Genomic DNA, 130292 nt, shown 5'->3' on the forward strand with positions numbered 1-130292 from the left:
CTAAAGTGTCTATTTGAGATTTAAGGAAGAATGTTGAAATGCTTTGTTCAAGCGTCCTAACTGATGCATCAAAGTATAAGCACGATCAACGACATAATGATGGAAAACGTTTGGATCCGCCAAAAGATGATGGTTTACGTCTTAGAGGCACCCCTGACAACCGCATCAATAAACAAACAGCAAATTGTCATGGTTCTGTTAATGGCGCAGACTAGTGACACAGGGTCCAATCTCCGATGTCAATTTTAAACACAAACGTAATAGGAAGAGGAAGTTAACCCCCCAGGCTCAAGAAGTTGGTGCATCGAGCTTCGCGGAGTTTTTTGATAACATACCGAATTCTCCTTTTCTTCCTACCGATCTACATTTGGTAAGTCCGATTTCTTTTCCTTTCCTTCTTTTCTTTTGATTGCTTCCTTTTATTTATTGATTTCCTTTCAGGACGGTGACGTTGACTTGCATGCGGGCATTCAAGACATTGTAGATGGTAATCGGGTTGTAGAGGGCGATACCCATCCTCCAACCAGAAAAGGAAAGGAATTAAGGGTCGCAAAGGATTCGACAAATGGGGACCAATCGAAAGAGACTCATCCAATTTGCCTATCTTCCTCAACTCGCAGTGAACGATCAATTCAGGGTCCCAATTCTCTTGAAGTTGCCTCTAGGGCTTTGGACATTCACCCTAAGGATGTGAACACCTCTGATGACGCTATAAAGGGTGATCATATTCCTACTGCATCTTCTAACACTTTTTGTCTAGGGCCTAAATCTTCTACCATCTTTACCAACGCTATCAGAAGCATTGGAGCAGGCTATCTGACCATGTTGCAATAATCGCCTTTCTCTGAGATTGAGGAAAAATATGCAGAAGCTTGCATGGTGTATAAAGGCATACAAAACCTTAAGGGTGACCCACGTCCGCTGAAGCGTCATGTTGATTCCTATTTTTGGTCTGTCAAAACTTATCTTGCTTTAGAGGCAGAAGTTGCAGGACGACAGCGGTCAGAGCAGGTGGAGCATGACATGCGTGTTCAGTCAGAGTTGCTGAAACGAGCTGAATCCAAATTTGTTAAAGAACAAGAGAAGCAAAAACTATTGGAGGAGCATGATGCAGCAGTCACGAAAAGGTTAAGTGATCTCGAAGCTGAATTACAAAAAACTTGTGAGGAGAAAGTCCATTTATCTAACGAGTTGGTAGCTAACAAAACCTGTTTGACGTCCTATGAAGAACAGATAAAGGCTGCGAAGCGGACCCTGGATGAGTTAGCAGCAACTCCATCTTTGAGTACTGATGAGATTGCTCAACTTGAACAACATAGGGTGAATCTTCTCGAGTTACAATCTGCAATCAAACCTTCTGAGTGGATGGATTGCGACTGAACACATATTTTATTTTATTTTATTTCATTTCATTTTTATGAGTTGAACGCATCATCCCTTTTTTTAATTATTATTATTATTATTGTTTGGCCGTTCACAATTTATACTCTTGCGGGCCAGGAGTATTACAATTTCTTTTTTGTTCGCCCTAGTTTATACTTTTGCGGGCCATAAGTATTACAATTTTTTTGTTTTTGTTTCGTCGTTCACAGTTTATACTCTTGCGGGCCAGGAGTATTACAATTTTTTTTTGTTTTGCCGTTCACAGTTTATACTCTTGCGAGCCAGGAGTATTACAATTTTTTTTTGTTTCGCCGTTCACAGTTTATACTCTTGCGGGCCAGGAGTATTACAATGTTTTTTTTTTTTGTGTGTGGTGTAGCTGCACTCGAGTAATTTTTATGTTACCCTAGCTGCCTACGTACTTGTAAAATATCAACAAATTGCTTTTACAAGATCAAGCCAACGTAGTTCAAAGGCACGTATGTTTCTTTAAACATATGCAGTTTATCCTCTTGCTTAGGAGTTGACAATGCTCTTACTTTTCATGAGTAGTAGCGCTTCAGAAACTTGCCGTTGATAGGCCCCACCCGTAATCCGTCAGCGTCAATAATTTTATAGGCCCCATTAGTGTACACCTCTTTTACAATGTATGGACCATCCCATTTAGAACTGAATTTACTTCCCGTCTTGCAAGAAATAATGATGGGTCTCTTAATTGCTAGGACCATGTCTCCAACTTGAAAGGAGCGAGGTCGAAATTTCTTATTGAAAGCGCGTGACAGGCGAGCTTGGTAGCACTTAGATTTTTGTTGTGCTTGGAGTCTTTTTTTCGTCAAGCACACCAACTCAGCAAGTCGGAGTTTATCATTTTCATCAGAAGTCAAGCCTTCTTGTATGGCAATTCGCAATGATGGAATTTGAAGTTCCAAGGGGAGAACGGCCTCAACGCCATACACGAACGAGTATGGGGTTGATTGTGTTGCTGATTTATATGTCGTTCTGTATGCCCATAAAGCTTCCCTTATTCTTTCATGCCAATCACGTTTGGACTTCGCAACCACTTTGCTCAATAAACTACAAAGTGTCTTGTTGAACGCTTCAGCTAAACCATTCGCAGGTGCATTGTACATTGATGATCTATGTTGTGTGAATTTAAACTTCTCACATAAGTTTTTCATCAACTTATTGTAAAATGGCATTCCATTGTCTGTGACAATTCGTTGGGGTACACCATATCTGTAGATGATGTGAGTACGAATGAAGTCAACAACATTTCTTTTTTCACTTCACGTAGGGGGATGGCTTCTGCCCACTTAGAAAAATAATTAGTCGCTGCCAAAATATACGCTTGTCCAACAGATGACTTTGGTGTAATTGGGCCTACTACATCGAGTCCCCATGCTTCAGATGGCCAGGATGCAACTGTGGGGTGCAATGGCTCTAGAGGTTGATGAATGAAGTTAGCGTGAAATTGGCAAGCTTCACATTTCTTTGCATAGTCCATGCTATCTTGTACCATGGTTGGCCAACAGTAACCCATTCTTTTAATACGGTCATGTAGTTTTGGACCTGACTGATGAGCGCCACAGACTCCAGAGTGAGCTTCCTCCATTGTTTGTTTTGCTTCTTCATCTCCAAGACATCTTAACCAAAGATCATGAAAGGATCGTCGATAGAGAGTCCCCTTATAATACATAAACCGTGAGGCTCGACAACGAATCTCTGTCTTATGTTTTGGATCACTTGGCAATTTTTCATGTTCCAAATAATCAATAATTGGTTGACGCCAATCTTCCTTGTCGATTTGATAGATAGAGATTATGTCGACTTCTTCAGCATATTCGTCAATACCATCGTCATTAGGAGTAACAACCCATTGTTTGCAAACGGGTACAGACATTCTTTCTTCTGCCCCCAGTGCTAAAGTGGCTGCAAGCTTGACGAGCGCGTCAGCCATCTTGTTGGCACTCCTTGGAACATGTTCTAATTTGACGGTATCAAGTTTGTCAAGCAATTGTGATGCTTGCCTTTGATAAGGGATTAGATCATTCTTTTTGACTTCATATTCACCTGACAATTGTTTTAGGACCAATTGGGACCCCGTGAATGTCTAAATTCTAAGTCCCATTTCGATTGCATTTGGAGGCCTATTATGAGTGCTTGGTACTCAGCCATATTATTGGAGCACAGTTGAGTTAGCACAAAAGAGTATGGCAGTATATGCTTTTCTGGGGAAACGAAGACAACTCCAGCTCCCGCACCGCCATAACGAGCGGCACCGTCAAAGTACATTTTCCAAGGTGGAAGTATTTCAATGAAAAACACATCTTCACCTGGCAAATCGTCTGATACCTCCAATGTTATCGCTTTCCCCTTGACAGCCTTTTGCGGAACATACAAAATGTCATATTGTTTTAAAAGCAAAGCCCACTTTGCAAGTCTGCCAGACAACACGGGCCTTGAGAGAATGTAATTTATTCGGTCAGACCTTGAGATGACATGAACTGTATGTGCTTGCATGTAATGTCTTAATTTTTGGATTGCAAAAATCAAAGCAAGGCAAATTTTTTCAATGGGGGAGTAATTCAATTCAGCACCCACCAAAGTTCGGCTTGAATAATAAAGAGTTTTTTCCTTACGATCTTCTTGCTCTTAGCACACATTGCCCCCAGGGATCGCTCCTGCGTGCCGATATAAAGGATGAGTGGTTTCCCTTTTATTGGTGCCCCAAAGATAGGGGGAGAAGACAAGTACTTCTTGATACTTTCAAAGGCCTTTTTACATGAGTCATCCCATTTGAATGGGGCATCCTTTTTCATGAGATGACTAAAAGGATGACATCTGCCTACCAAATTGGAAATAAACCTTCGAATGTAAGCGAGACGCCCTTGGAGGCCACGCAACTCCTTGAGGTTCTTAGGTTCAGGCATCTCTTGGATGGCCTTAATCTTTGCTTGTCAATTTCAATCCCCTGTGCCTGACAATGAAGCCTAGAAACTTTCCTGAGGTACGCCAAAGCGCACTTGAGGGGTTCATCTTTAATTTCCATTTTCCAATCTTTCAAGACTTGACGAAGGTCATGTAAATGATTCTCCTTCTTCTTAGACTTTACCACCAAGTCGTCTACGTAGCATTCCACAATTTGATGCATCATATCTTCGAAAATTTTCTGCATTGCACGCTGATACGTAGCTCCGGCATTTTTGAAGCCAAAAGGCATAACTTTGTAACAGAATATCCCTTTAGGGGTACGAAATGCAGTTGCTTCTTGATCTTCAGGGGCCATGTGGATTTCATTGTATCCAGTAGTACAATCCATAAATGACAAAGCCTCATGACCAGTGGTGGCATCAATCATGATTTTCGTTACGGGGAGTCGGAAGTCATCCATTGGACACGCCTCATTCAAATCACGAAAGTCCACACAAACTCGTAACTGTCCATTTTTCTTTCGTCTGGCACAATGTTTGCTATCCAAGTAGGTACTTGACTTCACGAATAAATCCTGCATCAATGAGCTTGTTTACTTCTGCCTCAATTTCAGGAATAATTCTGGCCTGAAACGTCTTTGGGATTGCTTCTTTGGAATGACACCCTTTTTGATGGCTAAACGATGGACACGACTTTGGGTCGAGTCCTGGCATCTCCTTATAGCTCCATGCAAATACGTCTTTATAGTCAGAGAGTAACATGGAATATTTTTGTTCTTCTGTTGGGTAAGAAAGCGCTGACGTAGACAGGGCGTGGCTCTTCTTGAGTTCCAAGGTTTAACTCTTTTAACTCATCAACGGTGGCTTGCCCCCCATCTTCAAGAGTTTTAGGAGCCTCATCTGTTTCCATCTCCTCGTCACTTTCAGGAGCCTCATGCCCTTGATATGGTTTGAAGAAACAAATTCAACATCCTTTTCTTTTTCTTGACTAGGCGAACTCCTTTGTTTGTTAACACTATGACACGACCTTTGGCTTTCAAAGGTGTATGTTCAATGATGTCTACCACCTGTGTACGCCTCATGCGAGATGGAATAACACTTTGAGGTGCGTCCTCGCCTTTGACTTCATCTTTGCTTCTTGTGATGCGACTTAGTACCGACCGTCTTGGTTGTTTATCAATTGAGGTCGATGCGCCAAGACGTTTAAAGACAGATGCTTCTTCTTAGAGAATCGAGAATTTGAAGGGTGTTGTGTTTTTGGTTTCACTTCATTTAGCTAGTTTCCACCAAGTTGTCGAAAACTGATGTATGGTTCTTTACAACAGGCGACTGTAGTCGATCAAAGACCGATATTTTTGGCTGAGTCACACTTTCTTCGACTTCCTCCGCAGTAATGTATTGTGAAGAAGAGGTTGTCCCTCTACGCCGTGCGGAAATTTTGATGGGTGTTGGAGCTTCAAATCCCAAACCAACTTTAGTCGGACGTACCTCAACGCCATATCTTGTAATTTCTTTTGTGTGTCATTGATTCCATGAGGCTCAACCTCAATAACATTTCCCATGGACGCTGGATTTTCGAAGTCATAACCAGAGTTCGCAAGAGCTTATAAGCGTTTGGGTCAAATTACCCTTGTTAAGCCATTTTCTCCTAGATTGATCAACAGATTCGATGTGGAGGCTTAGCAATTTGATTGTGGTTGGCTCTAGGCAAAGGAACAACCACTTCTTGCTTTAAACATTGAAGAGTAGTCTCATCTACTCCTTTTTCTTCCTTTGGCTCTACTTTCATGACCTGATGCCCTGCAAAAGGTGATTCCCCTTCCTTACGACGTGATTTAGGAATATATCGCAAAACTGGAGTGGTTACTGAATTCTTCATTGCTTTAAGGGTTGAGCAACAACTTCTTCTTTTACCTTTTCCTTGATTTTTTTGTTGCATCTCAGTGGTGGTTGACTCCCTAGAGCTTGAGACGATGGAATGTCACCATTTTTTTTGTACCCTTTTCCCCGTTGAAGGAATTTTAGATGGCAACATTTCACTCGAGGGTTCTTCATCTTCAAAAAACTTAGCATCGGCAAAGTACGAATCTGTCATGCTAAAGGGTTTTACATCTCCATTTATTTTCTTCTCTCCTCCTCGATAAAATTTCAGACATTGATGAAGGGTTGATGCGACACCCTTTCCTGTAACCATGGTCGTCCAAGCAACATTTTATATGACGTCTTTGTATCTATGACATGGAAGAGAGTAGATGATGTTAACTCTCCCATCACAAGGTTAAGACGTATTATGCCTATGGCACGCTGACTGTTCAAATTGAACCCCTGGATCATTAGACGACTATCAGAAAGATCTTCCATAGTGATCCCAAATCAATCATGGTGGACTTTGGCATGATGTTGACAGCTGAACCTCCATCCACTAAGATACGATTCACTCTCTGGCCAAAAATATAACCAGCAACAACAAGGTCGGTTGTGAGGTTTTGAACCCAACAATAAGTCTTCATCAGTGAAGGCCAAGGCAAAATTACATGACGTGCATTTAGCCGAACTTTCTATTGGCTCTCCAGCATCTTCACTTTGTCAAGGTATAGTTTTGGATGCTGAAGTGCAAGAGACACCTGTCGACACATTTCTCGAGGCAAATGAAAGATATGCCTCCATCCCATGCGTGTAGGAAGAGCTTATAAGATTGATAATATCTTTGGATCTATCTCTGACCCTGAATTGAACAGTCACTTTAACAGAGATTCATTTTCTTTAACTTCTCTTGATCCCCTCTTCTTTTTTCTTCTTTATTCTCAACGAATGAGGTAGCATTAACAGTAACCGTAGTAAAGTAATCTTCAGGAAAGAATTCTTCCAAGTTACAGGGTAAGTGGTCTTGTTCAAGTAAGTCAATTGGCAATACTTGTTGTTTAGTATGCTTTTTTGATTTTTCTTTCTTTGAGCGTCTTGAGCTTTTCCTTTTTTGGTGCTTCTTCTTATGACAAGCAACCTTTGGTTGAGGCTTCGACTGTCGTCTAGGCCTCCTTCTAGTGACCAACGTCCACCCTTCGTCATCCTCTTATTGTTGGTTGTTAGTTGGGCTATTGTGCTCAATAAATGGCACCTCGTCAACTTGAAGAACTGGTTGCAACACATGTACAATTACTGGCTCCAGACTCCCAAACTACAAATTTGAGCCTCCCAATAAGAATCTAACATTGCAGAGGCATGTTAGCTTCGACAACTTCATCAAAATCCAATACAATTTTCCCATCCTTTGCAAGTTGCATGATTCTCTCCTTGAGTGTTATACACTTTTCTATAGGATGACTAATCAGCCTGTGATACCGACAGTAGTTAGGATCAGAAGTCCTACCGACCTCTGCAGGACGCTTAGCTTCGGCAATTCAATGACTTTGTTTTCAAGCAAATCATCTAACATCCCTGATAAATCAGAGTCTGGAAATGGATATTTCTTTGCTTGGAGTTCTTTCAAGGTTGGCCTATTTTTCCTAGGTTCTTTGGAAGGTGAACCCTTATTATTTTTCAGTACCAGGCTTGCTAGAGATCTTTACAGGCGAGGAGGTAGTCGTGATCAACATTGACTCCTTAGTCGAACTCTTGGCGTCTTGTCAGTTTTCTTAAAATCCTTCTTCTCTTTCTTGTACTCTGAAGAATGTTGCTTTTGCCTCTATTGTTAGCAATGGTAAGCTCCATGTCATGAGCTCGCGTAGCCAACTCTGAAAAGTCCTAGGCTTTATACCTTGCAAAATATAAAGAAGTCCCACTCCATTCCTTGAATGCACATCTCAACAGCAGAGACTTCAGTCAGGCGATCTTTGCACTCTAAACTCAATGCGCGCCAACGATTGATGTAATCGATGACTGGCTCATCCTTCCACTGGTGAGTCTTAGTCAGTTCAGTCATGCTGACAATACGTCGAGTGCTATAAAACTTGTTCAGAAATAAATTCCTCCTCCATTTGATCCCAACTGTCGATGGATTGTGAAGATAAATCTGTGTACCAGTCAAAGGCCATGCCTTTAAGAGAAGGAACAAATTGTTTGACCAGGAAATCGTTTGTGGTACCAGCATTATTGCATGTTTCCAAAAAGTGAGCAATGTGTTGCTTAGGATTTCCTTTCCCATCGAATTGTTGGAACTTGGGGGGCTGATAGCCAAGTGGCATTTGCAGCTTGTCATTCTTTTGGTATAAGGCTTTACATACGATGTGCTTTGAGAACTTCCCCGAGTTGATTTTTGAGCGTGAGCTACAATAACTCAAGTTGTCGAGCTGTGTGGGCGCGACGTCTTCACCACTATCCCTTCGCTTTCACCCCCATCCAGTCTTGATGCTGCTCGTCTCCCTCAAGTTTCTTGTTGAGGGCACGATTTGCTCATTTTGGAGTCGGATTTGAGCATCTTTTTCTTCTCCATCTTCATTAATTTTTGGAGTAGGCTATTCATTTCAGCAAGTTGTTCTTCAACTGTCTTAGCTGAGGTCACCATAACAGCAGCAGTGTTTGACTGAGAAAAGAGCAAGGGTTCCTCTAAGTCGAGAATCTTTAGAGGTGATGAGTCAACAATGTCATCACTTGTCTCATGTCACTCCCCACATTGAGTGGGTCAAAGAGAGGGCTAGTGTGGACGTCAGCCTGTCTGACTTATCAGATGAGAGTTGCTTCCATTTGAGAAGCAATCAATGATGGCTCACGTTCAGCCAAAGTGGTTGAGCCAAACACAGAGGTTTCACGCTCCTTGTATGAATCATGCACGACAGATGATTCAGTAGCAGCATGCTTAGAGAGCTTTCTTGGCCTAGTAGGAACGTTTGCAGTTCGGAGCTTTGCAGCGGCGACAGCAATAGCGGCCTTTTTCATACCCCTGGTGCAATAGCGGCCTTTTTCATACCTCTGGTGCAAAAAACTAAGAGTCATATCATCCATAAAATCACCCAACATTACAGATTTTCGTGGGGTGTCAGCAGAGTTTTCAGAACATTGAGAGATGTTCTTGCTTGAGGCCGTTTCTCAGATTTGTTGTTGATGACGAAATAGAGATTAGAGGCAGAGATGGTCCCACCGAGCGTGCCAAAATCTGTTTACACAAAATTTCGAGTCAAAATATATTAGATAAGAAACAAAGTAACAAAGAAATTATATTTTCAATAAATGTATTGAGTACAAATCTCTATAAACAGTTTATAATGAAAATAAACTAAGTCCTCTGATTTTGTTTCGTAGCTTGAGAGTGACACGTGTTGGTGTCGACGTGGCGTTGAATGTAGACTGACCTGTTGTCAACGTCAACCTGAGTTTGTGGGATGACGTTTTGTCAACGTCAACCTGAGTTTGAGTTTTGTTTGGGTATATTCGAATGAGGGCTCACAAAGCTTGAATCTCAGTCGAATATGTTTGAGTGTATATGAACAGTCAGCACAGGTTTGATATGCTTGTTGACTAATTTCAGAGAAAATTCTAAGAGAATTTTATGAGCTCTCCAGAATAATGATTTTTCGGTCCCCTCAACTGAGAGATGTGCGATCTATTTATAGGGAATGGAGATCCCTTCATGGACTTGGTAACTTATGGATTTGGTCCCGTTTATGACTTGGAAGTCTTCTTTATATTTGCCATTTGACCACTTTATTCGGACCAATAATATGGGCTAGCCCAATACTTTATAACCCAAATTATATTTATTTAATTTAATTTGATATGCTATTTAAGTGGATTAATTAATTAAATTGGGCTAATCATATTTACTTTAGCTCAATAATAATTAATTTATTTTAATGTAAAACACTTATAAATTTTTAGTGTCTACAGTAATATGTGAAAAATCCGCTTGAATTTGTGTTCTCTATCAGCCCGTATTTGTAAATAAATGGCAATAACGGAAATTAATTTCAAATATAATTTAACAATAAAATACCCTTAAAATCTTTATGGAAAAACGATCTCTCATCACCTAAGCTTGTGTTTTTTCTTTCATGGAAAGCAATTTTACCCCATGCTTGTATTTCTTCATGTATTTTTATTACCACCCATTAAGAGTGATATAATATAAAAATTTGAGAACACAAGCTTACACTTTAAGTTGAATTAGCATGATTATGATAATACACATTTCTTTTTCACACATTTACATACAAATTCGTTTCCATTACCATCATTTATAACCAACTACCAAACCGGCCACAATGCATGACTACCAATTGCCAACCAATAAAAAGCTTTTTTTTTTTGTGTGAATAAAAAGTTTTATGAAAAACGCTTAACTACCAGTTCAGTGAGGAATATTATGATCATTCTGTACTTTTTTTTGTTTCTTCTGTTCGTGAGAACAGTTAAAGTCAACGAAACCTTTAATCCTCATGGAACAATTAGCTGAATAATATACAAGAAAGAAACACCAAAAGGGCATGGCATGAAGCAGTAAACGCCCTCATTGGATTCGCATACTCTATACTGAATTCTGTAAACTCTGATAAAGCAATCATTGCAGAACTGCAATGGGATCGGAAACCCGCCTTCTTTGGCCAAAAATTATAGGAATCTTAGAATCGCTAACCATAGCAACTCATTTAACCTCAACTCTGTTTAACCTTCCCACCACCCCTTTTTCACTACAAAGTTGTGGAGCAGAGGGAGAAAAAAAGAATAAAGAAGTTTTATATGTACCACCGCAAAAATATTTACAATATACCCAAAGGAACACTGAATGTTGCAGCTATGTCATTTTGGACAGTTGGAATCAGACAGACCAATTTTGATGACGCGGGTATTGTATGATCCACAGGATCCACACTTGTGGTAAAGCCAATGGAACCGTGCAGTTCCTTTTCTACCACAGTCGTTGCAAAGTATGTCCTGAATTACCAATATTTTAGAAACCAAACTAGCTGAAGAACATGAAACCGTATGCCAAAAGCTAATAGTGCATGACTCACCTGACAACGATCCCTATATTCTTCGGGCAACTGTTCAGAAGCCAGCAGAGCATCAAGCATTCCAAAATAGACCTACGTAGAAGGCACATGCAAAAGCAAAAAGATCCAATTTTTCAGCTTATAGTATGCAAGAGCGAGACCAAGACCAAGAAGATACAAAGAGAGAAGCAGCAGATCACCAGCTTCCAAGATAAAGAGATCTAAGCCACAGAGCCAGATGGTGATTTTTCAGCTTATATTTTATTAACCAGAATAGACAAAGGATTAAGCAAATTCGTATTAACTAACTGCTGCATCCCAGGTCTTTTCAATAAAGTGGGGGAGAAGGAGCCTACTGTATCTAAACATGCATGTTTTGCACATAGAAGAGCCCACTGTATCTTAAACAGATCGGTGCAAGTGTCTGCGAGGTGATAATGATGGGCATTTTGCCTACTTTCTAGAATTTCCCTGGTTTGAACATGCAACTGCTTATCTCAACTACTTCCTCCGTAACAAAATAGATGTTACACTTTCTAAATATGGTTGTGACAAAATAGATGTTACACTTCCTTTTTAGGCAATAATCTCTCTCTATCTCTCTCCTATCACATGGGTCCCCTTTTTTTCTCTCTCTATATCTCTCTCCTCTTCAAAAAATTGCCTTGAAAAGTGTGTTTTTGAAAGTATAACATCTATTTTGTTACGGACGAAGTATATTGCTGCTCATGACTGTTGGGTCTTATATGCAGCAAAGCGGTAAATTGACTCCAAGACTTGCAATACCTGTGCATTCTACCCCTCTTTCCCAAATTTCACGTGTTCAGAGGCCAATTAGCTACATTCCTGTCACGATAGGTAGTTTTCTCACTTCCCAGACTTTCCCCGGTGAAGCCTATTATGTGGATTTTGCTCCTTTCGCCCTCTCTTCCCCCGGGGATGGGGAAGGAGTGGTCCATGGTAGGCTGGTTCAGAAAGAACTATACTTGAGAATTTTTAAGAAAAGGGAGGGGATTTATATTTCTACTATTAGAAGCCAATCCTTACTATTCCCATAGAAGGTAAAAGCAAGGATGATCTATCTCATGCATGACAATTATTTTGTAGCAATTCATGAAGCATCTATAATCATTTAGCCAGCATCTTAGATATTCTGTTGCATATTATCAAACCTGACAACATGAAAAAAAAATGAAAATTCTTACCGCCATATCTCCCAAAGACTTGCTGCAAATTGGACAGATATAGTTGCTGCATGTATAAGCCTGACATCAACAAAAAGAGGAGACAATTCCAGCACTCATCATAAAAAAGATCACATAAATGAAGACAAAAACAGACCAGCATAAACGACATCCTCTAATCCACCAACCTGGAAGCAAGCTGAATGCATATAATGGCCACATGGAAGAGCTCTAACCGATGCACTTGATGTGAAGAGGAAATCGCAACAGATTGGGCAATTTGTTTCCAAACCTTTCTCACGACATTTATGGTCAATCAGCTTCACACTAAGGCAGCAATTGCAAGTCATGCAATGGAAGAAGTCTGAACCAAGTCCCTTTCCCACACGACACAAGTTGCAGAAAGGGCAATGATAGACACTCCTGAAGACACAATTTTAGAAGAAGAAGAATATTAGTAGTTTTATTGCAATACCCAAAACCACTGAGATCCATTCTGATTATGCCATTCAAGTTAATTTCCAATCCTTCCCAATTTAGACTGAGCCGGTGAAACAAATTCCACTATGTAAACACCTAAGACAAAAAAAATTAATGACATCTTTTAAATAGCATAATTTTGTCCAATATCAAAACGATGGTTGCTCCAGTTGGAGCGAGACAAGATAACACCAATAGAACAAAACATGAAAAGAACAAGAAAAGCTGTAACACAGAAAATTAAACTCATGTCAAAAAACGACAACTATTTTTTGTTACGTTTTCAACTCCATACTTTCCACAAAGTAAATACATCATACCTCTAAGTTGGAAGTTCCAAAAGCTACAAGCATGAACCACTAAAGTAATACACAAGTAGGAACAAAGTAAGCACAATACAGCTCATGTACAAACCCTCTCCAGTGGTAGAAGCAGGGCAATTTTCGCCACATAGAAAGATACAGGAGCAAAAATTTTACTACCTAGTTATATTAGATAAATCGACAATTGTACTACTGTACTACATACCAAGTACCCATTCTACAATGTGGCCTCCACTTTTTCAAAATCCAAAGGAAAGTGAGAAGATAGAACTGACCCTTCTCTCAATAAGGGAAGTATCCAAACCACAATCCACAAAACATCCCTTATTACCTTATAGGACGGAAACCAGGATACAAAGTAAGATTTTAAAAACTCTCTCTACTCAAACCTCTCTTTATTCACTAATCTTTCTGGCTATTTAAGCAGCAAAAAATTTGAATCCTTCTTCACATAAAACTTATAATATCCCTCAACCTGATAAACTAATTCCTTTTTTTTTGTTTCCCTTCAACAGCCATTTTGCATTATGCCTCACTAGGCAGCATAGAACCACACCCCCTCAAATTGACAATCTCCCATAAACCTAACAATGAACATGGTCGTTTCACATCAATTACATGCCATGATGGTTTCACATCTCTCATGCGTCTAGGTGGTGGCCTCCCAAATTGGAGTTCACAACCAAAGGCAAGTCACGCGCCCCAGAATACAAGTTTTTATCCTTATGTCACTTGCATGCCCATTCGATGTAATATCACCAAGTACCTTGCCAGCTTGAATTTATTACTTCACTATAACACCAAAGGGTATAGGTCAACGTAAGTCCAGCAAATGCTCAATTTACCTCTCATCATCGAAAAACTTGCAGATGTTACAGTAATAGTGGGCCATTGAAAGTCCATGGCATGAAGGTGTTGTGCAAGACGGTCCAACAGGTTGAATCTTACAGCAGAGCATACACATCATTTCAGACGTCATTTTCCTGATAGGAAACAAAAAACAAATTAGTGAGCACCCAGAAAATATAGTTGAGGCAAAATGCAGGATAAGAAAATGTACCTATCCATGGAGTGATCACTAACTTTGTCGTGACAGAACCTGCATGCGAACAATTTCCCGCAGCAGGCAGCTCGAAGTTTGCAATTCCTTTTGTAATGTTCACAGCCAAAGATCTTTTTTTCAGGATCCCGGTATGACGGAGAGCATGCTAGCAGGCCATCCCCATTAGAAGATTCACCAGAACTTCCATGAGGAGACTTCTGTTGAGCAGCTATCCAGCGACTAATAAAACCGAGAAAAAAAAAGGAATTCAGCATGAGAAGCTTCACGATGAAACTTAACGCATTACTGAAAATGAAATACACCTGGTCATCAGATTTTGAATCAAATAATCTTTTCTTCTTGGATCAAGGCTCGAATCACGAGAGACCTTTCTTATCTCTGATTCAAGTTCATTCTGATTCATTCTGAAAATATCTTTCCACCCAGGCTTGAAAGTTTGATCACTGGAGTCAAGAGCATCGCATATATCATGGCCTAGAGAAATTACAAAATGTCTTTCAGAACAAAAAATAACAAGGTACCATATTTTATCACTATTTCTAAAGAAGTCCTGTTAGCAGCTTTTTTAATGCATTGAGGTAAAACACAAACCTTGTGCCGAACTTGTCTCTGATGTTAAACATTGTTGAGAGGGAGGAGCACTTTCCCACCATTCATTAAGCCATTCACTAAACATAGTATTTTTGGTTGCATTCTTCCATGTGTCCATCATCTTATTCTGTTCCTCTTGGGTAAGTGCAGATGTTACCCATGGTAGCATAGACTGAAGTACCTCTGCTCCAGTAGTACCAATTATGCGGCCAACAATTTTATCCTGGTCCTCCACAGAAAAATGTTTGTCAAACAGAGGCCATAGCTCCAGTTCCTCACGGAAAACATGCTGATCAAGAGTTACTCTTATGGATTTGCACATTCCCTGAAGCTTGGTCGCAAGCTCGTGGTACTTCCTTAAATCATCACTAGAGTCCCCGCCATTGGAGGCAAATCCAAGTGTATCTTGAGCAGTGCTAGATCTACTCAATGCTCCGCGAAGTTGGGAAAGCTCAGATAAAGCAGAAGATATGTCCTCAAAAAGCATCTCTTCTTGCTTGTGATCCAAAGTATAAGAGTGGCTAACATTGTGAAGAGCTTCTTTAGACTCCAACGCTGGAAATACTATGTCATCCTCAGCATTACTATGAGCCTTATATAATCCCCATAAAAGTCGAAATCGACCACTGAACTGCCTGATAAATGACTCGTTACATTCACTCAGTTTTCCAGATTCAGCATCCAAGTACTCCAAGTCTTTGCGAATTGCTTTATGAAATTTAAATATGTTATCAATAGGCCTAGTAGTAGACCCACTATCCGAAACGCTTATCTCAGTCTCCCAATTGAAAAGACTTGAGTTCAGGGAGGGTGCAGCGGGACTAAGAGATAAAGAACGTAGAGATTTAGCAGCAGCCAGAGAGCCTACTACCAGGTGACCATTATTAACTCCTAAACCCGGGACACAACAGGATATGGTACCACAGGATATCCTCTGGGAGCTATCTCCTCTCTCGTCTTCAAGTTTACCAACCTCTTCTCTTGATGTCATGTTACCCCGCTTGGATGGCCGAATTTCATTGTCCTGTTGGGCAATAGCAGATTTATCCCCATTAGATAAGCAAAACGTGCATCTGCTAACAGGCAGTTCATTGTCTTCCGCACTCGGCAGTCTTGCTGGACAGCAACCAATTGCACTCGAGGATAAGCAGACGTTCCTTTTACTACCTTTGCAGGCCCACCCCGAAAAAAGTGTAACAAGTGCAGCATCTGCAGCTGGGGCTGCATCAGATAGAAGGGGTTTAAAATTTGAAATAAAAACAGAAAATACGCAGCTAAAGACAGAATTTGGACAAACATTATTTCATATAAGAGCAGGATGTCAAAAGTGTGTATCACCTGCCATATGCATATTTTTAAGGAAGCACTTTGCTTCTTCTTCACCAAGTGATCCAACCAACCATGGCAATACACGTTCTATCAATTTCAGTGGCATCACACACAAGCTCTGATACAGAAGTTCTCTTTGCCTCTGGGGGGTGAATAACTTTCGAGCAAGTGGAAGTACCTAGAGGTGCGAGATGTAAATACATGAAACGTATGTGGTGAACTAGAGTTGCAAAAAGTCACCACCTAAGAATGACCAACACATTCATGTTCATATTAATGAATCTAACATGTACCAACCTGGATTTCCTCATTTTGGAAGTGCTTCTGTATGGTGTCCATTATTTGATCAGCATAAGAACTTAGTCTTGAGTAGAGATCATCTAAAGATGATTCTGCATTAGCCAGTTGTATGTTCTCAATCAAGCATCTGATTTTCTCTAATTTGCTTTCTTCCTCAGCATGCTCCTGCGCAAAGGACAGCTCTGCGTCTACAGCAGGGAATATAACCTTATCCTCAGCAATGCTGCCACCAAACAATTCAAGCAGATTTCACACCTTAGAAGCAGAAAATGATAGATGATTAGGCTAAGGGAACAATGTTAATAGTTAATGATGATGATTAGGGACAATAGCGCCCAGCAGAAAAGTACACATATAAGTGCCACACTGCTACTCATAAAAAATCAGAGCATGGTCGAAATTCTTTGTGAAATGCTTAGTACAAGGAAGTGAAAAGACAGTAGTCATGCAGAAGGAAGATGTTAGACAACTACATGACTCCATGATGAAGAGTTAGTGGCCTGCTACAACATCTCCTTTAGAAGTTTAGGGAGAAAATAAAAACCAGAATTGCTCCAGGAAATTCATCTTAAAGTTCATTTGGCTAGCATTTCTCTTTTAGTGTGAGCATACATCAACTTGAGGACATCCCTCATCTTGGCATTGATTCAGCCAACCCCTGCACTCCAAAAAAAAAACTAAAAAAAGGCCCTGATACTCCCAAAACAAAGGCATAGAGGTAGGAAATGGTAATACTGACTTTACGTGCTTCACCAAAGCAAACTTCCCAAATAAAGAAAAAGTCTCCTTTATAATTAGCTACAGGTATAACCATGAGGAAAGAATCAAGTATAAGTAACAGTAAGAAAGAACTGAAATTGCCTACAGTAGATTCAGATAACTGAGCTACAGTTTTCGGAGCCTGTTAAATTCTTACTTATCCAGATTCAAGCCGGGACAGGACCAATTAGGGGTACAAGTAATGCTGTTGCATTACCGAGACCTCTATTTAATATTTTTTAAGCACAATCAGCCACTTTACCAATTGATCCATGCACTTGTTGGTTCATTTGCAGTTTAATACATAGCATTAGTTAACACATTCAGATATCACTCAACTTTAACCACAACAGAAGGGCTCATGGTTTAATATATCAAAACAGTCTCCTTTTACATTCACCAGTACATGGTTTCTTTCTTCACCTCAACAATAAATTGATAGAGACATTGTAGCAACTAGAAAGGCCACTGATATCTCCTGAGAAGACCATTATATACACCGAAGGAGATAAAAAGTTCAATAAGCTCAAAATCTAGTTCCGAGCAACAATTTTAAGTCATAACTCTTTCCAGGGTCGGGGGAAACATCAAACAGTCCATATCAAGAAACAAAAAAAGTAACTTCAGAGCTAAGAATAAATTGATAGTAATTTTTCAAACACTGGCTACATTGCATAATACAAAGTGTCCAAAAAGATCTCTTGCTAAAAAAATCTCTCTGAAACCGCTTGTCTCTCTGTTCGCCTGGCACCACAGCGAGACAGCTTTGGCCACCGTCCATTTCAAATTTGAGATCTTTTGTTCAATTAAGCTCCCTTCTCTCTCTACAAGATACTTTCTGATAGCCAAAATTCGGGTCATATCTAACCACATATTGGGTTTTATCTCTCTCCTTGTGAGAGTTTTAGGCTATGTTATTGGTATTCTTCAACGAATTGATTCATTGATAGAGATATATAAAAATTTCGCGACAACACCAACCTCAAGACTAGTACAAGTAGATGGACCTGTTTATGGAAGGCTGTGTGAAATAACAGTTTGGAAGAAGCCATTCAAGAGGGTTGTCATCGACAACAATTATAGTTTCTCTAGAGATGAGTTTTATTTGATTCAAATTTATGTCTGTTATTTTGAAATAAATGCTTATGTTGTGTGACTTCCAAATAATAAATTACTTTTGGTTCCAAAAAAAAGAAAAACTTCAAAGCGAAGAAAGTATGTAAGTCGGAATATATATGGCAGACAAAGCAGAGCATAGCAGTACCTGTGAAATATACAAACTTCAGTGACAAAGTGTAGCCTCTCATTGAATGCAGACAAATCAGTAAATTCATCATTTAGCTGCATTCTTCTAGCAGCTTCTGCTATTTCACCTAGTTCTTGGTTGATCGCCTTATGCCACAGTAATATCTCATCTATTGGGAAACTCAGATCTGAATCTGCAGTGGAGCTACTCAATTTGACGCGTTTTCGTTTGCCAGTCTGTGAGGATTCACAAGCACAAGATACCCCTTTGGTTTGACCCACTGAAGCACATGCTGCAGAATCTATGCTACTTTGCAACGTGGAACCACAGCTTGTACGAAATTTATCCAATTTAGGTCCGTCCATCCAGGTAAAAATTACCTCCATAGAGCAACATTACATATGTAAACACACAATTTAAATGGCAGACATGTTATGGACTATAGTTAAGATATGCTTACCTCATGAAGAAGAACCTCATTTGGTATGAATTTGCGAAGGCATTTCCGCATATCCTGACTCTCGTCAGAGGAGACGGAAGAAGAAAGCCAAGGGAGAAACTCTACCATCATATTAACAGGTATAGAGCACAGGAACCGCCAAACCAGTGATGCCTGTTCCTCGAAAGAGAACTTCTCAATGAGCAAAGGAAACACCTGAGATCATAGCACAGTCATTAAATAACTACTGCGATAAATGTCACTGCAAGATGAGGATGTCCAATCCCGAGCAATTTAATCAGCATCTAGTCTTCAAGGAAGGCAGAAAAGAACCATCAATCATCTTCGATCACCTACTTATACTAACAAGCAGAGAATCTATCATCGACTTTGTTTCAATCAACAACATTAGCCAAACATTTGAATAATCTGACTACTTTTATAAACATTGTTTTTCTTCTGTTCCAGACTTCCTGAAACCTTTATGATTATCATGAATATAATTAACTAGGACTCAAGCAGAAAAATGAGCATAGTAGAAGAAAAAATTTATCATCACCTGCTCTTCTTCCTTACACATGTGCTGGCTAATCGACGTTTGGAGGGCCCCTGTACGAGAAGCTAGTTCTCTTCGGTAGGCTTCCTCATCTCTAACTGTTGTATTTAACAGCTCAAACAATTCATCAAAAAGAACACTTTCACCTTCATGCTCTAGAGAGTAAGTTCTAGCTACATTTTTCACGCGAATATCAAGAGCTGGGAAGATGACCTGTGTAAAGAAAATTAAGACAGACCTTAATGTAACTGTAGCTTTTAATTCATCTAAAAATTAATATGTCAATGGTCAATCAAGTTCCACTGATTTAAATTCAGCTCTCATGTTATTGCTAAAACCATCAAATCATATGACATGCAAGGAATAGAAAAGATTTCGGACACTGCATGACAAGCGATGAAAAGTCTTATCCTTAAGAATATTGATCTATATATAGAGAGACTAAGACTCTGAGAATCAACGACTTCTATAATACAAAAGTTGCTTCATGGGGTGCAGATTTTAGAGACAATATTGGAGGAAATAACATAGAAGGTATAAGCAAAGTGACTTTCTTCATTCTTCTAATCAAAAGTCCATCCCAAAGTGGCCAACTAAAAACTTCCCCATAAGTCTGATTTACCCAGAGAGATTATTAACCCATGGCAATAGTGGAGAAAGATTAAAAGACGTTTTAATTAACTAATGAGAAATCATTTGGGACATATTTAAGCAGAAATTGGCAGGACCGGTGGCTTAGAAGGAACATATAGACTTAGAGAGCCATTTGATTGGACTATAAAGCAGCACCAGCAACAAAATCAAAGAATGTAGACTGCTGTTTGGTTCGGATGTTTATAGGTCCATCAATTAATTGTGTGCTGTCTCTTTCTCCCCCCCCCCCCCCCCAAAAAAACTTGTACAGCCGACCATCAAGCGAACATAATAGATTAGACACTTCCACATAGTCCACCATGGAGGCTTAATGCATGGTTCTTCCATAACTCAATTGGGTACAGACCACAAAGAAAAGCGATAAATCACAAAAAGCCCTATAGTCTCCAATGAGTATGTTAAGTTAATTTAGAGAGTGGGAAGATGTGAAGATGTGTTGATGACAAAAAAATGTTAACCAATCAAATTTAATTAAGAAAGAAAATGGGTATTCATTTCATTACTCTCCTCTATTTGTTACTTATTCTACTCCCTTACGAGTTCTTGAGCCAAACACCTTCTTCAGAGTGATTAAACAGCAAGAGAGAAAGAGGAGTTGTAAAACGCTATTTATATCTAATATAAGACAAGGATCTGGTCTTTCTTGTCCTGCCTTTTCTACAACTCATACTGATTAGTGATTATAGCTAGTTTTAACCAACAGTGATTCTTTTGGCTGGACCTACAGTACACCAAATAACTTCTAATAGTGAATTGAACAGGTTGTTCTACTCCACTAGTTCTGAAGTCCCAAGATTTACCACCAAAGTTGTGATATGGGAATTCTAACAAGCACAGATGGGGCTTGAGTAATGTAATACCTTACATGATACGAGTTCATAAATATTTTGTCCTCCATATGAGTGCCATTTTGGCCACAAAAAATACTTGGCATATCCTATAGGTTGCACACACATCTATCAGCCAGCATATCCATTTCCTAAAGGCTGCATAACAGCAACAGAAGCTGAGATACATTCCTGTGGAACTTCAAGATAGACCAGTAAACACTTAAAAGAGGATGGATAACATATTCGTGAGGAGAAGGTTTTCCAATCGCAAACAGTTTGTTGCTCCGCGGATATCCTATATACGAAACTTACAAAATTTAGTTCAGCATAGTACCAATAGCACCATCAGAACAATAAATAATAATTTTGACTCAGGCTAACCCGCCTTCATATTTATCTCTATTCCTTTCTCCTCCTTTCCTTCACTCTTACTTGCAAGCTCAATCACTGTTAAAGCCTTAAAAGATTGTGTTGAGAATACAACAATTACATTGACAATTCATGATTACACCAGCTAATTTAACCAAAAACAGTAGACTTGCCGCACAGAGCGAGTGTGTGCTAGTTAATTTCAATCTCAACATACCTAAATTGTGACGAAAATCATGCAATTAACAAAGAATACCGAGTCCAAAAGTTCAAAATGATCTGAACTCTACTTATATTACCAAAAAAAGAAAATACAAAAAGCAAAGATTCGAGCAAATAGCAATTATAGAAAAAGAAAGGAAGTCAGAATTTCAGTTGAGAAAGAAAAACATCTGAGAGAGGCTAGGCTACCTCATCCTCAGCATTACAATGATGCTTGTAAATGCAGCGAAGAAAGTGATAACGCTCTAACAACGGCTTAATGTCGCTTCCTTGATTGGTAGCGAAATCAATCGCAGCACGATGAAGACCTTCGAGCTCGGCTTTAATAGCCTTATGGAAGAACAAAAATATCAAAATCGGAGAATTCTGAGCTGAATTCTTCAAAGAAACTTTCGATGATGACGAACTCGGAGGTGAAGGATCTACCGCATTAACAGGACCTGCCATTATAGCAACTCCACCTCCATCTCTGTGTCCAAGCCCCGTTAATGGCGTCGCCATTTGTAAATCCCCAAATTCTCTCTCCCTCTCTCTCCTCAAAATTCCTCAATCAGCAACTCCAATTGGAAGCGCAAAACCCTAGAATTGGCTGAATTGAATATTCCTCGTGTTCGTCCTACAAATAAGTCGTAGCACGAGAACACTATGAATTTTCTCTCTCCTCTGTAAAGGCAAGTTTATCGTTCTCGTTTTTTTTGATAAATGTGTGTTTGGTTAGTGTGTGGAAAAAATAAAATAAAATAAATAAAAAAGGAATTAAGAATTATCTTTAATTTTTCTGGTGAGAGGGGGAAGAGGAGAGGGGAGGGGAGAAGAAGAAGAGAGGTGAAAAAGAAAGAAAGGTAAGAAGAAGAAGACAGTATAAAGTGGGGCCACGTGGCAGGAGGTTGCCAAGGTGGGATGAGATGAAGTTGGACATAAGGAGAAATTGCGGGACACGTATGTGAAGCACGTGTGAGTGTGTATCCACCACGGTCTTTTCTCAATCTTTCTTGCCCCTTCCACCAAAAGACCACCATCATTTCTTCATTATGATTTATGGAGGGTATTATTCATGTCAAAAGATCTTTTGGGTTCCGCTCAGGTTCAAGTTTCGTAGGACTATGGGTCATTGGGTTAGGTATGCGACTCATATCAATATCTTTTTAGGTAGATAAGATGAAAGATTTTATAGAAATGACATTTCTTGTAAGTATAATTAATCAGATTTATAAGTTAAGGTTCATTGGGAGAGAAGGGGGATTAGTAGGGTGTAAGGGAAACTTCACCCTATAGGCCCGTCCTCCGGTGAGGTTTGATCACATGACTTATTATCGATATTATTAGATTATGTATCTTATACTTAATTTCATTTATTATCATATTAGTTACTTAATCTGACGAGTTCGAGTGAGGGTTACGGTGAGCCTATTAGTTATGAGAGCCTCTCTTCACCTGTGTAGCAAGGGTTGGATTCTCACCCCTTGCTAAGTGAGCAAACCTTAAGAAAATTAGAAGTTTAAATTTACCAATCCTAGTAGGAGGTTGTGTTATGACGGAGGAGTAGTGTGATTGTATTAAATAAATTGTGTGTGTGTGCGCTTTATTTATGAACTGTTAAGGGTAGTTGTGAATACAGGCTAGTATTTTTTTTCTGACAATGGAAAACTACAGATAACTTAAATCCCTTTCGTGACTCTGGCAACTAGGTCAACATCATCCTAGATCAATGTTCACGAGACCTTCGAATACAGATATATTCTAACAAGGACGCTGGTGTACTCTTGAATTGTATGCGCAAGATGCTCATATGATAAGCTAGCCTTGTGGAGGTCGAGGATAGCGCGGATTGCTCATAGACAAACTGTCTAGATTATAACGTTCAACGCGCGTTCCCTAGCCACCTTGAAACCCAACCATAAAGCTTGAAGTTATGTCTGCTTTGCATCTATAGCGAAGACTAATGATGACCCATCAGTTCGTGCATGATTCCACGAAAGGTTGCACGTAATCAGTACTCTCCGTGTTCCAGCGTGCTTAGATATTCCCAAGCAACATCCACCTTTACATTCAGAAGGGAGAAGTCATCCTTCCATAGGTACATCATGTTTAAAGAGTTGTATTGATAGATATGCTTGCCATAGGAGTATGAGTATCCATGGGGTGATCAAACTCGTATGTCGCACTTGTTGTTTTCTTGAACTAGTTTTATAATGGTAAGTGGGTTTAGGATAGCAGTCTGGAAAGTGATGGCATTCCGGTGAGACCAAATACTACATAGGATCGCCATAAACTGCACTTCTTGGTCACCATGAACATGATCATGAGTACTGTAGGCGTGGTTTTTTCCTTTAAGCCTACATGCGGTGTGAGCGCGTTTATTTGACTACCCCATTGTTAAGGTTTTATTTGAAATACGTTTTGAAGTGGCCAACAATTCTTTAAAGGAACAATCATAAACCTAATTGGATATTGAAACGGTATGGACATCTTAGGGACTTATCTAATGTAGATTTTCCCGTCTAGACTCCATAAATGGCCCGGAACCAAAAGTTGAGTTCGAGGGTGAGGGTACAACACAATCAGCAACTATGGTGCCCATTGCTGGCCTCTACTAAATACCGATTCATTACAGATTTTATGCAAAGGAATAATCATATAACATTTTAATAACCCTAAAAATATTTAGTCTAGGTTCAAGAAACACATAAAAACACTATACTTTTAGTGACAAGTTATTAAACAATTAAAATATAATGTTCCTAGCATGTTGTCCAATTTATCTGAATTAGTCAAAATAGTTCTTTAGGTCTTGTTAAACAATAATAGTATGTGGATGATAAAATCATGCATATGAAAAATAAAACAATGAGGAATACTATATACAAGAATAATAAAAGAGGGATTAGAATTTACAAATAATCATGATTATTAATTAAAGATCTACATCATGACAAAAACTGTTAGTAACTTTAATACAATAAATATAATTGATTATTCAAGGATTCTCAAGATTATACTTATGCGGTTTAGATCGAAGAGCGTAACGATCTTCCGGCAGAGCAATCGTGGAACCATGAACGTTGTACGATCAGGTTTGGAAATCGATTTGATGTATTGAAAGTGTTTAAGTATTTGGGGGTTCATAAATATTCAGAAGTATTTTTGTGTTCGTAAAATAATAATGAAAAGTCGTCTTTGATTCGGGAAATCGATTGTATTTACAGGCAACAAGAAAACTGTGTCGCATGCGCCTACTCAACCTGGCGCAGTCTGACGTGGCAAGCGCAAGTTAATGCATCAGGCGAAGATTGGCGCGCCTGACGTGGTATGCCCAATCAGGTTTGAACCTGTGTAAACGCGTATTTAAAAAACCTGCGTCAGGCGCAGGACTCAGTATGAGTGACAAGTCCACGTCTCCGGCGCTCATTGGCGCGCCTAACGCGTTCTGGCCAATGTGCTGAACGCACGTGTCGCGCTGAGCGCAGCTGTCGCGTCCGGCGCATATTCCAGCATATTCGAATTTTTGATTAAAGGTGTGTTTTAAAGATACTTTTTTATCCCAAAAATCTGGGGATTGAATTTTACGTGATGCAAAATCTGATTTTATGCTCAAAGTATTTATTAAAGATAATAAAAATATTTATGAAAATATTTATTAAAATAATAAATATTAAATTGGGATCTTAAAATTGACTCAAATGTTTTCTGGGCTTATTTTACAAGTAATCATCATGGATAATTTATTGGGCTTTAAAATATCATTTCAAAATCACACCATGGCCTGGTTATGCGGATTGCTCTTCCATCAGGCCGTGCCAACTAATAACGCGGCATGTTTCATCATTAGATCCTTAAATGGGGCGATACGAGGTTTGCAAAAACCAAAACTCAAAGTACACGTGTCGGGACGCAGAATTATTCTAGATGTTCTACAATCCAAAATCACCCTTTTACGCCAATACCTGCAAAATAAGCAAGAGTTTCAGGAACAAACTTATGTGGAATATATTTGTTAATATGTAAAAATGAGATGGTGTGAAAGAATATGTCATGAGCTATTTTGGTCTTGGTCTGGTTCATGTCGGAAGAGAGTTGTCTTGATTGGTAATGGTCTGAAGACCCGACGGAGTACTCAGCCTTACCGTTAATGATGGTCCGAAGAACTTCTGGGTTGATATCGGTCCGGAGACCTTATAGATTGATAACGGTCTGGAGACCTGACGCTCCGGAGACCTTATGGATTGATAATGGTCCGGAGACCTGGCGGTCCTGAGACCTTCTAGATTGCTAATGGTCCGGGGACCTGGCGGTTCGCAGACTTGGTGGTCCGAAGACCTTATGGATTGATAACAGTCCGGAGACCTTCTGTATTAATAACGGTCCGGAGACCTGGCGGCTGGTTTGTCGCTGTTAATACTCTTGAGTACTTGTTGTTTCTTGAGCAATGTATTATGTATGTTGAAATTTGGAAGAATAGCAAAATCGTATTTTTTGTAAACTTTTAAAGTTTGTTGGTTTGTCGCGCGCGACAATGAAGTGAACATTTGAAACCATTTAGAATTGAGCATGTGGGGGCCAACATGGGTAACAAGCCCCCAAGCAAGCGCGTTGCATGGGACTGTGCGCCAAATGCACAGACCTGCGCTTGGCGCGAAGTGTTGCGCTGGATGTAGAGGTGTGCGTCAGATGCACTTTTTGTCGGTGTGTCTGGCGCAGATCCTTTTAAGACCTAAATATACGGGCGCTTCTCCTTTTCCCTCCATTTCTCTTCTCGGTCGCTTTCTTCATTTCTCTCTCTTTCTTAAGCTTCGAACCACCATTTTAGGCCCTTCCAAACTTGAAACTCATCGATTCTTGAGTTTTTCTTTAGATCTAGTTTAGAGGAGTGATTATTTTACCTTGGTTGTCACTTTTGTGAAGTTTTTTGATTCGAAATTTTCAACCCACTTCCACGCCATGTTTAGGCGAGTTTAGGACAGCCATGGTCGGTTTTTCAGCGACTTTTTTTTCCGTTCGTTTCCTTGCTCCCTTTTTTCCCATTTTTTTGTTAGTGTGTTTTTTTTCATTATTTATTTTTTGCGATTTCCGTGTTTGGTGCGAAAATGTTAATCGTAGTTAGTGATTTCCGGGTCAGGTGACGCTGCCGTTTCAGGCGAGCTCCGGTGAGTTTTTCTTGTTCTTCACGAGTTTGATACTCGTTACACGTGAGTTCGTTGTTAAATTTGAAATTCTATAATTATCTAGAATTATATTGTGTTTAAAGTAGTTTCTAAATCTAGAACTTAGAAACATGCTTAGGGGAACTTTGAATTTGATGAAAATATTTAGATCATGAATCTTAAGGTCAGAAGTAGCGTAGTTTCTAAGTCTGGAACCTAGAAACATTTTTAGGAAACTCTGAATATGTGATTTACTGTTGGTAGAAATCATGTTGTAGGTGACGATATAGGCTCTTAACCTGCATGTTATACTCAAATGGATTTCGAAAGTCTCATGTGATGATAGTGCTTTGTATGAAGCTGTTTTGGAAATCACTGAAACATGAAATATAGTAATTTATGTTAGAGTCAAATACTCTTTGACTTTAGCCTTATTTGTGGTTTAAGATCCGGCTACCATGTCGTCAGAACATTTCGTTAGGGAGGATGGTGATAGGGCCGCTCTACAACCCAATAGGGTGTGGAAAGTTGTGGGATGGACTCCCGAGCAGTCGCGTTTTGATCTGGAGCATCATATTTCTCACCGATCGCTTTTTGGGTGTCGTAATATAAATACATGTTCTGTGCCGACCTTGTTTTAGATTTAAAGCCTTGGCACCTTTGTTGATTGTACTTGTATTTGCAGGACGAGGGTAAGACCCGTCATTTCGGATCTTTCTACTTTGACTGGCTTATGAAGGTCCGAAAGCTTCGGGATCGAGCAATCTTACTTGAGAAGAGCAGGCTATCCCGCTTCATTGATGTCTATGAGAGTAGGGGAGATGTTCATTCCTCCCAGATCGTGGTTCGCGGTTTGTTGGAGTGGTGGTGGGATGCCACCAACACTTTTCACATGCGCCGTGGGGAGCTGGCTATTACTCCACTAGCAAGTTGGAGTGACTCTGATTGGGTTGCGCTTGCCCCCTTACTAGACTCTCTCTCACTTGATGGCTTATTTTTCTTGGTGCTTCTCCTATTGCTTGGAAGACCAAGAAGCAAGAAACTGTGTCTCGCTGATCGGCCAAAGCCGAATATCGCTCTATGGCGGCCGTTACTTGTGAGTTGAGGTTGTTGAAGGGCCTTTTAAAAAGTTTAGGCATTCATCATCCTACTGCTATTCGCTTATTTTGTGACAGTCAATCTACCCTCCATCTTGCCAAAAATATTGTCTTTCATGAGTGGACTAAGCATATTGAGGTTGACTGTCACTTTGTTCGTTATGCTATCAACGATGGTCTTATTGCTCCCTCTTATGTGCTACTACAGGGCAACTTGTTGATATCTTCACCAAACTTTATGTGTGTACAAGGAGTTCTCTCTAATAGAGTGACAACTAGATATAGAGTATGATCAATGTTACATGGATACGAGTACGAGTATCAGATACGGGTATGGATCCGACTATTCGATACGACAGCTCTATAATTTTTGGATACGTGGACACCCTCCAAAAGTGGACACATGTATGGGGATACGACTTTTTTATGTGTAATATTTATTTAATTTTTAAATACTTTTTTGAGATTTGCAAAAGGATAAATAGGAAATTTAAAACTCAAAGTCCAAACCTTTAATAAATAAAGATAAAAAAGCAATAGTAATTAAGGAAAGAAAAGAAGAAAAAAAATAAAAGAAAGAAACATGGTCAACATGCGAGATTACAATTAGAACAAAAAAGGGCATTGACATAAATCACTTAATGACTAGTACATCACATCTTTATTGTGATATGTGGTCCCCCTTTCCCTTCTTAACCCATTTTAAAAGATAAAAATATAAAACAAATTACAGAAAAAGAAAGAGTGAAAAAGAGTGACTTTTGGTTTTTTGCTCTCTTTGTTCTGTTCGACACCTTCGATGGAGAAATAGCCGGTGAGCTAAGCACCAACAATGGAGAACTCCGATAATCAGATGCGGGTTTACATCCGAGCAAAAGCGCCAACATCTCATGAAATAATATAAAAGGTTTAGCCTCCAATTAACAGATCTAGGGTTAAACCCTAGATCACATTTTTAATGGTTAATTCATCTCCTCTCTTCCTAGATCTAGTCGTATCCTAGTGCCAATCGACGTATCCGACCCGTATTTCGTACTAGCATTCATGTCGTGTCGTATCGACAAAGGTATGTCAGCCATTTTGCCGTGTCCGAGTATCATAGGGCTGTATAGCCTTAAAGATGATTGATATATAGTTGTTGAAGCTTTCCTAGTTTGAGTAGTCCAGTTGGTTTGCTCAACTAGGTGATAGATTGTAAATGATTTTTATTTTCTTTTATAGTGGAATATATTTTTATTAATTACTTAGCCAAAAAAACCGCAAAATATAGAATTTTTAATGCTCATATTTCTTAGAAAATCGCAAAAAAGTTATTTTCCTTTTATGTTGCTTGAAAAAGAAAAAAAAAAGTAGTGCCTCATTTCTCTTTTGTTCATTCTGTATTCCGCATTGGAAATTTCATAATGATTTTCCTACTTTGAATCTTCCTACATATAAAATTAACGTTATGAATTGAGATAGTCATTGAAAAATTTATATACCAAATTTATCCTCACTACACATATCGTGATTTTGAATCAACCTATTTTTTGCAAAACCTTTGAGTAAACTAATCGAATAATAATCACTATGCCATGGAATTTAATTCAAAAATGAAATATTATTTATTTGAATCACTATAGAATAAAATGGAAAAAAAAATCGATTTTGCTCCTTTCCTTTTTTTAATTTTTTTTTCTAGAACGAAAAGTTATTAATTGATTTCAATTAATATATTTTTTCTTTTTTTTTTTGACGATTAACCAATTCCTTAAAATATAAAGTAAGAAATTTCCCCAAACCTCTTCTATATTTAGAACCCCGAAAAAGCACTTTTTAGTTTTCTCGTCTACCTGTCAATTGACTAAGTCCACCTTATTTAATAATTTTATTATTTGATGTTCTCTTTTGATCCGTCCACTTAACGGCCATTACAAAGATATTGAAGATTCATCTGCATGCACTAATAATTGTGAGAGGATGTGTTTGGTTGAGTTTTTTTTTTTTTTTTTTTGTCGTTGTTGTACATTGATGAACACATGAAATATTTCTTCCTTAATAATTTCTCTTAAATTATAGATAGAGAATTTTATCTTTTTTAACATGAATGTTTGTAACATATATTACAAGGCATAAGTTAAGAGTATCATAAAAAGTTTCCATTTCGAAATCAACCGAAACTAAAAAAAATTATCTCTATCTTAAGTATCTATCCTTATTTATTAACCCCAAATAGAATCTTGTTGTATTGTATATTTTTTTAAGGGAAAATTTGTCAAAAATAACCTTTTAAATACAAGTTTTTGCAAGAAACAACCTTTTTACAAAATACTATCAAAAGAAGACCTTAAAAAGAAAATATTTTGTGAGGAATAAGCTCGACCCAATTCCAGAATTAACCAAGCATGTTTTTGCATTGACTCATTACATGTGGAGTGCACGTGAACTGCATCCCTTATGTTTCAACCTTGTTTTTTTTTTTCATTTTTCGATATTGACCAACCATTTTCCCACGTTAACTTCATCAGTATATGAAGGAAAATCGGGTTAAAACACAAGAAATGTGTGTTAAGTGCTTTGCCATGTTTGGTTTTAGTGAGACGAAGCCGCAAAAAATACTTGGTCAATACTCGGAAAATGGGTCAAGGTTGTTCCTCGTAAAAAAATTACTTTTAAGGTCTTATATTACCAGATTTTTTTTTAAAAGGTTATTTCTCGCAAAAACTTTTATTTAAAAGGTTGTTTACGACAACTTTTCCATTTTTTTTAATGAAATCTTGAAACTGTTAGGGTATATTTGATTCAACTTATTTTGTCTTATCTTATCTTTTTCTAAAATGAGTGAATATAAGTCGAACAGAATATCTTATTTATCTTATCTTATCTTATTTTATCTTGTAAGATATTAAATAAGTTAAAATAAGTTAAACAGTTAAGGATCTTACCCTATGCCTTGTGGGTTGTGGAATAGGTTAGAAAAATCCTTTTACAATCGCATTGGTTCCGGAGTAATGTATATTGCATTAGTTTTAAACTTAAAAAAAATCCGATTTCACTAAGGGCCTGTTCTCTTCGGCATAAAACAGCTGAACTGAACTGAACTGAACTGATCTGACCTGAACTGAACTGAACTTATCAGAGCTGAACTGAACTGAATTGAATTGTATTAAATTAAATTGAAATAAACTGAATGTAATAAATATGTAAATAATATTTTAAACAATGATAATATGAATATTAAATAATAATTATAATGATAAGTAATAATAATGAATAATAATAATAGTATTTCTGATATTTTTAAATGATAGTTATAAATAAATAATATTAATAATCATAAATTAATAATAATAATAATAATAATTAATGATAATAATGATAATTAATAATAATTATTTTATATTATTTGTATTAATATATTAATAATTTATGATGATATATAATAACAATAATATCTAATAAGTAAATTAATATTACTATTTTAATAATTAAATTTAATAATATAAAAATATTTAGTAATAAAAATAGTGATTGGGTTGGACCACAAAAATTACATCATAAACCGTCTTGACGCGATTTGATTGGTTTATGGGCTAAAAAAAGTGGGTTTATTTGTGCTTTGACCTAAACCATGTTCCTCCTAAAATAATAGTAATAATAATGAGTAAAGCTATAATAAACAAAATAATATATAGAAACAACAACAATAATAATAATACTTAATAGTAATGATATATATTTAAATAATAATAATAATAAGAGTAATTAGTAAAATAAATTATACCAACATAATAATAATATTTAACAAAATGGTTATAAAAGAATGGAGCTGAACTGAACTGAACTGAACTGATCTGAATTGAACTGAACTGAACTGAACTGAACTGAAATAAGCTGGGGAGAACGGGCCCTAAGAAATATTTTTATAAAATTGTTTGATGACAAAAAAGCTCTGTGTTCTCCTTGATGAGCAACCTATAAAATCGCAAATAAGTACATGCACACAAGTGCATGTGGAGCATGGTGCACCCTCTTCTAAACTACGCCATTTCATCATTTTTAGAGTCTATAATTTTAAAAAAATTGTTGTTATTAGTTTCCTTAAATTTCGCAACTAATTTTTTTAAAAATTAAAATTTAAAAGGTATATATTCTTTTATCTTAAGTGTAAATATTCTATGTTCTTTTATAAATATATTTACATGTTCTTTCATTTTAAAGCGTGTGTTCTTTTTTAAAGTAAAAAAGTTATTAAAAAAAATTGGTGTTTTTTTTTTATAAATGGTATGTTCTTTTTGGATAAACCATGAACATTGTGCATCATAATCCTAATGCGTGCATTGTGCTCCCACAATACAAAATAAAACATTTACGGATACGAAAACGAACATTTTACTGTTGAAGTGGAATATTACAAAATTCATTTACGAAAACGAACATTTTATTGTTGATATGGAAAATTACAATAATTCATTTATGAAAAAGAACATTTTACTGTTGATGTGGAACATTAATAGAATCCAAATACGAAAATGAACATTTTCGGTTGAAGTGGAACATTACTAGAATTCAATTACTTAAATAGAGCATATCCTTATCAAATATAGAATATATTTTCAATGAAAATAGAATATATTTTTTTTGGTGATAAATAGGTTTTAAAAAAACATTTTTTAAAATTTAACATTTGCTTATCGAAAATAAATTAGATTCACAAAATATCGAATATAATTTTCTGCTGAAAAATAAGCTTAAAACAAACATTTGTTTATTGAAAATAGAACAATTTTTACAAAAACTAGAACATACTTTTTGCTAAAAAATATACTTAAAATGAACTCTCTTTGAAATACTATAATATTTACTTATCGAAATGGAACAAATTTACTGAAAATATCGAATAGAATTTTCACCATGATCGACGTTTTTTTTTTTTTTTTTTTTTTTTTTTTTTTTTTTTTTGAAAAGGCGAAGATCAATTGACGCTTTGAAAAATCACATTATTAACTACTCCACCAACCTCTCACCTGTGAGACTCTCAGTACAGTACATGCGTATATCATCATCTTGATGATCTCTCCCTAACCAATTTGTAACGCCCAACAACCAAACCCTTTGCTTATCATGATATTCCCAGAATTAAGTCAAGCGTATACTGCATAAGACCTGCAAATCATAAGCTAAAATGTCCACATACAAGCTAGCAGTGATCATAAAAAACCCTTCAAACGAAGACGAGTTTCTCGTAATCAAGCAAGCTAGGCCTCTTAAATTTGGGATTCAAGAGTATGATTCTTACATTGATTCTGATCTCTGGGATTTTCCTTCTGTTACGTTGAATTTCTTGCAAGCTCACTCTGATATTCAACTCCAAGGTGCTGAATTCTGTTCTCATAAGCTTGATTTGACCAAATTTGACCTGCGTTTGGCTTTAGATCAGGTATAATTATATGTAATGCTCAAGTGAAGATCACTATTGTTAATATTTTTCTAACTTAATTTCGGGTGATACTAAGCCGCTGTGAACTTATATATACAATAATGATCAATTTTGGATTTGTCTCGAGGTATATCCTTTAAAATTTCAATTTTAATTTTTTTAATGGGTAATTAGAGATAATAATGATCAAAGTTGTATATCTACGACTATGCTAGTCAAAATGGAGCATCTATCTGACAAGGGAGGGAGTATATTTTACTGGGTATTGTTATTTCAAGGAGAACTACTTGGCCTAAGCCCTAAAGAGTTAATATATATATGAGTGGTTTGAATTTCAGGTGTCAGAACAGGTAGGAATTGAGAGGTTGGTTGAAGGGCGTTGGACATTCTGGAAATACGTGGAAGAGCCTGAATTTGGACCAGGACGTCCAATTCATACGGTTTTCATCACTGGGAACTATGCACTTGCTAATAAAACTCATGATGGTTCGTCCAATCCCGATTCTTTTAGAACATTAATAAATAGTGCTATGCTTGATAATTAAGGGTTTCTTGATTGATCAAATAGAGTAGCTAACTATTGGGAAGAACATTTGTTAAAGTATTAATATCTTGTTAGAAAATCGTGGGTGACTAATAATGTAGTCATTTGAGCTTGGTGAACGTGGATATGCCTTTGCTAAGTGGTCTTATGCATCCACTTCCTGCATTTTGGCATGGAAGAGAAATGATACTATCAAAGTGTTTCTTAATAATGATGTTACAAGGTGTTTCTAAGATGTGTTTGTTTAACAAAATGATCCCTTTATTAATGGAATTTCATCATTGAGACGGGAAAAAAGTGTATAACAATCCGAAGCACTTTCATTGTATTTGCAGTTCTTTTAACCTTCTCATACTATTCGTTCAACTGAGTATATATATATATTTGCAGTGGCATGCCAGTGGATGTCTTGGCCTAAATGCTCCAAATGGCTCTCTGATGTGACACAAGATAGTTACCGTATCGGTCCTCTGGTGGTTAATGGCTTTCTTCAAGACTCTGAATACTCTAAGTGGGATGTCCCGCATAATTTGCGTTATCAGGTTGACTTTTTGCTATACTAGTATGTAGATAGCTTTTTTTTTTAGTGTGTTGATTTTGATGGAATTGGTCTGTTTATTTTATCTAAGACATTTGTTGCTTTTTACGTCTGTTGGGAGCAAGCAGATGCTAATGACAGGATGTCATACAATCAAACAGAAGATACATGAGGAAGATTCTAGTTTCAATCAACATAATGTTTGTAGAAATATGAAAAATATTCATGACCTATGATAATGCTTTTTATTCTTGCTGATTGAATTAAATGGAAGGTTAATATGATAAGGATACGGTTTCAAGACCTTTTTCCTTCAAAATGGATAGATAAGAAAATTCTACGTGCTCTATATATGAAGATACACGGGGAAGGACTAGGGGCCCAGTAAATATTTTTGGAGAAAGAAACAGGGAGTTCCAATCAATTTACATTTGGTCTGAACATGCCTAGTAGAGCCTTCCATTAGTGTGAGACTATGAGCCCAAAAGACATCCAACAAAAAACAATAATTTTAAGTGCTCCAACTGTATCGTTGGATAAACCCACCTTACTCTGATGGCAGTAAAGAGCTGGTTCCATATGTAGCTCTGCTTACCTATCTAGAATGCAAGAGGAACTGGTTTTCTCTCTATTAACAAGATGCCTAATACAGTAATAAACCCATCGTGAGCTATCTCTTGTTAAAGCTGTAGCTATTAGCCATTCTTATTACTATCAAGATGCCCTGTGGAAAATATATTCAACTAATTAATAGGCTACACAGGCTTTCTTTGATTAAGGCCTCTATTGGGGAATAAAGTAACAAGAGAGATGCATGTATTCTATGTTTCTGCATTCTATTCATGTTTGGTTTCTTAACACCATCTATTCGCTTACCATGGCTGATTTTAGTTGATGTTATGAACCTTATGAATCATTTTCTGATATCTTTTGTCTTTTTCTTTTGTCTTGTTTAAGGAATATCCTTTGGGTCTTATGATTTTACCAATGGGAAGTAGAACTGGGAAGCCATTCTCCACTACCAACTTGGTCGTCGTTGCTCCAAAGATTGTAGCCAATGGTGAAAGTGATAACGATTTTGTTGTTCATGGAGATGCACTGATAGTGGATCCAGGCTGCAGTTCTCGGTTCCATCAGGAGGTAGTCCTTCTAATCAACTTGGCTTAAGACGGAATCATTCTGAAAAAGCTTTGATTAGTTCAGTACATATATGCCAACATGGTATCACCTCTTATATTTCTAGCATAAGATGAATGTCATTTTATTTTTTCTATTTTCTTGCTGTCTCAAAGTCAATCAGAAATAATTGGAGTAAGTAAGTTATCAGTCTTCTCTATTTTCTTGATTGTCATCCTGTAAAGTCCTCCTCATGGGGAAAATGAGATGTGACAGGTTTGAGTCACATCTGGTTGTCGATCAAGAGAAACCTATTTGTATCACAGCATGAAGAAAGAATGTTACCCTGCCCCCTTCTCCCAAGAAAGATGTGGAACATGTAGCCAGATGGTGTCCTATTTTAGAGAATACTGATAGGCGATATAATGCTCTGGCTATCAACTTGTTCTCTCACAAATCTAAATCTCTCTCTAGAGTAGTGAAGGAGGAAGGCTTGTGCTGCGTCATAGGATGTCAAATTTTGTAATTATTCATGAAATTATTGACTTTTTTTGAGTCTGAGCATTTGCTTCAAATTGAGGATCTTTCTCCAGCTTCTATCAACAGTGGTGTAAAATTGATGCCATTTCCAGCTTGCAGGATAAGGGAAAGTGTTGCTCTGAAGCTCTTTTATAGTCCATCATGAATTCTGTCAGCCAATATATATTTTCCTGGTCTAGTCTGGATTATGGATTGAGTAATAATGACACTATTAAGTTTAAAATCTCAACAAATAGAACTAAGTTGTTGAAAATTTCCTTGTGGGTTGCAGAGCCTTGGAAAGACAGTACTCCGTTTTGTCCCATCTTCACTTTTAATGATACTAAGAGCAATCCACACTCCGGTTGCTTTTTGCATGTATGCTAACTCAAATATATTTGATGATGTTCCATTCTCGATATATACTTCGTGAAATCATGTCATTTTGTTAGTTCTTTCTAAAAGTTGATCTGTCTTAGATGGAGCAAAATACTGCAGACAACCATAAGTACCGTTCAATATGGCTTGATTCTTTAACCGAAGATGTGACGAAAGAAGTTTTGATCATTTGCTGCTGCAATATTACACTCAAGACATATCTCACTGTTTTATCAGCTTGCGGAGATTATTGCGGCTTTACCGAGAAAGTTGGTGGTGTTTGTTACGCATCACCATCCTGATCATGTGGATGGTAAGCATTGATTTTTTCTTTTTTGAATAAATTTGGTTCTGATGGAAAATAGAAAACTCTCAGGTGCCTAACAATTAACATGGCTATCATTGATGAAAGTGCGATTGGATGGGGTTTGCATCCTTTTGTATTTTAATAATTTTTTTTTTTTTATGAATGGTTGATTGATGAGCTCTAATGCTGATCTTGGATAAGCCATGTTTTGGTTTATGTTCTTGGCATCACCTGCTATCTTCATTGAGCTGCGAGCTTGATGTTATCGCACAGTGGCCATTATTGCCACTCCGCTGTGCAATTTTGCAGGCTAGAGTTTGAGTCTCATGGTTGTTCAGCGCTGAATTAGGTTATAGGTGCTTTCTGAAGTAATTTAGTATAGTATCTTCGTTCTCGCATCTCAATTTGTAAATGATGCATGCTTCGCTTTACTGTAGTTCTGTGGTCTGGTTTGTCTGATCCAGTTATTGGTCATGTACAACTATAAGTTGCATCCTTTCTGGCTACTTCCAGTGGAATGGAGAAAATCTATTCATGTGGCTAAGACAGTCAAATACTTATAGTTTTGGTCTGATTCTGATACTTCAAGTGGAACGAAGGAAACTTCCTTTGTGTAATATATTAAAACTCACCATTAGGGTAAGACTTTTAGTTTTGTGGTATGAGGATCTACAAGAGGAGATAGACTTGAGGAGCTTATTGAACAATTTCCATGTGGCACTGCAATGTTAGTGGCTTTAAAGTGGCATACTTATTGAAGGCGTACCATGTCTTTTCAGCATTTATATGAGTTTAGATTTGACAGGATTATTCCTGACGAGCTTTCCCTTTTCCAGGATTCTATATAATGAGATTTGATGGTACTTGTGTGTCCCCATCTTTTTGGCCTTTAAGTTCTTCATTCAATTTTGAAAAAGTTAAAAGAGTTTTACTATGTTGTTACTCCCTTTAGGCCCTGTTGTTGTCAACATAATTTTGCCGATTTTTAACTTATTTTTGCTAATCTTTTTTATTATTACTAAAGTTGACTTATCGTTGCTGAGCTTAGTTTTTTTTCTTTGCTTAACATCCACTTGTTTTGTTTAACTTCACTTGTATTTGTTGAACTTATTTAAATACCTGTCCTTTGTAGTTTTCGTGGTCAGATCTTAATGGTTCATTTATCTCAAAAATACATAAGAAAGATTGTAATCAATATTTATGTACTTGTACTAAAAAAATGCTTCTGTAACATTGCTTTGTTGATTTAATCAATATATTTTAAGTAAAACAATAGACAGCGTCGATCTAGAGAGGGAAAACAGAAAGTAATTTCCATTATTGCATTAGATCCAAGGGTTTGGTAAGGCTACAAGGCCTTTATGCAATTGTATAGCTAAGGGTGCATATGTCTGACATCTTTGACCTTACCTCTTATGAAATGCTATGGTAATGCTATGATATGGGATATGATTAGATTTCCTGTTCCTGTATGTTTCTATTAATAGGTATCAGTATGACAACTTTGAAAATTCAATCATCATGAATGTCATTGTCAACCAGGTTTATGGAAAGCATCATTCTGCAAGCTGGAAATGTGCATTGATATTTTCCAACTTCATTTGTGATCGGAACATTGATGGAGAAGGGGGATTTTTAGGTCTTGTTGTTGAGCTTTTGTCTACTTGTAAAACATTGGATTTACAGGTGTCTTGATCTAGTTGACTGCATGAAATTACTCTATGCAAAAAGAACTAGAATAACCACAATGAAAATCATTATTTTTATGTCGATAGAGTTTCTTGAGGTTCAAAATATGTCATATATACTCATCTCTAAGCAATATGGACCTATACAGTAGTTATAAGGCTGTTTCCAATTTATCTTTTATAAAGCATGTCCTGAAAGGAAGTACTTAGCAAACCCTATTATGTGGATGTTGCTTTTCTTCTCAAAAGCTACACATGTGGTTGTGCATATCTTCATGTGGCCTTTCATGTATATTTTCTCTCTGTAATGTGTCTTATTTATATGACTTGCTGCTTTTATGAATTTATTCAGGTTTGTCCGTTATTCAGAAAACCAATCCTGATGCAATACTCTTGGCTCATGAAAACACAATGCATCGTATTGGTAAAGGTAATCTCCTGTAGTCAAGTTAATTCATAAATAAGCAAAGAAAGCTAGTTGTCAAGCCTAAATTGGTGTACTATCTTTGTCACTTAGTGGGCTTTTGTGGGTGACATGAAAATTTAGGATGTCGCTGTCGTGGCAAATGAGGTGATTGATGATAGCTGTCAGCTTATTTTTCATGGTTAGTATAGGAGATTGTTTGGGGCCACTATGGGGTTGTAGTAAGACGATCCTCTATTTTAAGTTTATTTCGGGGATGATTGGCTTAGTTGTCTTCTTGTTAGGGGTGAAACTGCTGGTTATTTTTGGGGATTGACAGTGGGAAGAAGTTCACAATATATACTATTAATTTATTTGTCAAACATGATCTTGTCGGGATAAGGTTTATTAATCTTCAGGTATTTTCGGTGGTCTATGGCCTTAGGATTAATTTGGTGAAGTCATTTATCAGTGGGATCAATCTGACCCCATCCCTCTTGCTTATTTATTATACTTTTTAGGTGTGTGATCCAGAAGTCCTTGGTTACTAGGATCATACTGAACCTTTCTTTTCTGGCTCCTGTTGCTTCACTTTCTAGATGTATGATCCAGAAGTTACCTTGGTGTCTCATTTGGTAAGAATCCTAGGGGGACCCTTGGTTTGTGACAATTTGATGGAAAGAGCTACTAAGCAACTTGATGAGTGGAAGAAGGCACACTTTTTTGTGGGTGCACATACTAATATTCAGTTTTGTTTGCCTGCTGTCTTGCCCTATTTCTAGAAACTGATATGCTTTTTCTTGGGGTTGGCAACAGTTTCTGAAGTTTGACAGGTTTCCATTCGTTACACCTTACAGGGGGGAATTACGAGAGATCATCGTACTGGGTAAAATAAAGTCTGTTGGCTGAGGATGGAGGTTGGTCTAGGTCAAGTTTGGTTTCCACGAACATATCTGTGATGAGCTGTGGCAATACTCTCAGGTTTTGCGAGTTCTCTCTCTCAAACTCGATTCCCTATAGCACCTAGTCCTAAGTAGCAGGTGTTGTCTTCAGAATAATGGATGTGATGCTCTGGAAGGCTCACATGCCTCTTGTTCCAGTCCTTGACAATTTCTTCCCAGATTCTTTCATTATTCTTTTCCTTGGTAACAAATTTACTTTTGGGAGGAATCTTGTCTAACGGAGATGCCTTTTTCCATCTCTTTCCCCTCGTCTTTACTCTTTATCAGCTCCCTACTCTGCTTGATGGCCCAATTTTCTGATCTCTTGGCAGTGAAAGGTTTGGGGTAGTCATGGAATTTTCAAAATTGGGAGCTAGGTCAGCTCATAGAGCAGTTGAGATTAAGGAGGGAGTTTCTTTAGCTTTCCAGGTTGGAGATTTCTAGTTTCTCCCCCCCCCCCCACATATTGTAGCTCTTTAATTGGCACCAATTATGAGTATCATCCACACCCTTTGCATTCTCCCTCTGTTTTTATGAAGAGCTAAGTATCCCCTTAGAAAATTAAGGCATGTAAAAGAGCACATACATAGATTAGCTCTACACTACTGATAAACTACAAAAATTTACCTCAGTGAGGGTCTATCTCTAAATGTCTTTGTCCTGTCTCGGATGTAAGGAGCTTGCAAATCATATGCTTTGTATGAAAGGCTGGCGTCTTTTTGTGGACCAGACTATATGCTATTTTGGGGAATGACCGATTAACTGATTTTGATTGCGATCCCTCAGAGAATATTTGCAAGTGCAATAATTGGGTATTTGGACTTAGAAAGCACAATTGAAGGAAAATATAAAGGCTGCAGCTTGCCTGGCTATTCCTTGGGTTCCATAACAAGATTGCGAGATGGGAGTCTCAATAGGATAGGGTAGTATTTATTACTTTTATGATGTTTCTCTACAGAAGTATTTTGTGGCTTAGGTTAAAGTGACTTCAATGAGATTGGCACACTGTATTTCATTATTAGCTTGATTTTCGAGACCCCAGTCGCCTTAACAAAAAGTACTTTATCCATTTTTTTTTCTCATTAATAACATTTTTTCTTCAGCTTATAGAAAGAAGCCCAAACCAACATAGGGTGTGTTCTCTTCACCTTATTTTGCTAAAGAACTGAACTTATTGAAGGCTATTTTTATAAGGTGTTAGAAGTTAGAACTTATTGGAACTTATCTGAACTTATGAGGCCTGGAACTTATCTTTGTTGAAGAGAACACAGTCAACACACCCCTAAATTTATACGTCATGCTCCTCAAACTCCCTTTGCCACATTTGTTAATCCCCTTGGTCTTTCTTTCTTTCTTACTTGTTTTCGAATAAAAAAGTAAAATGAATTTGCAGTAGAAGGATTTGGAGTCCTTCAACTAAGCAGAATAGTGAAAGAAAGCACCCATCTTGCCATACACCAGATGAATACAAACCTGAGAATCCCCCAAGATATATGGGCCAATGGAGAAGCTGGCGAGGTAGCCCTGTTCCCTGAATTGATCAAGAAGAAAGCTTGCTCTGAACTGTCTTTTTGTATCTCTGAAAACATCGATAAAATTGTCATTTATGCCTACCAGATTGGAGTCATTGGACATAAAAAACATACAATTGCCCCAGAATTAAAGGGAGACAGACCTCTCCGTCCTTAGAACCTTATGCTGGTACCTAGTTAACAAGCCCACGATATAATAATACGAGACATTATGTGTTAACACTCCAAAACTCAAATCATGTCAGCATACAGGACTTTATATGGAACTAATCTGTGTAGGAGACTAAAATGCAAGTTATATACTTCCGCTGTTCTTAAATTATCACTACATACCCCTTGGTTTTACACATATTAAGGAAATGGCAAAGGTAGAGACATTTGGGCTATAGTCCCCAAAACCACTTGAAGAAGTAGATGTGCGAGAGCCGAGAGGGATATGTTACTAAAAATGGGTGTGTAGTGATTAGCAGTAAACTTCCATAAAAGGGAAATGTAGTGATTATTAAAGATGGAGGAAGTATGAAACTTGCTGGAGTGCAGCACCTTTTAACCTCTACAGCAATAATGCACGAATGTTATCAGGACTGGTGGACTGATGATCACATTTCAGTTTTTGGGTTTTGTATTGGTACATATTGTGCAGGCTTTCTCTACATCTCACTGTGCCATTTTCTGTATTCAAGATTATGCCCTTAAGAAACTACGGTTACATATGTTCTGTGACTGACCTTAAATTTGTGAATCTTCACTATTACTGTTAATTAGTCATTTTGGTGAGCTTCAACCTGGATGATCGTGGGATGGGATCGGTATGTAAAACCAATATCTTGACTGGAGAGAGCAAGTTTGTATTCTGGCCTGTGCCAATGTGAACTTAGTTTGCTCCACAGTAACATCTTTCATGAAGGTTTAAAAGATTATGACAACTTCATTTGACTGCAGATGACTGGTCTCTTGGGTACACATCAGTTGTAGGTGGGGAGAAAATCTCTGTTGGGGGCCAGCGGCTTCAAGTCATATTTGCTCCGGTATTGTATCAACAAACTGCTCATCCTTCTATTTTGTCTTATTTCGATTATTTATCTCTCATTGGTTTTCTCATGTATGCTCCTTGTTTATCTTCGTTACCTGAGTCTTTATGGTTCACCCTTAGTTACCTGTGTGGCATACGAATTTAAGACATTACTGAATGACTGTGCTGGAACTGATCCTTCACATAGAATATAAAGCCCAGAATTAGTCAAAGCATCCACACTAGACATTTTGTTGTTTTTATTTTTGCAATAAGGAAAGACAACTAGTTAGCCCTAACAGAAAACCAGCCTAACTCATTCTTATGCATGATAAGGTATTATACATCTCTACAAAAATTAATTCTTCTAGAAGGAAGATTCGGAGGGAAGCTAATAACTAATATTGATACATCCATTAACCCATATGTTATAACTCATCTTGGTGAGAGTATCCTAATAATTCCATTTAATCTGGAATTTGCTTTTACCAAATTTAGTTTGAAAGTTATCCAGCCACCCTTGTCAGATTTATTTAATAAAAGAAAATGGAACGATTCATGAACAAATAGAATACTGAATATGTGTTTCTAGGATGAAAGCTCCTCGCCACTGATGGATAATTTTGCCAAGTACTTTCTTTTATCTGTTAAGTTTGATTGGCTACTGATAAAGGATTGAATATCATAGACAATCAAGGTTAAGATCTTATGAAGGAAAAGGAGCTAAACTTTATACAATTATAGACATCAATAATGGTAGCAAAATATTAACGCAGCCATTTTACTATGGCCAGGCTAGATACACCTCTTTATGGAATTTATCCGGGAGGAAGAATCATGAGGACCAGACAACTCTACCTCAAGGTCTTCAATTTCCCTGATGATGAAGTCATCCGAATGAATTGACAAAATTTAGTTGAACATCTTTAACCCAGTGTTCTCTAACATGTAGCCATAACTGTTATAGCTATTGGCTGTCTCAGCATTTCAACATACTTGATTAAGGTCAATGTCCATTGAACCAAATTTGTCAAATGGAACTAATTCAGTAGAACAGACAACTTGCAGCAGAACTGGAACAGGAACCAGATCTGGAGGGAGTATCTTATAACCGATCCTGCAGTGGCTTGTTATCTTCATGTCCTATGATTGACAATGTCCTATGCATTTCTTCTTATCATGCATAATACCTAATGCACACCTGGAGTCATTGGATTGTGCAAGGGGTCTCAAGCTTCATTATGCAAATAGGATGGAGGCTTCTGACTCTCTTCTTACCTAGTAAGACATTTACAATGGGAGACTTAGTCATTGAATTACTAAATTACCAATAGGAGCATGAAAGTTATTAGACTTTATAAATAGTTGTTATCCAATCCAGTATGTTTAAATTGTTTTGTAGTTTATCTGTATTCTGTATGGTTATCTTGGAAGATGAGGATTCCCATGTTTGATAATTTGATGTCTTTTAATTTCAGGGCCACACGGATGGTCATATGGCATTGCTCCACATTAATACTCATGCACTGATTGTTGGTGATCATTGTGTTGGGTAAGTTCCTGTCAAAGTAGATACATATTGACAATCCATCTTAGTCCTTTTATACACGAGTAATATGCTCAATTGGATAAGTTCTATGTTAAATCTTTGCTACTGCGTTCATTTTCATTATTGATTAAGATTTTTTCTGTAAAAAAAAGGTGTAGTCGGTAGTCTCTTGTACAATGTTCTCCTTGGGTTTTGAGAGACTTATAATGTCAAGATTTCTTTTCTTGGATTATTAACGACATGATGAGTTTCTGGTATGTTCATGTTTGCGTGAGTTAGCACACTTGCTCTTGGAGGATTTGCACCTGGTATAGCTCAAACAAGGAAGGAAAGAATCATATCATATTCAAATGCATAATGTAAAAAGTTACCAGCATTCTTGATAAAAGATACATTCTTATATAAGCAAAGACCAATATATGAAGAACTTATTTTGGGTTTTACAGAAGAAAGGAAAAAAGAGCCTGGTTGGCCTGTATGCCTCCAGTTAAAAGCAGGAATGGAAAGAACCTTTAAATCATCTTATGAATGTTCAATAACTTGCATAGTTTGCAATATTCAACTTATATATCTGAAACATTAAATGTTAACATCTAAGAGATATTTACTGGTTTTTCTCAGATATACAGCCTTTTCTTGTTTAACTGATGTTGCAGGCAAGGTAGTGCAGTCCTGGATGTTTTTTCTGGTGGAAATATGGCAGTAAGCCACTTGGTTCTTTTGTATTTTTCCTTTAACTGTATAATTTTCTACGCCATTTCATTGTTTGTGCTAAGAGTCCTACCAATTGTTTTCAATGTGTCAATTGGAATGGGGGGCAGATCTATAAGATCATCGTAAATAATCTTCTTTATATTGTTTACATGCCTGAATCAACTTTTATTTATGCAAGGGTTTTATTTCAGTTACTTATTCTAAGATGGATTACGACTTCTTAAAGGAATAATGGATTAAGTTGTGGCAGACATTAATGAAGTATTAAGCTAGCTATGTGCTTGGGCTAGCTACAATTTTGACAAACAATCTCGGAAATGGGAAGAGGGGAGAGAGTATACTCTAGTGTGAGCCAGTCTCAGGGAAATATATCACATGAACTGTGCAAGTCTTTCATGTATATGTCTTAACTGTAATCGACATGATGCGCATGGATAGGAGATATTAAAGTCCCTCTAGTGGCGAACTGTTACGCTTTTTCTATGATTCAATGCACTACAGGAAGAGATGGTCTTTCTTGAAAGAGCTGCAGTATCATTCTGACCTTAGTATAATGTATACTTCTCTTTGCAGGATTACTTTCGTACGACATACCAGTTCCTGGAGCTATCCCCATATACTCTAATTCCTATGCACGGTAGAGTCAATATGTGGCCAAAACACATGCTTTGTCAATATCTCAAGTACGACCTTTATTTTTCTCACATATACAGCACTGTGTACTTTGGTGCTTACATATTTACATGGACTAGTGCTTCCTGTGAGTTTTATGTCATGGCTTGTTCAGAATTGTATACATATGACCTCTCTTACATTATACTTTAAAATTTATATCTCAGATCATGAACACTTGTGGATGCAAAACTTTGGTCAAATTTGAAATTAGTCACCAAATTTCTTACAATTTAGAGTCTGATTTCAGGAATCGAAGAGATAGAGAATCTTCAATCTTGAAGGCCATAGAAAATGGTGGGACCACATTATTTGACTTAGTTTCCGCAATTTATAAAGAAGTTGATCGTGGCCTGTGGTTTGTTGCTGCATCAAATGTGAGGCTCCATGTTGAGCATCTAGCTGAAATGCACAAATTACCTGAGGTAATATTTACAGTGCGACTTATTGTTTTCGATGGCAATCCGATATTTATTTGTAGCTGACTTAAATTTTTATATTAAAGCCACGCTACCAGATCCAATTAGGCATTTGCCAAAACGGGGCCTGGAGTAGGGTGGTGTAGCGTATACGAGCTACACTTAGCCTCATAAAATATCGTCATAAATTATTTCCTGTCATAGGTCGATAGCAATAATTTTATGCCATGAGTTTTTGATTTTGCTAAAGTTTAAAAGAGAGCATAATATATTTTCCTTGTTATGATGAATAAAATTTAACTATTAATAGTATGTTCTGATTTGCTGCTTCACTGCTATTTTCTTGTATAAGAAGAAGAGTAGAGCTTTGCCAAATGATATTTTTCATCATTAGTGGCCATTAGACCTGGTTATTGGACAGGGTAGCCCAATGGCTAAAGGGTTAGGGTCAAATTTACAGGGCTTTATTGGATAGAGTCATTATTGGATAGAGCCATTATAGGGTCAATAAAAGGAACCCTATAATTTTGAAAAATAAAATAGGTTTTGTAAAAACAATTACATATTCGGATTCACATTCATTTAAACTCACTTTTGGCTCTCTTTGTTCCTTGTTTTTTCTTACTCGTTTGCCAGCCCGTCCATTATCGACCCGCTATCGGCCCACTATCCATTTGGCCCGACCCGCTATTGACCCTTTATGAGACGACCTTCTTATGACCCGACCCGCACCGATCCTGACCTGCCCCTCCCAATAACCAGGTCTAGTGACCATTATACTATAAGGTCAATATGAAACTTGACTAGCAATTTAAGGCTGCATGAAGATGAAGATGTGAAAATGTAGTCCCTTGGCTAGCAAAGTAAGGTACATGAAAATGCACTAGGGACAAACTACCCTTTGTGCATTCAAATTGAGACTCATTAATTGGTTCGGCATACCTGAGTATCTGATTTACTCTTTGTGTTCTGTTCTTAATTGTGTTAAACTCAGCTAGGTACTATTGTGTTTGTTTAATAGTGAATTACAAAGCAAAAATGGTCCTAATCAGCCAGTGGCGGATCCAGGATGTTGGATCAGGGGTAGCGTAATTTTACAATAGCATTTAATGCCAAAAAAATCAATGAGTACTAAATTTAAAATGCTTCAACATTCAAATGCAACCAAATTAAAGAGAAAATACTTTAACAAAAAAAGTTCACCATTATTCATGTGAGATATCAAATTTGGTAGGGATTAGCTTTTGGACTGACTTAATTTCCTAATAAAAAAAAAAGATCAAATTTTGTAGCAGATATACAATCGATCAAGACTTGCATCTAAAAACAAACTATTCTCATATTCTGTTGGCTTGCTTGAGTTGGAGGGAAAAGTTTGAAATATCTCTCTTTTTGTTTTCTTTTTATAATTGTGAATTACATTTATACACATAACACAATAATTTAACTAATCAATTCAATTAGTGTTTTCTTAATTCAATTATACTTTAAAAACAACTTTACAACTCAAATCACAAATTCACAACATGACAATTTGTTCTAATTCAAAAATTATAATTCACCAACAACTCACGTAAATCAACATTTTGCAACTGTGGTTTAACAATAACAAATTCATATAAAGTCACACAAATAATTCCAAATTCATAAATCATAAGTCTAAAAAATTATCAACAAAAATTGGAGGAAAAGAGATGAAATAAACAGTTAAAAATCCAACAAACATTCCACCCCATTTTCTACCAACTGAACCCAATCAAAAACCACGACCTGAGATCAAAGAAAAGTCATGCTCATCTTCAAAAACTTCCATAGACTGAAACAACTCTCTCATGGCATGCCGCATACCATCGTTGTCGGCAAAATTGACAGTGGAAAAACTACTAAAATTCCTCATGTTTTCTCTTTTTTGTTTTTCGCTCAACTTCTTTTCTTCATCTCCCAATTATTGTAAGTGATTTTGATGATAATATGAGTTTAATTTGTCTCCTTTCACCAATTCCCTGACCTTCTTTCTCTCTCTTATAAACCTCTGTCACTCTTCCTCCCATTTTCTCAGCAATTTCAACCTTTTCCCAGATGAGAGCAACTATGAATAACCCATAGAATAATATCAAAAGCGCTGCGGTCGACCAAAGGGAAACAAATTTACTACTCTCTCTCCTCAGAAAACAGCTAATATCATGTAAAAGATTGTTTGTATTCTTGAATTGTTCATTTCAAAAGCTAAGGTTTAGGCGAATGGAGAAATGGACTCAGGAGGAGTACTCTGGAGACTGGAGAGAGAGAGAGGAGGAATGGAGGAGACGGTAGAGGGATTTTCAGAAAAAAAAAAAAAAATATTTTTTTTTAGAAAGCAAGGGGTAGCATGTGCTACCCCTTGTTACACCGTGGCTCCGCCACTGTAATCAGCAGGTTTGAAGCTTCTTCCAAACATTGGTTGCCTGGTTGGAGAACCACCTTTCGATTTAATAGAGAGAAGCGGGATGGTTGGTGGGGGGGGGGGGTATTTTGATGATTTTAGTAAATGTGATCTTTTGTAATCTGTAGGAAATTTACACATGAAAGCAAGGATTTTAATCAATCCCCTAAAAAACGATAATATTTAACTGGTCAAAGAGGATCACCCCCAGTACCACAATCTCACCCATGAGATAAAATTCTCTCTCTCTCTCTCTCTCTCTCTCGAAAACTAGCTCTCGAGCTGCAACTGTGGAGAAAGGAAGTTTTTTGGCACCAGACACGCAGTCTAAGTTTTGCAGTTATGTTGCAAAAACTAGCATTTGCTGTGATTTGCTTACTCCCTTAGCCAAATCAATTCAATTTAGAGGCCTTTAATATATGCATTTTTTTCTGATGAAAATTTACTCATTAGAACAAAAATTTGTTTGGGGGACTGCAGGGCTTTTCCTTAGAAACTTTCAACCGCAGTATTGCAGCATTTGGTGACGAGATGAGCAAATTATGAAAACAGGATGCGATTTTCTTGCCCCAGTTACCTGTTTAGGTTTGAAGCACTGTTCTTACTTCTTACACCTTTTTTTTTCTCCTAAAAGAAAAAGGGCAGTAACTTTACATTATTCAGTCATGACTCACAGTGGATGAATCTAAAATTTTACGACTGTTTGCAGTAATTGGATTCTGCTTGCTTTATAAAAATATTTTTCTTTGATTATCAAGAATAATGCAATTGATATGGGTTCTCTTCTTCTTTAAAGGGCATGTCTTTGAAAAGATTTCATGGAACTTGTGGTTTACATTTCGCAGTCAATTGGGTCTGGGCATACACAAACAATTGGATATTATCAAAGATTATGAGGATTAGAAGGCCTATTGCAGTGGTAATTATAGTTTGTTTTGCTGCATATATTAAGCAAAAATCATACACAAATAATCTTTAGAAGAATTGGCAAGGTTGAACAACTGTAATATTTCTGATCTTCCATTTGTAGTTGTTACCTGGTGACTTCTAGGCTTCTAGCCCTACCTCGCTATTATTCAATCCTTTTTGCAAGATATAAGACATCCGTCTTAACAATAAACAGGTGGTTTGAATAAGGTTCAATTTGTGTTCATTTGGCTAATGGTGTATTGTTGTCAATTAACTTATTATTAATATTCAATCATAATTAGTCATATACTCATGTAATTAAACGATTAGTTCCTATGGGCTTGCGACTTTTTTTGGAGGTGGTAATCATAGTAATTAATCTGTAATTTTCGTAAGAAAAAGCCGCATGCCAAAGTCTATGGTTCGATCTAGTGTAACGTAATTCCCTAATGTCCCTGCGAATTGTGATTCAATAAAAGCAATTTATGGTCGGTTTTTGCCTATTTTTGAACCATATTGGACAACCGCGAATTGGAAAAGCGAATTATATAGCAGAGTATGTTACACTGGTTCGATCTTAAATAGCTTTTTTTTTTCTCCCATAAAACTTCTATAATCAAGTAAGTGTTGGCCCAGTGGTGATGGGGACTGGCTTTGGTAGGACGGACCCGTGTTCGAATCCCCGCAACACCCTTGGGAGAGGAATGAAACCTAACCATCCCGAACTTGGCCTCGACTCGGATGTAGCCCGAAGGGTGAACCGGGTGTAAACACCAAAAAAAAAAAAAATACATGCTCGGAGAATGAGTCCCTTACCATGAATATATAAATTTAGTGAAAGTATTGGGTCAGATCGTCTGACATATTATTTACTGTCAGAGATGGGCTGAGCCCAATACATCTTCTCTCTCGCAACAACACCACTATCTGCGTCACTTTCTCCATTCCCTCACAATTCTCCATTCCCTTTTTCTATAACTTAAATGCTCACAACATCAAATTCTCTACTCTCTCTTTTTCATCTCCCTCACGTTTCTCTTTTTCAACATTTTGGAGCTTCTTTCCGTTTCTTCTCAATGACACAGGTAATTTTCTTCTTTTACTATATTCTCATTCTCATAATTCTCTGATTATTTTTCATTCCCAACTAATTTTAGTTCATATTGTCAGAAGAAAGTGATGTTAAAGGTGCTAACCATGACTAATGACAAAACAAAGCAGAAAGCCATAGAAGCTGCTGCTGCTATCTTTGGTACAAATATAAAATATTCACCCATCATATAATAAAGTTATGATTTTTTTTATAATAACGTTATTTTTTCTTTGGTAATTTATAAAAGTATTAATATTAGTTAAACAGGGGTGGATTCAATAGCAGTGGATTTAATTGAAACGATAATATAAGTAACTGAAAACTAAGTTGCTTTTATTTAGAACTTATTTTATTTCATTTACTTAAGTTTTGTTTTTAGTTAGAATAAGACACGTAAATGAATCAATAAGATAAGTAACTGAACTTAAAAGACATCCAACTGAAAAAAAAGATCAACTAAAAAAAATTAAAACCAATTGAACAAAAATTGAAACCAACTGAAAAAATTGAAACCAACTAAACAAAAATTGAAACCAACTGAAAAAAAAAGTTGAAACCAATTGATTTTTTTTTTTTGAAACCAACTAAAAAAAATTGAAACCAACTGAAAGTCGTCCGATCAAATATTATGGTCAGACGTGTCTGACCCAATACCTTCTCATAAATTTATTATAGTTACCTGTCAATATTAGTGTTTGACTAATTGACTAACACATGTAAAAAGTGGAGTAATCTTTGCATGTGTTAGGTCATTTGGCTAATTTTCATTTTAGCGATTGCACATATAAAGTCTATAAAACCCTTGAGTGATTACTTAGTAAAAACAAATTGATATTTTCAGTATGTAAGCAAAATTTAGTAAAATTCAATATTTATTATTTATTGAAAATCACTTGGTAATTCAAGCCTTAAAATTTCAACTAATTTGGATTAGGGCCAGGATGGCCCAATTGCAAGGGGGGGGGGGGTTCTCTCCAACAAGTGTTCTTGTATTGCTAGTTTTAGAACTCAGACCTTTGATTAAGTTAATTACCTAGAAGATCTTCTCAACTGATGTTCCAAACACTAGCTAATTAAAACGATTGTACAGCTGCATAATTAGTAGGGTGAAAGTTTGGTATACGGTTTGGATTATGGCCTAATCAATTTGATCCGACAAAATTTGGATTTCAGTTTTCCAATCCGAATCCAAACCAATTAGTTTTTGAATTCGATCCAATCCAATCCGAAATTTAATATCCTAGATTGGATCCGATCCGAAAATTCAATTTTTTCAAACTCGAGTTTTTCGATGAAATAAATTAATCACAATAGCAGCCTAGTAGATCTAGGAATGAGGAATTAAGTGTTGTTAGGGTTTTAGGGGAAGGTTTGAAAAGCTACGCCTACTAGGCTATGGACTAGGATTTTTTTTATAAAAAAAAATCATTTAAGCACTTAAACCCAATTCAGATACATAATATAGTGCATATTACTATTCGATTATATTGGATTTTGCGATCCAATTACCCCCAATCCAATCCGACCCGAAAACCCATTTTTTCAAAAAATCTCAATCTGAACACAGTTTCAATCTGATGATCCGAATCACTAATTAGGATTGGATTGGATTGGATTTTATCCGAATAACTTTCGCCCCTAATAGTTAGTGCCAAAAAAAACCCCTATATAACCACTTAGCCTCCTTTTTTTTGGCAAGAGGAAAGTAGCCAGCTGACTGTAATGAAACTAACTAACAAGATCTATTATTAACTGAGCAACTATTTGAAGCAAACCTAAATTAATTTGTTCACATGAGACATCAAGCTAAGGTTGCTTGTGCATGATTGTGGGACAAACTATAGAGTTAAAATTAGCAGAATAAAAAGCCATAATAACGATAGATATTCATAATCAATAGTGAAAGTATTGGGTCAGATCGTCTGACCCAATATTCTCGTCAGATGGTGAGCCCAGTACTATACAATTTTAGTTTCGACGTCCCTCCACAAAACCAGCACCTCAATCTTCTGAAAACAGCCCGGTATATTAAAATGGAGGCGACGTCATCGACAACATCAACCTCGGTGGTTTCCGGTGACGGATCAACAGTAGATTCAAGCATGAACTGGGTAACATTAGGTGCCTTGTCCTGGAGAAGGTGGCTGCATCCCTTGAACTTCCATGTAAATATCAAAGTTTTGGATATGCCGACATCGATTATCAATGATTCATCGATTATCAATGTATGATTCATCGATAATCAATTTAGCTCAGGAAAATCTGACAATTTATAGGGGCTTGGATGCTTCTTTTGGTGGGTGGTTGAGTAGGAAATTGTCCCTGTCTAATCCTTTCGATGATACCATCGACCTGGAGGAAGTAACAGCACTGGTTTCAGTTTTTGAAAATAGTGGTTCTCTTTTAGTAGAGACAATCGGTAGGAAACAAAATATTAAAGGGTCTAACAAGCACATATTTTCCAGTGTTCACAAGGTTAGTGTTTTGTTTTCTTTTCAGTTGGTCTTTGTTTTCTTTCAGTTGGACTTTGTTTTCTTTCAGTTGGACTTTGTTTTCTTTCAGTTGGACTTTGTTTTGTTTCAGTTGGACTACCTGAAAAAGAATGAAGACTAACTGAAAAAAAATGAAGACTACCTGAAAAAGAATAAAGACCAACTGAAACCCAAAGTAAGTCTAACTGAAGTACAAAAACCAACTGAAAAAAAAAGAAGACTAACTGAAAACAAAATGAAGACTACCTGAAAAAAAATGAAGACTACCTGAAAAAGAATAAAGACCAACTGAAACCCAAAGTAAGTCTAACTGAAGTACAAAAACCAACTGAAAAAAAAAAGAAGACTAACTGAAAACAGAATGAAGACTACCTGAAAAAAAATGAAGACTACGTGAAAAAAAAAATTAAGACTAACTGAAAAAAAATTGGAACCACCTGAAAGTCATCCGACCAAAAATTATGGTCGGACGAGTCTGACACAATACGTTCTCTAATCAATAACATCGATAATGCTGCAAAAAACACTCAGGAAGCCAAAAACTCGAGCGTCTCCACTCTAAACACGAGAAAGGTAACTTCTTCAATTGCGTTCCCTTGTGCTGTATTCACAATATCATTAACGTTCAGCTATACTTTATTGTTCATAATTATGTGAAATTGTCGTGTGACATCCAACTAAAATGTGAATTAATCACTTTTCTGCCTTATCTTTGGCACATATCAAGCATGAAGCATTTATTCCTTGTTCCAAACTCTGCTTAATTTGCTAAACAAACTTACTTATCTTGCCTCGAAAAATTACATTGAGCACAATAATGGAGCAATGTAAGATGCAAGTATTCGTAAAAAGATCATGCATACGAAAATTGAAGGAAAGCAGTCCTCAGATTGCAGTCATTCAAATAACCACCACTATAATCTTCACTGTTTCAATTGCATTCTTTGTTGTAATCCTTGGGATGTTTGTTAATGGTCGCCTTAGAAAATTCCTCGTCTCTGAAGACTTCTCATCAATGCCAAACACACCATTTTCCGGCACCGAATCATCAAAGAAAGTATTTGGAGAGCTTGGTGACTGGATAGCTCCGAGGGAATTATGGCACTCGATGTCTGATGGAGAGCTCATGTGGCGTGCTTCAATGGTACCTCACGTAAAGGATTTCCCATATAATAGGACACTAAAGGTGGCCTTCATGTTTATGAGCAGGCAGATATTGCCATTAGCACCATTGTGGGAGTTGTTTTTTAAAGGACATGAAGGCTTCTATACAATTTACCTCCATATATCTTCCGAGTCCGTTGATGAGCCTGTTGAATCATCAGTGTTCTACAAGCGTAGAATACCTAGCAAGGTCTTTACATACAATATACTTCTCCAGTTTATACGTAAATGCAACTTATTAACTTTTGCACTATTTATACGCTAACTTTGACTATAACACTTTCGGTTTTTATTAGTTGTACCATCTCCTATTTGGGAAAGGCTTTCTCCTCACATGTGATTTGTTTAATATTTTCATCATACCTTTATACAACTACCTTTAATATACGGAGAAAGACTAAATATCTAACCATATATATCTAAATTTTGGAAAAGGAGTCTGTTGGACATATTTGGCATTTAACTTGAAATAAAACCTATCACGTTGAGATATCTAACCATTAGATATTTAGCCTTTCTCTAATATGTGTGCCATTTCTTTTGAATACAACTAATAATCAAAGAGGGAGGTATCAAAACCAAATATTTATATGTAACATGTCAGATTGGTGTCAAATTATATTTTCAAAAGATAACTTTCTAAAATATTAAGTAATACTCTACTAGATAATTGATAATATACTAGTAGAATCTTTCTTGACAATGTAACGCCATTACAGTCTTTTGGTTTTTCAATACTTGCAGCCAGTAGAATGGGGAAGAGCAACCATGGTAGACGCAGAAAGAAGATTACTAGCAAATGCCCTACTTGACTTCTCTAATGAAAGATTCATACTACTATCTGAATCCTGCATTCCTCTGTTCAACTTCACAACTATATACAAGTACCTCATCAACTCAAAACACAGTTATGTAGGATCATTTGATGACCCAAGAAATGTGGGGCGAGGGAGATACAACAAGCGTATGGCACCATCTATACTATTGTCAGATTGGCGAAAAGGAAATCAATGGTTTGAAGTTCACCGAAAACTTGCTATTGAAGTTGTATCAGATGTCACATTATACCCAATTCTTCGAGATCATTGCAGGCCTCCATGTTATATGGATGAGCATTATTTAGCTACACTTGTCACGAAAATTGGTTCAAACTCGAGCTCGAATCGAAGCATTACTTGGGTTGATTGGTCTAGGCCTGGTTCGCACCCAACAATGTTTGTGAGAAAGGATGTTACAGAAGGATTCTTGAGTCGAGTTAGAGGTCAGTCTGATTGTTTTCTTAATGATGTGCCGGGCTCATTTTGCTTCCTCTTTGCAAGGAAATTTCATCCTAATACACTAGAGCCTTTGCTTAGGATGGTACCTTTTTTATTCGGGGGTAAATGATCAGAATGATCTTTCTCATGCGAATTTCTTTTGTTTTGTGCTGCTATGATTGGGAATACCAAAAACTAGAATTTTGTACGTATTTGGTTGGGTAACTACTAACTAGAATATTGTGATAAATTATGTTTCTTATAGTTGTTTATGCCGATTTTGTACCAAGGACGCAAAAGGAAAAGGGAACCAACAACGAGATCTATATACTTTGGCAATCAATATTAACAAATAAACGAATTGCGTAAAAGAAATAAAACGATAAAAAGACAAACGAATTGTTAACGCGGAAAACTCGAATGGCGGGAAAAACCGCGGGTGATACTCTTAATCACCAATCCACTAGTAGCCCAACGCCGTCAATTACAATGATGAGAATACAATGATTTTACTTTTTCTCCCTCTTGACCGTATGTTGTAATTATAGAGAAAAATAGTATAAGGAGTGTGTGAGTCAATATGAGCTAAAAAGATCCAACCTAAGTTTTACATCTATTTCTTGCTTTTATACTACAGAATATTCCTCCAGAGACGTTTTTTGATCCTCCCCCTTAGTAGGGCCTTCTCAGCCAATAGTGGAGCAACGCCGCCCTTTTCTCTCAACTGCCTAACCGTCAATATTGAACTTTATTTGAACTGGTCACACTTTGTTTTTGGCGGCCCAATTTTCCTCTGTCCACATTTGAACATGACTTATACCAGCGCCAAGTTGACAAAACCTGGGCCCAACAATTGCCCCTAATTGACGCGTGTTGTCCTAAAAACCGCTGTTTGGGCAAACCATCAATTACTTCCTCTTGAAATACCCACTTTCTTCACCAACTTCCCACGCTACCACTATTTGAAATCCGTCCCACCATTACATTGGCTCTTCACTTCCCTCTCCTTCTTCTTTCTCTAAAATTCTCAGCGTTCAAGAATCTCCGTTTCTCAGGCGCATCAACAATCTCATACGCTCCGAAAATCAGGTACTTCTTCTTTAAAACCTTCAATTTTCTTTAATGGCTCCAAAAGACACCCCCAAAATTAGAAAATCTAAGAGAACCCCAAAAACTATGGAAAGTTCTGAAGAAGTTATTATAGTGGACTCAGGGATTATTGGGGGGAAAAATGTAGCTAGCGAATTCTCTGAAGAGGACATAGATGCACTTTTGGAGAAGTCAGGTTTACCAATTTCCAGCAGTTATGACATTTCATATAAGCTACAGACAGCTATAAAGTCGCAAGCATTAGCGAACTTTGTGTCCGACTGAATGTTGAGGATAGCTTTGATTTGGTATGGGCTAGCTTCGATGCCGCGTTGGGTGACTATGTATCCCAAGAATTTACCTGCAGACACTCCAAAAGAACACTTTGTAGGATTTAATTTCATGCCATACCTTCGAATGACTGTTGTAGATGTGATACATGATCATGTGCAGTTTTTGACTTGACCAACATGTCATCTATGTAGACCTCCATGGTGTCCCCTATTTGGTCTTTGAACATGGCGTTGACTAAATACTGATAAGTCACACCGACGTTCTTCAGTCCGAATGGCATGACCTTATAGCAATAGATGCCGTTGTCAGTGACGAATGACGTCTTCTCTTGGTCTTCTGGGTGCATGAGTATTTGATTGTATCCCGAGAAGGCGTCCATGAATGTCAACAGCTCATGTCCTGCAGTGGCGTCCACTAAGGCGTCGATGTGCGACAGAGGGAATGAATCTTTTGGACAAGCTTTGTTGAAATCAGTAAAGTCTATGCAAACCGTCCATTTACCGTTCTTCTTTCCTACAACAACGACGTTAGCTAACCAATCAGGGTATTTTACCTCCCTTACCTTACCGGTGTCAAATTAGTTTTTGAACCTCGTCATTGATGATTTGGTTTTGCTCGGGGGTGAATTTGCGCCTTTTTTGCTTGACAGGTTTGTTGTTGGGGTCAACATTGAGCTTGTGTATGTGTAATCACGTCAGGATCTATTCCTGTGACATCTTCATGTGACCATGCAAAACAATCAGCGTTAGCCGTTAAAAACTCGATTACCTGTTGTCGGACGTCGGAGATAATATTGCCCTATCTTGACGGTTTGGTCAGGCTTGCTAGGGTCTAGTATGACCTCATCTACTTGTTGTCTAGTTCTCCCAACGTCTGCATCTGTAATTGCTATGCCTCCGACTTCCTTGGTTTGAGGGACGTTTTGTAACACTCCCTCGCGATCCGTCTGAGCCCTTTGATCTCTTGTACCCCCCATTTTGTGGGAAATTTTAGGGATTGATGATATGACGACGGGACAACCTTCATGCTATGGATCCAGGGCCTGTCTAAAATGACATTATAAGAAGAAGGACAGTTAATGACGTAAAATTTGGTTGACATGTTAACCCCCTTAGCGAAGGTGGGCAGCGTCACTTCATGGTATGCTTGGATTCTCCACTAAATCCGACAAGGACAGTGGACTTTAGGATGACATCTCGCTCGTCGATCCCCATGTCTTCTAGAGTGCCTCTCATAAGCACGTTGGCTGAACTGCCATTATCAACTAACACACATTTAAATAGACAATTACTAACCGTTAACGATATTACCAGTCCGTCATGATGAATGTCTCTGTCGTCACCGAGGTCGGCGTCATCAAAGGTGATGGGCATAACCTCCAGTTCAGCGTCACGCGGGTGACGGAGGTCTTTTGGGATGGCGTCCTGATTTGGGCCGTCTCTAGCATGTCGCTTAGCTGCAAAGTATGTTAGTCCATAGATATCTGATCCACCACTGATAACATTAATTACCTTTACATGTCCTGGCGAAGAGGGTGGCTGTCGTCGATCCTCGCGTTTCGACACTGTTTCTTTTCCTTTCACTGTTAGCAGGTCTTTCAGATAACCTTGGTTCAAAAGGTGGGCTACTTCTCGTCTCAAGGCGACGCACTCGTCAGTATGATGCCCGTGGTTTCCGTGGAATTCGCACCATTTGGATTTGTCGCGATGGGCCGTCGACTTTTCGTTCCTGTAAGGCCATTTAACAACGGTACCCAAAGAATGTAATGTGTTAATACTACCTCCCATAGCAACGTTAAAGCTGTATTCAGCGAGTCTAGGGGGCAAACCAGGGTCACTCTTTCAGTCGTTGGCAGATCCGACATGACGAACACTGTGGACTTGCTGCGGTTGCTCGTATGGCTTCTGGCGCCACGATGTTTGCTTGTTGGTCACAGTCTTCTGGCTGTCAGCATTGGCATAGGCTTTTCTGGACTGCATGTCTTCCTCCAGCCTGATTTGGGCCAGCGCTTTGGCTTGGGCGTCTTCGAATGTTGGACAAGGATACTTGGTCAACTCCTTGTAGAGATCTGATTCTTCGTCCAATCCTCGCCTGAAAGCTTCGATGGCCGTCTTGGCGTCACAGTTTGGATGGACACCTTTTCCCTGTTAAACCTGTTCACAAATTCTTTGAGAGATTCATCAGATTTTTTAACAATCCTATGCAAATCACTAGCTTGTTTTTCCATCTTACGACTACTAGCAAACTGCATATTAAAGGTATTAACTAATTGAGCAAAAGAAGAGATAATCCCATTATTGAGATTAATGAACCACTGTAATGTCGGTCCGGTCAGCGTCGAGCCGAAGCCTTTGCACATGCATGCCTCTCGCATGTTTTTTGGGATTGAAATGGTGATCATCCTTTGCTTGTATTGAGCGACATGGTCGTTGGGATCTGTGGTGCCGTCATAGAGCTTCATGGATGGGACGGAGAATCGCTTGGGCACCTCGATCAACGCAATGGGGTCGGCGAAGGGAGAATCTGCATAGTTGTTTGGGGTAGCCTTTTCCATTGGTTGGGGGACACCAAGAATACGGGCGATCATATCTACCAATTGCTGGAGACGCTGCTGGACGGGATCATCAAGACGACGACAGTGTTGACCTTGGGCCGGCTCCTACGGGGGATTGGCGTCACCATCATCCTCGCCATTACCATCCTCCTTTTCTGATTCGTCAGCGTCTTCATTGATGACATGGTTCAGAGGAGTCTCGAATCCTTCGGCATCCAAATTGCGCATTCTGGGGACGCCACTGGTGTTGCGAGGCTTTGGCCCTTTTGAGGATTTCTGGGCGGATTTCAAGCTCTGATTCTCCATAGAGGACGCGACGTAACTTTCTTTCAACGTCGCCATTTCTGCTTTGACGCGGTTGAGTTCATCGATGACCTCTTGGGTAGTGATCCATTGTCATGCCATTGAAAACACAAAAGGAGGGGAGAATACAGAAACCTAATGTATGCAAAGTAAAGTAAAAGAAAGGTGACTGCGAGTAGAAGTATAGAGATCTTGCTGTGGTCCCACGGTGGGCGCCAAATTGTTTATGCCGATTTTGTACCAAGTACGCAAAAGGAAAAGGGAACCAACAACGAGATCTATATACTTTGGCAATCCATATTAGCAAATAAACGAATTGCGTAAAAGAAATAAAACAATAAAAAGACAAACGAATTGTTGACGCGGAAAACCCGAATGACGGGAAAAACCGCGGGTGATACTCTTAATCACCAATCCACTAGTAGGCCAACACCGTCAATTACAATGATAAGAAACAATGATTTTGCTATAATAATAGAGAAAAATAGTATAAGGAGTGTGTGAGTCAATGTGAGCTAAAAAGATCCAACCTAAGTTTTACATCAGTTTCTTGCTTTTATACTACAGAATATTCCTCCAGAGACTTTTTTTATCCTCCCCCTTAGCAGGGCCTTCTTAGCCAATAGTGGAGCAACGCCGCCCTTTTCTCTCAACTGCCTAATCGTCAATATTGAACTTTATTTGAACTGGTCACACTTTGTTTTTGGCGGCCAAATTTCCCTCTGCCCACATTTGAACATGACTAATACCAGCGCCACGCCAAGTTGACAAAACCTGGGCCCAACAATAGTTTTCCATGATATTTAAAGTTTTATAGGAAGGTATCCGACATTGGCCAAATACATCAAAAGCTATGAATTTTGACAACATCTTTCGAAAAACAAAACCCATATAAAATGCTTAATTATATATATATATATATATATATATATTAATATATTATATATATATATATATATTTTTATTTTTTTTTTTGTTTTCTAATACTCTGACAAATTTATGAGAAGAGAGAAACAATATGATTTTATTAAGGTGTCTTCAATAATGAACAATGACTACAATGTATATAGGAGTACATAAGAACTCCTACCTGGAAATAATCTCCAGAAGATATATTATTTTTAATACTTAACTAACACTTATTGGAAATAAATCATAAGATAATATTTGCCTAAGATAATATTATATCATAAACTACTAATATATCCTACAAATATTTATCATAGCTTCAGTATCCTACTTTATCTCTAACACCCCCCGCAATCGCAACAACAGTAATACAAACGTTGAGATCGGAGAAAAAATTCAATAATAGTTGCAGATCAATTGGATGAACTGATCAAACTTCTTTTTGTTGAAGGCGATACACTAATTTGGTGTTGTTGTCTTCAATATTTTAATTTTATCGCAAAATCAGGAACGTCATTTTTTTGAACCCTTCCGTTACAGTCAAACGGGAACGTCAATCTTTTCAAACCCATTGAATATCACTCGAACATGAACATATCTTTTTTGAACCTGTCTTATTTTGGTCGAGGAACGCCATTCTTTTCGAACCTCTTGTCGTGAAATTTCAGTTGAACGGGAACATCTTTCTTTTCGAACCCGTAAAATATAGGTTGGACGAGGGATGCCATTCTTTTCGAACCACTCGCCAAATATCAATGAACAAACATCAAACAAGATGTTGTTTTCTAGAGCAAAATATGCTCAAAATCAGAGAAAAACCTTGTCTCACGACGCAAGGAGAGTCGATAAAGAAACCCTATCTTACCACAAAGGGAGAGCCAAAACTTTTTGTTCTTTTTTTTAATAGATACGACCACTGGGTGGATCAAATAACCTTACCTTGGAGTTTCACCTAACTTCTCGTATTGATTCACAATCCCATGTTTGAACAAAAATTCATTCTCCTGTACGGAACTTCGTGCTAATATAACAAAAGGAATTATGTGGTTGTTTCACCGTTAGAGATTATCCTATTATCAGTTCTATATTCTCATGGAGCAGAATTAAGTCAAAGGGCAATGCACCATCGAAGCACATAGCAGGACACACAACATCATCGACGCAACGACGACAAATTTCACTAAATATAATTCTAGTTTTTGAGGGGTTAACAGATCCAACCCGTGGATTTAAAACTCGAACCCACCGGCACAAGAGTACTATTTTAGAGGTTTCACCCAAGATCTCAACTTGCTCTTGATACCATGATAAATTTAGGTTAAATGGTTAATTGTGTGGCCTTGTATTATTCATCAATGGGTAAAGTATTTATACAAAACCTAAGGTAGCATAAGATAAGAAATAATCTTCCTAAAAGATATAGGACCATAATTCTAGCTTATTCACTAAATAATATCTTAAAATAAGTATATTATTCTCTTAATAATATCAATATGCAAAAAATATATATCATACATATATTTTTAGATACTGATTATATCTCACATCTCTAGCAAGAACGTCTCTTTTTCTTGAACTTGTCGTATTTTGGTTTTTCCTGAGCAAAACCGTGCTCCAATCAAATATTGGTTTTTCAGAGCAAACCACACTCAAATCTTGCTCTGAAAAACACTCAGATTTGAAAAATATAAATCTCACGGCACAAGGAGAATTATATTTTGAAACACTTAGATTTGAAAATGGAAACTATATTTTGAACAGAATGAGTATAATTTGAATATAAATCAATATTTGACTATTGGTACATGATAACATGACGACTATCACCCCCAGTCCACCACCATGGCCTACGAACCCCTTCTTGTTATCATATGCTTCATTTTCAACCACAGAAAGTTATCACAACCACCATTTACTTCACTAACGAATTCAGAATTAAAACTATTTTCTTTGAATTATATATATTTTTTTTAACGATGAATTATTATGTTCTTTGAGGAGGATGAATGAAATAATTTGCGCCCCACATCACCACGACACCAAAAATAAATAAAGGCTAAAACATATATGCATAAACTGTGAGAAAGTTTGAAATGATTCTAAATTATAAAATATCTTAAAGAAAGCAACCATAACAAAATCCAAAATTATCAACACGCCATCTTAAACTATTAGAGTTACCATCAAAAATCATAAAACAACTACTATAAGTTATCACACTTCACAAGTCATCCAAAACATAACAAAACAATCCCCCCATGCATCCGTAAACCACCCAAATGACTGCCACATCATCACATAATAATCCAAACCACATTAAATAATTACTTATGTAACATGAAAGGGAAGACGTTAAAAAGCATAAGATCCCACATAGACAATAGTAGATACGAACAACGATTAAATGAAATTATACAAATGAGTAACTTTTAGGAAAAAAACTAGATCTTTGGGACTACTAATCACTAGTAGAGAAAGGTCGATTTGCATCGGACTTGAGACCCCTACTTGCGTCGGGCTTGGGTCCGATGGCACAGGGTCTCGACGCATATGACTTATAAATGATCTGCGTCGTTTACGGAAACGACGCAGATCTTTTAGCTATTTGCGTCGCACGTTGTATACGGTGCGACGCAAATTGCTCTGACCAGCTCCACAAACAAACATGGATAGAAGGGGAATATGCGTCGCACCTAACACAGGGTACGATGCACATCAGCCATTTGCGTCGCATATTTGGTAATATGTGACGCACATTATGAATTTTTTTATTAAAAATAAAAGAGAATCTGCATCGTATCAAGACCACATGCGACGCAAAAGTGACTATTTTTAACAAAAAAAATTAATTTTGTGAATTAATCTTCCATATTTTAGGTTATTGGACATGCAATTGAAAGAACATGACGAAAATCTCAAAATGAAAATTATACAAATCATCAAAATAAAATAAAATAAATTAACCAAAAAAATTAAATCACTTGTACATCCAGTAGAGAATGAAAAAATCTGGAATAATATGAATTGTTTAGCGAAATCCTAAAACAATCGAAATATAAAAAAAATCTAGAAATCCTAGGCTAAAACAACCGAAATATAAAAATCTGAAAATATTGAAACAACCGAAATGTAAAATCTTGTCTGCAACTTCTTCTCCTTCCTCCTTCAGATCTGGAAATTCAATGAATTTCATGATAATATATACCAGAAATTTAAAAAAAAAAAACCAAAAATTTATGTTTAGCAAAACAAATAAATTTGTAATTACAAGAGAATTGAAAAGAGCCTGAATAAGATGAATAAGATTTTGGAGAAATCAGATCTTGGAAAATGGCAAAAAAAATGAAGAGAATTATCGGAGTTAGAGGACAAAATTCCTCCTCAATTTCATTGCACGGAAAAATGGGTCTCCTCCCCCACCTCCGTGTCACCGGAAATTGTTGAGAAATCTCGGTGTTGAGACGGTTGTTGGTGTTCTTGACTTCTTGTTGATGAGAGTTGAGAGAGAGACATGAGAGGGGGTTAATTTGAGGAAATTACCTTCTCCGTCGTTTTTGGCTCGTAGAAATTGCTCGTAGAAATCTCGGCGTGCGTGACGGCGTGCGATGGAGATCGACCTGAAAGTAGTGGTTATTCGATGTGTTCTTTCGTATGGTTTTAGATTGAGTATGAAGAAGCAGATGGTTGAGTGAGGGAAGGAGAGGGAGAGGGAGAGGGAGAGGGAGAGGGAGAGAGAGAGACGAGATCGTTGAGTGACAGCGTGCAATGAATTACAAGCATTAGGGTTTTTGAAATAATAAGTGGCCAAGGGGAGTATACTGATTTGCGTGCGTCGTACACTCAACGTGTCTATATAACTGATTTGCGTCGGATGGGCCAAGGGGTCCGACGCAAATCAGCCTTTTGCAACGTACTTTAAAGATGTGCGACGCATATAATGTAGAAGTTTTTTTGAATGATGAGACGATTTGCGTCGGATGAGTCAGGGGATCCGACGCAAATTGGGCTTTTACAACGCACCTCAGGTACGTGCGACGCATATCGCTCGTATCTGGTGCTTATGTACCCATGTTGTGCATCGCACTCCTCTTTACGTGCGATGCAAATTACGTTATTGCGTCGTTTTGCCTTTCATGCGACGCAAATGGGGCGACACAAAGATATGTTCCGAGACAATTTTTATAAATTTAGTAATTTAAGACAATTACTCTTATTTGTGTCAATTAGAAAATTTTTTAGCCTTCAATTAGACTTATTGATCGGTTTCATTTTACAACAAGTTTTGGGTAAATTCGGTACATAATAATTTATTTGAGCTCAAACTAACTCTATACACTAAAACTGGATATAACAAATAAAACTTACTATATCATACAAAAAACTAAATAAATATAAAACTGATTATATCGTACAAAGAATGATTATATGAAAAGTGACTATATCATAAAAAAACTTATTATATCTAATAAAAAATGATTATATCATACGATAAATGATGCACAGTAAGTTACTATGCACCAGATCCATTCAACTTTTTTTAATTCATTTTAAGAAAAGAAAAAAAGGAGCAATTTAATATAATATACAACATTGGATTTTTTGCAAGTAAGATATTTTAGTAGTAGGAGATTAGGGAGAAAGTATACTCCCATATCCGATATGGGGAGTTAGTTGTCCCTACCAAGGGCATTTTTGTTATTGACATTATTAATGAAGGGCGAAAGCGTAATTTCATGTGTAGGACTTGTGTAGGATAGAATAATTGAAGAAAGTAGAAGAGATAGAAGAGAGAAGAACATAAGACAACAACAGAAGAACTGGTAGAGAGAGAAATTAAACCCGTTGGAAGAATAATAGAGGGAAGAAGAAAATTGTAGGGTAGAAATAAGGAAAAATTTATGGGCAAAAGAAATAAGAAATTCTGGTTAAAAAATGAGGATGAGTTCTTCAATTCAACATGGGGATGATCATGGAGGAAACGATTTACTTGATGATGAAGATGAAGTACTTGAGCTGCCAAATGTGGATGTGGATGAAGAGAATGTAAGTTTGTTGTTATAGATAGTATTTGTAGTGTATTGAATGTAGTAGTATGAAGATTAAGTTTATTTTTTTTAACATATAGTTGCCTATCTTTTGCGTGAAATGTAAATGTGTGTGTAGCTATGAATTGTGTTGTGTTGTAAGAAATGAGATGTAATAAATGAGATGATGACTGACGATAAATTGAAAATTGTGTTAAAATATTACATTGATTGACAAGAAAACGAAAATTCTGTTACAATATTTTAATGTTATATGATTGGCAATAAATGTTAAAATTCTGTTATAATGTTTTAATGTTATATGATTGGCAATAAATGCTAAATTCTATTATAATGTTTTAATGTAATATATGATTGGCAATAAATGTTAGAATGTGCGAAATTGAATGTGTGGGAATTGAGAATAAGTTGTGGAGAAGTGACTATGTAATTTAATGTATGACAATGATAGAGGTTTCACTTTCAAGAATAATATTGAAATAAGTAAGGTAAGGAGGGTGATATAAGTGAGAAAGGTAAAGAAGCCTGTAAGAAAGGTGAGCAGCTAAGGTTATGTGATATTTTCCTCTTATTCCTAGGTTAGAGAGAATTTACATGTCATCAAAAACAGCAAAAGACATGAGATGGCACAAAGATGATCGTGACAATGATGGTATGTTAAGGCACCCAGCAGATGCTTTGGCTTGGAAAAAACTTGATGACAAATATCATTAATTCACCGGAGATCCTCGTAGTGCTAGATTGGGTTTAGCAAGTGATGATTTTAACCTTTATCGTTTAATGAATACCAATCATAGCACATGGTCGGTGGTCTTGATTCCTTATAATCTACGGCCATGGCTTTGTATGAAACCATCATCTTTTATTTTATCTTTAATAATTCATGGGAAATTTGGTCCGGTGATAGATATTGATGTGTACCTGCAACCGTTAATTCATGAGTTAAAAATGTTATGGGAAGGTGTTGATGCTTATATTGGGCAAAATTTTAAGCTCTGAGCAGCCTTGCACTCTAACATTAGTGACTTTCCGGCATATGGCATGCTATCTGGATGGGGTACAAAAGGTTATAAGGCTTACCCTATATGCACCCATTCTACTAACTCATACAGATCTGGAGGTAAGATTTGTTACCCCGGGTTTCGAAGATGGTTACTTATTGATCATCCTTATCGCAGTGAAGCTGCGTTATTTGATGGTAAACCAGAATATGGTGTTGCTCCAGTTCGTGAAAGTGGATCGGAGGTCTTGAAGCAACAAGAAGGGATCATACATGTTTATGGAAAGACTAACATATCATCTAAGAAGAGTTGAAAAAAAAAAAGAGGGAGAGGACAAGTTAGTGCGTCTGCTGATGAAGTTAATGATGGTCCTTGTGAGAATGATGTTAATGAAGTTCTTTGGAGCAAAAGAAGCGCATTTTTTTTACTTGGAGTATTGGGAGCACACTCTTTTAAGGCATAACTTAGATGTCATGCATATTGAAAAGCATGTGTGTGACAATCTATTGGGAACTCTTTTAGACATCGATAAGAGGAGAGATGATGAAAATGCTAGAAAAGCTCTTAAAAAGTTGGGGCTAAGGCCACATCTTTGGCTTCAACCACATGCGAATAGAGTATCGTACATGCCTCCAGCTTCATACAGCATGTCTTTAACAAAGAAAGATCAATTTTTAAGAGTTCTGAAAAAGCTGAAAGTTCCTGACGGATATGGATCAAACTTGTACAGGTGTGTCAATGTGAAACAGCGGAAGCTTATTAATATGAAAAGTCATGACAATCATGTCATGATGCAAGATATCCTTCTCGTTGCTTTAAGAGCAGCGAAGGCTACAAAAGTGATCGATTTGCTTGATGAGTTATCTTACTTCTTCAAGAAATTACGCTCCAATGTGTTTGATCCAGAGGAATTAGATGTCATTCAATCGAAGGTAGAACTTACTCTTTGTAAGATGCAGAAGAAATTTTTGCCAACTTTTTTCACAATAATGGTTCATCTACTAATTCATCTGGTTGAAGAGGTCAAACTCGGTGGACCCGTTCATTATAGATGGATGTATCCCCTAGAAAGGTCAGTATTTTCTAAAATTGTTTTAACACAATTTTTTCCCTGTTACATTAACATAATTACATTACTTGAAGGTACTTAGCCTATCTGAAATCTCACGTAAATAATAAGGCCCAGCCTGAGGGGTCAATTGCGGAAGGATACTTGCTGATGAAGACTCTTACATTTTGTTCGAGATACTTGGAAGGTGTGGAGACCATATTAAATAGACCTAAAAGGAATGATGATGGCATTCTAGACTTAGATGCATATCTTTATAACTCTGGGGGTCGTGTTATTGGGATGACACAAAATGTTCGTCTTGATGATAGAAGTTTAAGGCAAGCACTCGTTATGTCTTGCTTAACTCAGATGAGATGAAACCTGCCATTCAGTAAGTAGCACCATGAGTTATATTATAAGAGTTCATCAAATTCATAAAACTCGTCAGATAACATTGCATTTTGGCTTGTCTTTCAGTGAATTTTTATGTCAAAAGCGAGAAGAGACTCAAATTACAAAAAATCAGTCGAACGACACCATTCAAAATGAATGGATAATCTATGAATTCTCAGAATGGTTGCAAAACCAGGTTTTAAGCCTTCTAAATTTGATCATTGTATTCCTTTTTAAGTTATGACCTACATCATTTAACATATACTATTTTTTACTCATAGGTTCACAATATAGATGATAGTAGTATACAAGGAAAGGTGAGAAGAGCTTTAGCATGTGGTCCATCCAACCGTGTGAAAAGGGTGAAAGGTTTTCTAATTAGTGGATGTAAATTTGATGTCATGGTTTGTGAACGACATCGAAAGACACAAAATTATGGAATTATGGTTGAAGCTGAAGGCCAAGAGTACTTTGGAAAGCTGAAAGCAATTTATGAATTGAATTACTATGGTTCCTACACGGTTGTAATGTTTCGTTGTGATTGGGTAGACATCCATAGGGGTTTAAAGACAAATTCAAATGGAAGTGTGTGTGTGAACTTCTCTAAGTTGATGCATACTGGTTGATATGTGTATGACGATCCATTTGTTTTCTCATCTCAAGCAAAACAGGTATTTTATGTTGAGGATGAGATGCAAAAAGGATGGTTTCATGCTATTAGAACCAAGCCTAGGGACTTGTTTGAAGTAGGCGGTGATGGGCTTAATTAGTTTTACTGTTATGTTTTTCTAGTAGAGTTTGCAAATTTTTCTATCATACAAAAAACCAGATTCTTTGTACTTTGGCTTTTTTCATGTGATTGAGAAGTGTTTATGAAAGTGTTATTGCTCTTAGTTAATTTCAACCTAGATTACTAGTAACCGGACTAATTAGTATTTTCATTTTTCACAAATATCATGTACTTTCCCTATAACTATAACATGCATTTTATTCTATGAATCTGCTGTAAATAGGAAAATATTAGAATGAAAAGTGGTTTTGCTATACTCCACTCCACATAATAACAAAAGGTTGTATATTCCTACAAACACAGCTCATCATATTTGTATGTTTCATTTATATAATAATAGAAGGTTGGTACTTTAATATACTAATAATAGTATATCCTTAGTTTACCTTGTGATCTTAAGCTTAGCAAGTTGGATGATGAATATGCCTACTATTTAATACACTTTTGGTGTCCCCCTCCTCTTCCCTTATTATTTAAGGGTATAAAAGAAATTATTATTTTTGGTTTTCCCTCCGCTCTTTCCTTATAAACTAGATTACTATATTCCAATGTGATCGAGAAGTATTTACATGTTTTGTTTTGTAGGAACTGCGACAGTGTTATTATGACCTATCGTAGCAAAAGGACACGAGCTGCTGCTGCTTCAATCTAATGATGTTGCTTCAGATTCCGCTGCAGCAACTACTTCACATTCTCCTGCCATGATATCTGAGATGAAGTCCATTGGTTTGAATAACTCACAAGCAGGAAAAACACTTCAACCTCCTATTATTCCACATTCAAGAACAAGAACAACTACTACTCTACCTCAACACAAACCTTCAGCATCTACTTCATTTTCTGCAGCCATGATTCCATAGTCAAGAGCTACAACTTGTACTATATCTCAGCAAAATCTTTTAGCATCTACTGCCATGATTCCACAGTTAAGAGGAGCAGCTTCTACTCTACCTTAGAAAGATCCTTTACCACGTGACATGATACCTGAGATGAAGCCCATGGGTTTGAATACCCCACAAGCTGCAAAAAAGACTCATCCTCCTATTATTCTACAGTCAAAGACAACTAGTAAGGTACCTAAAATTAACCCCATGGGTCATAATGTAGTGAAGTCATGCAAAAGGCCGCAATCTCACATGTCGTCACAATCTTCAAGACCTACTGTGATTGACTATGTACTCCAAAACAGAGCACAAGGTACTAATGCACCAAAGCTACCTTCAAACCCTTCACTTCTTGGCCATCATTAGCATCTCAAAATCCAAGTAAATGGGGAAAATTTGGTCCGCCAACTAGTGCAGCATTACCAAAACCTTCAACAGAAGTAAGTGGTGATAGTGGGATATGGAAAACCCCTCCTATCTTTCTTCCGCATAAAAACATGCAATATGAGTCATTGCAACAACTTCATCGTCCTAATGCTAAAGGTGTGAACAATTCTAGTGTTAGAGCTGAGAGACAACTACCTAAACACTCAGGAAAAAAAACCCGTTGGTGCTCAAGTTGTGAATCACTCAAAAGAACACGATCATGTTCAAACTGAAAGCTCGTCAAGGGAAAAACAGAGTGAGACTATTGAGCATGAATGTATAGGAGAAAACAAGCATGTGGAGCAAAGAAGGAGTATCCATAATATTTCAAATAAAATAAATTCGGCTAGATCTCGACTTCCAAATTCAGACTCGGGATGGCTAACCAATGTGAAATTTGATGCAAAGGAGGAGGTTATAATCACAGGTATGAACTCATAATTTGTTTTTACTAATTGAGGTATGCATATGTGCTCTTAGCATTGCTTATGGCTTTTGATATCTTCTTATTCTGTGTGACAAGGTGTGTAATTATTAATATTATATATCTATATGGCGACGTTATCATAGGACATAGATGAACATTAGCAGAAAAATCTTGTGATATGCTAATAGTATATGTTGTCTTGTTTTAGAAGTGCAACTTTCTTTAGGGTAAAGAACTGCTCATCTCAACTGTGCAATTTTCTGCTTAACTTCAAGCTGGGGTGCCCAGTCTGTTACCACCATTCCCCTACTCTGTATTATGTTTCTAAAACCTTCTGGCAGCTAAGGCCTTTGCACACCATCTTCTGTGAAAGTATCTATTAGTTAATACTCATTCACTTGTTGTATAAATGTATAGGTGTTATGTTATTTAATAATATTCCATGCCTGAAAAGTGATAAGTCTTGTTCACTGCTTATTATGAACTTGCTAGTGGGATGTTATCGTTTTGATAGTATTTCCAGAACATTATTGGAGATAAGTTAGATGCTCCAGTTTGTATTAGATCGATTTACCTTCCATTCTTACTCAACGATATATGCTTTTGGAAGTCACGTATAAGTGAAGAGTGTTTCTACCTTAGTCTAGCTCCTGTTATGATTTACTTGTGTTAATTAAGCATATTAAAATTTTGATGTCTCAATGGCTGGTCCCAACTTTGAAGTTATGTTTTTAGATATCAGTCTATGAATGACTGTGCTAGCATGTATTCTACACCGAGGTTTAACATCTTGATTGACAATTATAGAATTATCTAATATATTATGTATCTGGTTCTTCTTCATATTTCTTCGGTAAATCTGGACAATAACAACTTTTTAGTTTTTTTAAGGATAGTAAGCATATTCACCCCCTTCCCTCTCCCCCCCCCCTAAAAAAGGAATAAGTTCTTATGACCTCATTCTTTTCCTTAAAAATGCATGAATTTGAAAGAAGCTCATACCAATTTTATTTGATCTAAGATTCTCCACCAGCAATGAATTCTCTCTTTCTGATTCCTGAAAATAATAACAAAATAAGTTCATCACCTACTTTTGAAACTGCAGATTAAAAAAAAAGATAGAAAGCAGAAGCTGTTGACAACCTGAAGTTTACTAATAACTTCTTGTTGTTCTTTTTCTCGACTTGAAGCAGCATCTGAAACTCGTTTTAATTCTTCTTCAGCCTCAGACTGGACCCTTTGGATCGAAGCTTTAAAACACTAAAAATGAGCTACCATAATATTAGTAGTCTCATCATAAGCATAACTTCATCTTCCAATGCAGAACCACAAAAAATTCTACATTTCAGCATCTAAGTGATGAAATATTGCTCAACCTGTGAATCCTTGAAAAGTGCTATCCAATTGCATATCCTTGGAATTGCATCATTCAAGGTTTCACGCATATCATTTTCCTGTACTGGAAGCGAACACAGTAGATCGTATTACAATGTATGAGCAAAAGCTATCAGATTTTCTACTTGTACGAGAATAGGTATCCAATTACAACTATGTTAAAGCTTCAATTAATCTTAGCTTATAAAAGAAGTGACGATTTTATCCCCACTTTTCATGGTTTCATATTTTCTTTAGCAGATTCTAAGGGTGAACTTCAGTTGATGAGCGGTTCAATTCAGCCCATAGACATTTGGCACAGTCGTGGTATTAGGTACCATGTGCAATTTAATGAGTTCTACCAACCAATTAGGAATGGTGGGCATATATTGGTGCGATTTCTAGGAAGTGTAGCAAAGGATGGGACCTATTGTCCATTGGAGACAAGAATTGGCATCATGTTGACGTGAAACTCAAAACTAAAATTGTTATGAAGATGAGAGTATGCATACAAGTTCACAAATTGAAGTTGCATATATATATATATATATATATATGTTTCTTATTAGCTATGTCTTATTGATCTTGCATTATTTTCTTTTCTTTTTTTGTTGAAGGAACATTTTGTGATTCTTGAGGATGAGGTCTATAATACATTAGCTCTCCAACGTGTTGAAAAATGTTGGAGGAACTATAAACACTCCTTTTAATTGACATTCTTCAAACCTGATAAGCTCACAGAGGAACAACATTATGATATTGTGCCTAGTGGACATACTCGTTCTAAATGGAAACCATTGGTTCAATATTGGTTCTCACTCAGAGGACAGGTACTTCTCTCATTTTCAATTTATTATTACAACGTGTGACACATCTTACTTCTACAATATTAACTAAAACTTCCATTACGAGTGTAGCAATTGTCTCAACTTGGAAAAGCGGCACGAGCAGCTCAAAATCAAGTTCATATGTTGAATTCTACTAGTTACGCTAATATACGAGCTGATTATGTAAGGAATAAATTTTCACTCTCATAGTTTCGATTAATTATTAAATCATCCTTCTTTATTTTAGTACGTAACACCTTTATTAACTTCCTGCCTTATTGTGTGTTTGGCTTATATTAAACAAAACGAGTTTCCAATCGTGTGCAAAGCATGGATGTTGGTTTAGTTGGTTGAGTATAGAAATAATTTTTTAAATCTATGAGATTAATTTTGCATCTGTCATCCCCTCACCTGTTAAAAGAGAATTATGTTGGAACTGTTCCGAGAACCTTTCTGCATTATAAGGGAACTAGACTTGACCAATTGGAAAAACTCTAATCAGAACCAAAAGTGGATTTGTTCTGCAATCCAAACAAGGTAGCACAATTCCAACCCGAAGTAAGTTGACAGTATTGAGCTACTGGACTAGACCTGAATTTGACTCAATTAGAAATTAACCAGAACTGAACTGAATATGTTATGGCCCAAGAATTATCGAAACCATATCTATATAAACAAAAAGCAATCCAAGTGACCCATTCGCGAGGTCTAAAGCAAGCATAAAGACACTCCTGTACTTTTAGGATGTTGTAAAACAGACCAAGCTACTAGGGCCTGAGAGGTGTTATCAGTAGCTCCAGTCCACTGAAATTTTATGTAGATGCATTTCTCAATTGCCTTAATTCACTTCTAGCTCAGTTGAGATAGTACATAAACATCATTAAGTGCCTGACTATATAAGATATGGTTCATACCCCTGCAAATCACCTTTTTTTCCAGCTCATAAAGACACTCCTGAAAATACATCGTTCCCTATCTTTTGAAGTTCTTAGGAGATTAAACCTCATCCTTAAAGGTATATAAAATGTTGGAAAACATCTCAAAATAGTCAATGCACCTTTCAAACATGTAAAGATGTATTTTGTGTCTTTGATAATATACATGGGCATGTTATCATGGGAAATCTTGGAAATAATCCCTCTACTAGTCCACACCGATGACTGATGAGAGGTAGGACTTTGTAAATCTGGATCTCCTCAATCGAATAGGGAAGTAATTATTGTTTATCAGGGTAGGGTGATTCTAACATGCAACATCATTCTGGTATTGGAATGTATTATTCAGATTTTCCATTCATGTAAATTTTGTAAGGCCAAAAGCTAGCTGCTTGTGATGATATGAAATTTGTTGAAGAGCTTATTTGGATTATTTTTTCCTGGCGGATTTGTGTAATAAATTGTTTGAATCTTGTAGCAGTTTCTTCAGGAATCTAACTAGCTAAGGAGTAATAATCAAACTGTTAGTTTTCGCTATTCTGCTGCTGTCCATGTAAGTACATATCTCTGTTGGTTCAATATTCTGTGGACTTGTAAGTTATAAGGGGTTAATTCGGAAAGAATTTCAATGATTAAGCTATTTATCTTATTACTACTAATAGAATAAAGGAAGTCGAAATGTGCATTAAACTATTTCTGCATACTAAATAACAAGTTGTTGCCTCTAATCTATCATGGCTAAGGGTTTAAGCATGAAGGAGTTACAGGACTCTTGTACCTTTGTGTAGAAGTAGGAAATATATGCATATCCTTAATCTTCTATGATGTAACATTCTTAAAACAATATACTATATTCCTTTAGTGTATATGCCCCTTGATCAGTACAATAGCGCAACAAGAACTAAAGGATAAAGAGTTATGAAGATCATTTAGGTGACAATACTATTTAACTCCTCAAGAGGATAGATTTTAGGCAGTTCCAATTATAAATTACAGAAGAAAAATGTTCGAGCCCAATATAGACATGTACACACATAGTTTGTGAAGTACATTTTATAATTTGAGTTGGATATACTTGTCATGTGAGCCTTCAGACTGAAATAGTTCACCCTCAAAGCATTTTTGATCGTGGGTTCTCCTAAAGTACTATATCAAATATAATGACTTACTACAAGGTAACTAATTACTTATAAGAAGATGAGCATGGAGAAGAAATGAGGTTGATTGAACTTTGGGAAGCAACTCATAAGAGGAAGGATTGAACCTATCTTGAAGGCACATACACTTTTGACTTTTTGGTACTTGGTCTAACACATTAGTCTATTTTTGCATTTTATTTTTCTATCATCAAATTTACATTATTTATTCCCTAAAAAATTATGCAGGAGGATGCAAAGGCAAAGGTTAATTCATTAAAGCTTTGTAATCCTACTATGCCTCGTGTTGACGTTGAGAATGAAGCCTTTCAAGCTGTCATGAATGGACATGAAGTACCGGAACAACCCAAGGGATATAGATTTGGGGTGAAAAAAAGAGATATTCATGGGGTGCGTGGTAAACGTAGAAAAAAAGGAAATAGAAAACTTAAAAGGAGACATGTGGAACTAGAAAACATTCACTAGTAGAAAAAGGACGATTTGCGTCCCCCCATTTGCATTGCACAGACACGAAAACGACGCACAGTTCGAATTTGCGTCGAATTTGGGAAGCTGTGCGACGCAAATCGCAACAATATTTCCAGGGTGCGCGTTATGTCCGTCGCACCCTCCTCTCATGCGACGCACATTGCTAATTTACGTCGCGTGAGAGGAGGGTGCGACGCACAACATGGGTAAAATGTGCGTCGGATTATCGTGTATGTGCGACGCATATTGGAATTAAATAAATTTGGGCTATGATTTGCGTCGTATGGGCCATATCACATGACGCAGATCATGGGTTACCCATATTTAAAAGAGGCGCATTTTAGGGTTTAGCTTACAACCCATACATTTCAGCCGTTTTCCAAACCCTCTCTCCTTCATCTCTCTCACTCTCATTTAAACCTCCTTCGCATATCTCCTTCTGCTATCTCTCCTTCTGCTATCTCTCCTTCGCATTTCTGCTATCTCTCCTTCGCATCTCTGCTATCTCTCATTTTCTCACCTTCATCAATCATCTCTCTTTCACATCTCTCTCGTTGGCGAATTCGGCAGCTTCGCATCTCTCTCGTTGGCGAATTCGGCGGCTTCGCATCTCTCTCGTTGGCGAGGCTTTTCATTTCAGATCCAGATGATTGAAAGACCTTTTCGTGTTTTCGGCATACAAGTCGACGAATTCGTTTTGTGAAGGTATTTCATTTCAGATGCAGATGGTCGATGAATTCTTCTTCTTCGTGTTTTCGTTTTGTGAAGGTATTCTTTCTTTTTCGGCATACAAGTCGACGAATTCGTTTTGTGAAGGTATTCTTTCTTTTTCTTTATTTTTCTTTATGTCTGATTTTTTTGTTTATTTTGACCTTTTCTCGTTTTCAGATCTGGTTCTTCTCGAAGTCTTGTCGTTGCGTTTGAGGTGAAGATCTGGATTGCTATGAAATTACATGAAATTCTCGAAGATCTGAAATTTCGACTGGATTGCTATGAAGATTGCGTTTGAGTTTTGTATTTTTATTTTTAATTTTATCTCCCCTTCATCTTCTGGTTAGGGTTAGAATTTCTTTTTTCTATTTTTGATTAAGTTTCTTGATTGTTCGTTTTAGTTTTAGATATGATGTTAGTGGTAATGGTGATATTTTTTTCTTGTATTTTTTTTCAATTAAAATTATATAAAACCATGTAACTTCTACTCATCTTCTTAGCGTTTGAGTTTTGTAGTTTTAGTATTTTTTTTAGTTTTTCTACTCATGTAATTTCTGGTAATGGTGATGTTCTTCATTTCCTTTTCAATTACTGCACACCATGTAACTTCTAGTTTTTGCTGTTTCTGTACACTACCAACTCCACTTTCTATGCTTTCTAGTTTTTTTTTATAAAAAAAATTTTTTTTTTTTTTTAAAATTGCAATTTGCGTCGCACGTGGCCCAAGGTGCGACGCAAATCATTCATCTGCGTCGCACCCTAGGCGATGTGCGACGCACATTACCCTTTGAGCTTGGTGAATTATGCTGGCAAGATTCACTTGCGTCGCACCGTATACAGGTGCGACGCAAATAGGTGAATCATCTGCGTCGTTTTCGCATACAACGCAGATCGTTTCTGAGTCATTTGCGTCGAGGGCTTTGGCGTCGCACCAAAGTCCGACGCAAATAGGCGCCTCACATCCGACGCAAATTGCCTTTTCTGTACTAGTGATTGTGGAAACATCTTTATTGAAGAAGAGAAATAAGGAACTTGAAAAAAAAAACAAAGAGATAACTAACAAGTTTAATGAGCATACTAAGATGATGAAGACCGTTGCTACACATTTTTCTCTAGTGTTGGATGCGGTGCATGATGGAAAAGTTTCTGCTCAACTTATAGATGCTGCAAAGTCAGCTATGCATTTGATTACTACAGAGGTATTGTTATAATATTATCATTCATTGCTTCACTTGAATTATCAAAATCAAGTTGCTTGCTAGTTATATATTCTTCTCTTTTGTCATTAACTAACTTTTTTACATCTTTTATAATTGATCCTCACTATAATATATATATCACATTATATAAGATTACTTATGTCATTCTTTGTTTTTTTTTCAAGGATCAAGATGATGGTGAAGGAAAAGAAGCCAAGGATCCATTAAATTAGTACAACTCGTAAAGCTATTAATGATTTGAAAAGGCCTTGTAAAAGATATATTTCGTTTTTATTGTAAGGTTTGAAGAAGTTGATAGTAGACATTATCTAATTGACTTATTTTATTTGTGATCGAACAAAAATATTTTATATCATTAGTTAATTAAGACATATATTAATATTATTATATAATATTGGTCATTTCTACTTAAATATTCTTTATTGGAAATCGCTTATAATATATTATATTTGATCCATATCTAATTAAATAGTGGCTATTATTATTATTAGATTTTTTTCTAGGCTAAAATCTCGACTCTTTTTCGTGTTAAGAGTTCTTTTGGCTCCAATAATTTATTTGTGGAGGTAAAATAATCTTGACGCTAGAATGTGATTAGAGCATATTGTGCGACGCAGAAAAGCGTTGAGAAACTCAACACAACAGAGTCACAAGTAATAAGCATATATCGAGACGCAGAAAAGCGTTGAGAAACTCAACACAAAATAGTGTCACAAGTCATAACTAGACGTGTCTCTGCGTTGAGAATCTCAACGCCAGTGGCGGAGCCAAGATTACAAAATCGAGGGGTCACAAAAAAATACAAAGGATATTCAATACAATGCAAAACACATTGTCTAATATTCATTGTCTACATTCCAAACTAAGAAAAAATTACATAAACAAAAATAAAAAATTACACGTGCATTCGACGAATCTTCATTTTTTTGATCTAGGTGTATCACTCATCCTTTCCTATATTCATTATTTAATTAACACATATAAACTAACTATTAAACTATATGAAAATCAATCAATAAATTACCATCATAAAGAAACTAAATCATCATAGAAAATCATAAATTAATTAACACTACCTAATTTATACAAATTTACATTTCATAAATTCAACATTCACAAAAAAAAAAAAAACAACAAACTAACTAATAAACTAAATGCACCAATCACTTATCACACCTTACAAATTCGAAAATTCACTCATATATGCAAATATTACAATTAATATCAACCAAATAAGATTTTAAATATACAATTTAGGAATTAGGAAATAAATAATATAAAAGGATTAAAATTTTAATTCTGTAAATGTTAATAAAATAATACCTGCTGGCCTGCCGCTGGGAGATGGCTGCCTGTGGGCTGGTCGGAGGAGGCGAGGAGCGGTGCTGCAGTGCCGCCTGCCGGAGTGCCGGTGCGGGCTGCGGTGCCTCAATGTTGACTGGGCAGCCAGCAGTGAGAGTGTGAGAAGGCAGTGAATGGGCTAAAATTTTTCTTTTTAGCCAGATGAATTGAGAATTGAGTAATTGACTGTATTGGGAAAGGAATGAGAGAGAAACTTATAGTTTTCAAAATTAAATGATTTTTAATTTAATTTAAAATCTGATAAGAATTGGGAGTTGGGAAGTTTGGGACCACTATAATTAATAAACATATAATTAATAAACATATACAAGTGGGCCTAAAAGCAGAAACTGACATTAAGAGTGCAGCATGCCAACTGCGATTCCCTAGTTTAATTTTTTTTTCCTTTTTTTTTGAAAAATCTTTATTTTTTTTTTAAAAATTTTAAGGGAATGTGACCCAATGTGGCTCCGCCACTGTCAACGCAGTAAAGCGTCGAGAATTCTCCACGCATGAAATCTCGACGCTTTTACATTGCGTTGAGAATCAATTTCTCAACACTTTTTTTGTGTCCAAAATATTGAGGAAAAACGTTGAGAAAACACTCTTTTTCTAGTAGTGACACATAGGTAACCTAACCAAGTAAACGCAAATGGGCTAAGAAATCTTAATTGGTTTATGATTAGGAATTTAGGTCGATGAAAATATACATGAGGAGGGGGTAAAAAGCCAATAAACCATTCACTTGGTCGCCTAATGATGCAAAATGCAAGCAAATAATGCCCGTTGGGTAGGGTCTAAAATTCCTTAAAGATGCCCCTTATGGACGTTTGGTTATCGGTCCTTATAAAACTATAGGTAACTGCTAACTTGTAAGGAACTCTAGACAATATGCGAGTAATTTAAAGATGGGAAGATTACCAAATTGGAAAAAACTAACTAACTATATATAGAAATGGTAATAAACAAACTTAGCATGAACTAAAGTATCCAATTATTAAAGCTCGCAGTATCCTTTTTCCTAGCTTCCGTAAAAGAATTGATTTATCCTAGTTTGCCTACTTCCCTAATAAAACAATACTATCATTTTTCCTCCTTCTTTGGTCATAAGAATTTAATTTCTACATTGGTCTATAATTTGCTTACCTGGAGGTCAAGTACAGTATTGCTTGACTAAAGAAACATATCATTCAAGAGCCTTTTTTTTTTAGTCATACCTCAAAATCTTCATCTTAAAACTCCCCAGATACCGGCTTTGGTTTTGCTACAAAATTATGCTGTAAAATCTTTCCAAAATCTCCAGGGTTGATTGTCACTTGTTAAGATAAACCTCGTTAGAAGAAACCTTATATCTAGTTTCTTAAAAAAATCCACATAAACCTCTATATAAGAGTCACCAAATTTTCTTTTGATCTCTTTTAATTCATACATAAATGATCATGAAGTATCAAAACCAGATCACCAAATTAATAGCACCTATGAAGCTCTTATACACTAACTCAAATCTCCTCAAATTATGTTGCTATATTTTCATATTATTAGCCACTTTCCTCACTTTTCAACTTACAATAGTAAGCTTTTCACATAAATTTTCCTTGCATAATAATATGCATATTACTCTACAAACCCCACAAAAACTCAATGTTCTCACCATCGCTTCACCATCAATCACCTCAAAACACAAAGGTTATGCAGTTGAATCATATGCGAATCGCGGTATAATGAGCGATGAAGAGTTGATGTTGAGAGCATCAAAGGTGCCTAAAATGGAGGAACTTCCATTAAAAAAAGTGCCTTACAAGATTGCTTTTTTGTTCTTGATCAAAGGGTCACTTCCTTTGCAAGCTCTTTGGGAAGAGTTTTTCAAAGGACATGAAGGATTTTACTCAATATATGTTCATTCTGACCCTTCTTTCAATTTTTCAAATGGCGTAGCCACTGGGGTATTTCATGGCCGCAAAATTCCTAGTAAGGTACTTGCATTTCTTCTCCCTAAATTTCTTTAAAGTTGATAATGTTTCAATTGAGCTGTTTTTTTCTTATTGGTTAGCTAAGAAAACGTTAGCGTTAGATATGCCTGCCACTTTATTGCTTTTGATTTGGAAGATATTAAAAGTGCATAAGCACATGGTAAACTGGCCTCTACTAGCTGAGTGTTCAAATAAATTTGTGTCACATGTATCAAATTGTAGATAAATTGAGATTTGAACCCTTTTATTTTACCGCTAACATAAAATTGTCTTACATTGTTAAACTTCCAATAATCATTTTTGTGATAATGAAGGCCTAAAATAACTGGAACTTAATGTTTTTACATTATGGAGTGGTTTGTATTTATATATAGTACGACCTTGTGCTACATGTAGATGTCACCTAGTAAGTTTTATGTAAGATCTTCTTACAATATTATTGAAGATTATCTTAAATTTTACCCTACGTCATGACTTTTAAGTAAATTATTTATAGACAATAAATTACCTTAGGGTCAAAGGTTATTTTCATATGTCAGTATATATTGTAACACTTTTTTTATTATTTTTATAAAAAGTGTGCAACCCATACTAAGATGATAAAAAAAATAGAGAAAATATGGATTTGCTGCTAAACCAGTTTTTATTAGTTCTTACATCTTCTTACATAAAATTCTCAAATGATCTGTACTGACAACAGCGAAATTACTATTTTGGTGTTGCCGACACACAAAACATAAGCACTAACAAGTCATAAGAAAGAGAGAAAAATGATGCACAAAATATTTTAGAAGACCAAAATGAACGGCTTTGACACGGCTACTTTACATATAGGGCTAACCAAATGCTGAATATGTTAGGTTCAATGTTTAACGATGACTGGTAATTTTCCATCATGCATGTCTAATGCTGATAAAGACAGATCTCGCACAAAAAATCAATAGGTTGTACTCGCTTCCTCCGACTTTAATTTGGTCATATTAAAATAGTTATTTTTGGACTAATAACAAGGAGCAGGCCTATACTAATGTCGATCGATCATACTTTATTATAAAGATAATATCATATTTTACTTTAGGCAAGGTATATATGGATTAAGCAATGTGAATATAATATATATAATAAACCTCTTTACATTCAGCGAATTAAGAAGTAAAACAAGTCACTCAAATCATAGATAGAAAAGTCGACTGCCATGTCCCATGCTGATAAGTTATGACAATTCAATAACATTAATTCAAGCTTTTAATCTCTAGATGTGTGATGGTCTAACGAGTAACATCTATCATAAATTGATAATCAATACATTGATTACGTTCCCATGTTGGTCACGTATTATGGGGATAGGGAGTATCTAACTCTAGGTAATTAAATTTGGTGCTATGAGATATAATGGTACCGGTAAGTGGTAATTTGGTATGAAGTAAGAGTAAATATATATACAACCACAGAGGAGTACGATTTTCTATAGAAATTAGTATTTTGATTTGGCGATTTCCTGGATTAATTACAATTATCAAATATATATAGTATTATTCATAAATTTCATAATTGATTATATTAGGTTTTCGTGATATTCTATCTAGTGCAAAATTGAAAAATTAACGTGATGGCATGATAAGTTATTCAAACAAAACTTCTAAGGAATTGGAGATAAAAATAATAATTATAATGGAATTTGGGTAAGAAAATGTTATTACTTAATTAAAAGAAGGTTAAAAATCAAAAAGCTTCTCTACAAGTTTTTTTAATAAAACATATAATTATAAGACTTTATTATGTTTTACTTGAAACATTAACCATTAACATTGTAATGGATTTACTTTGTACCGCCTTCGTGGCTCATATGGATCAAAAAAAAAAAAAACATTGTAATGGATTAATGGTTAAACTCTCACTAAAGGTCATGTGTTCGAATCTTAATAATTACACATTGTTAATATTTTTGATTAATATTATAAACATGTGTAATTGAAGTTTTAGATGAGTGTCATGTGGCCATTCTTTTGATAGGAACGCATTTTATTAATATATTTATATGGATGGTAACATAGTGATATATAATTTAAATGCATTTTTTTTAAAAGGATAACTAGTTATTAGGCTCGGGCTATGCTCCGGGTAAGAAAAAAAAGTTTCATTTATTAATATAATATTTTATGATAACAACACTAAATACAACTTAGCCCGGTAGTTAGAACTTTAATATATGTACTTGAGGTCTCAGGATCAACCCTATATTATGCAATTTCTTAATTTTTTTATTGTACATGGATTACATGAACTAAAACTCCTTAGAGAGAGCGCCACGTGGCACAGTTTCTTGTTTTCGCACGCCTTTTAATATATTTGTATAGATTTCAATGCATGCATTTAAAGAAGAAATAATTAAATCATATAGGTTTTTCAGCCGTTGGTTAGAATACTACTAATTTAGGCAGGGTAAAATAAAAACCAATTTATGGTTAAAAAAGAACTTAAGATTCAAGTGAGTATATTAACCAAGTTTATTAGCTCATTTGTAAAATAAAACTTGTGGAATATGAAAAAGAAAATAGTTTGTGTCCCGGACAATACGTCCCGAATTATTTACCAACGTGCATTTGAAGTCTTCAAAAATATAAATATTTTCTTGTCTTTAAATGATTTTTCCCCCAAAAAGACTAACCGAGTATTGTAGTGTAGTTGGTTAGTGCTTTAGCATATCAAATGAGAGGTTCGAGTTTTGAAATACACATTTTTATTGTTTAATGTCTCATTTGATTGAGTGGAGGATGAGAGAGTACATGTGACAGCATGTCATTTGTTTGTATATATATATACTAGAATTTTTTGCACGCGATGCGTGCCTGATTTTTTTTCGAAACAGATACTCGATTTTCTTCGGCATAAAAGTCGAAATTTGAACATTAGACATACGCAGTATAATTGTTTTTAGTTGCAAAATTTGATTGGTTTAGTTTCTATCACTTAAGTCTCTCACCATTCTTTTTGTTTTTTTTTTATACTTTTGAAAGTTAAATTCTATGAACAAAATAAAAATTTTATTGAAGTTATTTATGATTTCTAATATTATAATTTTTTAGTTGATTTTTGAATTAAGTACAGTACTTCATAAATTGTAAAGAAAGTGGACACTTTGATTTCAAGTCAATTTTTTCATAGGTTGTAGTTTGTGAGTGATTGGTATAATTATATTTTTGATATTTTTGTTTGATGCCCCCTTTGATTTGTAAGTAAATTTGTAATTTAGAATGGGAAGGGGGTAACATAGTCTCTTCATTCGGGGACGCCATAGCTCCCCCCTTCCCTTATATAATAGAGATATGTTGTACTTTAATTCTTAAATGATATTTTACATAAACCTTTTTACCTTGATAATTAATCGTTAGTATATGATAGAAAAAGATAGGTCCAAATATATGTAAAAGTTTTATTATATATTGGAAACACTATAAAAAAAAAGTAAATAATATTTTTCCTTGTCTAACTTCTAACTGATTTCACTACACATACACCTCTATTTTTTTTATCATGGTCCACCATTAATTGTGAATGATTCTTGAGAATAGTGATTGGTAAGTAAATTTTTGTAAATGTTTTTGTATGTATTGACGTTATAGGTTAGTAGATTTAGTTTGTATGTTAATTTTAATTAGTTTTAATAAAGTTTCCTGATTATTTGAGTGATTTAATTTGCATGATTTTTATAACGTGATTTTCTCAATTGTATGAGTGATTGGTAAAGTTTCTTCTTTTAAGTGATTTGTGAGTGTGTTGTAAATTAATTTTCGGTAATTTTCTTTAAGTGCCGGTTTTAATTTTGGCATTCCTATTGTAATTTATAAAGGGAAGGGGGGCAAAATAGGCGTTTCAAAAGAGGACACCATTGCTCCCCCTTCCCTTATATATATATATACTAGCCTTCATATGCACGCGATGCGTGCGTTAATTTCAAAATTTGTTCTTCTATTAGATACTCCATTCGTACTTTATTTATGATGAATTTAGAAATATTAATTCGCTAATGTAAAAAAATAAAAAGGTTGTGAGTGATTGTTAACATTAATTTTTTGTGAATGAATGTTCAACAGAAAGAACAAAAATAATGAGTTGGTTTAACTAAATTAAAGAGTATCAAAGGTAGTGAATGTTCAGACTTTTCATGTGCACGTTATGTATGCCATCTTTTTTATAAGGTATAAATATTTTGTCCATTTAATTTTTGATTTAAGTATTTGATGCATATACCATTTTAAACTTGTTTTAAATGGCAAGTTGGAATGAGAATTTTTAAATGATTTGCTTTTGTAATTTTTTTCATTCCATTAATTAGATCATTAAGGGTATTTTAGTCACTTCAAAAGAGGACACCACACCTCCTCCCTTGGCTTATATAATATATATATATATATATATATATATATATATATATATATATATATTATAACTAATGCATTAATCTAGTTAAAATTAAATAATTATGACATTTTAATAATTGACACTCCTAACTTGGAATGAAATTAACTAAAAATGACTATAACAAAGAAAACTGACTATATCATACAAAAAATACTATATAAAGATCTGACTATATGGTAGTACAACACTAACGATAGAAAAGATGATTATATGATATAAAAACTAACTATATAAATACAAACTGAATATATCATGATATAATACCTGATACAGGAAGTTATTATGGTCCATTAAAGTATTTTTTTTTTACGCTCTCTATATGTAACAGACTCCCATCCGGCTTATCCTAAGATTAATCTTAAATTTAGATGATAGAGTGAACATTTCATTATCTCAACACGAGTGCAGTCTATGTTTTGTTGATTGTAATGAAATCACAATTCTATTTTGCACAGAAAGTAGAATGGGGAAAGTTCAGCATGATTGAGGCAGAATTGCGCTTACTAGCAACGGCTCTTCAAGATGCTTCCAACAAACGATTTGTTCTCCTCTCAGAAAGTTGCATTCCTCTCTTCAACTTTTCTACCATTTACACTTATCTCATCAACTCCACCCAAAGTTACGTCGAAGCCTATGACAAAAGTGGCCCGGTAGCCAGGGGACGGTACAAGCACCGCCTAAGCCCCATTATCACAATTCGAGATTGGCGAAAAGGGTCTCAATGGTTTGAGATGGACAGGGAGTTGGCCATGGAAGTCATATCTGATCAACTTCAGTTTTTGTCGTTCAAGACAGCATGTAATAATTCTGCATGTTATGCTGATGAGCATTATTTGCCTACATGGATGAACATGTATTCCCGAGGGCGAAACTCGAATCGGAGCGTAACTTGGGTAGATTGGTCTAGGGGTGGGTGTCACCCTGCTAAGTATAGAAGAATGCATATAACGACTAAATTTTTGGAGAGCTTAAGGGTTGGTAAGACATGTCAATATAATGGGAAAAGGGCCGACATTTGCTTCTTGTTCGCAAGAAAGTTCTTGCCTGAAACGCTTAATAGGCTATTATGGTTTGCACCAAAAGTTATGGACTTCTAAAAGCTGAGATCAATTATAGATAGTTCGGAGGCAGTATATACATGTATATGATTTGTGATTATATATATCTCTAGATTACAATACAAAAACGCTTATATAGCGTCCATTTATATTGCCACATCTATATAAATATGTTGAACCCTAGTTTTGATGATGACAAAGGAACAAAGATGCAAACTAAATACTGGACTAACAAGTTGTTTTAGTGAGTGAATTTCAAGGTATCATTGAAAGGAACAAAGAGAATACTAAGTCAAGGAAGAAATCAAGTTTGGATTTTGAAGACTAAATGAAGATGTTTCTCTATTTGATACTGGAGCAGCATTGGAGCAAGAAGACTAAAGCGAGGCTTTTTATTTTTAGTTCTAGTGTAAAGGAACGAATAAAGATGGTAAGGAACTATGGTAGTATAGAATGAGAATGATCGTTTGTTCCTTTGTAAGGAACAGACGAATTGGGGCTAAAATTATATGTTAAAGGAACTAACAATTAAAAGGAACTAGACTTAGGTTGAAGCATTACAACGGTACATTGATGGCAGTTGAGAAAATTATGCCTAGAATGTAGGTAACCGTTTTATTTAAGGAAAAATCTGATTTTATGCAAAATCTTTTTAAGGACAAGATTTATTTTTCCAAAGATGATAAAAATATTTTTCGGTTTTTACGGACGTGATTTAAAGAAAATATTATTATTAAAATGATTTAATTTAGAATTTAATAATTAATATGTTTTTAATTAAACCAGATTTTCGACTAATGCTTAAAGTGGTTGCTAAAATTAAGGAGCGGTAACTAAAAACACTCCCACGATCATGGGGATCATGGATGTTTGAGGAACGTGTTCCTAAGAGTAAGGAATATCATGGGATAATGGTTTTCCACAAATACATGTTTTAATCCCATGTTCTAAATTACTACCACTATAAATATTAATGTCTGATTAAGTTCCAAATCGTGTCTGACTAAGTGATTTAGTGAGTTTAACTAATTAAAGTGTTAGTACCTTCATTCTCTCATAAAAGCCATTTGTTCTTTGCCTTCTTACTCTAATTCCACTAAACTAATTCGATCAATTGTATTTTGGTTTTTGGGGTAAGGGGATTTTGAGTGAATTTCTGTAAGAGAGAAGCTTTGAGTGAAGTAAGTAAAAGTGAGAAAACTTCGAGTGAAGTTGAGAGGAACAGCTGTTAAGGGAACAGTGGTTCAGGAACTTGAGTTTATGAACTCAAGGTGTGGCTCGTGAGTAGAATTAGGTTGTAACAAAGTTGTTTGGCCTAATTAGTGAAAGAGTTGAGTTTAAAATCTCTAGTGGTCGAGGTTGTTTCTTCTTGTTGGGCCAAGAAGTTTTTTCTCGTAAAAATCCCTTGTGTTCCTTTAGCTTGTTTATTTGTTTAAGTTTGAATTTTCGCAAAAAGTTACGTTTATTTCTACACATACAATTCACCCCCCCTCTTGTAGTGTTCCTAGTGAAATAAAAAAATTTATTAAAAGGAACACAAGCTCACATTAGTCTGCCAACTCAGCAACCAGCTTAGTAGAAGTTAGTTAGCATCAGTTTAGAGTATGTTGGCTTAAGTCATTTTCTGTCGTTAATTAGTTTGTTATCTTCCTTATCTTCTCTCACTACTACATAAATGAGCTATTACAAGTTACAACCCCTAAAAATCGTTACAATAGAGCCAAAAGTCGTTGCTAGTCCTATTGCAGCACCTATTACGAAACTCCAATTATCGTTGCATTAGCTACAGTGCAACATTGGTTTTGCTTTAATGCAACGCCAATTTCATACTATCCTAAGTCGCTGCATTAATCAAATGTAATGCTTATTTGCACCTGATGCAACGCCTAATGAGTTGTTGCAATATATTAATTTAGATGTATACATAATAAGCTAAGTAATGAAATAAGTCAATGATGCTTAAATATCATTTTTGTAAATATATAAAAGATTCATACTGATCATAAATATACACAACATATCCAATCGTTTCGACAATTTACAACATCAAGTACCTAAGTAGTATTTGTACCAAACCCGAAGATACAACATTTTTCCTTTGTTGATATCATGAATATATTCACCAAAATGTTCCAAACAATATGAGATCACTAGCTAGCTAGTCAAGTAATTCTAATACTATATTATACTTAAAAGTGAAATCTACCACAAATTAAATTCTTCAGCGCTTGTGTGCACTGGCCAGCATGTATATGCATAATACCTGCACAACAATGATATATATATCTTCAGCATCAAGACCACCAGACTCAAAAGCACACCATATTTCACCCCATAGTCTTCTTTCAGCTGCCATGGCAACAGCTTGAACAAAACTTAATGTGGACATTATGTTTTTAATCACCACCAACTCCTAATGGTCCATATGGTAGAAGGGATTTAAGCCGTTTCCTAATTTTTTGCAACATCAACTGTTGTATTTTGGAGGGAAGAATAAAGAGGTGGTTGACGAGAAAACCCACCTACACGTCTTCCAGGAAGATCAAATCCTTCTCCAGCGCCACTTATTCCCTTGGAGATCAATTCTTCGCATTCTTGTATATGATGGGAAAAAAATAAAGAGAAAATCAAATGAATGTTGTATGGGTATTACCCAAGTTTGCTAGCGGAAATATATCCTGGCCGGTAGCACAAGTCTGAGACGCGAACTCACAAGAAGTAAAACAAGAATCCTCCACTTAAGGACCGGGACTGCCGTCACGACCAGCAAAGAGGACAAAACAAAGAGAATCTTCCCTCTAACAGATTCATTACAACCATACAAGTGTCAAAGGATTACCTATCCTGTCAAATGAATAGTACACCTATAAATAGCCAAACAGTCTATTCCTGCAGGTACATTATCTCTCATACTAAAAATAGCTTATCTCTCTCTCTCTTTAAAGCTTTCTCTCTCTACATTCCTATCGGACACTAGCTGACTTGAGCGTCGGAGGGGGTTTCCTCACAACCACCCCGAGGGTAGCTCACGTTTGTTCTCTTGCAGATCTTCACTCCCGGACATTATACCCTATTACTATCGGACACCCCTTGGGTCCGTCACCGTCTCAAATACCGAAATAATTTGGCGCTAGAAGGAGAGGACTTCCTATCATTTCAAGTAACAGTCATGGGCTATAGACAACTATTACAGACTATTTGAAGCTATAGAGGATGATGTTTACATGCCATCAATAGGCTGGGAACTAATAGAGCTATTACAGACTATTTGAAGCTATAGAGGATGATGAAGATGACCGCCAAAGTCTTCAAGAGGGAGGCACTCCATCTTCAGCAACGGGCAGGACGTTAGCAATGACCTCTTCAGATGAAAGGTTCATCCGCTAGAGGACACGGATTAACGCCCTTGCCAAAGGCGGTCTCCATTTGCTCCCAGTTAAAATTTGGATGGGAATGGCAGACACATCTCTTAGCGGACACCCATCCACCGTTGTACCTCTCGCCCAGCAGCCCGATATACTCCTCGGACTTCTTGAAATCGGCCAAGGCAAGACGGTCGACCTCAGCCTTGGCACCCTCCACAGCAGCAGCTGTCTCATCCTTGGTCGTCTTCAAGGCAAGCACCAAATCCCCGTTCTTGGCCCTGACCTCCTCCAGCTCTTTGGCTTTCAGGCATAGGTCCGCCAGCTCTTTGTCGGCCTCTGATCTGGCCGTTTTCTCAGCTTTCAGATCAACCTGCAGCTGAGTGACCTGAGACAGAGCCTCGTCAAGGGCAACCTCCAAGTCCTTGACGGTCATCAGCGCACTCTCATCTGCGCGCTGATACTCAACATATTGAGTTATCAGCTCCACAACAGAGTTGTCAGCCTGCAAAAGATGACGAAAGAAAAGATTATATATGTATATATATGTATATATATGGAGAGAGCGGCCTTGACAGCCACACAAAGGGGAAAATTCTTTGTCTCTATCCACTCTTGGACCCGGGAATAAATTTCCGGATAAAGGTCCGAGAGGAAACTCGAAATCATGAGAATCTCATACTGTTTGCATGTAGAGGAGCCAACAGGGGAATAGCAGGAGTAGACTCCCGGATGGGAGAGGTCGTTATCTGGACGTTAGTGGCGGCCACCTCTGTAGAGTAAACTTCTACAGATTGACGCTTCTTAGGGCCCTCGACCTCAGACTCCCTGGGACGCTTGCGGCTGCAACTGCCACCGCCCCTGTTGACCAGGACCTGGACAGCAGACCGCGACGGAATTTGCTCCCCCCGGCCGGAAGCCTGACCTTGCGTCCACCCGGCAAGACGCACTGTTCTGCCAGCCGTGCGGCCACCGCGACCACCAATCCTGTCAGCGCCTCGCGGACCACCCGTCAGCCCGTGAACGGTATCATAATTAAAGATAGGCTCATCAGGAGTCTTTGACATTGGCCGCAAACGGTCGTCTAAACCAAGATCCTCAAGATCCAAGCTGACGTCACCTGAAAAAAGAAGCAAATCAAAACAGATCGATGCCAATGACAGAAAACAAACAAAAAATTGCGTAATTCCAAAAAACTATCTCGGACCAATGATAATCTACACACTTTTAGGGTGAGTTCGACATAGGAAAAGGGCGGATAGAGGCTCATTGCCAAGAATATACTTAGTGTTATGGCTGATTTTTGCAGGATGACATTGACATGATGATATGGTGACTCTGACACTAAGACGTGACGGGAGGGCATGAAGATCAAATCGTCTAAAACCAGTAACTGATTGTCCAAAAAAGGAAGGAGTTCAACGCGGCATTAATTCTGCCAAGATAGCCGTTGATGAAAATAAATTGCACAACGAAGGAAAGAAGATTCTGTCATTGGAGCTTGGTTAGGAGAATCTCCTATAATCAAGGAACCGTTACTATTGTAATTACTTAGGAAATTAATAGGATGTTTATTGGAAAAAAGCCGAGAAAAAAGTACATACAAAAGAAAAGGCAATCTCATTAGAAGGCAATCTCGACATTTTGTACTCAACGAAAAAGAACTTAAGCTGTAACGACTGTGACACATCTCTAACAATAGTCCATGATAATGGATTGGTGGAACCAACTCCACCCGCGGTTTCTACCCACCCTCATTGGGGTTTTCCGCGTCACCTTTTTTGTGTGTTCATCCCTTTGATCCCCTTTGAGTTCATTCCTTGCATTGACGTATACATAAATAATTTGGTTAAATCGTCCCTAACTTTAATTCGGTCGTAAAAGACAAATTTTAGCATAAATAGTTTGGCGCCCACCGTGGGGCATAACCAGATCAACTACTGTTCAAATCCATCAAATGGGAGAAGCACCAAGTCTAGATGACATGTAGAGGTTATACGACCAAATGAGGGCAGAGATGCTCGAAATGAAGCAAGATAATGAGCAGTTAGCTCTCATCGTTGGAAGAAAAGATTCAAAAGTTGCAAGAAGAGCTAGCGTCATCCAAAGCCTCAAAGGTGCGGCATCGTGCCAATATGAACGACATCCCCCTTATTTGGGATCTCTCTGATTCAGACAATACCGAATCCGAAGATGACGGAGAGCCCGAGGATGAAGAACCGTCGAATGATGCAGAAGAGAATCCTAGCGAGGGAGAAGCAAATCCCATGGAGAAGCGCATGATCCTGATCGAAAAAAAGAATAGGCGCCTCATGGAGCTCATGTCCCAGCTCCCTGGAGCTCCAACGCCAAGCATCGTAGAGCATCCTAATGGTTATGTAGAATCTCTGTTCGTAGAAAGGATCTCGAAGGCCGTACTCCCCAAGAAGCTGAATTTGCCCGTCCTTTTTGCTAACTATGATGGTTCGACTGATCCGGGCGAGCACGTCGCTCAGTACAAGCAGCAGATGTGACAAGCGTCAATTCCTTGTCACCTGGTGGAAGCTTGTATGTGCAAGTCATTCGGAGCCACGCTCACCGGTCCTGCCCTCAAATGGCTCGGATCCCTGAAGCCAGGCAGCATTGACAATTTTTCCACCTTAGTCAACAAGTTCTATGAGAAATTCGAAGGTAGTCGCAGCTTGGAGAAACAGACGAGCGACCTATATGGCGTCGTCCAAGGACCAAAAGAATCTGTTCGCGATTGTTATAATCGCTTTAATAAAGAGATGATTAGCATTAAGGACGTTGAAACTAAAACTGCTATTGAATGTTTCAGGAAAGGTCTAATTCTGCGATCAAAACTCTACAACCGCCTGATGAAGTATCCGTGTCAGACGTTCGAAGAAGTGAAATCGCGAGCATTAGCGCAGATGAGGTTGGAAGAAGATGATGCCATCCTTAACACCATATCGACGTGTCGTGCACCCGAAAATCCCAACAACCGGAAAGCTTTTGTCCCAAGAAAGAACAATTGGCGAAACCATCCGTACAATCGCTCAAGTCAGGTAAACAATGTTACTGACGTTGTCGATAATGCAAGTAATGATACAGGAACGGAGTCGCCAACCTTTCCAGCTCTCGATTCCTATGGATTCTCCGTCGACGTCGGAGGCGTTGTAAATGCCTTAACCAAGATTGGGGCGCCCGTCCGTTGGCCAAGAAAGAGTGACCGACCAGAGGCAGTGGCAGATCCAGCGTGGGTTCAGTGGGTTCAACTGAACCCACGCGGATCGCCAGTGCAAAAACAGGAAAACTGGGCCAAAAAAGATCTAATATATATAAAACAGTGCGCAGTATGTTATTTTAAAGCATAGTAGCTCAGTGGTAAAGCATGGTGCTACTATCTGTTTCTCCCGCTCAAGGGGTTGCAATTTTGAATCTTGGCAAATGTGTTTTGTCTTCTCTTTTTCCTTGTTTGTCCTCCTTCTATGCTTATATATATATATATATATATATATATATATATATATATATATATATATATAATCCTCTCTTTATTTTTAAAGCTCTCTTTTTATTTATAAATTTCTCCCTCCCACCAATTACAAATATAGTAAAAGCTAATGAGTTTGTTTAATTTCCATTATCTTTTCGTCTACATCATGTTTGTGCTAGCTAGTTAAAGTTTCATATTTTGTTAAAAAATTGGTAGTCTTTCTCTACTAAAAGAAATTAATTACCATATTTTTTTTAGTAATGATGTAATAAGGAATGAAATCCCCGCTAAGTACAATTGTTAAAAATTTAATTTTTTTTTCCAGTTTTTTAAAAAATTATAACTCCAAATAGAAAAATTTAATTTGAAATTTATATTAAAATTCCGAACCCACGTGGTCCGATTCCTGGATCGGCCACTGACCAGAGGCGCAAAAAGATCAAATAAAGTGGTGTCAGTTCCATCATGATCACGGCCATAAGACGGAGGAATGCGTTGCGTTGCGACGCGAGATTGCATTCATGCTTAATAAGGGACATCTCAAATATCTCCTAAGCGACAAAGGCAAAGCGTCCTTCAAAAGGAACCCTGCGCAGTCCGTCCCGCCTGCGTCACCAACGCACGTAAAGGTAATTAATGTCATTTCTGGTGGGTCCGATGTGTATGGACTAACGTATTCCGAAGCCAAAAGGCTAGCAAGAAAGGGCACTCCCTCGTCCGCCATTTTTGAATAATGCAGGTGAGCAGAAGAACGTAAATTGGAGGCAATGGCAATTACCTTCAACAACGACGACATATGCTGTTTATGCTAAAATTTATCTCTTACGACGAATTGAAAGTTTGGGACGATTTAACCAGATTATGTGTAAGATAATGCAATGAATGAATGCAATGGGGATTAAAGGGGATGAACACACAAAGATGGTGACGCGGAAAACCCCAATGAAGATGGGTAAAAACCGCGGGTGGATGGAGATCCACCAATCTACTATGGTTGACTGTCTTTCTTAGCAAGTGACAATCGTTACAGAATATCTTTCTCCTTAGCTTAATTCTAGTAATGTTGTGTAATGCTTGGCTAATGATCCTTACTTCTCTGTTGTATGCCTCTTTTTTCCCTTTGGCTTTTTCCAACGAATATCTAATAAATTCTACAATTATTACATTAATTTCGGCCCTTTGATCATGGGAGATCTTTTTCATTTACACTTCAACGTCATAATCCACGCTCCCTAACGGCTGATTTAATGCCTTATTGAGCTCCTTCATTATTTCGCAAAACCGTTACTGGATAATTGCTAGCTCTAGCCTCATGTACTCTGTCATGTCTTCACGCCATAGTTGCTACGTCATCATGTCAAATGTCACCACGTCATCATGTCATTATGTCAATGTCGTCCTGCAAAAGCTCAGCCATAACAGTTTGTCCCCAATTGTTGAATCGGGGTAACACAAAATCCATGAGACAATTGTTAAAAAATCAATAAATCAAATGAAATGCCTTCTACGTTACCAAGATATTTTAGCAAAAATCATAGAGTGAATCTCACTCGTCAATTATGGAGAATATCCTTCGGAGAAACACAAGGAAGGAAAATTCATTTAGGCGGTTATGTTAGGCAACCCAATGGTCTCGAAAAGTGAAAAAGGTAGTTTTTTTTTTTAAATAGCCGTTTAATTCTAACCATTGGCACAATGTCATGATTGCTCTGGATGACATAAATATCGTGGGCGGTTAAGGATTTTAATTTTACCAAACCTTTCTCTCTCCTTAAGTAAGATAGTTTCCATAACTCCCATTATTCTCTCCGCCGGAAGATCGATCACTGATACCAGGTAATTTCATACTTTACGTTCGTTAATTCCTTTAATTCACGCTGTTTTCTTTTCTTCTCCAATTGCACTTATGGCACCTAGCAGACGTAGCATTAGGACATTCGTGAAAAACCAAGAAAAATCGAGAGGTAAAGAAAAAGTCGTGGAACAGAGGAATGAAAATGAGGATGAACTGTCAACGATGTCAAAGGAGGACATGCTAAGGTTTTTAGAATTAGGGAATTTGCCTGAAAGTATTGTTATTAGGAATGCCGAGTCTGATGAACCACCAGAAACATGTCCCCCAAAATGGGTGGTGCTCTATAGTACCCCTTCAAAATAGGCCTGAGACTTCCCTTCACCCCCCTAGCAAGAGACCTGATGCAAGTTTACCTGATCAGCCCTTGGCAGATTATGCCCCAAGTCTGGCGGATTCTGAGCGTCATCGACAGGGTGACAGCGTCATGGGAAGAAGCTTTCACCCTTCACGACCAACTTTTGTATTATGAAATTAGGGTTAAAGCAAAAAAAAGAATAGCCGTACATGCAAAAGCGAGGTTAGAACCTCTGGTTGGGGGAGTTCAGTCGAATGACAGAGGTTGGAAAAACAGATTTGTGTTGGTGAAGAGGTTGTCGCTAGGAGAAGCTGGGATGTCTCTGGTTAGCGGCTGGAATACCGAAGGTGTGTTTATTTTCAGTCTTTTTACATTCGTGTCGCATCGTTAACACTACTCTTACATCGTTTCTATTGCAGGTCTTAACCCTAAACTATTGTCGCATCGCGACGAGTCTCAGAGTCTTTGTGACAAATTTTTGAAAGTACCAGAAGAAGACAGGTAGTTCAGAAGAATTCTATTTGCTTTTGAAGACAATTGTTCATCTGTGGCATCTGGTTAGTTTATCTACTCCTTCTGTTTTTTGGGTAGGATTTTTACCAGAAAAAATTTCACGTTACTGAATTAAACGCTACTGGACAGGTTCATCACAATCGCACCCTAGGGGGGAGTCTGGATAGCCAAGCATTGACTGAAATGCTGTGTAAACGCAAGAGGGAGTCCTCCGCTGACGTTGTGTCCCTGTCGACAGCGTCGACAAAGAAGGACACAACGGTCGTCGTCCACTTGGACGATGAGCAAGATGTTGCGTCTAACGACTGTGACCGTCCAGAAAAGAGTGGGCCTTCTTACACTGTGACCGTCCCTAACGACTTTATTCGTTGGAGAGGGTCATATGGCCTGAGGCTGACAGGTTCCTTTTTCCCAGCGCTATGAAAAGGATCAAGGATCACACTCTTCCTCGCATGATGTCGGATGGACTAGAGCTCCTATTCCAGGTATAGACACTCACTTTACTTTGAGACACTATGCTATTATGACAATGACTTATGACTGCCAAATGACACACATTCTCTCTTGTCTATGCAGTCCTCTCAACATCTCCTTGTGGCAAAGAGGGAGATCTCATCCCTGCTGAAGGGTCACTTGACCATGAAGCAAAGGATGGAGAAGGCTGAATCGGACGCGAAGTCCAAAGGCACTAAAGCGGGGTCTTACAAGAAATCTATGGAGGACATGGAGGTAACCCTAAAGAAAAATGGAGAAGAGCTGGAGGAAATTAGGAACAAAGCGACCAAGTGGAAGAATCCTCGCGTCGGGAGATCGAGACTCTCCAAGCGAGTGTTGACGCACATAAGAATGAGCTGGACCTTCTTGAGGCCGAAGTGACGACTAGGGTCAGGGCTAAGCTGATGTACCAGTTCTTAATGAAAAAGACGGCGTCGTGGACGCCACAGAAGGATATTGACCTCTATCTTAAGTATATGGGTTCGATGAAGGATCGGATGGAAGAAGAAGACTTGGCTGCGACGGCAGACTCTTCATCAAAGGTGGATGCGAAAGCCCCGTCTTGTGCCGGATTCATTGCGTCGGATGTGCCACCTGACCTTGAGATTAAAAAGGAAGCCCCAACCATTACTTTGCCAGCTGTAGCGTCAACGGAGAAGGAAGCTGACGAGGCCCCCATCGCTTAGCTCTTAATCATTCTAAATTATGTCCTTTGTTTCTTGAACTTTAATCAAACTTTATTTTGGGTCACTCAAGGGAGTGACTGTTTTTGTACTTTTTGGGTTACCTACGGGGGTGATCATAACTTTTAACGTTTGAACTTTTGGGTCGCCCATGGGGTTAACCATTACTTTGATGATTGTGCTTTTGAACCTTAGCAAAGTTAATCTTATGTTTTCACTTTGTGTCTTATGCATGTGTCTCAGTCGTTATTCTGACGTTTTTAGAGGATAGCCAGGCGCTTAGTAAGCCATCTTTGGTCGTTCAGACGTAACATTTGGACTTATTAACTTAGAATACACATAGTAAATATATAGATACTTACGTGCGTTTGTCAGAAAAATAGATGAAATGTCGCAAGCAGTTGTGACTTTGAAATGACTGTTCCCCTGCTGTAACGTTAGCTGGGGTAGAGGATGACCAAAAGACTTTAAATAATGAGCACCACGATCTCTCGTTTTATTATATAGTAGGATGCAAGTCTACTTGTCGCCTTGTAAAGGTCGTCGCGACGTTATTAGGACGGATGGGAGTAACTTCCCTGAAAGTCAACACCACACTGTGAGAGAACACTAAGGTCGCTAAAAATTAGCGACACAAATACAATAGCAATATCATCTATTTCTTACACAATGATGGGAAAACAAAATACATCACTTAACTTAGAAGAAGTATCATTTGAGGTGTGTAGCGTTCCAACTACGTGGCACGGATCTTCCGTCGCGTCGGACCAATTGGTAGGCTCCATTGCCTACTACCTTACTAATTTGGTAGGGTCCTTCCCATTTAGGCCCTAGCTTACCAGCATTAGTTTCTTGTGTGTTCTGAAATACTTTTCTTAGTACCCAATCACCTTCAATGAAGGACCTTGCTTGGACGTTTTTGTTGAAAGTCCTTGCGACTATTTGCTGCTGAGCTGCCATGCGTACTAATGCTGCGTCGCGCAACTCTCCAATGGTGTCCAAGTGGTTCACGAGCTCATCATAGTTCTGTCGCTCCGTCGCTAGACCACATCTCGCAGTCGGGACGTTCACTTCAGAAGGCAAGACAGCTTCACACCCATATACTAGTGAGAATGATGTTTGTCCTGTCGCAGTGCGCGGTGTCGTACAATTAGCCCATAAGATGGAAGGCAACACCTCTGCCCTTTTACCCTTCCTGGCTATGAGTCGTTTCTTCAAGGTGTCGATGATCGTCTTATTACTTGACTATGCCTGTCCGCTGGCTTGCGGATACCTTGGCGTTGGCGTTAACAATGTTATGTTCCACTCGTCACACAAAGGTCTTGTCTCGTTGCTAATAAACTGCGACCCATTGTCGCATATTATTTTGGACGGGACACCAAACCTGCAGATAATGTTAGTATATATAAAAGAAATTACTTCCTTGTCACGTACCTGTTGGAAAGAACCTGCTTCTATCCACTTAGAAAAGTAATCGGTTAGTGCCAACATAAAGACCTTCTGGCCTGAGGCTGGAGGTAACTTGCCAACTATGTCCATGCCCCATTTCATGAAAGGCCAAGGTGTTAAAGTAGGGTGCAAAATTTCGCAAGGTTTATGCGTCATACCTGCGTGTCGTTGACAGCTATCGCACTTAGCCACATACCTTATCGCGTCTTTTCTTCATTGAGGGCCAATAGTATCCCATGCGCAACGCTCTATTGGACAAGCTACGCCTTCCTGAGTGATTTCCACATGTCCCTTAATGCATGTCCTCTAAGATTTGTTCCCACTAGTCTTTTTCCAAACAACGCAGATAGGGCCTTGCAACAGATTTCTTGAATAGCACTCCTTGGATGAGCACGTACCGGGACGCTTTGAACCGAATCCTGCGCGCCTGTGCCTTGTCTGCTGGAAGCACGTCGTTAGCAAGATAATCATAAAGTGGTTTTGTCCAACTAACACTTACCTCTTCAACGTCAGGGTCGCTCGTAGCCACGAGGTTACCGATGCTACCAACGACCTTTTGGGTGTCTTGAAGCTGTTCGGTCATTGCTGCGATGGTGTCTTCAACATTCTTAGCGACTGCGGGATTTGCCAGATGAACTATAGGGATGGAAGTAAACGAAATGTCCCTTAAAGAGGATCTGAGATTGCCCAATGCATCCGCCTGCGTATTTTTGTCCCTTGGTATCTGCAAAATGTCAAATGGGTCAAACACTTTACTCTTACGCTGAGCTATTTCTAAGTACAAGGCCATTTTAGAGTCTTTTGCCACAAATTCGCCTTTAATTTGGCTAACAATCAGCAATGAGTCGCTGAAGACTTTTAACGCTTTTGCTCCCATGTCTGCTAACGTCATTCCTGCTATGAGCGCTTCGTACTCGGCTTCGTTGTTCGTCGCTCTAAATTCACAGCAAATGGCTTGTATTACCTTGCCCCCTTGTGGCGACTTTAGCACAATACCAAGACCTGCACCACGAAAATTGGAAGACCCATCAACAAACAATACCCAAGGTTCATCATTTACTTGGTTAATTTTGCGACTTCATCGTCTGCAAGCTTTTCTAATTCTGGGGTAAAGTCTGCCACAGAATCTGCGAAAGCTTGTGACTTAATAGCTGTTCTCGGACGGAACGAACTGGATGTCATACGCACTGAGTGTTATTGCCCACTTACTCATGCATCCTGTTAATTTGGGGTGTCGCAAGACAGACTTGACAGGATAGTTAGTCATAATGATAACGGTATGCGTCTCAAAGTAGTGCTTAAGTTTTTTAACAGCTACAACTATGGCTAAAATGAGTTTTTCCAATGAGGAATACCTGGTCTCTGCGTCTAGCAGAGACTTACTGACGTAATAGATTGGGAGCTGCTGACTTTCTGCTTCGTGTGTTGGACACGTTATTCACCGCAAGATAAAGCTGCAGCGTCTCTCCGTCACTTGGCTTAGACAGTAGCAGTGGTGATGCCAAGTATCTCTTGAGTTCTTGCAGCGCATCTTCGTGTTGTTGCGACCAGTCGAAGCCCTTATTCTTCCTCAGGACGTCATAGAATAGATGACATTTTTCGGATGATCTGGAGATAAAACGATTCAGCGCGGCTACACGACCGGTCAATTTATGCACCTCTTTAACGCTCCTTGGAGATTGGATGTTGATAAGAGCTTTTATCTGGTCCGGGCTAGCTTCAATCCCACGTTGCGTAACAACATATCCTAGGAAATTTCCTGCAGACACTCCAAATGTACATTTAATGGGATTTAATTTCATGCCATACCTTCGCCGGACATCGAAAGCCTCCGACAAGTGTTGGACGTGATCGCCTGCTTGCTTGGATTTGACGAGCATATCGTCTATATATACTTCCATGGTGTCTCCCACTTGGTCTTTGAACATTTGGTTGACCAATCATTGATAGGTGGCTCCTGCATTCTTCAAACCAAAAGGCATAACCTTATAACAATATATACCTTTGTCAGTGACGAACGCGGTCTTTTCTTGATCGTCCGGGTGCATCAATATTTTGTTGTATCCAGAGTATGCATCCATGAACGTCAAGAGCTCGTGGCCTGCCGTCGCATCGACCATTGCGTCTATATGAGGGAGAGGGAACGGATCCTTGGGACACGCTTTATTCAAGTCCGTGACGTCGATGCAGACTCTCCACTTTTCGTTCTTCTTGCTCACGACCACGACGTTTGCTAGCCAATCTGGATATTTTACCTCGCGAATTTTCCCAGTGTCGATCAGCTTTTGGACCTCGTCATTGATGATTTGATTCCTTTGAGGTGCGAATTTGCGTCTTTTTTGCTTTACAGGCTTGTGCTCGGGGTCCACGTTGAGTTTATGTGTTATGACATCGGGACTGATTCCTGTCATATCCTCATGGGACCAAGCAAAACAATCTTGATTAGTTTTTAGGAAATCGATTAATTGACCTCGTATTTCTTGCGATAACGTCGCTCCAACTCGAACAACACGATCGGGGATGGACGGATCGAGCATCACTTCATCCACATCCTTCTCACTGGGCGCGTCGGGCGCTGATCCATCCTTTAATTGCTAGATGGTCGCTTTTAGCGGCTTGAGCGACGAGCTGTAGCATTCTCTCGCGGATTTCTGCTCGCCCTTTATTTCTTGAACACCCCACTTGGTTGGGAATTTCAGCGTCTGATGATAAGTCGACGGGACGGTCTTCATCTTATGTATCCACGGGGTGCCAAGGATGATGTTGTATACCGACGTGCAGTCCACGATGAATCTGGTTGGCAAGTTGACACCTTTGGCTAACGTTGGCAACGTGATCTCTCCGACAGCATGTTGGTCTTCTCCACTGAATCCAACTAGAATAGTAGATTTTTTAGTAATATCTTTATCACACAATCCCATACCTTCGAGGGCACTTTTGAATATGATATTGGCTGAGCTGCCCCCATCGACTAGCACTCGCTTCAACAAGCAATTACTGATTGTTAAGGATATGACTAGTCCATCATGATGTTCTACGTTGCAGACGTCGTCGTCATCAAAGGTTATTGCCATCGCTTCCAACTTGTGTTCTTTAGCTGACCTGCAAGATTTAAAAAGGGCGGACGAGGGGGTGCCCTCTCTTGCTAGCCTTTTGGCTGCGGAGAACGTTAGTCCACATACATCAGACCCACCAGAAATAACATTAATTACCTTTACGTGCGTGATGCAGGAGGGATCGACTGCGCATGATTCTTCTCGAAGGATGCTTTTCCTTTGTCGCTTAAGAGATTTTTGAGATGCCCTTTATTAAGCATGAACGCGACCTCACGTCGCACTGCAATGCACTCCTCCGTCTCATGGCCATGATCATGATGGAACTGGCCTTTGCAGTCGCCAACCTTGTCTGATCTTTTTGCGCCTCTGGTCGGTCACTTTTCTTTGGCCAACGGACGGGTGCTCCAATTTTGGTCAAGGCATTTACGACGCCACCGACATCGACGGAGAATCCATAGGAATCTAGATCTGGGAAGGTTGGCGACTCCGTCCTCGCGTCATTACCTGCATTCTCGACAACGTCAGTAACATTGTTTACCTGATTTGAGCGACCATATGGGTGGTTTGGCCAATTATTCTTTTTGGGGACGAAAGCCTTCCGGTCGCTGGTGGTTTCCGGTGCACGACGCATTGATATGGTGTTGAGGATGTCATCGTCTTCTTCCAGTATCATTTGGGCCAACGCTCGCGATTTAACTTCCTCGAACGTTTCGCACGGGTACTTCGTCAGACGGTTGTACAGTTTTGATCGTAGAATTAGTCCTTTCCTAAAACATTCAATAGCGGTCTTAGCGTCAAGATCTTTAATGCTAATCATTTCTTTATTAAAGCGATTATAATAACCGCGGACAGATTCTTTAGGTCCTTGGACGATGCCGTATAGGTCGCTCGTCTGTTTTTCCAGGCTACGACTGCCTTCAAACTTCTCATAGACCTTTTTGACTAGGGTGGAAAAATTGTCGATGCTTCCTGGCTTGAGGGATCCGAGCCATTTGAGAGCGGGACCGGTGAGCGTGGCTCCAAAAGACTTGCACATACAAGCTTCTACCAAATGCCAAGGAATTGACGGTTGCCACATCCGCTGCTTGTACTGGGCGACATGCTCGCCTGGATCAGTCGAACCATCGTAATTAGCAGCGAGGGTAGGCAGGTTGAGCTTTTTGGGGAGCACAACCCTTGTGATCCTCTCTACGAACGGTGATTCTGCATAACCGTCTGGGTGCTCCATGATGCTTGGCGCTGGGGCCCCAAGGAGTTGGGACATGAGCTTCATTAAGCGCCTATTCTGTTTTTCGATTTGGGCCATGCGCTTTGCCATAAGATTTGCTTCTCCTTCGCCTTGATCGTTCTCTTCATTATTCAATGGCTCTTCCCCCTCAGGATCTTCGTCATTTTCAGGCTCTTCTTCGTCTGACTCAGAGAAGTCCCTCATGTAGGGGATGTCATTCAAATTAGCGCGACGTCGGACCTTCGAAGCTCTGGATGATGCTAACTCCTTTTGCAATTTCTGGATTCTTTCCTGCGATGTCGTGAAGTCGGTAGCTAGCCGCTCATTAGCTTATTTGCTTCATTTCGAGCATTTCTGCTCTCATTTGTTCATATTACCTCTGCATTTCCTCGAGGTTAGGCGTTTCTCCCATTTGATGGATGTTGAACAGTAGTTGGTCTGGTTATGCCCCATGGTGGGCGCCAAATTGTTTATGCTAAAATTTATCTCTTATGACAAAATTAAAGTTTGGGACGATTTAACCCAATTATGTGTAAGATAATGCAATGAATGAATGGAATGGGGATAAAAGGGGATGAACACACAAAGATGGTGGCGCGAAAAACCCCAATGAAGATGGGTAAAAACCGCGGGTGGATGGAGATCCACCAATCTACTATGGTTGACTGTCTTTCTTAGCAAGTGACAATCGTTACAGAATATCTTTCTCCTTAGCTTAATTTTAGTAATGTTGCGTAATGCTTGGCTAATGATCCTTACTTCTCTTTTGTATGCCTCTTTTTCCATTTGGCTTTTTCCAACGAATATTTAATAAATTCTACAATTATTACATTAATTTCGACCCTTTGATCATGGGAGATCTTTTGCATTTACACTTCAACGTCATAATCCACGCTCCCTAACGACTGATTTAATGCCTTATTGAGCTCCTTCCTTATTTAGCAAAATCATTACTACATAATTGCTAACTTTAGCCTCATGTTCTCTGCCATGTCTTCACGCTATAGTTGCTACGTCATCATGTCAAATGTCACCAGGTCATCATGTCATTATGTCAATGTCGTCTTGCAAAAACTCAGCCATAACATATGCGATGTAGAGCATCATGATGGATTAGTCATATCCTTGACTGTCAGTAATTGCCTGTTGAAGTGAGTATTGGTCGATGGGGGGAGCTCAGCTAATATCATATTTAAAAGCGCCCTCGAAGGTATGGGATTGTGTGATAAAGATATTACTAAAAAATATATTGTTTTAGTTGGTTTCAGCGGAGAAGCCCAACACACTGTCGGAGAAATCACGTTGCCAACATTAGCCAAAGGCGTCAACTTGCCGACCAGATTCAATGTCGTGGATTGTCCGTCTACGTACAACATCATCCTCGGCACCCCGTGGATACACAAGATGAAGGCCGTCCCGTCGACTTATCATCAGACGTTGAAGTTCCCAACCATGTGGGGCGTCCAAGAAATAAAGGGCGAGCAGAAATCCATAATAGAATGTTATAGCTCATCGCTCAAACCTTCAAAGGCAGCCATCTAGCAATTAAAGGATGGATCAGCGCCCGACGCGCCCAGCAAGCAAGACGTGGATGAAGTGATGCTCGATCCTTCCATCCCCGATCGTGTCGTTTGAATCGGAGCGACATTGACGCAAGAAATGCGAGGTCAGTTAATTGATTTTTTAAAAGCTAATAAAGATTATTTTGTTTGGTCCCATGAGGATATGATAGTAATCAGTCCCGACGTCATAACGCATAAACTCAATGTCGATCCCGATTACAAGCCAGTAAAGTAAAAAATACGCAAATTCGCGCCTGAGAGGAACCAAATTATCAATGACGAAGTCCAAAATCTAATCGACACTGGAAAAATTCGTGAAGTAAAATACCTAGATTGGCTAGCCAACATCGTGGTCGTGAGCAAGAAGAACGGGAAGTGGAGAGTATGCATAGACTTCACAGACTTGAACAAAGCGTGTCCCAAAGATCCATTCCCTCTCCCTCATATTGATGCGATGGTTGACGCGACAGAAGCCCACGAGCTCTTGATGTTCATGGAAGCATATTCTGGATGCAATCAAATATTGATGCATCTGGACGATCAGGAGAATACAGCGTTCATCACCGATAAAGGTATATATTGTTATAACGTTATGCCTTTTGGTTTGAAAAATGTATGTGCCACCTACCAACGATTGGTCAACCAGATGTTCAAAGACCAACTGGGCGACACCATGGAAGTATATATAGACGATATGCTCGTCAAATCCAAACAAGCAAGCGATCACGTCCAACATTTGACGGAAGCTTTCGACATCCTACGAAGGTATGGCATGAAATTAAATCCTACTAAGTGTACATTTGGAGTGTCTGCAGGAAAGTTCCTAGGGTATGTCGTAACGCAACGAGGGATCGAAGCTAGCCCGGATCAAATAAAGGCCCTAGTCAATATCCAGTCTCCAAGGAACATCAAAGAGGTGTAGAAATTAACCGGTCGCGTGGCCGCGTTGAATCGCTTCCTATCTCGGTCGTCCGAGAGATGTCACTTATTCTATGACGTTCTCAGGAAGAATAAAGGCTTCGATTGGTCTTAGCAGCATGAAAACGCGCTACAAGAACTCAAAAACACCTAGCGTCACCACCACTACTGTCAAAGCCTAGCGACAGAGAGACGTTGCAACTTTATCTCGCTGTGAGCAGTGTGTCCGTCAGTGCTGTCCTGGCGCGAGAAGCAGAAAGTCAGCAGCTCCTAATCTATTACGTCAGTAAGTATCTGCTAGACGCAGAGACCAGGTATTCCTCACTGTAAAAACTCATTTTAGCTATAGTAGTTGTTGTTAAAAAACTTAGGCACTATTTTGACACACATACCGTTATCATTATGACTAACTATCCTGTCAAATCTGTCTTGCGACGTCCCGAACTGACAGGACGTATGAGTAAGTGGGCAATAGTGCTCAATGGGTACGACATTCAGTTTCGTCCTAGAACAACAATTAAGTCGCAAGCATTGGCAGATTTTGTGGCAGAGACGTAGCCGCACAAATTAACCGTGTAGAGCACGAACTATGGGTATTATTTGTTAATGGATCCTCTAATTTTTGTGGCGCGGGTCTAGGTGTTGTGCTAAAGTCGCCACATGGGGGCAACGTAGTACGAGCAATTTGCTACGAGTTTAGATCGACGAACAATGAAGCCGATTAGCAGAAGATATGGGAGCGAAGGCGTTAAAAGTCTTCAGCGACTCATTGTTGATAGTCAGCCAAGTCAAAGGAGAATTCGCGACAGAAGATTCCAAAATGGTTATGTACCTAGAGATAGCTCAGCGTAAGAGTAACGTATTTAACCCGTTTGACATTTTGCAGGTACCAAGAGACCATAATACACAGGCAGATGCATTGGCCAACCTTGGATCCTCCTTAAGGGACATTTCATTCACTTCTGTCCCTATAGTCCATCTAGCAAATCCAGGAGTCGCTAGAAATAATGGGGAAATCGTCGCGACAACGGCTGAACATTCGCAGGACGACCAAGATGTCGTTGGCGATGGGAGCAGCGTCGCAGCAATGAACGACCCCGACATTGAGTAGGTAAGTGTCAGTTGGACAAAACCGTTTTATGACAATCTTACTAACGATGTACTTCCAGCAGATAAAGAAGCGTCACGGTATGTGCTCATTCAAGGAGTATTATTCAAAAAATCTGCCGCAGGGCTGTAACACCCCAAAATTTCTCTGAAATTTTCACGTGTTAATTGTTATTATTAGATATGATAAATTATATTTCTACTAAATTATTTTCGGAAAGCATATATATTTATGTATATATATATTTTTACACCTACATTGTTTTAATTGACTTTGTGCGAAGGTGATAATGTGCGTCTTATTTATGTGGCATTGTGTTAGTCGTATTATATAATTGTCTGCATTGTTCTTATGAAACGGACAATGTAGTACTTTTGCGTGTGCCGAGTGTATAATGTGATAGTATATTACGTGTATATTTTTATTATGTTGGTAATAATAATTTTTAGTTTGGAAAACATATACTTATACATATTATTTTTGAACGTTATACTTAGTGCCGTAAAACGTACATTGTACTAGTGTTAGCCTTCGTACATTATGTTAATTGTTTAGGGAGGTCCGAAAATTCTAATACTAGCCATGTTATATGAAGAGTTTGGACAGATTTTTAAGTTCTTCTTGTAATGTTGCGATAACCAAAGGTCATCTCTTCATTCACCTTTCTTATTACCCTTTTAATCATCAACCTTTCACCTTCATTTTTCTGAAAATAAAAATCAGCAACCCTTGGTCTTTGTGACTCCATTTCACACGCCATTTTCAAAGGAAAAAGGGAGGGGAAAAGCTTTTGTTCTTCATCCATATTTTCTCACACAAAAATCAAATTTTTGTTACTTGTTTTCAAGCCATATTTGCATCGGTTTCAAGCGCGTGTTGAGTTCTTTGCGATTGTGTTCATAAGAGGCGAAGGTGGTGATATCTCACAAGACTTCTAGAGTACTTGGAATCTTTCTATTGTGAATCTTCCCAAGAAAAAGGTAACGAGCGTTATTCTAGTTCGGTAGAGTATAGATATTGAACTTAGGTTGTTAGAAATGCGTTAGAGAACGTAGTATCATGTTAGGAAGAACTTAGAAGATTGTATGGTTAAAGTTTCATGTTGTTATTGTTGTTGTTTTGTTGATGGATTTGTTATTGTTGTTATTATTGTCGTTGTTTTGGTGATTGGAGATTTTTGTTGTTGTTATCGTCATTGTTGATGTTGATGGAATTGTTGTGGTTGTTGTTATTGTCGTTGTTGATGTTGATGGAGTTGTTGCTGTTGTTATTGTCGTTGTTGACGTTAATGGAGTTGTTGTTGTTGTTGGGTTGTTGTTGGTGAGTCATGGATGTTACGAGGGAGTTTGGTGTAAGTATGGGTGTAAAAGGAGGCTGGAGTAGAAGGGGATGGCTGGAGCAAGCCTTGAAGGGGTTCCGTGGGCGAGCGAACGAAGCTCGCAGGCCACAGCAGAAGGCTGCTTGCGACCCGCGAGCCTCGTCGCGACTCGCGACGCTGCGAGTCGCGACCCGCGAGCCTCGTCGCACCTCGCGACGGGTGGTCTTTCCCTTGGGTCGTGATGTGGTGTTTTTAATTCCTTTTTGGTTTACAACTGGTGTGTCTTTGCTTGGTTGGTCTTAGGTAAGTATGCTAAGGATGGTTGAGTAAGTTTAGGGTGGTTTAAGTATTACGTTAAGGGTATGTGTCCTTATGTGACGGTAACTCTTGTTTTTGAGTCTTGAAACGTGCCGGTTGTTAGTGTTGGCTATGCAAACTCATGTTGGAACCTTGAAGAAGTAAGATTGGTTGAGTTACTCTTATAACTTGTTCATATTGACGGTTGGTTTTGTTTGATGTGTGCTTGTCTTGTATGATTGCACGTTGTTGGATAGAGTAACTCTAGGAACGGTATGGTTCTAGAGGTCTTCGTTAGGAAATCCTATGAACGGTATGGTTCAAGGAGCTTAAGTTGTATTCCTAAGAACGGTATGGTTCTAGGAACTTGAGTTGTTATCCTAAGGGAGGTATGGTCCTAGGATTTGGTTACTAAACCTTGGGCGGTATGGTTCATTGGTTACTACGGGTGGTATGATCCGTAGATTATTGCTATTCGAAAAGGGCGGTATGGTTCCTCGAGTATGCAACGTAGGCCTTGGGCGGCATGGTCCAATGAGTCTACTCACAGGCGGTATGGTATGTTATGTGTGAGCTCGTTGACCGCATTTATTGCATTTGTTGCATCGTTGACCGCATTTGTTGCATGGTTGTCTTTGTATCTTATGTGAGTTTGGTGTTGGTATTATGTTTTTTGATGTTGTTTCTAATTATTTAAGCTCATATCTGTTTCTATTTGAGCTGGGAGAACTGCTAGTTACTCCCCACTGATTGTGGAAATTGTTGTATCTTTGTGCAGATGGTGACGCTGTTTAGAGTGGTTCTAGTCTGGATCGGGGGTGTGTGTGTTCCCCTTGTGAGTAAAGAAAGGGAGCTTGTCATAGTGGATGAGTATTTCAAATCTGGACTTAGGATTAGATACGTAGTTGGTTTAAGTAGCTAATTCTAGTTTTGACTTATGTATTGGAACTATGGATTCAGTTGTCTTAGTTTTGTTTACTCTATGATTTTGAGGTTTACTTTGGTGGTCGTATGACTCTTGAGACTTATTGGAGATGAGGGTATGGGACCTCATTTTCCCTTTTGATTATATGTACTGGAGTTGACTTTTCCTATGATGGTTATTCTATTTAGTTTTTGTTCTACTCCTTAGAGTGGCATCTCCGTCTCTTTGAATTTCCGCTGCCATTATCTATAATCTTTTCCTAATCTTAAGGCTATGTCTTCTTGGTTTTGGACGAGATGTTACAGTTGGTATCAGAGCAAAACGTTCCAGAAACTCTGGTTAGGTACTATTATTTTCCAGAAGATGAGTAGACTTGTGACTAGGATTACTAGTGTCTTAGATTTCAAGTCTAGAGTGTATGAGTGTTACCTGGGTAGGAAAGTAAACCTGGGGAAACATTTTGTTTACATGTTTATCGATTTAATGCTGCTTATGTGATTTTGATAGACTAATGTGATAGTTTTTTGTTTTGTAGTATGCCTCCACGACAACAGTTAGCCGCTAAAAAGGAAGCTGCGCGTCGTCGTTGCGTAAGCCTGGAAAATGCTTTCATCTCTTTGGCTAATAAAGCTGTTTCTTCGGGTAGTGGGCAGTCTGCTTTCGACCGGTTTGACCGTCACATGCCCCCTACTTATGATGGTGTTGCTGATCCTGTGGCTTTGGAAAACTGGTTAAGGAGATGGAGAAGCTATTCACGGCACAAACTGCTCTGCTGCCGAAATGGTACCGATTGGGACGTACTATCTGAAGAAAGAGGCGGATAATTGGTGGAGTATGGTGAAGGATATGTGTATGGCTACAACGGGTTTTGGGTGGACTCAGTTCTCCGCCAAACTGAAAGAGAGATTTTACCCTGATGAGTTGCGCTGGCAAAACAGGAAGAATTTCTATCTCTGACTCAAGGGAGTATGGACATCCAGAAGTACACGACGCTTCACGAGCTGTCTAAATTTGCTGGTACTGTCATTCCCACCGAAGCTGAGAGGGTTAAGAGATATATAAAGAAGATGAATCCGAGGGTAAGGACCCTGGTGCTGTGTTCGGGGTTACTACTTTTCAAGCTGCTTATGAGATGGCCCTTAGTGTTCATGCATCAGTGAGAGAGGAAGAAGCTGTTAAGGCCGCATCTGTGAGGAAGCCTTTTCCGTCAGTTGCCCTTGGTCCGGCTAAGAAGCCGAGGTTTGAGCCAAGTTTCCGTGGTGGATACCAAGGCTCCGGTTCTAGGCAGGGTTCTGATCCGTCCAAGTGTCGGAGGTGTGAGAAGCCTTATCATCCGGGAAAGGATTGTGAGGGTGCTGCTATTGTTTGCTTCTATTGTAGGAAGCGGGTCCAAGAGTTATGAGTGTCCCAAGAATCCGAGGGCTACAGCTAAGCCCCTGTTCCTCCTAGTCATTCTGCTCCGCCAAAGAATCGGGTTTACAGTATGACTCATTCCGACGCCGATGTTCATCCCGACGTCATCTCGGTACCTTTCTTGTTAATTCTGTTCCTGCTTCTGTGTTGTTTGATTCTGGTGCATCTGTGTCTTGTGTGTCTAATTCGTTTGCCAAGAAAGCTAATTTGACTTCGAGTTCTCCTATTCGAACTCTTATTTCTCTACCTTTGTGTCCCTTGTTTGGCCGTTTATTGTGGAGTGCCTATCTCTGTGTTGGGTATTGATCTGCCTGCCGATCTCAAGGCATTCTCCATGGTCGAGTTTGATGTTATTTTGGGCATGGACTGGTTGTTCAAGTATCGTGCTCAGATTCATTGCCGCGATCAAAAAGTGACTCTTCGTAGTCCATGTGGCAAGCGTATCTCCTATAGTGGAGTGGTGTTGAAGAAGGGAGTAAAGATCGTATCTGCTCTCAAAATGCAAAGGCTCCGTCAGAAAGGGGAGCAAGTGTTCCTCTGTATGGTGAAAGATTTGACCCAAGAAGCGAAGTTAGAGGACATCCCTGTTGTCCGTGAGTATCCGGACGTTTTTCCTGATGAGCTACCGGGTATCCCTCCTGAAAGAGAAGTTGAGTTCAGCATTGACTTGACTCCTGGTACTGCTCCTCTGTCAAAGGCCCCGTATAGGATGGCGCCTGCTGAGTTGCAAGAGTTGAAGACTCAGTTGCAAGAATTGATTGATAAGGGATTTATTAGGCCAAGTGTCTCGCCGTGGGGTGCTCCTGTGCTTTTTGTCAAAAAGAAGGATGGGAGTATGCGGCTTTGCATCGATTATCGGGAATTGAACAAGGTGACTATCAAGAATCGGTATCCCTTGCCCCGCATTGAGGATTCGTTTGACCAGCTAAAGGGTGCGGGTGTATTCTCAAAGATAGACCTGAGGTCAGGTTATCACCAGATTCCGGTGAAGAAGGAGGACATTCCTAAGACCGCTTTCCGAACAAGATATGGGCACTATGAGTTTGTGTCATGCCCTTCGTCTTACTAATGCCCCTGCTGTATTCATGGATCAGATGAACCGCTCTTTCCATGAGTTCCTGGATTCGTGTGTAGTCGTTTTCATCGACGATATCCTGGTGTACTCTAAGAATGAAGAAGAGCATGAGAGGCATCTGAGGTTGATCTTGGGTATTCTAAGGCAACAGAAATGGTTTGCAAAGTTCTCCAAGTGTGAGTTTGGCTGAAGGAGGTGTCGTTCCTAGGCCATGTTATCGACAAGGATGGAGTGATGGTAGATCCTTCCAAAGTTAGAGCTGTGGTGGATTGGGAGAGTCCTAAGAATGTTTCCGAGATCCAGAGTTTCCTTGGTCTTGCTGGTTACTATCGGAGGTTTGTCAAGGACTTCTCAAGGATAGCTCAGCCATTGACTAAATTGATGAAGAAGGAGAGTAAGTTCCTGTGGTCCGAAGAGTGTGAAAAAGCATTCCAAGAATTGAAGAAGTGCCTCACTACCGCTCCTGTTCTGACCTTGCCTACTGAAGGGGTTGGGTTTGAAGTATATAGTGACGCATCGAAGCTTGGATTGGGTTGTGTTCTTATGCAACAGGGAAAGTGGTGGCTATGCATCCAGGCAGTTGAAGGTGCATGAAAAAATTACCCTACTCATGATTTGGAGTTGGCTGCTGTGGTGTTCGCTCTTAAAATCTGGCGACACTATCTGTATGGGGTTTCGTGTAGGGTGTTTACCGACCACAAAAGCCTCAAGTACATCTTCACTCAAAGAGATTTGAATATGAGGCAGAGAAGATGGTTGGAGCTGATCAAGGATTACGATCTGCGCTTGTTTACCATAAGGGCAAAGCTAATGTGGTTGCGGATGCTCTCAGCGTAAGTCGAATTCTCTTAATGCGGTTAGAATTCCGCCGAGAGACTTATGTGATGAATTTCGGAAGCTTGAAATCGAGGTGGTACCTCGGGGTTCGGTGGAAAGTCTCTGTGCTATGAGTGCCGAGCCTGCCTTGTTCCAAGAGTTGCGAGAGAAGCAGAAATATGATCCTAAGTTGGAAAAGATCCGTGAAGCTAAGGCTCAGGGCCGAGCCGAAAATTTCGAAGTCGATTCCGAGGGAGGTCTAAAGTTTATGAGTCGTTGGTGTGTGCCTAATGACTTGGAGCTTAAGAAGAAGATTCTCGAAGAAGCTCATTGTACTCCCTACTCAGTTCATCCTGGGGGTGATAAGCTTTACAAGGATCTCAAGGCTAATTTCTGGTGGCCTTGCATGAAGAGGGAAGTGGCCGAATTTGTGGCCAGGTGTCTGGTGTGTCAAAAGATCAAGATCGAGCATCATAGACCGGGTGGTTTGCTACAACCATTACCAATTCCCGCGTGGAAGTTCGATTCTATCTCGATGGACTTTGTTATGGGTCTTCCGAGAGCTGCTGGGGTAAGAATGCGGTATGGGTGATTGTGGACCGATTGACTAAGGTAGCTCAGTTTATTCCGATGAAGAATACTTGGTCTATGGAAGAGTTAGTGGAAGCCTACGCTAATGAAATCATTCGGTTGCACGGTGTTCCGAAGGATATAGTATCTGACCGTGACCCTAGATTCTTGTCTCATTTCTGGATTGCTCTGCAAGAAGCATTTGGTACTAAGTTGAAATTGAGTACCGCTTTCCATGCTGCTACGGATGGGCAGACAGAGAGGACTATTCAGACTCTGGAGGATATGCTCCGTGCTTGTGCTTTGGAATTTCAAGAGTCTTGGTTGGAGTCATTGAACTTGGTGGAGTTCTCCTACAATAACAGTTACCATGCTAGCAGTCAGATGGCTCCTTATGAGGCCTTGTATGGGCGAAAGTGTCGCAGTCCTACTTGTTGGAGCGACATAACTAACCCGTTGGTGCTGGGGCCAGACTTGATCCAAGACACTGTTGAGCAAGTAAAGGTGATTCAGGCTAGAATGAAGGCTGCTCAAGATAGGCAGAGGTCTTATGCAGACTTGCGTCGGAAGCCTATTTCTTTCACCGTTGGGGATAAGGTGTTGTTGAAGGTGTCTCCGATGAAGGGGGTGGCGAGATTTGGGCAAAAAGGCAAGTTAAACCCGAAGTATGTTGGCCCTTATGAGATTCTCGAGAGGATTGGGGAGGTGGCTTACAGATTGGCTATGCCCCCTGAGTTGTCAAGGGTGCACGATGTGTTCCACGTGTCGCAGTTGAGGAGGTAACGCAGCGATCCGTCTCATGTCATTCCTATAGAGTCGGTCTCTATTGAGCCGAACATGACTTTTGAGGAGCGACATGTTCAGATCTTGGACCGTCAGAATGGTGCCCTGAGAAGGAAGTTGATACCCTTGGTTAAGCTGCTTTGGAGAAGCCAAAAGTACGAGGAAGCCACTAGGGAGACGGAGGAGTCGATGAGGCTCAAGTATCCCGAGCTTTTTGTCTCAGGTATTTCCTTGTTATTTTAAGTTCGAGGACAAACTTTTTCTTAAGGAAGGGAGATTGTAACACCCCGAAATTTCTCTGAAATTTTCGCGTGTTAATTGTAATTATCAGATGTGATAAATTATAATTCTACTAAATTATTTTCAGAAAGCATATATATTTATGTATATATATATTTTTACATCTACATTATTTTAATTGACTTTGTGCGAAGGTGATAACGTGCGTCTTATTTATGTGACATTGTGTTAGTCGTATTATATAATTGTCTGCATTGTTCCTATAAAATGGACAATGTAGTACTTTTGCGTGTGCCGAGTGTATAATGTGATAGTATATTTCGTGTATATTTTTATTACGTTGGTAATAATAATTTTTAGTTTGGAAAACATATACTTATACATATTATTTTTGAACGTTATACTTAGTGCCGGAAAACGTACATTGTACTAGTGTTAGCCTTCGTACATTATGTTAATTGTTTAGGGAGGTCCAAAAATTCTGATATTAGCCATGTTATATGAAGAGTTTAGACAGATTTTTAAGTTCCTCTTGTAACGTTGCGATAACCAAAGGTCATCTCTTCATTCACCTTTCTTATTACCCTTTTAATCATCACCCTTTCACCTTCATTTTTCTGAAAATAAAAATCAGCAACCCTTGGTCTTTGTGACTCCATTTCACACGCCATTTTCAAAGGAAAAAGGGAGGGGAAAAGCTTTTGTTGTTCATCCATATTTTCTCACACAAAAATCAGATTTTTGTTACTTGTTTTCGAGCCATATTTGCATCGGTTTCAAGCGCGTGTTAAGTTCTTTGCGATTGTGTTCATAAGAGGCGAAGGTGGTGATATCTCACAAGACTTCTAGAGTACTTGGAATCTTTCTATTGTGAATCTTCCCAAGAAAAAGGTAACTAGCGTTATTCTAGTTCGGTAGAGTATAGATATTGAACTTAGGTGGTTAGAAATGTGTTAGAGAATGTAGTATCATGTTAGGAAGAACTTAGAAGATTGTATGGTTAAAGTTTCATGTTGTTATTGTTGTTGTTTTGTTGATGGATTTGTTATTGTTGTTATTATTGTCGTTGTTTTGGTGATTGGAGATTTTTGTTGTTGTTATCGTCGTTGTTGATGTTGATGGAATTGTTGTGGTTGTTGTTATTGTCGTTGTTGATGTTGATGGAGTTGTTGTTGTTGTTATTGTCGTTGTTGATGTTGATGGAGTTGTTGGGTTGTTGTTGGTGAGTCATGGATGTTACGAGGGAGTTTGGTGTAAGTATGGGTGTAAATGGAGGCTGAAGTAGAAGGGGATGGCTGGAGCAAGCCTCGAAGGGGTTCCGTGGGCGAGCGAACGAAACTCGCAGGCCACGGCAGAAGGCTGCTCGCGACCTGCGAGCCTCGTCGCGACTCGCGACGCTGCCAGTCGCGACCCGCAAGCCTCGTCGTACCTCGCGACGGGTGGTCTGTCCCCTGGGTCGTGATGTGGTGTTTTTAATTCCTTTTTGGTTTACAGCTGGTGTGTCTTTGCTTGGTTGGTCTTAGTGAAGTATGCTAAGGATGGTTGAGTAGTTTAGGGTGGTTTAAGTATTACGTTAAGGGTATGTGTCCTTATGTGATGGTAACTCTTGGTTTTGAGTCTTGAAACGTGCCGGTTGTTAGTGTTGGCTATGCAAACTCATGTTGGAACCTTGATGAGTAAGATTGGTTGAGTTACTCTCATAACTTGTTCATATTGACGGTTGGTTTTGATCGATGTGTACTTGTCTTGTATGATTGCACGTTGTTGGATAGAGTAACTCTAGGAATGGTATGGTTCTAGAGGTCTTCGTTAGGAAATCCTATGAACGATATGGTTCAAGGAGCTTGAGTTGTATTCCTAAGAACGGTATGGTTCTAGGAACTTAAGTTGTTATCCTAAGGGCGGTATGGTCCTAGGATTTGGTTACTAAACCTTGGGCGGTATGGTCCATTGGTTACTACGGGTGGTATGATCCGTAGATTATAGCTATTCGAAAAGGTCGGTATGGTTCCTCAAGTATGCAAAGTAGGCCTTGGGCGGTATGGTCCAATGAGTCTACTCACAGGCGGTATGGTCTGTTATGTGTGAGCTCGTTGACCGCATTTGTTGCATTTGTTGCATCGTTGACCGCATTTGTTGCATGGTTGTCGTTTGTATCTTATGGTGAGTTTGGTAATTGGTATTATGGTTTCTGATGTTGTTTCTAATAATTTAAGCTCATATATGTTTCTATTTGAGGTGGGAGAACTGCTAGTTACTCCCCACTGATTGTGGAAATTGTTGTATCTTTGTGCAGATGGTGACGCTATTTAGAGTGGTTCTAGTCTGGATTGGGGGTGTGTGAGTTCCCCGTGTGAGTAAAGAAAGGGAGCTTGTCATAGTGGATGAGTATTTCAAATCTGGACTTAGGATTACATACTTAGTTGGTTTAAGTAGCTAAATTCTAGTTTTGACTTATGTATTGGAACTATGGATTCTAGTTGTCTTAGTTTTGTTTACTCTATGATTTTGAGGTTTACTTTGGTGGTCGTATGACTCTTGAGACTTATTGGAGATGAGGGTATGGGACCTCATTTTCCCTTTTGATTATATGTACTGGAGTTGACTTTTCCTATGATAGTTATTCTATTTAGTTTTTGTTCTACTCCTTAGAGTGGCATCTCCGTCTCTTTGAATTTTCGCTGCCATTATCTATAACCTTTTCCTTATCTTAAGGCTATGTCTTCTTGGTTTCAGACGGGATGTTACAAGGGCCCTACTTGTGTTGTCTTGAAAAAGATCAGTGGGCGCAAGTCTTAGAAGACCTACATGAAGGAACGTGTGGAAATTATTCAGGAGGGCGTAGCTTGTCCAACCGAGCGTTGCGTATGGGGTACTATTGGCCCACAATGAAGAAAGACGCAATAAGGTATGTCGCCAAGTGCGATAGCTGTCAATGACATGCAGGTATGACGCATAGGCCCTGTGAGATTTTACATCCTTCTTTAACACCTTGGCCTTTCATGAAATGGGGCATGGACATAGTTGGCAAATTAGCTCCTGCCCCAGGTCAAAAGGTCTTTATGTTGGCACTAACTGACTACTTTTCTAAGTGGATAGAAGCAGGTTATTTTCAGCAGGTACGCGATAAGGAAGTAATTAATTTTATATATACTAACATAAATTGCAGGTTTGGTGTCCCGTCCGAAGTAATATGCGACAATGGGTCGCAGTTTATTAGCAATAAAACGAAGCATTTTTGTGACGAATGGAACATAACGTTGTTAACATCAACGTCAAGGTATCCGCAAGCCAACGGTTAGGCTGAGTCTAGCAATAAGACGGTCATTGACACTTTGAAGAATTGCTACGAGCACTGCCTTCCATCTTGTGGGCTAATCGCACGACTTCGCGCACTGCGACAGGCTAAACTCCATTCTCGTTAGTATATGGGTGTGAGGCTATCCTACCATTTAAGGTAAACGTCGCAACCGTGAGATATGGCTTAATGACGGAGGAACAGAATTGCTACTAGCTTGTCAACGACCTGGATACCATTGAGGACTTGCGCGACGCAGCGTTAGTGCGTATGGCGGCTCAACAGCAAATAGTCGCAAGAAGCTTCAACAAAAATGTTCAAGCCAAATCCTTTGTTGAAGGTGATTGGGTCCTAAGGAAAGTGTTCCAAAACACACAAGAAGTTAATGCTGGCAAGTTAGGACCTAAGTGGGAGGGGCCATACCAGATTAGTAAAGTAGTAGGCAAAGTAGCTTACCAATTGATCCGACGTGACGGAAGCTCCGTGCCACGTAGCTGGAACGCTACACATCTCAAACGATACTTTTTCTAGTTAAGTAATTTACTTTGTTTTCTCCACATTGTATTAGAAATAAATGATATTGTTATCATGTCTGCGTCGCTAACTGTTAGCAACCTTAGTATTTTCTCACTACGTTTTGTTGCCTCTCAGGAAAGTCATTCCCATCTGTTTCAATAACGTCGCAACGGTCTGACGACGCGACGAGTGGACATACATCTTATTACGAAATAAAATAAGAGGTGACGTCGCCACTATTCAGGGTTCTTTGATTCTTTCCTACTTCAACAAAATGTTACGACAGAGGTCTTGCCATTCAAAGCCACAATTGTCTGCAATATTCCATCTATTTTCCTAACAGTCATATGTAAGTGTTTATATGTTTCTCATATGTATTCTAAGATGCTAAGTCCAAACGTTTCGTCTGAACGACCAATGAAGGCTGACTAAGTGCCTGACTATGCCCTAAAGACGTCAGAATAACGACATAACACACACATGTCACACAAACGAAGAACGTAAGATTAAATTTTAAAAAAAAAAGCACACAGTTGTCAAAGTTATGGCCACCCCCATGGGTGACCCAAAAGTACAAAAGAAAGAGTCACTCCCTAGAGTGACCTAAAACAAAGTTTAATAAAATTCTAAGAGATAAACGCAAAGAAGCATAAGGTAAAGTAATTAAAGTCTAGGCGTCTGAGCTCTTGTCAGTCTCCTTTTATGGTGACGTAGCAGGCGGTGGTATGACGGATGGGACTCCCTTCTTAGTCTCGGGATCGGGCGGCACGTCTAACGCAATAGAGCCAGCGCAAGACGGAGCATTCTCATCCATCTTTGGTGGAGAATCTGTCGTCGCAGCCAAGTCGTCCTCGTCCATCAATTCCTTCATTGAGCCCATGAACTGGAGGTAGAGGTCTATGTCTTTGTGTGACATCCACGATGCCGTCTTTTTCATTAAATATTTTAAACATAAGTTTAGCTCTGACCCTAGTGGTCACCTCAGCCTCGAGCAAAAGCAGATCATTCTTTTGTGCGTCAACCACCACCTGGAGGTCCTTGATCTCCTGACGCGACGACTCTTCCAACTTAGTAGCCTTCTCCCTTATTTGCTCCAGTTCTTCTCCATTTTTCTTCAAAGTCTCCTCCATCTTCTTTGTAGTCAATTTGTAAGATTCCACCTCAGATTCCTTGGACATTACGTCCGACTCAACCTTGTCAACTCTTTGCTTCATGGTCTGATGACCCTTCAACAGTGTCAACATCTCCCTCTTAGCCATAAGGAGATGTTGTGATGACTGTGCAAAGAGAAAAGAAACATGTCGGATCGTAACTATAAGTTATTAACGACGGCACAACCATAGTTAAACTAAGCGACCTTACCTGGAAGAGAAGTTCCAAACCATCTGACATCATTCGAGGGAGGGTGTGCTCCCTTATCCTCTCCTCAACATTAGGAAAGAGGAATATGTCAGCTTCTGGCCACATGGACCTTTCCAATGACATAAAATCGTTGGGGACGGTCACAGTGTAGGATGGCCCACCCTTGTCAGGAGGGGCCAGAAATTTAGTTTTGCGCATCTTAGGCGCAATATCTTATTCGTCATCTAGATGGACGACGACTATGGTATCCTTCTTCGTCGACGTCGTCGACGCAGATATATCAGTAGAAGATTCCCTCTTGCGTTTGCGCAGTATTTCCGCTAACGCCTGGCTGTACATGCTTCCCCTAGGACGCAATTGTGATGAACCTGTCAATAAACGTTTAGTTGATAAAAAAAAAATTCTGACGTCGTTAGTGAATAGGATTCGTCTGAATTGTCTATCTTCCTCTGGTATCTCCAGAAACTTATCGCAGAGACTCTGAGATTCGTCGCGATGCGTTAGTAATTTCGGATTCAGACCTGCAGAAAAAACGATGTACGAGCAATGTAAACAACACGACGCAAAGGAAAAAATGATTGGAATTAAACAAACCTTCTGTATTCCAGCCACCAATCAGGGATTTTCCAGCTTCCCCTAGAGATGATTTCTTCCCGAAAACATATATGTTCTTCCATCCTCTGTCGTTTGATTGAACTCCCCCAACCAAAGGCTCTAATCTCGCTTTGGCATGAATGGCTATCCTATTCTTTGCCTTAACCCTAATTTCATAGTAGAGCAAGAGGTCGTGAAGAATGAAAGCTTCTTCCCACGACCTTGTCACTCAGTCAACGACACTCAAAATTCGCCAGACTTGGGGCATTATCTACCCAGGGCTGATCTGATAGACCTGCATTAAGTCTCTGGCTAGGGGGGTGAAAGGGAGTCTCAGACCTATTTTAAAGGGATATTCGTAAAGCACCACCCAGATGGTGGGGCATGACTCTGGTGGTTCAGTCGGCTCTGCGTTTCTAATAACCGTGTCACCAGGCAAATTCCCTAACTCTAGAAACCTCATCATGTCCTCCTCTGACATGGTCGATTGTGCGTCCTCGTTTTCATTTCTTAGTTATATGACTTTCTCCTTACCTCTCAACTTTTCCTGGTTTTTTATGAACGTCCTAATACTGCACCTACTAGGTGCCATGGGTGCAATTGAGGATGAAAGGAAAAGTGAGAATTAAAGGGACTGATGGACAGAAGGTAAAAGTTTACCTGGTACTAGAGATCAGTTTTCCGGTGGAGAGAATTACGGAAGTTATGGAAATTATCTTGCTTTAGAGAGAGAAAGATTTGGTGGATTGAAGTTTTCAACCGCACGCGATATTTATATCTCCAAGGGCAATCATTACTTTGGGCTAACGGTTAGAAATTAATGGCTCTTTGAGAAATTATCTTTTTATTTGAGACCTTTGGATTGCCTTGTGGACCTTTTTTTTTAGATAAGTATCTCCACAAGATTTTTTTGGCTAAAGTATCTTGATTACATTGAAGATATTTTTCTTGATGCGATTCTTTGATTTTTTAACAATTGTCTCATGGTTTTTGTGTTACCCCGTTTCGACAATTGGGGGCAAACTATTATGGCTGATTTTTACAGGATGACATTGACATGATGACATGGCGACTCTAACACTAAGACGCGACGGGAGGACGTGAAGACCAAATCGTCTAAAACCAGTAACTGATTGTCCAGAAAAGGAAGGAGTTCAACGCGGCATTAATTCAGCCAAGATAGCCGTTGATGAAAATAAATTGCACAAAGAAGGAAAGAAGATTCTGTCGTTGAAGCTTGGTTAGGAGAATCTCCTATAATCAAGGAACCGTTACTATTGTAATTACTTAATTAGGGAATTAATAGGATGTTTATTGGAAAAAGCCGAGAAAAAAGTACTTACAAAAGAAAAGGCAATCTCATTAGAAGGGACTCTCGACATTTTGTACTCAATGAAAAAGAACTTAAGCTGTAACGACTGTGACACATCTGTAACAACAGTCCTTGATAATGGATTGGTGGAACCAACTCCACTCGCGGTTTTTACCCACCATAATTGGGGTTTTCCGCGTCACCATTTTTGTGTGTTCATCCTTTTGATCCCCTTTGAGTTCATTCCTTGCATTGACGTATACATAATCTGGTTAAATCGTCCCTAACTTTAATTCTGTCATAAAAGACAAATTTTAGCATAAACACTTAGCATGAGGAAGCCAAGTGCAGGATACTCGCGTCTCAACCTCGTCACCTTCGACAACCTCTACTTCGGACTCAAATTAGTCAAAGGCCTCCTTCTCAGCCTTAGACAATTCGTAGGAGGGCACGTCCTCCATCTTAGCATATGGCTTGGTGAAATGTCGGCGCAGAGGAAAGTTGTTCGGGATTGTGAGCCAATAGAGTGCTCCCTGCCACCCCTTCGGTCCACTCATTTTAGGGTAGACAGTCATCTTGTCCTTGGCTGTCATCAGAGACCACTAGCCTTTCTCGGCGGAATCATTCTGCCGTAACCAGTGAAGACGGCGAAAAAGATAGAGGGTCTCGGGAAAATCCAGGTCACGGCAGACCCAGACGTAAGCAATGATATTTCTCATGGTTAGAGGAGTTAGTTGGGCGAGGCAGATGTTGAAAGCCTGCAATATCTTCGCCAGGACCAAATCCAGCGGAAAACGCAGCCCATATTCAAAGTGATGGGCGTACACAGCTATGTGCCCTCTGGGGCAGTCAATTACTCTTGATCCCTCAGCCGGGATTACGAGATTGTACTCGGGCGGGAGAGCATATAAATCCTTAGCCACTTTGCAATAATCCAGCTCCAGAACGGCGGCCCGCCAGCCCTTACAAATGACAGTGTTCTTAGGGTCGTGACTATAATCTATAGGAAGCCATATCCCGGAATGAAGAGCGTCATCACGGTTCGGAATAGGCTCTGGACGGGAGGAAGAAGGCATACGGGAGCTTTCGCCAATGGCGATCTCATTAGGACGGGAGGCTGAATCCCGGCCAGAGCTAGAAGGGGCGGCAGCAGTCTCATCCATGCTGGTGATAGAATCGTTGTCAGAACGTAAATCAACAACAGGAGGAGGATGGGGAGGGGGCAGAGTCACGGGCAAGGCGGTCATAAACACTAGCATCCGTCACCAACCCCGGCATCAGCTATGCTATCTAACCAGGCATGTTACCTCAAGGGTTGAACATCGAGGCCGGGAACAGCGTCAGGAGGAGGATTCCTAAGAGTCCTACGGGCTAAAACTTGGTGCCTCAATTCTCTAAGTGTTTGACTATCTCCGCTCATCCTAGCAAACATATATTGAGAAGTTAAGTTCTGTTGTTCAAGAGTGGAACGGTCGTTAAGAAATTTCGACCTAAGTTCCTTGGCCATGTCGGCCGTCGGGGGAAGGTCAGCCAGAAGACAAGTTTTCCCATCCCTAGGGCTAGAGACTGACGAACTTTGTCCGTCATCAAGGAAAGCGGAAGAAGGGTCACTCTCAGTCATAAAATTATCACCCAAAGTATTCTGACTGTCTGACTGGTCCGACATGATCCTAAGGAAGAAAAAAGTAGCTAAGAAACCAAAAGTTATAAAAAAGGGTACCTGAGGAAGATTTTGCCGGAAAATGTGAAGCTAGGCCCCGAAAAATACCCAAAGTGCTCCACAAACAGAAACTTCGTTGGAGAAAATGTCGAAGTACAACCGAAGAAACCTCGAAGCAAAACCCAGAAGAAAAACCCAAAAATTACAAGAATCCCTCCTATGAAAAGGAAGGAAATGTAGGAAAGTAACGTTTTTTAGAAAGATTGGGGTGAAAGAAGTGTTCTTTCACCACAAAGTAACAAGTTTGAAGTTCGCAAGAAAACAAGAAAACCAGAGAAAAAGTCTAAAGGAAGGAAAAGAAGTTGGATAATAATGAAAAGAAAAAGAATTTCGTTTTTAAATATCAAAACGAGCGGCGGAGATCGAAAAACGCATCAACTGCTTATGCAGATTAGTGACAAGTCTCACCTACACAGCATACCCTATTAAAAATAAAGAAGGAAACGGGATTTTGAAATCAGCAATGATTACACCTTTCGAAATCAACAATTCACCCCTGTCAATACGTGGCAACATCAAAGGCCTGAGTAAAATACATACGAAATTCGTCCACGTCATCATAATAAACATTCATGACGGTCACAACCGCCAGAGATGCTGCGGGGCTAGTTGTATGGGTATTACCCAAGTTTGCTAGCGGACATATATCATGGCCGGTAGCACAAGTCTGAGATGCGAACTCACAAGAAGTAAAACAAGAATCCTCCACTTAAGGACCCGAACTGCCGTCACGGCTAGCAAAGAGGACAAAACAAAGAGAATCTTCCCTCTAACAGATTCATTACAACCATACACGTGTCAAAGGATTACCTATCCGGTCAGATGAATAGTACGCCTATAAATAGTCGAACAGTACTATTCCTGCAGGTACATTCTCTCTCATACTAAAAATAGCTTATCTTTCTCTCTCTAAAGCTTTCTCTATCTACATTCCTATCGGACACTAGCTGACTTGAGCGTCGGAGGGGGTTTCCTCACAACCACCCCGAGGGTAGCTCACATTTGTTCTCTTGTAGATCTTCACTCCCGCACATCCCCTATTACTGTCGGACACCCCTTGAGTCCGTCACCGTTTCAAATACCGAAACAAATGTATTAAGACAAACTTTATGAGAAAAGAAAACCAAATGAACCCATCGGTCAAGCTATAGCTTAAGGATTGCTAGAAGTAACAATCGTAGTAGTAACCATACACATCTAATATGACATAGGACACATACCCTGAAAGTTCTAATAACAAGCTAAAGTCATGATTCACAGTAGCTCTACTCTTTCATTCCATTATGATATATAGGCTGAAATTTATTACAGAAGAAGCTTAGAAGATATTAATATTGATGAGAAAATTAATATATTTATGACTACTATGGAAGAGATTCAGAGCTGCAGGAACAATGTGTAACACTCCCAAATTACTGGCTTTTAAATAAATAATTTAGTAAATAATATTTGAGTAATTTAATTTAGGAGTATTGCCGCCACGTGACTAACACGCTTTCGAAATAACTTGCAGCGAAAGAATTTAACAAAAAATTATAATACTTCTTACTAATAAAAGTAAATACTATCCAAATATTTGATATAAATAAAACACCCTAATAGGTGAAGATTCCCTACATAGTATGCTCCCATGCACATCCAAAATTCACCTGCAAAACTACTTACCAAAAAGGTAAATAGGGCAAACCCAATTAGAAAAAAGGAAATACGCGGCAAAATAAAACTGAGTACGAAATGTACCTGATAAGTAATCCATTTGTTAGTTCGCAACATTTTTCAGTTCGAAAACTCCATCACTAATAATTCAAGAATAACTCTTTGAGAATAAACTATTTTCAAACACTTAATAATAATTCAAGAATAACCTTTTTAGAACAAAATCTTTCCAAATACTTGAATAATAATTCAATAACCTTTTAAGAACAAACTTTTTCCAGACACTTGAATAATAATTTAAGAATAACCTTTTAAGAACAAAATCTTTCCAAACAACTTGGATTAAAAATAATCTTGAAAATAATTCGTCTTCTTATCTCCCCTTCTATTTGGCTAAGTCTGCACACTCCCCAAGCTAGTCACCCATCATGGAGCTATATCAAGGGGTAACTATAATTGCCAACAAGTAGACTTCAAATCTCTTGATGTTAATCAAGCAAAAATAATAGTAATAATAATATGACTTGTAGGTCATGAATAAACCTCCTTTCCGCATAAATAACTTTGAACATTCAAAGTTCATAAAAACCAATCAACCTTTCCTTGTAAAAATAATTCAATTTCCGAAAAGGATCATAAAACTTCTATATATAAAAATGATTGATAAAATCATTCCTTCTTTTTACTTCCAAGAGTGAATAATAAAATATTGTAACCATTTTAAACCAAATTTCTAAATCAATCCAACTAGTGAATCAATAAACAACGTTATCATATAAAACCACATTTCAAAAGATCTAGCTACATAAAGTATTTTGATCTTGCACAAATAGTTTATTAGTCTCTTCACTTATTCTTATGCTTGAGCTTTCTCATAACCAACCAATAAGTAACTAATCACATGAACTTAATCATGAATTTAAGCATGAATGACCTATCATGAGCATAATATTTTCAAGTAAGAAATATGAAAATATTTTTCTTAAATCAAAGAAATTTAGAACTTGAATAAGAAATACTCCCTCCGTTTCTTTTTAATTTACTCACTTCACTTTGGGGGAGAACCGAGGAAGACGTACAAAAGTATGAGAGAGAAACTGAAAAGGTGGTGAGAGAAACTGATAAGTGAGAGAGAGAAACAAAAGAGTGGGTTACAATATTAAAAAGTGAATGACATGGGTGGAAAAAGAGGAGAAAGTAAATGTGATATGTTACCAAAAATAGAAAAAGCAACAGTGTGTAGATTAAAAAGAAATAGACTAATAATCAACTATTTTTTGCACCATTTCATGAAAAGTAAGCGTGTATGCGTAATCTATTGCAATTTGAACTAAATTCGCATATATGAGTATTTTTTTCGCTAAAAAGTTGCATATAGGAGACATTGGATGTTAGCTAACATAAGCCCTTAGAGCGGAACTGTTTTTTTTGGCTTGATCCTAGTGGAGCAGATCATATCCGTGAATTTGTTGAACATATCATCAATGAGTATGTGAGCTAGTCATAGTCTACTAATGTTATCCTATTATCAATGTCTTCATCTAATTAGGTAAAATTTTCTTAGAGGTATTGTAAAATTTAGCATAGTTCATCAAAACGACGTCAAGAAATTGAAAAAGAATCCTGCTATAAGGTGAAACAAGATACATGTTTGTATAATAAAAATGTACTACACGTAATGACACATTTGAATAGGAATAGTTATGTTCTTGATTTATCTAAACTTAACAAGATACATGTTTGTATAAAATTTAACATTTGAATAAAAGTGTCCTCGTCAAGCCCTGGGGCTCCAAGGATTGTGGCTATTATGTATGTCGTTACATGATTGAAACTATCGCAAGTAGACGACAATTAATTCATGATAAGGTAACTTCGTAGCTCATTAACAATATTTAATGATAAATTGGGATTGAAAAGGAAAACCATGGTTATGTATGATTCAATTTTGTATTTTTTTGGTAAGTAGGTGAATTCGTGCCTGCACCTTCTAGAACACTCCGACACAAAAAGGTGCATATGATCACACCAAAACATAACTCTTAATTGACCAATTATGTCGTTGAAATCTTCTTCTTTATTTTTTTGCCCTTGGCGTTTCCTTAATGATTCATTATGGTGAAGAGATAAATTTTATGGCAACCAGGAAAAGGATGTTTATGGCAAGTAGTTACAGAGATGCCCTTAAGCCCCTTTTGATTTTTTCTTGTCGAGTTTGTATATATGAAATTATAAAACATAGATATATTAGTTCTAATTATAGTTCTCTATAATTATTTTGTAATACTTTCCTAGGATTCCTAGCACTTATTCGCAAGAGATCATTGACGAGCTAATAGATACGTGGGTGAAATATCTAAACTATCAAACACAAGACGATGGAGATTGAAGACAATGGTCAAGTTTCAATTTTACATATTATTTGCTTAAGTTAGAATTTTAATTTTAGTGGATATCATTAGATTATAGAAATTTTATTTTGGAGACATTAATTATTGGAAGAAATTGATGCTTTGACTAGTGAAATTGATTTTATAAGTAAATTAAATGCAACAAATATTTTTTAACATTATTAATAGAGCAAGCAGGATTTTTTGTTTCATAATATTATTATTGTGGCTATTTATAGATTTGTTATTTTAAAAAGAGTATATACAAGGAACCGCAAATACTGGAGAAGATAATGTATGTGAGTATGTTGTAACATTTTAATTAAAAAAAAACATGTAATATGCCTAAGAAATCGGTTGCGGTTAATAACTGATTTCAAAGGGTAAGGTAAGGAGACTGGTTATAAATGTCAACAGGTCTCCTAACCTGACCCTAAGTTTTGAAGATGACTTAACCACAAAAGACATACTTGTATTATTTCATGTGTGATGTTGCTAGGTTAATCATTGAAGAACAAAGACAATACTTGATCGAAGAATAAAGAAAGGAGAATTAATCAAGATCGAAGTGAAGATGTTCCTAAGATGAAAAATAAAACTTGGAATGAAGATTAGAATACATTAGGGTGTATTATGTTCTTCATGTTAAGGTTGAGTAAAGGTATAAGATGTTTGGTGTTGAATTGTCAAAGGAACTAAGTCATGTTCCCATGACAGAATCAGATGCTGGCACATCTTAAGAATTTCAACTGGGAACTGACTGAGAAACTAAATTAGGAACACCTGAACCTAATAAATGTTAAGCGCCTAAGTATTGTCAAGCATTTAAAAGGAATTTAGGAGTCCTAGTCTAATTAGGCTAAGAGTCACTATTTTAGGGAATTAATTAGGAACTAAGTCATGTTCCCATGACAGAAACAGATGTTGGCACATCTTAAGAATTTTAACTGGGAACTGACTGAGAAACTAAATTAGGAACACCTGAACCTAATAAATGTTAAGCGCCTAAGTATTGTTAAGCGTTTAAAAGGAATTTAGGAGTCCTAGTCTAATTAGGCTAAGAGCCACTATTTTAGTGAATTAGTTAGGAAAAGATTTTAATTCGTTTATTTTAATTTGAAAATAAATAAAAAAAATATTATTTTATTTTTAAAAGCTTATCTTTCCTATTTTAAAAAACACTGTTTTATTTTTCAAATAAAATCTAATTTTATTTTCGGGCATATTCAAAATAAAAAGAAAATTTATTTTTCCTAAATTAGATAATTTTTTAATTGTTTAATTATTCCCCAAGTAACCACTTATCACGTAATTTGCATTGTTACACGTTCTAAGTGAGTTTGTGTGTTAGCTTCTTAGTTCCCAAGTAAAGTTAATTAGTATAGATTATGGGGTTAGTGGATTAATTGGTGAATAATTAATTCATGGCTACTTACTCTATAAATAGGCACCTAATCCCAAGACTAATTTGCATCTGACATAGTTTAAAATCCTAAGTTGTCTAAAGTGTAAGAGTCGTGTTCTCAAGAGAATTCATACTTACAATCTTTTGTTTTTACTCTTCCATTGTTATCAGAGATTGTATTTGTTTGTTTAATGGGTTTGAGTGAACTCATATAAGTGTGAGAAAGCTTTGAGTGAAGCAAGAGAAAGGGAAAGTGAAAGTAACTTCAAGTGAAGTTTGAAAGGAACAACAATTAGAGAAAACTGTTGTTGGGAACTTGAGTTTAGGAACTCAGGTTGAGGCTCTAGAGAATTAATAGGTTTGTAACAGAGTTGTTGGCCTATTATAGTGGGAAGTTTGAGTGAAAATCCCTTGTAGTCGAGGTTGTTTCTTCCTAATTGGGCTTAGTAAGTTTTTCCTCGCTAAAATCTCTTGTGTTTCATTGTGTGTTCCCTAGCTAACTTTCAATTATACAAAAAGTTACGGTTATTCTCTCATTATAATTCACCCCCCTCTTATATTGAGCAAGAACTCTAAAATACGGAAAACCCTGTTGAGTTCAAGATCTTGGAAAATATGAATACTAGAGAGAAACTGGAAGAAGGGTACTCTACTCAGAGGTCACCTATGTTCAATGGCAAGTTCTACACCTACTGGAAGAATAGAATGGAGATCTTCATCAAAGCAGACAACTATCGGGTATGGAGAGTTATAGAGGTAGGCGATTTTGAAGTCACTACCACTAACGACAAAAATAAGGTAATCCCTAAATCCATAACTTATTTCAAACAAGAAGATTTCGAAAAAAAATAAAAATTAATGCTCTTGCTATTAAACTACTTCATTGTGGTCGTCCTGAACCTCATGAACACAATCGTGTCATGGGATGAAAAACCGTACAACAAATTTGGGTTCTTCTTGAAGTCACTCATGAAGGTACAAGTGAAGTTAAGAGATCAAAGATTGATCTTTTAATGAATCAATATGAACTTTTCCAAATGAAATCTAAGGAATCCATTCAACAGATGTTTACACGCTAGACTAATATCATTAATGATCAGCTAACCACTCTTGGAAAAGTTGTTGGTTCCCTTATGATTCACGAGCTACACTTGGACACTGAAAATGGTGACATGTCCAAAAAGAAGTCTAGCAGTTCTGATCACTTCATCAAGGATTGTCCTCAATGGGAACAAGATAAAGGCAAAGGGAACGAAGCAAAGATAGGAACAGGGAATACAAGAGTTCATATGCCAGATCTGACATGAAGAAAGTTATGATTGCTTCATGGGGAGACATTGACTCCGAGGAAGAAGATGATCCTCAATCCTCTGAAGAAACAACAAACTTTTGTCTCATGGCTATTTCCGAATCTGACGAAGAGATTGAATCTCTTGAGGCAATTTTAGACACTATTGAATCTCATCTTAATTCTTTAAGTAAAGAGCAATTATTTGATTTTATTGTTGATTTTGTAAATGATTGCAAAAATGAGTCTACTAGATTGAAGCAAAATGAACATGCTTTAGTAATTGTAAAGGAACATATTTCTTGGCGTAGAAGTATTCGAACTGATATTGAAAAGAGATCTTTTGAATTGTTTGACAAAAATCTAATGTTAAATGAGAATTTTGAAAAAGTAAAAATCATAATTATTTGCTAAGCCTTGAGTTATTTCATTTAAAAGAATTTGTTCCTTAAGTGAGTTCCTTTGACATTAAGTCAGTTCCCTTATACAGTTTTAGATCTGAAATAAAAGAATTAAAAAATCAAATCTCGTTTTTGGAAATTGAAAACAAAGAACTTGAAGGGGAACTGAACTTAAGTAGGAACAATAAAAAATTTCTTCCCATTCCCAACTGGATTAAAACACCACAAACAAAACATATTGAAGGTCTTGGCTTTAATCACAAAAAGAAAAATGAAAAAACGAAAAAGAGAGTTGATTTGCCAACTGATAAAGTTTGTATGTTTTGTGGGAACACTGGTCATTATAGGAACTCATGTCCAATAAGACTTTCTCTTTTTAACAAGAGTTTGAAAGCAAGTAAATTAAATTGGAAAAAGAAACCTATTGTTCCTGAAGGAAAGGAACCTAAGAAAGATTGTGTTCCTAACTCTAACAATTAATTTTCTTGCAGGCTAGAGTGAGGAGGAACAACACATAGTACCTAGACAGTGGTTGTTCTTAACATATGACTGGAGATAAATTAAGATTTCTCTCACTCTCTGCTTATGATGGTGGAAGTGTGACTTTTGGTGATGAGAACATAAAAGGTAACATAGTTGCCATGGGCAAAGTTGCTAAGTCACTGTCACATTCCATAGATAATGTTATTCTAGTTGATGGATTAAAGCATAGTTTGTTGAGCATTTCCCAGTTTTTTGATAAGGGAAATTATGTGAAATTTAATAGTGATAAATTTTTGATGATCAACAAAAGCACAAAGGATGTTATTTTGGAAGGAACAAGGAAAGGGAACACATATGTTGTGGATCTTAACTTTGTTCCAAAAAATAATTTGACATGCCTTAGTGTTATTGATGATGATCCTCTCTTATGGCATATGTGTCTTGGACATGCTAGTTTTTCTTTGCTTTACAAACTTCAATAAAAAGACCTAGTCTTGGGTCTACCTACAATTCAGTTTCAAATGGATCGTGTTTGTGATGCTTGTACTAAAGGGAAGCATGTTAGATCCTCTTTTAAATCAAAAAAGGTGGTAAGTACCACAAGACCATTATTAGAATTGATTCATATGGACTTGTGTGGACCGATGAGGATTCAAAGTAGAAGTGATAAGAAGTATGTGCTAGTCATTGTCGATGATTACTCTAGATTTACTTGGGTTATTTTTCTTTCTAGCAAGGACGAGACTTATGATGAGTTCCTTGTCTTTGGAAAGAGAGTTCAAATTTTGAGTGGTCAAAAACTTTTGCACCTTAGATCCTATCATGGCAACGAATTTGAAAACTATAGATTTGATGATTTAAATAGGGAACATG

The 130292-nt window shown here is 38.0% G+C and overlaps 4 protein-coding genes across 11 annotated transcripts; 3 read left to right on the forward strand and 1 right to left on the reverse strand.

Annotated features, from left to right (window-relative positions):
* Positions 1–10704: 10704 nt before the first annotated feature.
* LOC104896579 (hypothetical protein) lies at positions 10705–22414 on the reverse strand. 2 transcript variants are annotated; one of them, XM_010683347.3, is made up of 14 exons: positions 21771–22412; positions 19510–19719; positions 18972–19166; positions 18530–18891; positions 16504–16729; positions 16216–16384; positions 14878–16098; positions 14589–14760; positions 14284–14505; positions 14069–14206; positions 12609–12843; positions 12442–12501; positions 11258–11329; positions 10705–11177 (listed from the first exon to the last, which is right to left on the reverse strand). In XM_010683347.3, exons 1-14 carry the CDS (start codon positions 22080–22082, stop codon positions 11043–11045), a joined length of 3729 nt encoding a protein of 1242 aa, XP_010681649.2. In that variant the 5' UTR covers positions 22083–22412; the 3' UTR covers positions 10705–11042. The 2 variants fall into 2 exon arrangements, with proteins under 2 accessions (XP_010681649.2, XP_048502352.1); XM_048646395.1 differs by lacking the exons at positions 10705–11177; positions 11258–11329 and adding an exon at positions 11824–12201 and having other exon boundaries at positions 21771–22414.
* Positions 22415–32778: 10364 nt separating this feature from the next.
* On the forward strand, positions 32779–49145 carry LOC104896578 (uncharacterized). 5 transcript variants are annotated; one of them, XM_010683345.4, is made up of 13 exons: positions 32785–33238; positions 33577–33724; positions 34173–34324; positions 35278–35460; positions 36571–36646; positions 38681–38758; positions 42147–42232; positions 43695–43768; positions 44422–44467; positions 45053–45162; positions 45402–45576; positions 48473–48577; positions 48838–49056. In XM_010683345.4, exons 1-12 carry the CDS (start codon positions 32984–32986, stop codon positions 48536–48538), a joined length of 1449 nt encoding a protein of 482 aa, XP_010681647.1. In that variant the 5' UTR covers positions 32785–32983; the 3' UTR covers positions 48539–48577; positions 48838–49056. The 5 variants fall into 5 exon arrangements, 4 of the variants coding, with proteins under 4 accessions (XP_010681645.1, XP_010681648.1, XP_010681647.1 ...); XM_010683344.4 differs by having other exon boundaries at positions 48789–48928; XM_010683343.4 differs by lacking the exon at positions 48473–48577 and having other exon boundaries at positions 32783–33238; positions 48789–49145.
* Positions 49146–49671: 526 nt separating this feature from the next.
* Positions 49672–55178, forward strand: LOC104896577 (glycosyltransferase BC10). Of its 3 annotated transcripts, XM_057395921.1 has the most exons (4): positions 49672–49986; positions 50072–53059; positions 53471–53840; positions 54395–55178. In XM_057395921.1, the coding sequence occupies exons 3-4, from the start codon at positions 53502–53504 to the stop codon at positions 55034–55036; spliced, it is 981 nt and encodes a 326-aa protein (XP_057251904.1). In that variant the 5' UTR covers positions 49672–49986; positions 50072–53059; positions 53471–53501; the 3' UTR covers positions 55037–55178. The 3 variants fall into 3 exon arrangements, with proteins under 3 accessions (XP_057251904.1, XP_057251903.1, XP_048503354.1); XM_057395920.1 differs by having other exon boundaries at positions 50072–53840; XM_048647397.2 differs by lacking the exon at positions 50072–53059.
* A 23957-nt stretch (positions 55179–79135) lies between these two features.
* Positions 79136–85683, forward strand: LOC104896576 (glycosyltransferase BC10). The gene is made up of 2 exons (XM_010683341.4): positions 79136–80078; positions 84953–85683. Exons 1-2 carry the CDS (start codon positions 79539–79541, stop codon positions 85592–85594), a joined length of 1182 nt encoding a protein of 393 aa, XP_010681643.1. The 5' UTR covers positions 79136–79538; the 3' UTR covers positions 85595–85683.
* Positions 85684–130292: the final 44609 nt, after the last annotated feature.

The sequence above is a fragment of the Beta vulgaris genome, chromosome 6 (assembly GCF_026745355.1).
Source record: "Beta vulgaris subsp. vulgaris cultivar EL10 chromosome 6, EL10.2, whole genome shotgun sequence".
NCBI lineage: Eukaryota > Viridiplantae > Streptophyta > Magnoliopsida > Caryophyllales > Amaranthaceae > Beta > Beta vulgaris.

What these genes read in the sequence shown, in the direction of transcription:
- LOC104896576 (XM_010683341.4), top strand. Translation starts at nt 79,539, where the DNA reads ATGATCATGAAGTATCAAAACCAGATCACCAAATTAATAGCACCTATG. An exon ending in GCCGCAAAATTCCTAGTAAG is followed by an intron (nt 80,079 to 84,952) that starts GTACTTGCATTT and finishes TATTTTGCACAG; the next exon opens with AAAGTAGAATGGGGAAAGTT.
- LOC104896579 (XM_010683347.3), bottom strand. Translation starts at nt 22,082, where the DNA reads ATGGCGACGCCATTAACGGGGCTTGGACACAGAGATGGAGGTGGAGTT. An exon ending in TGTGTAAGGAAGAAGAGCAG is followed by an intron (nt 19,167 to 19,509) that starts GTGATGATAAAT and finishes CTATGATCTCAG; the next exon opens with GTGTTTCCTTTGCTCATTGA. An exon ending in ATTCAAAATCTGATGACCAG is followed by an intron (nt 14,506 to 14,588) that starts GTGTATTTCATT and finishes CGGTTTTATTAG; the next exon opens with TCGCTGGATAGCTGCTCAAC.
- LOC104896577 (XM_057395920.1), top strand. Translation starts at nt 53,304, where the DNA reads ATGGAGCAATGTAAGATGCAAGTATTCGTAAAAAGATCATGCATACGA. An exon ending in AGCGTAGAATACCTAGCAAG is followed by an intron (nt 53,841 to 54,394) that starts GTCTTTACATAC and finishes CAATACTTGCAG; the next exon opens with CCAGTAGAATGGGGAAGAGC.
- LOC104896578 (XM_010683343.4), top strand. Translation starts at nt 32,984, where the DNA reads ATGTCCACATACAAGCTAGCAGTGATCATAAAAAACCCTTCAAACGAA. An exon ending in TTTCTGGTGGAAATATGGCA is followed by an intron (nt 44,468 to 45,052) that starts GTAAGCCACTTG and finishes TTCTCTTTGCAG; the next exon opens with GATTACTTTCGTACGACATA. An exon ending in AAATGCACAAATTACCTGAG is followed by an intron (nt 45,577 to 48,788) that starts GTAATATTTACA and finishes TCTTCTTTAAAG; the next exon opens with GGCATGTCTTTGAAAAGATT.